The sequence below is a fragment of the Miniopterus schreibersii genome (genome assembly GCF_964146895.1).
Source record: "Miniopterus schreibersii genome assembly, chromosome: 12".
Classification (NCBI taxonomy): domain Eukaryota; kingdom Metazoa; phylum Chordata; class Mammalia; order Chiroptera; family Miniopteridae; genus Miniopterus; species Miniopterus schreibersii.
Genome location: NC_138112.1, coordinates 10,311,991 through 10,424,148, shown reverse-complemented (window position 1 = coordinate 10,424,148; position 112,158 = coordinate 10,311,991). Strand labels below are relative to the sequence as shown.

At 40.8% G+C, this 112,158-nt stretch overlaps 1 protein-coding gene across 2 annotated transcripts; it reads right to left on the bottom strand.

Annotated features, from left to right (window-relative positions):
• Positions 1–21,605: 21,605 nt before the first annotated feature.
• On the bottom strand, positions 21,606–96,232 carry RDX (radixin). Of its 2 annotated transcripts, none has more exons than XM_081154758.1 (16): positions 96,004–96,232; positions 80,927–80,997; positions 74,279–74,362; positions 69,055–69,150; positions 68,270–68,544; positions 63,652–63,735; positions 63,306–63,452; positions 60,454–60,550; positions 59,415–59,578; positions 53,510–53,640; positions 52,353–52,513; positions 51,393–51,485; positions 47,219–47,458; positions 46,187–46,347; positions 24,724–24,820; positions 21,606–22,166 (listed from the first exon to the last, which is right to left on the bottom strand). In XM_081154758.1, the coding sequence occupies exons 2-15, from the start codon at positions 80,936–80,938 to the stop codon at positions 24,754–24,756; spliced, it is 1,812 nt and encodes a 603-aa protein (XP_081010884.1). In that variant the 5' UTR covers positions 80,939–80,997; positions 96,004–96,232; the 3' UTR covers positions 21,606–22,166; positions 24,724–24,753. The 2 variants fall into 2 exon arrangements, with proteins under 2 accessions (XP_081010884.1, XP_081010883.1); XM_081154757.1 differs by having other exon boundaries at positions 21,608–22,166; positions 24,707–24,820; positions 96,004–96,227.
• Between the last annotated feature and the right edge of the window lie 15,926 nt (positions 96,233–112,158).

Genomic DNA, 112,158 nt, shown 5'->3' with positions numbered 1-112,158 from the left:
GTTTTTGACTTCTAAAAAATGACAGATAGGCCCTTCCTTTAAAATAGTTCTAAAGAAGATAAGTATATTGTAATTTCACACACTGTAGCTTTATTCTGTAAGGTTAAGAATTGTGACTAGTGTAATGGTAGCTAAAATGTGAGTGCATTCGCTGTATTGGTGTCTCTATAAGAAACTAAGTGTATCCCTGCTTTCGCTGTCCCAACCTTTAGAGTAGACTTTTTGAAGATACCTTGGGACAGTCCTTGGTGAGTGGTGTTCTTAACATGATCATGTGTAATTTTGAATTCACTGGATGTACACTGCGGAGCATGTTCATTCACAGTGTTTTATAAATTGTTACATCAGTAACATCATTTAGTCTTGAACATTACCATCCACTTAAGTAGTTATACTTTCTTGTAAAATTGGAATACAACTATAGATTTTAACAGCAACTGGTTACTTAACTTTTTGCTTTAATGAGTCTATTAACCTGCTTTTTACTTCTGTTACAATGATACTGTTGTGTGTGAAGAGTGACTTTTCCCCAAGGTCCTTAGTCTTTCAGATTTAAAAACAATGTAAAGTTTTTACCATTTGGCAGTAAAAAAAAAAAAAAGTCTGTGCATATTTTAATATTTTGATTGTTCTGTAAAATTTGTAAAGTTTCGCTTTTTAAACCATGTACCAAATTTGCCATTTTTCCATCTGGTTATTTCAGATGAGTGACAAATGGTTGTCCATGGAAGTTTTTTATCCTGTTCCTAAAGCAGTTTGTGTCTCAAGGGGAAAAGACATTGAAGATTTTTTTGAAATTACAAATTTCCTGGCTAATACGAAATACCCACAAACATGCAGACTTCTGCAGACGTAGACATAGCATTGCGAGTGAGCCAGGTTACTGACTTTGTCATTCCCTTTTAGGTTTCTTCCTCCCAAACCATAGTTGTATGCTAACAGTAAAATTTCCAATTTGATCTCTCAGACTTTTCTTATAGGAAAATAAGGCAAAGAATATCTTTCGAACAACAGCTGATCAACTGATGTGATTCTGTTTATCCTACATCTGTTCTGTGTGTTTCTGTAATGGAATTTTTACAACTCCAAAAAGCAGTATTTTAGACCTATTGGAAACCGTATCAAAATGGCTATGTGATTCTGCCGCTGAGAAAAAAATAATTAAAAAGTTCATTTTTCTTAATGTTCGTTTGTTTTTGTTTCATGAAGAAATGGATTTCATGCAGCAGCACAGGTGCTACACACATAAAGGCACCTGTCCCTGGTCCCACGACTCACCTACAGTCAGGGGTTAATAACGTGCGAGGCTTCCGAAAGATGAGCACACATTCAGTATCCATGTGTCAGAGCCACAGTTAATTCATATGAAACTGTGAATTAAGTGCCAGTTTCTCTCAGTGGTTAACCTAAGCTGCTTCTGCCTTCCCTTGAGGTTTCTCTGTTACCTCCCGTGACCTGAAGAGGTCTTTATTGTATAGATCTTTCTAGCTGTCTGCATCTCTCCTCGCATGAATGAATCTTTATTTCTTACTAATGCCTCCCCTGAGTAGGCTCGTTTCCCTTCCTTTATGACCTAGGAATTGAAAATACTCTATTTCAGATACGGTCACAATCCCCAAATGGTCTAATGACCATGATGATGTTACATACTCAAACTCTATGTCAGTATATGGGAAACTATATCATTTCCAAAAGGGGATTTTTCCCCTTTATTTTTTCAGATTTTTGCTTTTGTTACTATTTTCCTAAAATTGCTGTTTGCCATTGTCAGGTATTTCTCTATTTTAGCTCCATCAGCACATTTGATGATTGATGTTCAGCTGCAGTTGGCAGGGCACTCAGCATATCCAGAATGAGTGTTGGGTGGGAGGGGCTGAGCTGAGGACCTAGGGGAGTATCAGGTTAGGCTACAGTGTGGATTAGACTTGGTAGTTTATCCTGCCCCGCCCCCTCCCTACCTAAAGGACTTGTACACATTGATGAATCAAGTCATTTTTGGGAAGGTGAGAGTTATAAAAAGCAACAATAATGGTGAATTTATTCAAAACAAAATGCCTATAGTTGGGCCTCCTTAAACATGTACTTTCTAACATTTGTTCCTTGAGAGAGAGAGAGAGAGATGGTATTGTGGAATCCCACCCCCAATGCACCAACATGCAATAGGTAAATATCACCGAAGGACCCAACACAAACACCCATCCTGGGGCACCATGAAAACACTGGTTTAAAGGGCACCGAGACTATGCCAGAGAGAAATCCAGTTACTAACCTCAGAGCGTGTGCCAAACAGGAGGGAAGCTGCAGGAACTCCAGTATCAGGAACACCGGATGGTGCCATTCGTGCCCCCCCACCTCGATGGCACAGGGAGGAGCACTATCCGGTGCCCTAGCCGCCGGCCGAAGCCGTCCCAGCCCACTCCAGGCCCACACCAGTTTCAGGCTCGCTCTCAGTTCCCCCCAGCCCGGACCTCGCCAGCCTCAGCTCTGGGATGTGGCACAGCTTATCCTTGGGTGTCTCCTTGGCCTGCTCCAGCTACGGCTTTCATCCAGCCCACCGACTTGTCCCCCATGGCTGTTCATCCCTGGGCTCCCCACAGCTCGCACCCTAGCCTGGCTAGTTCCAGGGCCTTCCTGCACCAATAAATTGGGTAATCTAGAGGAAATGGATACATTCTTAGAAACATAAATCAGAAAGAAACGGAAAATCTGCGCAGACTGCGTACTAGAAAGGAAATGAAATAGTAATCACACAACTCCCAAAAAACAAAAGGCCAGGAGCAGAGAGCTTCACAGGTGACATCTACAAAACATTCTAAAGAGAACTAACTTATCCTCAAACTATTCCAAAAAAAGCTCCCAAACTTATTGTATGAAGGCCACATTGTGCTGATACCAAAACTGGAGAAATACACTACAAAAATAAAACAAATAAATTACAGGCTAATATCCCGGATGCAAAAATTCTCAACAAAGTATTAGCAAACCAAATTCAGCAATGCATTAAGATCATAGAACATGATTAAGTGGGACTTATTCCAGGAAAACAAGGATGGTTCAATATCCACAAATCAATCAATGTGATATACACTACATAAATAAAATGAAGAATAAAAATCATATAATCAATAGAGTCAGAAAAACTATTTGAAAAATTCAACATCTGGAGAGAAACAAGCTGGCCAAGCAGGGAACAGCTGCACCCACCGCCTCCCACAACCACATCAAAATTACAACTAAAACACAGAACCACCGTCACTCAGAGCCTCCTGAGATCTGGCTGAACACAGGCCCTACAACCAGGGTCCTGAAGCAGCACCGAGACCGGGAGGAGTGGCGCAGATGTGGGCTGATCGGGGCTGAATCGTGGAGACGCGGCCGCGGGCCCACACCCGGTGCCGCGAGTGAAACCCGGGAGGGAATCTTGGCAGCAGAGGTTTCCCGAAGGAGGGAGGGGTCCCAGCCCCACAGCAGGCCCCCAGCCCAGGGCTCCAGGCCGGGAAGAGACGTCCCCACAACCTCCGAGAGTGAAACCAGCGGGGACTGTGGCTGAGGGTCGCGGAGGCTGCGGGAGCCCCAGCAGCTCCTCTAAAGGGCCCGGCGAGGATTCACTCGGACGCTCCCTCGGAGCCCAGCACCGGGCAGCAGCCGGAAAGGACCTGGGACACTCAGGGAGGAACTAACCTGCCTGAGATCCGGGCGAGAGGCGGAGGGGCGGCTTCCTCTCGGGCAGAAGGGCTGGCGGAGGCCATTGCTCCTTTGGCGAGTCCTCCCCGCACACAGCCGGCAGCAGGCGCCATGTTTGAGTCGCCAGCACCTGACTCCCACCCTTGGCCCCGCCCCGTGATTCCCGGAGGCCCCGCCCCTCCCCACCTGCAGCTCATCCGGGCCATTTCCAGGGGCTTTTCTGTGCAAGTGGCCTCTCGACCCTCATGCTTAGGACTTTCCTAAAATCTCTCAAACAAGCAGCAGCGGGCCCCATACAGCTTGATAAGCGGCCCCAGGCCTGGCACTAGCGGCAGCTGCACTGGCTCACAGCTGGGCCTCTCCTGGGCACCTCCAAGCCCAGCACAAGTAGCAGCCAACTACAGTTTTCTGTGTAGCTCATGCTGGGTGGCCCTGGGCAAGGCACTGGCACAGGCTGACTTTGCACCTCCCGGGAGGCCCCAGAGACAGTGCACCTGGTGATCAGACTCGGCCACGCTGGATTACAACCCAACCACATCCACGAGTGACACTCAAGGGGTGCACTTGGTGAACACCAAAGCTCCACTGAAGTAAATCCTGCTCCATAGGGGTGTCTCTAGCACAGCAGCTCTTTGGCTGTAGTTGCAGCTGGTCCTCACAGCTGATTGGCCTGGGGGTCAGTTCCTCCCAGGGACGCCAACAGCAACCAAGGCTCAACTACAACAGGACAGTGCACACAGCCCACACGGGAGCACCTAGAAGGCCCAGCTCAGGTGACTGGGGAGGCTGAGCCACTGGACCCTACAGGACACCTACTACACAAAGCCACTCTGCAAATTCCAGGAGACATAGCAGATCTACCTAATAAATACATAGAAACAAACACCTGGAAGCAGCCAAAATGCGGAGGCAAAGAACCATGTGACAAAGGAAAGAACAGAAGAAATCTCTAGAAGAGGAACTAAATGAAATAGATCCAAGCAAGCTAACAGATACAGAGTTCAGAATAATGGTTATAAGGATGTTTAAGCAGACTATTAGGAAAATAACTGAGAAAATCGATAACATAATAAAGTACCAATTTGAAATGAAGGCTACACGAACTGAAATGAAGAATCATTTACAGGGAATCAACAGTAGAGTAGAGGACGCTGAGAATCAAATCAGCAATTTGGAACATGAGGAAACAAAAAACACTCAACCAGAAGAGCAAAAAGAAAAAAGAATCCAGAAATATGAAAATAGTATAAGAAGCCCCTGGGACAACTTCAAGAGGCCCAACATTCGTATTATTGGGGTGCCAAAAGAGGCAGAAAGAGACCAAGGAATTGAAAACCTATTTGAAAACATAATTACAGAAAACTTCCCCTACCTGGGGAAAGAAATAGACTTACAAGTCCAGGAAGCACAGAGGGTCCCAAACAAGAGGAACCCAAAGAGGCTCACACCAAGACACATCATAATTAAAATGCCAAAGGTTAAAGACAAAGAGAATCTTAAAAGCAGCAAGAGAAAAGCAGTTAGTTACCTACAAGGGAGCACCCATACGACTGTCAGCTGATTTCTCAACAGAAACCTTGCAGGCCAGAAGGGAGTGGCAAGAAATATTCAAAGTGATGAAAAACATGGAACTACAACCAAGATTGCTCTACCCAGCAAAGCTATCATTTAGAATTGAAGGTCAGAGAAAAGCTTCTCAGAAAAGGAAAGCTAAAGGAGTTCATCACCACCAGACTGACACGACAGGAAAAGTTGAAGGGTCTTCTTTAAGAAGAAGCTAATGAACAAAAGAGTCTGATGAACTAAATAGATCAAGGGACATTGACGCATGCAACAGATGATCATATTTCAGGGGAAAGAGGGAAGGGGGGTGGAGGGTGGGAAGAGATTAACCAAAGAAGTTATATGCATAACCCATGGACACAGTTAATAACTGGGTGAAGGCCTGGGAAGGGGGTGGGAGGGAAGTGGAGGGTATCAATTGGGGGGGGGGGAATGGGATACCTGTAATACTCTCAACAATAAAGATAAATTTAAAAAGTAAAAAAAAAAAAAATCAACATCTATTTATGATTTTTTAAAAATACTCTCAACAAAGTGGATATAGAAGGAATATAACGCAACATAATAAAGGCCATATATAACAAACCCACAGCTAACATAACTCAGTGATGAAAAACAGAAAGCTTTTCCCCTAAGATCAGGAACAAAACAAGGATGTTTATTTTTGCCAGTCTTCTTCAACATAGTATTGGAAGCCCTAGCCATAGCAATCAGACAAGAAAAAGAAATGAAAGGTATCCAAGTTGGAAAGGAACAAGTAAAACTGTCACTGTTGCAGGTGACAAGCTATATATTGAAAACCCTGAAATGTTACCATTGCAGGTGACATGATATTACGTATGGAAAACCTTAAAAATTCCATGAAAAAAACTATTGGAACTAATAAATCACTAAAGTTGCAAGATTCAGAAATCTGTTTTATTTCTATAAAGTAATAACAAATTATCAGAAAAAATTAAGGAAACAATCCCATTTACAATTAAATCAAAAAGAATAAAATGCCTAGGAATGAATTTGACCAAGAAGGTAAAAGACCTGTACTCCGAAAACTAGAAGACATCAAAGAAATTAAAGAATACACAAATAAATGGGAGGATATACCATAATCATTAATGGGAAAAATGAATATCATTTAAATGTCCATAATCCCCAAAGCAATCTAGGGATTCAGTGCAATCCCTATCAAAATACCAATGTCATTCTTCACAGAGATAGAACAAATAATTCTAAAATTTATGTGGAATCACAAAAGGCCTGAAGAGCCAAAGCAATCTTGAGAAAAGAGAACAAAGTTGAAAGTACCGTGCTACCTGATCTCAAACTATACTGCAAAGCTATATTAATCAAAACAGTATGATATCAGCACTGGAACAGACACATAAGTCAGCGGAAGAGAATAGGCAACCTAGAAATAAACCCACACATATGTGTCTACTAAATAGTAGTCAATCTGCTACAAAGGAGGCAAAAGTATACAGTGGGGAAAGACAATTTCTTCAATAAATAATGTTGAAAAAAACTGGACAGATACATGTAAAGAAAAATGAAACTAGATCACTTAATTACAGCATATACAAAAATAAACAAAATGGATTAAAGACTTAAATGTAAGACCTGACAACATAAAACTCTTAGGGAAAAAAAAACACATAGCAACATCTTTAACATTGGACTTTGCAATATTTCTTAGATGTGTCTCCTTGGACAAAAGCAACATAAGCAAAAATAAACAAATGGTACTACATGAAACTAAAAAGCTTTTGCACAGTGAAGGAAACCAAGAACAAGACAAAAATGCAACTTACTGAATGGGAGAAAATATTAGCCAATCATGTATCTGATAAAAGGTCAATATCCTAAATATATAAAAACCTCAACATAAAAAACAATTCAATTAAGAAATGGGCAGAGGACCTGAACAGACTTTTTTTTCCAAAGAAGACATACAAATGACCAGTAGACATATGAAAAGATGCGCAACTCCACTAATCAGAGAGATGCAGATTAAAACCACAGTGAGGTATCACCTCACACCCGTCAGAATAGCTGTTACCAAGAAGACAACAGGTGACAAGTGCCCGCAAGGATTAGGAGAAGCGGGAACCCTCCTGTACTGTTGGTGGGAATATAAACTATTGCAGCCATTGTGAAAACAGTACGGAGGTTCCTCAAAGATTAAAGATAGAGCCACCATACGATCCAGCAATTCCCCTTCTGATACTGATGTGAAGGAAATAATTTGAAAGATACGTCCATGGCTATATTCGTTGCAACATTGTTTACAATAGCCAAGGTATGGAAGCAACCTAGGTGTCCACTGACCGGCGCATTGATAAAGAAGACGTGGTACATAGACACAGTGGAATATTACACGTCCGTAAAAAAGAATGAAATTCTGCCATCCGCAAGAACATGGATGGACCGAGAGAGTATTATGTTAAGTGAAATAAGTTGGACAGAGAAAGACAAATATAATATGATTTCACTTACATGTGGAATCCATAAAACAAAACAAATGAACAGACAAAATGAAACAAACTCATAGATACAGAGAACAGACTGATGGCTGCCAGAGGGGAGGGGGGTGGGGGAGGGGGTGAGCAAAGAAAAGGGAGGGAATTAAGAATAACAAACTTCCAGTTGTTAAGTCGCAGGGATATAAATACAGCGTAGGGAGTGTAGTAAATAACATTGTATTAACTGTGTACGGTGACAGATGGGTACTAGACTTACTGTGGTGGTCACTTTGGAAGGTATATATAATTGTTGAATCACTAAGTTGTACACCTGAAACGAACATAATATTGTCTGTATTAAAAAAGACCTCCTTGCCCTGGTCAATTTTGCTCTGTGCTTAGAGCGTCGGCCAGCAGAATGAAGGGTTTCGGGTTCGATTCCAGTCAATGGCATGTACCTCGGTTGCAGCTCGATCGGTGCGGGAGGCAACCAGTCGGTGTGTCTCTCTCACATTAATGTTTCTTTCTTTCTCTCTCTCTCCCCCTCCCCCCCCCCCCCGCTCTCTCTGAAAAGCAATGGGAAAAATATCCCCCGGTGAGGATCTAAAAATAATAATAATAAATTAAATTAAAAAGATCTTGGCAACCCATTTTCTTGTGGTCCCCATTGTCAGGCCCTTGTTGGCTTAAGGGTTTTCTATCCGTCGTAACAGGGAAATAAATGGAATAACGAAAATGATGATGATAAAACAGAAGGTAAACCTTCCGGAGCCTCACAGGTCAGTGGTGCGTGGGCTGCACTGCCGAGCCCCTGCGAGCCCTGCTTTCACTCCTCAAGGGGACACGCACCTGTCTGCGCCCCCTCCCCCGACCTGAGTAAATGAGAACGTGGTCCCTCCCTGTGGGAGCTGCGGGGCCACCCTGGACAGAGCAGTAGGAGCTCTGTGGCCCCAGGTGGACAATGCACATTTCCCGGGAGATGTCCGATGCAACTGGGTGATTGTTTTCCTCCCTGAGCTTTCCCCCTTAGTTCATGACTGCTGCTCGCAGAGTCGGAGCAGCAGGGCTGGTAGGGAGGCCCTCACATTGGAGGGCCCAGCGCCGTAGGTGAGTTAAACTAAAACCCTCTGACACAGGCATTCTCCCTGCTTTAGAAGTGAGAAAAATGTTAAAGCTCAAAGGCAAATTCCTCTCTCCATGCTCCTATTTATTTTTCCTTTCCACTGTGCTGCTCAGCAGCCCCTCCTCAGCCCCCCGGGCCCCACCCGCAAGAGACACCTCAGGAATGGGCCCAGGAGCACCCCGCTGTGGGTTCGTCTATAAAAGCTAGGTCCGAGGAGCGAACACCCGTGATGCTGTAACTGCACATACTTAAAACACGTATGACCACCCAGGGGCAGGAAAGAGGTGGAAAAATATGAATTAGAACTTCACTTCTCTGCTTCCCTAGACCACACACCTTCAACACTCTGCTTTTGTGGATAAATAGTCGTGACAAGATGTCGCTTGTATGGGAGGGAAAGATTAGCCAGGGATCTGCCTGCCCTGAGGCTGTGACGACCGCCCTGACCCAGGACCCGGCCAGCAGACCCGGGCTCAGTGCTCAGGGCCTCAAGAAAACCCACTTCCCGTCGCCTTCTGCTGAGCAAGCCTGGCCGGATCTGTGCGGGAAAGAGATTATTTCAGCCTGGACTCCTGTCTCCACGCCCTCTATCCTTTGTAGTCCTAGGGAGCAAAGGTCATTTTCCCTGATTCTGGCCCCGCGCAGACCTCTTCTCCTGGGTCTTTCCAGAGGCCCACGTAGCTTTCAGACTCCTGACGACGCCTACTGCAAACACACCTTTTATGTGAAGCAGCCGCCACTGCGTTTCCCATGCTTTCTATTTGCACAAATTCAGCACGAGATTAGAAATAGAAACGTTTAATTAAGTGGCGGAACAGATTCCCTTCCCAGTTCCCAGGGAGCTCAGTGAGAGACGGAATACTGCAAGAATGAGAAATACGCCGTTTAAATGCACCTCCCGTTCGCCAAGTCCCCGGCCTGCCCTGCTGTGGTCCAGAGCCTGCGCTCACCCTGCTCACCCGACACCCTTCAGCCCCCCAGGGGCCCCACCAGGGCCAGACTGCTCAGCCCTCAAAGGTCTTCTCCCCCCTCCGCTTTCCCAAGGTGTGACTGTCATTCATTCGACTAACTGTTGCAAATGTGCACACAAAAAGATTAAGGGGGGTGGCAAATACAGTTCTGCAACCCCATGGAAAGCTCAGGAGGAGACCTATGGGTTTGCTGTGTGCGTTACCAAATTAGCAAGGGCAGAAGAAGCACATGGTGCTGCGGGCAGTCAGTACCCCCGGAGCCATGCGACTGCAGAGCAAGGAGTGGGCACATGCCTGCTTAGTGCCAGCTCATCCTCACGGGCCATGCTGAGCCCAGGGAGGTGGAGAACCATGGAGCAGGCGTGAGTGGGACTGGAGGCGGCCACTGGCCCAGGGGCGGTGCAGTCAGCCCTCCACGGGGCCCAGCTTCTTGCAAAGCTCAGAGCAGAGCCTCCCTCAGACAGTAGCACCTCTTCCTGCACCTGAGTCACCCAGAAAGGGCCGGATTCTCACTCTGCCCCTCCCCCTCCCCAGCCAGAGGTTGCCTGGGGACACGGAGATGACCGGGCAGCCCTGGTCATGGCAGTGGGGAAAGGGGAAGATGGCAACTGGCTCTGAAGGCTCCCACTCCATCCCTCTGATGAGAATTTAACATACGGGCTTCTGGTGCCACTTCCCAGACTCATAGCAGGAAGCGCGGGAGGTTAAGGGGTGATGTGGGGACACTGGGATCTAGCCTCAGGCTCTAGTGATGCTAAAACATATATGACTCCAAGGATAGAGAAACCGGCCCTAGCGGCCCGAGCAGAAGTGAGAGGACAGTCCCCACAGCTATTTCCCCAGCTAAGGAGCCAGGGGCGCGTGCTTGTCCTAACTGGCGGCCTGTCTTGCAGAGGGGCCTTCTGAGCCTCTGAGCCTCCTGCGTAATGGTCCCCTGCCTGCCCCAGGTCACAGCACCCCCCCTCCGCCCACTATGACCCTCCCTCCAAGGGCCCCAGTGTTTCCGAGGCTAACTAACATCCTTTCCAGAGGGAAAGAAATGCATGTTGGGAGACATTGGCTCTTTCAGATTGTAAAGCAAAAGCTCATGGATCCCAATAACACTGCACACAGGGCCTCGGGGAAGGCGGAAAAACCCTACAGCAGGGAGAGCTGGGTGCAGGAGCCAGGGGCTCATACAGAAGACTAGGTGTTTCCCAGCTCCAGCCAGAGAGCAAAGGAGGTGAGGTTCCAGCCGCTCTCGGCTTAGAGCAGCCCTGCGGTTAGGGGAAGGTGACTGGGGGGCGCCGTGGAAAGTGCATGAACTGTGGAGCCAGACAGATCTGCTTGGGACCTGGTGCCCCCATTGCCATCGGGGGGGCCTTGAGTAGGTCCTTGATCTTGAGGCTCAGCCACTTCCTCCATTAAAAAGGGAAGCTTTCCCCTCCTTGCAGGAGTGCCAGTATAAATAAATAAGATATCTGTGTCAAATGTCCGGCACCAGAGCCTGGCATGTAATAGCTGCTGAAAGACGTGAATTCCCGGAGACCTGAGCACCCCCCTCCTTTCCCTCACACCTCTCACAGGGTTCCCCAAGCCTCCCACTCAGCCCTCGTAATAGACCCAACGCTCACCCCTCATGTCCGCCCCACTGCTCTGACTCAGGCCTCTGGGAACACTTCTTACCCAGTCTCCCCACCGCTTCTCTCTCCCTCAGATCCTCTCTCCACCCTGTACCCCAACCAGAGTCCACCCTTTAACGATGCACTTCCTGGAAGCCTTGAACCCCCACTCCCTGTCCCCCCTCCACACACACACACTGCCTGTACGATGAAGCCAGAGTTCCTTATTATAATTTTCAAGGCCCACCCATCACAGTAACATCCCAGGTGCATCATCTGTTCCCCCAAACCTGCCACAGACTCTAGGCCACCGACCATTCCCAAAGCATGGGGGGCGAGTGCTCCCATCCCCCCAGCCTGCGCCCTGCAGGCTCCTCCCCCGAGATAAGGCCAACTCCCCCTCAGCAGCAGAAACAGAATCCTGGGAGCTGCGTAAATGCCGCCCTGTACCTGCAGCTTTCCCAGCTTCCTAGCATGACGTAGACCTCTGTTGGGCCCTGACGCTGTGTGTAGGTTAGTTGCTCGCCTACCCGCTGTCTCTCTCCCTTCACCCAAATCAGCAGTGTCTGCCACGAGCAGTGGCTGTGCTGGGTTCCACTTTTTTCTTTGATTGATTGATTGGTTCATTATTTCATTTAGCAATTGCTAAATAAGCAGTTGCAAAATTAGGAGCTGAAGGAGAGAAAAACGGGGAGAGAATGAGTGGTTAGCATCACCTACTTCGAGCTTTCCCCTGCCGGCCGTCCAGGGCCTACCCTCTCTCACGGGGCTCCCACCGGCACCCCAGGATGTCATCACGCCTGACTCCCAAAGACATTGCGGCTTGGGGGCCCCTGCAAATAGGCAATACTGAGGCCACTAAAAATGCTGAAGATTTTAAAGCAGGAACTAAATGGTGGATCACAATTTCGAAAGGGACAATAAAACTAGAGGAGGGTCAGCAGTGGGGAGAACCCATGAGAGTGAACAAAACCAGCTCAGTGGGCAAGGGGAAGAAAAGCTGATGGGGGGGGGGGGCAGACCTCTAACGTCGAATCAAACCCAGATTTTTACTGGGTTAAAATTGGACAAGGGTTTGGCCACGTGGCCACCGTGACATGTAAAATTAGGAACCAACCCCACGCAGTAGCTGTATGCACCACACTGGCCCAGAGAAGCTGCCCAGCAAACGCAGTGCCCGTCGCTGCCCTGGCCAGTGCGTTCTCTCTAGAACACTAAGGCCTCATCTCCCCAGTTCCACTCCTGCCCCCCAAATCACCCTCCACATAGCAACCAGAATATTCTCTTAAAATTGTAAAGAAGGTCGGGCAACCCCCTGCTGAAAACCCTCCAGGGGGTTGTAGACTCGGCTGGGAGACACTTTCTCATTTAGGCCTTGGCATGCTCGGCATGGAAGCCGTCCAGTTGCGAAGTTTGAGGCCAGGTGTGTAGATTTACTGTGTCCTTCAGCTAATTTTTTCTCTTTTTTAATTGTTGACACTATTACAGATGTCCCCATTTTCCCCCCTTTGCCCACCTCCGCTTACCCCCCGCCCATGTTCTCTGGTCAATCCCTGCGCCCTTTCCATCCATCCCACCCCCCCCCCCCCGACACCGTCAGTCTGTTCCGTGTCCCCATGCCCGTTTCTATTTTGTTCATCAGTTTATTTTGTTCATTAGGCTCCACATGTGAGTGAGGTCATGTGCTGTTTGCCTTTCTCTGCCCGGCTCGTTCCACTTGGCACACTGCTCTGCAGGTCCCTCCACGCGGTCGCACAGGGTGAGAGCTCCTTCTCTTCTACGCTTCGGCGCGCCATCCTCTGCGCCAGGTCGGGCCGCGTCCTGGCCTTGTTAGCTCCGGCTTTGGGCCTGGGCTCACGCCTCCTTTGCTCCACCTCTCAGAACCTTCCCGCCTCGCAAGGCCAGACCTGAAGGAAGCATCCCCTGCCAACAGGCTCTCCTGTCACCTCCCTAACGGCCAGTCTCATCCTACCTGTCGCCCTGCTCCCCGAGGCCATTTCAGCTGGGCAGCAAGCGGCACCGTGACCGCCTGGCGAAGGTGATTCCCGGCTCTGCTCCGTGGGCTGTGGCTCCCTTTCCTGGCCTTCCGGCGGCTTCTTCAACGTGCTCTACGCCCTGCCCTCTCAGGGCACGTCTGTCATGTCCTGTGCCTCCTTTTGCCGCTCCAGGGGCGTGCACCCATCCTTCCCTCACCTCTGCAGGTCTCCACTCCAGTGTCGCCCTGTCCACGAAGCTTCCTGACCACCAGTTATAAAACCGCAACCCCAGCCTCTCACCTCCCGACACGCGTGGCTCGTTTGCTCAAGTCCCTCGGCGGGAAGCGGGAACCCCACAAGGCAGGGACTGGAACGATTTGTTTGTTCTTCACATACATGATGAATGAACAAAGCTCCTCTGGAATGTGTCTGCATCCGCCCGAGTGAGCACCCCCGGGTGGTGGCTGGGACCCAGGCGGTGGGTCCCAACCCTCCTCCGAGGTCATGAGCTACCCCAGGTTGGCCCCTCCCTAGTACCTCCAGCTGCCCTGTCTTGGGCGGGCAGGAGGCCGGGGTGGGGGAGCCTCTGGGCTTGGCCAGGAATGGGGCCTTGGCCCTGGGCCCTGTGGTGGGTGGGTTTGAAGGGTTTTCCCGGAGGTGGGAATGGGCAGAGTCAGGACCTGGGCTGCGCCTTCCAGAGCTGAGCTGTCATCTCCCAGCAGAGCAAGGAAAGGCCGCAGCTGTGCCCCGGCTACCGCCCACCCCAGCTGAGATGCCGGAGGGCAGAGTCCCTTCTAACCAGCCCCGCCCAGGAGCAGCCTGGAGAAAAGGGCCGTGTTTACTCCCAGACATTGTTAGTCGCCTCACACCCGGCCTAGGCCCAGGGCACACCCAGGAGTCAATTCCTGAGGATTCGGATATAAGCGCTTAGTTATGTGGCCATCATAGACTCTGGGCCCATCCTGTCCCCCTCAAAGCCCGCCTCGACTTCCCTGGCTGGTCTCAGGACCAGGCCAGAGCACAGAGAAGGCCGACGCAGCACTGGGCTCACCGCATGAGCAGCCTCCTCGGAGCAAAATGCCGCAACTTCTAATTCTGCTGAATTATCAGCCTCGCACTCTGCCTCAAATCATCAGCGAGCGAGGACCCATGAACACCGCCAGGCCATGCCCAGCACCACCCCAAGGGGAAGATGCCGCAGCTCCAGAAGGACAGGGGTCCTTTCCGACCACCCATCCTGACAGCAGTGCCAAGGACACAGGGGAGGGTCCTAAAGAGCTTTCCAATGAATGAATACAAGAGTAGTGTTCTCTCAGGTGACCCTGTGTTTCAGAACTTGTACCAAAGTCTCTGCACTTGTTCTTTTTCTTTTTAATATATCTTTATTGATTTCATTGAGAGGAAGGGAGAGGGAGAGAGAGATAGAAACATCAATGATGAGAGTCATTGATCGGCTGCCTCCTGCACGCCCTCCACTGGGGATCGAGCCATAACCTGGGCATGTGCCCTGACCGAGAATCGAATTGCGATCTCCTGGATCCTAGGTTGAAGCTCAACCACTGAGCCACGCTGGCAGGCTCTGCACTTGTCAGTTAGGGCCCCTTCTGGCACAGTTTCCCTCAGGACAAAGTGAACAGACTGCCCAGGAGAACAGGACACCTGAGCAGCGTTGCTGCGTTAATTAAAACAAAGGGAACCGAAAATGGGTTCTGAGCACCTACAGCTTCTCTGTTTAAGGAGAAAAAATATGTTATAGAAATCAATTTATTATTTTACTGGTAGAAACTAAAGTCCAGAGAGGTTAACAACTTGTTGAAAGTCACACAGCAGAAAATGAGAGTTGGCATTAGACCGAGTCTCACTTTCTGGCCACAGAGCTCTGTTCCCCATGAGGACCGGGAAGAGTGATGACTCACTCCCTGTAACCTGAGTTACCTTCACCTTTGTTCAACCGGAAAACCAGAAAAAAAGCAGTGCTAAAGGAATGGGGGAGGTTCGGGGTACAAGAGCTCTGGGGCCCACACTTCCCGGCCTGCAGTGCCTCCCAGAGGCGGCCTGCGGTGGTGCAGGCCTGTGCCCTGTGAGGGGCCTTGGGTGAGAAGCCCCTGGGCACACTGTCTGCTATATTTTTGAGGCTGGGAGGAGGTTGAGGACACTACTCAGGTTTCTTTCTCAAAGCGCAAAGGGGGTCATGCTCTGGTTTTAAGAAAGTCGGTGGGCAGAGACAAGGATGCCCACCAAGCAGTCCCCTGCGTGTCCCGGGCCCTGTGGCTGAGCAAGGCCGTGCGAGACTTCTGATGAGTGGAGGATGAGACGAGAGCAGTGTGGCTCCTGGGCCCCGGCGGCGGGAAGGCCCTGTGGGCTGCAGTGGCCTCTGTGCCCCTGCAGTGGTGCCCGGTGACCACATGTTCCACACAGTACCAGGAAACTTGGTCCCCCAGGTTTTACCGGCAGAAGCAAAACATCCCCAACGTTATGAGCCTCTGGGTTGTGGGCGTGGTGGGGACCAACAGCCTGTCTACCCTGACTAATGGAAACCTGACGCTGGGGGAAGCTTGAAGGCAGGCCGGGCGTGGGAGGTCCAGCTGTTGACAGCGAAGGGGCAGGGGGGCTGTAGGAAGAGCCCCTCCGTGGAGGGACGCAGCAGGCGGCCCAGCCCCAGAGCAGAGGCCTGAGCGCAGCTCAGTGGGGTGGGCGGCAGGGCGACTGGGTGACGGTGATTGTTAGGAACTCAGGAGTTTGTTGAGTAAAACCAGACACTAGAGTACGAGCTGAGCACTGCATTTACAGGAAGTACCGAAGGCGAGCCGCTCCTCCCCCGTGAGAACCCAGCTCCACCTGACCCGGGGAGGAGGGTCACTGAGGAAAGCACGGGGACTTTGGGGAAGACGCTCTCTTTCTGGCCTGGTGCCGATTCCACTCGGGCTTTCGGTCCCTGGAGATTCTGCCCACTAATCTGCAAATGTTTGTGTTTTGTATCTCAATGAAAAGCGTGTACAGGGCTCGAGCTTCACGGCTGCTGCGAAGCCCCACCAAGCTTCACGGTGCAGGGCGCTCTGCCAGGCTCTCTGGGCGGCACCGTCCCTGGGAGGCTGCTTTCCAAGTGTCATTCAGGGCTGACTGGTGGCTGGCGCTGGTTTCGCTGCTGTTCTCCTGAGACCAGAAATGAGTATAATCCATAACCATGTGCCTCCCCAAGGCCGTGGGCTAGGAGAGGACATTGATTTGTAGAGTTACTCATGCTGACCAGTTTCCCGAAGGACACGCAGCTGACTCAGACGGCCCTGAGAACATTCAGTCCCGAGTCCCAGGGGACCGACGGCAGGGCTCCTCCTCCCCGCCAGGGCTCCGGGCCTGTTAGTGTGTCCCCGGGCCGCAGTCGCAGCCCACAGCCTCACCTGGGACCCTGGCCTGGGACTCAGGCACTCTGGGCGGGGAGGCATCGGGGTCTTAAATCCGCAGGGTGGTTCCCATGCACCTTAAATCGAGAGCCACTGTGCTAAATCAGTTGGGAATTACAGCAAATAAAGCAGGTGAAGGCCATAGACCTTGATGGCTGACAGAAGCTGGTCCTGGCGAATGCGGGCTTATACCCAAGCAGCTCCCTTACTAATACTGAACCCCAAACTAGACAGACGTGCCCTCCGTGTGGGAGCCCGGCCTGCCTCTGCAGAACTAAGCCACGGAGGAGCCGGCCCCGATCTGTGCTCCCTGCGGACGGCCAGCTCCCGCAGGGAAAGGGGAGGCCGCTGGTCCTCAGCTCCTCGCAGGGTCAGGCTGCAGCCACCTGCCCGACAGGAGGGCGGGGGTGCCCCGTGTGTGTCCACCCCGCAGGGGAAACGCCCCCACCGGCGTGTTCCGCAAGGGGGGGTGCGGGTTATGAGTGAGTGGAAGGGATTGGTTTTTCCCCCTCGTTGCTACACCTCCGTCAGCTCTGCCTGCTTGACCAGGACTGACGTCCAACATGGTACAAGGGCCGGGGCGGGGGGGGCTCTTCAGGGCTCTGCCCCGGTGGTGGGCTGGGCGGCTCACGAAGGAAAGTGGCTTATTTTGAGGCTTCAGCGTCCACCTGTCTGTCCCAGCGGCAAGTGTAGGTGGCAGTCTTTCTGCCCTCTGCGGGAGGGAGCCGGGAAGAAACCCAGTGGGTAGGATGAGAGGGGCAAAGCTGAGCACAGGGTCTCCCAGGGGGTGGGCCAGGCGCTGCTTTGGGGGGTCGGCATCTCACTGCGTCTTAGCGCCTGAAACTCAGGGACCTTCCTACCCCTCTTCTGCCTCTCAGTTCCCCACGTTCGCCACCCCGCCCTTCCTCTTCAGAATTAAAAGGTACACTGCTCCCTTCCCTTCCCTTTCCCAAAGTTGGGGTGATCCCAGGAACAAAAATAATCTTAGAAATCATTTCGTGAGAGGAAACAAGATGGCGCGTAGGTCACAGCTGCACCCGCCGCCTCCCGCAACCACATCAACATTACAACTAAACACAGAACCACCATCACTCTCAGCCTCCTGAGATCTGGCTGCACAGAAGCCCCACAACCAGGGACCTGAAGAAGCACCGAGACCAGCAGGAGGGGCGCAGACGCGGGCGGGTCGGGCCGAATCGGAGACGTGGCCGCGGGCCCACACCCAGTGCCGCGGGTAAACCCCGGAGGGAATCTCAGCGGCGGAGGTTTCCCAGAGGAGGGAGGGGTCCCAGCCCCACAGCAGGCCCCCAGCCCAGGGCTCCAGAGACGTCCCCACAACCTCCGAGAGTGAAACCAGCGGGGACTGTGGCTGAGGGTCCCAGAGGCTGTGGGAGCCCCAGGCTCTCCTCTCAAGGGCCCGGCACGGACTCACGCGGACGCTCCCTCGGAGCCCAGCGCCGGGAGCAGCCGGAAAGGACCCGGGACACTCGGGAGGAACTAACCTGCCTGAGATCCGGGCGAGAGGCGGAGGGGCGGCTTCCTCCCGGGCAGAAGGGCTGGCGGAGGCCATGGCTCCTGTGGCGAGTCCTCCCCGCACACAGCCGGCGGGCAGGCGCCATGTTTGAGTCGCCAGCACCTGACTCCCGCCTTTGGCCCCGCCCCGTGATTCCCGGAGGCCCCGCCCCTCCCCACCTGCAGCTCACCCAGGCCATTTCCAGGGGCTTTTCTGTGCAAGTGGCCTCTGGAGCCTCAGGCTTAGGACTTTCCTAAAATCTCTCAAACAAGCAGCAGCCTTCCCCACATGGCTTGATAAGTGGCCCCAGGCCTGGCACTAGCAGCAGCTGCACTGGCTCACAGCTGGGCCTCTCCTGGGCACCTCCAAGCCCAGCACAAGTAGCAGCCAGCTACGGTTTGCTATGTAGCTCATGCTGGGTGGCCCTGGGCAAGGCACTGGCACAGGCTGACTTTGCACCTCCTGGGAGGCCCCAGAGACAGTGCACCTGGTGGTCAGACCCCACCACGCTGGATTACAACCCTACCACATCCACGAGTGACACACTCAAGGGGCGCACCTGGTGAACACCAAAGCTCCACTGAAGTAAATCCTGCCCCATAGGGGTGTCTCCAGCACAGCAGCTCTTTGGCTGTAGTTGCAGCTGGTCCTCACAGCTGATTGGCCTGGGGGTCAGTTCCTCCCAGGGACGCCAACAGCAACCAAGGCTCAACTACAACAGGACAGTGCACACAGCCCACACAGGGGAGCACCTAGGAGGCCCAGCTCAGGTGACTGGGGAGGCTGAGCCACCGGACCCTACAGGACACCTACTACACCAAGCCACTCTACAAATTCCAGGAAACATAGCAGCTCTACCTAATACATAGAAAGAAACACCTGGAAGCAGCCAAAATGCGGAGGCAAAGAAACATGTCACAAAGGAAAGAACAGAAGAAATCTCTAGATGAGGAACTAAATGAAATAGATCCAAGCAAGCTAACAGATACAGGGTTCAGAATTTTGTTTATAAGGATGTTTATAAGCAGACTATTAGGGAAATAACAGAAAATCGATAACATAATAAAGTACCAATTTGAAATGAAGGCTACAGGAACTGAAATGAAGAATAATTGACAGGGAATCAACAGCAGAGTAGGGGACGCTGAGAATCAAATCAGCAATTTGGAACATGAGGAAACAAAAACACCCAACCAGAAGAGCAAAAAGAATCCAGAAATATGAAAATAGTATAAGAAGCCCCTGGGACAACTTCAAGAGGCCCCACATTCATATTATTGGGGTGCAGAAGGGGAAGAAAGAGACCTAGGAATTGAAAACCTATTTGAAAAAGTAATTACAGAAAACTTCTCCTACCTGGGGAAAGAAATAGACTTACAAGTCCAGGAAGTACAGAGGGTCCTAAACAAGAGGAACCCAAAGAGGCCCACAGCAAGACACATCATCATTAAAATGCCAAAGGTTAAAGACAAAGAGAGAATCTTAAAAGCAGCAAGAGAAAAGCAGTTAGTTACCTACAAGGGAGCACCCATACGACTGTCAGCTGATTTCTCAACAGAAACCTTGCAGGCCAGAAGGGAGTGGCAAGAAATATTCAAAGTGATGGAAAACATGGAACTACAACCAAGATTGCTCTACCCAGCAAAGCTATCATTTAGAATTGAAGGTCAGATAAAGAGCTTCACAGCTAAGGAAAAGCTAAAGGAGTTCATCACCACCAAACCAGCACTACAGGAAATGTTGAAGGGTCTTCTTTAAGAAGAAGCTAATGAACAAAAGAATCTGACGAACTAAATAGATCAAGGGACATTGACGCATGCAACAGACGATCATATTTCAGAGGAAAGAGGGAAGAGGGGTGGAGGGTAGAAAGAGATTAACCAAAGGAGTTATATGCATGTAAGCAAAACCCATGGACACAGTCAATAACTGGGTGAAGGCCTGGGAAGGGGGTGGGAGTGAAGTGGAGGGGATCAATTAGGGGGGAAAATGGGACACCTGTAATACTCTCAACAATAAATTTAAAAAACAAAATTATTTTGTCCAAGTGCCTCATTTTCCAGCAGACGAATCAGAGGCCCAGAGAGCTGGAGCGGAGTGTCCTGGCCTCACCTCTCATCAGCTGCAGAAACACAACCCACGCGCAGGTCTCAGCCACAGGCCGAAGCCCTCCCAGCTCCACAGACAAGCTGATGGGCTGGTGTTTATGTAGCATTATCCTTAACTGGGCTTATCCTGTACCACACTACAGCCAGAAACAACTGATCATTTGTCACGAATCTTTTTAAATAATGTCTCCCTCCATCCCCAGTCCTGGCCAGAAGCGTCTACGTGGAGAAGGGTTTGTCAAGCGGTGTCCCAAGGGAGTTTGCCATGGAGGCAGCAGCCCACCCTTCGCCTCTTTATCTTTGACCCGGAGCCTCAGGTTCCCTGGTGGTTCTATTAAAAGGTGAAAGTGAGAAGAGACCTGGCACGATGGATCCTTCAGATAGCTCCCCGACCAGGGCTCAAAGGGCTCAACAGGTGATTTTGTCAAGCGCTTCCGGTCTAGTGTTTCGAGGGCTGCCCTCGAACCCCTGCCATGGGACACCCAGCTTCCAGCTCCTCTGTGTTCCCAGGTCTTGCGGCAGAATGTTTTCCACCGACTTCCACTTATAAAGGAGAGACACGAGAAACAGCAGTTTGGTAAGAAACCACAACAAAAGTATTTTTTAAGTGAACAAAATGCCTGATAACTAAGGACTTCAAATAAATTACGAGACCACTTTGGGAACAAATATTCCTTGATATTAGACAAAGAACATTATTTCTACCAAATGAAAAGGTGATTTGCTTATGTGTACACTGCTTCTAAAACAGCCGGACTTCCTATCTTTGAAAAACATCAAATATCACATTGGCATATTTTGTGTGTGTTTTTCTGAAAATCTTTAAGGGGTATCTTTGTGCCTGGCAGGCAGGTACCTGCCATATAATCACAGAGAAATATATCCCTGAAGGATCTAAGAATGACCCTAAAATAGCTGACTCATGGCGCAAACCGTCACCCAGTCCTCTGAGCTTCAGACCTTGGACATTCAAGCCACCTCGAGTGCCAGGAATAGTGCCACCTAGTGAATTAATCATGCTGCTTCAGGCCCCAGCTCTGCCACCCGACTCCCCAACCTTCTTTCTCCAAACACCGGCCAACTCCAGGCTAACACTGTGACATGGGAGAAGGTGAGAACCCGAGATGGGGCAGCAGGACCGTTCCTTGAGAAGGTGACACTCACCGCTTACCGTCACGATGCAGAATCAAGCGGACAGTAATACCCCCACTGATGGTAGAATATATTTATTGCTACATTTATATACAATTATACAAACAGCCCAGACAGGAAGAGGAATGTTGCATCAATCTCTCCAGATTGCACAGATGTGCGTAAGTAATCAGAGCTGCTGAAAACATGGGAAGTTCTTGGAAATTCTCTCCATAGATCTCTCCTTACAAGCTAGTCATGCAGAGAAAAAGTGGGCTCTCAGAAGCGGGTGCCTTCCGGCAAGTCTGGGGGACGGTGCCTCGGAGGTGGGATGCAGTGGGCGCTGGCTCGGGACTGCAGGTGCAATGCAGAACCCCCAGGCCCGGCCCACCTTTCCAAGGCCTGTCCCCAGGAAAGGCAGTCGACAGGGTTGTGGAGAGAGACAGGATTGCAAGAAAGGGGAAACCAACAGGAAACAGATGTGGAGAGAGCCATCGGCAAGAGCCCTGGTTTCGGGAACACGTGTCGGCCTGGTTCCAGCTGAGATTCAGGACTTTGGGGGACATTCACATTCAGAACATCGGGCATATCTTGGTAGGTCTTTATCCTAAAGTTCACCATGTGTCAGGTGCCAGGGACCTGCATGAAGACATGGAAAACACAGAAAGTGAACAGGAAGGTTAGGTAGGAAGAAGATGAAACTCTAATATTACCATAAGAGGGTTGAAATGGGCACGACCCTGAGAACCTTTCCGCGTGTCCTAAGGAGCCTTGAGCCATGGTTGAGTTTGCTATCGAACTATGAAGGCCGTGGGGGTGGTTCCACTCCCCTCTGAGCTCAGCCAGGCTAGAATTATGTCTGGTCTCAAAGGGAACCTAAAATAGATCTTGCAGCCTTCAGATCCGGAATTAGGATGTGGACATGAGATCACGGTATAAACACACTCCCTTTCACATCACAGTCGCATAAACCTGTGCGACGTGAATCCCAAGAGAGGTTGCCGAGCAGCCTGTGGGGCATGTGTGCCCAGCTCCGTCTGACTGACGACAGGCCACGTCCCACTACAGGGGTCGAGGAGAGAGTGTCTTTAGCTCTAACAGCCAGAGCTAACACGAGCCCAGTGCCTCGGAGAGAGGACAAGGCCTGGAGGTTGAGAGCAAGAGGCCTGTGGCCTGACTATGCCAGATGCCCAGAGGTCTTCGGGGCTGATGAATAATCTGGACACAGCCTGGTACCTGAGGCTGCAGGGCTTTCTAGCCCTGAAGAAACCAGCCAGCTCTGGCTCGTCCATGGCTATAGATGCCCCCTCACTACCATAATCCCACAGGCCATAGAAGGCAGGATGAGAGTTTGAGGCAGGAAACCCTGAAGCCTGGGGGAGAAAGACCAGAAAACCACTCAGAAGTCCCTGCCCTTTTTCTTGGGTCAGTAACATTAGGATCAATTGTGGATGGAGGGGCCCAGCACTGCTGAGGCTGCCAACTAGGTGACATTTCAAGCTGAAGGAGGTGGTGATCGCCAATTCCGTGATCCTCTGATAAATTAATCTCCGGTGATTCAAAATCTCTGTCATTTGATCTTGACCTTCCCAGTGAGTCATTCAGAAAATTTATTTTCCTACTTCTGACGACAATAGCACAGAGTCAAACTCACTTGAAGGCTTTGCTCTAAAAAAGCAAAAACATTAACGGATAAAAGTCAATGAGGAAAAACTGTAAAACATCAGGCAAATTTTAATTTGGGGGATTTACCAATCAGCAAGCGAAATGGAAAGAGTCACATACGTTCCTGCCTTGGAAGAAATGGTCTGAAGATGGATAAACGGAGTGATCTGGTTGTGAATTTCTAAATGGACATGGTGGGTAGTCACGCCCCAAATGTCCTTGTTTCTGTGCATCTCGGTTAACACATCTTTGAAATAAGCCATAAACACCCTTCAAGAGACCACATAATTGTGAACTATGTTATAATCTGATCCCCGCCTTGTTTTCTCCCACCTCCAAATAATCTTCCTTACTTTCACTCCTTCATTTCAAATTCATAAAAGAAGCTGCTCCCCAGCATATGCTGTCAGTTTGGCTCAAATAAACTCTTATAAAAATTTAAAAAATTAAAAAATCAAGATGAATAGCTAAGAATTGTTTGTGGTGATCTATGGAACATTAAGAAGGTGCTTGAACCAAGGATTTTAGCTCAGATATCAGGACTAAGACTAACTGGGTTACATGAATTCACAATCGCTCCACCCCCTTCAAAACGAGTGAGAGTGAATGGTGATGGGTATGTCACAGGCACCCCCAGGGGATTTGAAACAATGAAGTGTCTGGTGATGTCATGGAAGGTCACAGATTCTTATGGGACCTTCATTTCCAAGCAATCCAAAATTCAAGGCCAAAGAAGCAAATCATTTCTAAAAATCCCCCACCTGAAGCAAACATATATGACCCCTTTTTGTGTCACATAAAAAAAAATCTTAAAAATCTTATTGTATAACTGACATTTATTGATCTTAAAATATTGTATCAAATATATTCACATATAGCTAGAGTTGAGTTTACAGAGCGTTGGGAGGCTTATCAGCAAGCTGGAGGAACCCAAATGAACCTCAAGATCTACAAGACTGCATCGCTGTGGTTTTATTTAGAAATGGGGTGGTCAGAACAGACTGCCAAAGAAATTAAGGAATTGTAAAACAAGCTGTTCCCATGGTCATCCTGTTGATCCATGATTTTTAAATATTTCCAAATTGAAATCAATTCATACTACTAATCTGGTTTATGAGCTAGTTCTGGAATTACTCTACTCAATATGCATGTGCAGCCCTTCATTCAGTATATCTAAATATTTTTTAAAATAAAAAATAACCCTAACAGCAGCTCACGTGCCATGTGCGTGAGCTTGCACTACGATGCTCCCCGAGTCTCACGGAGAGAGCAGCCGGCCGCAGCAGGTCCGGTCAGTCCACCAGGAGTACAGGCCAAATCTCAACTTAATAAACCACCCGACCTCAAAGTTACTAAACTAGAGGAAGATGTAAAGAGCTGAGGCCAAGTTTGGAGGGTTGGGATTCGACGCCGTAACGGTAGGGGTGGCTCTGAGTCAGCCCTTCGACTGAGAACCCGGACGTGGTGGCGGACAGATGTGGCCGGTCTAACGGGCAGGCGGCGGGCCTGGCCACAGCGCCCCTTGACTTACCTCGGGAGGGCGGGGCCTTCCTCCTAACCGTTACATTTGCTTTATGCTGCTCTGGCAAGACCGCATCTGGAAGAAGGCATACAGTTTGGGTCCCCACCTTTCAAAAGAGACATCAAGAGGTTAGAAAACAGTTAGCAAAAGAGCACAGAAGGAGGCCGAACAGTACGGGATGCCGGGAGGGCCTCGCCCCCGGGCTGGTAGGCCCCTGGGAACCAAAGGCCAACGTAACCTTCTTAAGCTTTAACTTTTCCTTTAACCCGCTTTTGAATGTCCATTATTACAATATGAAAATAAGAATCACTTTAAATCTCCCTCTCAAGTAGATGTTGGAAGCCTCACAGTTGTAGCAGCTCTGCACAAACTTGTTTCGCAAGAATAGCGGATACCAAAGCTTTGTATCAGAACAAAACGTAGATGGTTTATATGTTACCTGCGGATCTCTCGATTCACTTAGGCACCGTTAAAATGTCTTTTAAACGCCCACCGGACTTACGGACCCTGTGGTGCCTACTTTGAAATCAACAGTTGCTGTCCTGGAGTAGGCGAGTTCTCAGTATCCTGTACCTGCCTGCCACGCGGGCTAAGACAAACAAACAAACAAACAAACAAACATTAAAGGCTTCCTCCCTGCAGCCACGTGGGTAAGGGGTCGGTGTCAGCCCTGCTTCCTCTGGTCCGTCTGCTCCAGCTGACGCGTCTGTCCCTCTCAGAGGCAGCCCGCAGGGACCCCAGGACACCGGGACCAGTCGCAATGAACTCTACAGAGGCCCTGCGGCGCCAGCCACACGCACCCACGGGCCAGTTCTCTGAGTGGGGAGCACGTTGCTCACGGCGTTTTTATGCTCGTGGGTTAAACAAGAAGAAAGGCAGCTAGGCAATCTCTGGCTTATAAGTCAGGCATGTGCCAAAGGGCACCTCTGGGGGCTGTTGCCCACGGAAACCATGCTACAGATGGCAGTTCAGTCCGGGCGGTTTAACCCGGGATGGGAAGCTGACTCTGCAGCAAAATACCGTAGACACCCCAAATATTTCAAGGCCAGTAAGAAGGGAAGATAGAAGCAATGACACTTCCTAACACTATTATAATTTTTCTTTGATACTTTGGCTTGATGTCAAACTGAGCGGAATTAACCAGATGACCAAGGAGTGCTTGAAATTTAAGAGCATTTGAAAGGGAATCTGAAGTATTTTCAAGGACTTGGAAGGTTTGCAGAGCTGGCACTTTATTGTATCAAATGTCATTTAAAAACATACCACTGTAGTTTTCCTTTGTCACCAGCACGACTGTCACCACGACAGAGGCAGATTTAGACGCGTAACAAAGGGAGAAAGAGCTAAGGAAGGGACGCGGGTGACCGGCATGGAGATCAAGAGGGGGGAGCGAGAGCGAAGCGGAGGAACGGAAGGTGCAGGAGAGAAACCGAGCTAGAGGGTTACAGTGGAAACTGAGGAAACCCCGCTTCCCTGGGAGGAAAGGAGGCGGAGCCGTCAAGTCAGACATGTCCCGAGGGTGCCGCCAGGTGGCGCCATGAGATTGAAATAACCCGATGAAGCCGCAGCCCTGGAAGGGGACTGGGGAGACGCACCCAGGTAAGGGCAGGGTGTCCCCAGCACAGGGGCGCAGGTCGCGGGAGCACCGACCATGGGTTAGGTCATCGGTCAAGTTACCCCAGGCGCGCAAACTTGGTTTAACATTAGAAAATCTACTTATCCAATCCAGCGAGTTAACAAACAAAAAGCTCATATACATTATCTCAATATACACAGAAATTGCATTTGACAAATTTTAAACCTTTTTATTCTTCTTATTAAAACACACACACACACAACAAAAAACCTCTAGTGAAATAGGCAAATGCATAGAACAGGAAGTTTCATTAGCCTGAGAGAGGCCATGTACCAAAACCCACGGCGAACGTGGTGGCAGATGTCAGAAATGTTGGCAGCATTCCTCTTATGTCAGAAATGAGCGTCACACTGAATGTTTCCTTCTCGGTAAGAGAAGGAAAAGCAGTCGGCGTTCTGTGGGCCGAGAGGACAGACTGAGGACTGCCGTTATTTTCAGAAGATGCCTGTTCCTGTAGAAAGCCCGAAGGACTTCACAGAAATCAATTTCACTGCTCTACACCGACCGCGAAGACTTTTAAAATGTAACTCTTCGAAGATAGTAAAAAAATAAGATGCTTGATAATAAACCTGCCAAAAAATATATTAACTTAATGCAAAACTTTGAACAGTGTCACTGCAAGGCAGTAAGGAAGACATGGATAAGTGGAGAGGATTAACATCCACGACCAGCGATACTTCATATTATACAGATGTAACTTCTTCCCAAATGAATCTATTAATGTCTCCAACCAACAGTCTTTTTTTCTCATACACTTTAGAGGAATTCTAAAATTTATGTAGAACAAAGAGCCCAAACTAATCAGGAGTTTATCATCAAAACAAGGTGGAGAGACTGTTAAAGAAAAGCTCTGTCAGATACTAAGGCTCATTGTAAAGCTCAGGCTATAGGGATTAAGACAGAATGGTACTGACCCGGGGACAGACAGAGCGGCCAGTGGAGCAGACTATACACGCGAACGCCTGGTACAGTTGAGAAGTAGCGATGCCACCGGTGGGGGAAGGATGACCTGCCAAAGTATTCAGACGACTAGTCATCCAGATAGAAAAAACACTGGATTCATTCTTCATACCAGAAACAAAAGTTATTTCTAGCCGGACTAAAGACTCAAGCGTAAAAACAACCAAACTTTGGGAAGATATTGTAAACACTCAATACTTTTAGAAGAAAATACAGGAGAAAATCTTCATGACCTCAAGGAAGAGAATTTTTAAAACCAGATACTCACCAAAAAAAATCCCCCCAATCACAAGGGCAAAGATTTCTAAATTAAGCTACAATTTAAAACATTTACCCATTAAAAAAAAATCATAAAAATGTGAAAAGAGAAGGCACAGGAAAGAAAATATTTGTAAAATTTTAAATGTCAAAATATTAGTAACCAGAATATAAAGAAATTTTATGAACAGATTAGATTAAGATAAAGAACTGATAGAAAACAAGCACACAAAAAAAGAGATATGAAAGGCCCATAAAATAAGAAAAAATTTAAATTACATTAGTAATCAAGAAAATACAAAAATTAAGAGCACGATAAGATACCATTTTAGCCTATCAAATTGGCAAAAATTTAGAAATCTAGTGACGTCAAGTATGGTGAAGATGTAGCCAAATCCTTGCTTTGGCAAACAGTTTGGTGGTGACAGTGAAGCTGGAGGTTGTGCACAGCCTGTCCCTGAGCAGCGCCCTCCCTGGCCTCAGCTGTAGAGACGCTGTTGCTCACATTCACTGGGAGACACATTTATGGCGACATCGACTGTCAGACAGACGGGGACCACCCCCGCCGCTCACCGCGAGGGGCTGGGAGCTGCAGTGCACGCGTCGTTCACAAAGGGGACACACGCACAGCCATGACCAACGCAGCACCGCTGTCTTCGCCAAGACGGGGGTGTGTGATGAAGCTACACAAAGCTCGTATGTGTGAAGTGGGCTTGATGTTGCTGTGGATACAACAGCAAAAATCAAAGAAAAGGGTGAGGTGATACAGGACGAGTGCAAACCTGAAGTTCCTGCCAGTGCACGGCTTTAAAAACTGATACGGATGTACCTGTTATATATAATGATGTTTCCGTAATGTAGACTATACATGATACATATTCCCTTATTTATATTTCCCCTAGGTGTGCATCCTTCCCCAACACTGTTATAAAATAATCTCTAGGCCTTAAGTGTTTAAAACAGATATTGGCCCGGCCGGCTGAGCATCGGCCTAGGATCCAGGCGATCGGGGTTCGATTCCCGGTCAGGGCACAGGCCCGGGTTGCGGGCTTGATCCCCAGTCGGGGGCGTGCAGGAGGCAGCCGATCAATGACTCTCTCATCGTTGATGTTTCTCTCTCTCCCTCTCCCTTCCTCTCTCTGAAATCAATAAAGATATATTTTTAAACAAACAAACAAAAAACCCCCAACAAATTGATGGAGGAAAAATACTACAATAGATGGGGAAGCTCCGCATTTAGTTCCAATTACCTTTGGTCTTGAACTACTGGAATTTTGAATGTCTCATAGAAATCATCTAGGCAGCAAAGTCTATTGTTACTCTAAGGACGCTGAGTAAAAAAGGCCACCTTGCTGTCCCCGCAGTGCTGGCACCCTCAGCTCTAAACCAGCGGTTCTCAAAGTGCTGTCCCGGAACAGCAGCTGCAGCCTCACCTGCTGAAAATGCAAGTCCTTGGGCCCCGCGTGGACTCACTGGATCGGAAACCCAGGCAGCGGGCCCAGGAGAGTCTGAGGCAGCCAGTTTGAGAATCGATGCTGGGAGTTTTCCTAAGTTGTTAGGAAACCTCTTCATTACAACAAAACAAGACCCCCCCCCCCCGCCCCCAACCAAACCTATAGACAAACTACAGATGAGAAAAGCAGACCACTGGCTTTCAGAAGAACACGATTTTTATAAAACCTTTAACTCAGGGTCAGCAAACGGTAGCTTGTGGACCAAATCTGGCTCCCCAACTGTTTTGTAGAGACCATAATTTTTAAAAAATTTAATTGAAAGACAAACATTTCTTAACAGATGAAAATTCATTACGATGCAGATTCCAGTGCCCATAAATAGTTTCACTGGAAGGCAGCCTTCCTCACTCATTTGCATGTGCCTGTGGCTGCCTTTGTGCTAAAACAGCAACGTGTGGAGTTGGGACAGACTGTTTGGCCTACAAAGTTGAAAACATTTAATATCTGCATCTTTACAGAAGTTTGCCAACTTCTGCCTTAATTCGATCATTAGAATCTGCTAATCTAAAAGCAAACTATAGGCGATCATATTGATTTTTATCTTAAAAATACAATTTTCATTTTAATTCCACAGGTGGTAAAAAAAAAATCTATCAGCTTAAAGAATAATTTAAAAGAAGTTAAATCAGACCCATTTTTATCTACAAAGCAAATTAAATAACCCACGCAGAGCACCTAGAAAATGTTATTAATTATGCTCCTTACTCTCTTCAAATATTCATTTCTCAGGCCTCCTCCCTCCCCAGCTGACACTCTCCAGACCAAAGCCTTTCTCCCTCTTGAATGTTTTCCAGACCTATTTTCTAGTTCAGATCATACCACTGAAGGCCCGCTCACTGAATTCCTAAAATATTTTATTCAACACATATTGGGTCGCTGAAAAACCCTTTTTATACATATCCCCCGTGACTTCTTGAATTTCACCTTCCTCCAGATTTCTAAGGTCCCTGAGCAGAGGCCCTTTGATTTCGAGGGCTTTCCCACTCAACAAAAAGGAACGGATACCTTCTCACAAGAGTAAATCGTATTTCAACTGCAGATCTTTAAGCTGCATTCGCCTGACCTTGAAAAGGAGAGCAGTAAACCCTTGACGGGTTGGCCGTACGAGCCCCACACAGAGCAGCCGAGTAAGTCTGGTCTTCCATTTGGCGGGACTGCATCTCCAGGCCGCCATTGTGACTCTACATACAACTTAATGTTTGAAACACTCTTCTTTGGCCTCGAAATTCAGGGTACATTCACTTGGAGTTACGCAGAAAAGCAAATCTTCCAAAGGGCACCGTCAATCTCAATTAGAAAGATAGTGTTTCATAGGCAAAAGAATATGGGGCCTGGCCGTGTGGTTCAGTGGCTGAGCTTTGACCCATGAACCAAGAGGTCCCTGGATCGATTCCTGGTCAGGACACCTGCCCGGGGTGCAGGCTTGATCCCCAGTGGGGGGTACGCAGGAGGCAGCCGATCAATGACTCTCTCATCATGGATATTTCTCTTTCTTCCTCTCTCTGAAATCAATTTTAAAAAAACATTTTTAAAACCCCATAAACTTCCCAGATGCAGACTCTGCCTCTATGGTTGCCTTGGGCCAGTTACTGAACTGTAAAATGGGAAAATGCAAGACCCGCAGCATTTATGACGTCTTTGTGTGGATTAGGAAAACGTGTCCCTTCCTCTAGGCAGATGCAGCCGTCGCCCCGGGGGCATGCTTGTCCAGTGGAGTACAGACTGAACTTGTACTCCTGCCCCTCAACTTTTGCCCCTACACTTCTGTGAGCTCCTGTGGCCTGGTTCCTCTCCAAGGTCACTCACACACTCCTCTCCCATGGGTCCACTCAGCTCTGGACATACTGCCCACTTGTCTGCTCCTTGAACAAGCCAACACCCCCCCCCCCTTTTTAAATATATCTTTATTGATTTCAGAGAGAAGGGAGAGGAAGAGAGAAATATTGATGCGAGAGTCATCCCTGATAGGCTGCCTCCTGCATGCCCCTGACGGGATCGAACCGTGATCTCTTGGATCCTAGGTCGATGCTCAGCCGCTGAGCCACGCCCGGCCAGGCAAGCCAAGCCCTTCCTTGCCTATGGTCTTTGCATATGCTGTTCCCTCTACCTGGAATGCTTTAAAGTGAAGACTGCAAATTGGTGCTGAGTGGGCCACTCCTGGCAAGCAGATACATTGTTTGGCTTGCAGAACATTTTCCAAATTTAAAAAAAAAAAAAAAAGCTGACATAAACTTTGGGAGATTTCATATAAAACTACATTTCAACTTAAATATCTAAAGCATTATTCTTTAAATGCTTTTTAAAAAACCATTTTCTAGCTTATCTTGGAAATCAAAAGGTACAGCAACGGTGGGCCAACTGCACCTGAGGCGCTGCTGCGTCCTCAGACAGGGCGAGAGATCCGGCGGCACCGCCCCCCAGGCCCAGGGCAGCCTGCAGGCCTCAGCCACGGCCCTTACCATCTTGGTTTAATAGAAGAGCCAGCCTTCTCTGCTTCCAGGTGGCCATTATATGCCACCTTCTCAAAGGCTTTTTGTGACCTTCCGTCCCATATTATCATCCCTGAATTTCCCCAACACAGCCCCTTCTCTCATAATATCAAGTTGATACGAATTTGCTGCTTTTATAGGTCAAAGATGGTTGACTATTGGCAATTTCATGAATTGATCTCTTTTCAACTTTTATTTTGTTTGCGTTTCATGTCTTTCTACAGAAACTAAGTCTATTAGGACAAGAATCTAGCCTTAGTCACAATTACATTCTCAATGACTAGGACTGAGCACCTGGCAGGTACAAGGCACTAAACTATTTGGATGAATAAATGGACTCCTCCCACTGAAAGTTTCTTAGCAGCTCCAGAACACTCATGAAATGCAGTTGAACCTGCCTGGAAGCCTCTAGAATTAGCCCACATTCTAAGTGGGCTTTCCTGGCCCACAGCACAGGGCAGCCCTACTCTCCTAGCATGGCCCCCCTTGGCTCCGGAGCCAAGTTTAGCCCCAGACCTCATCACCCTTTGCTCACATAGCAGACGCCCCGGTCCTGGTATTGAAAATGACTCCCAGGTGTGACTTTCCCTGGACCGAGATCACTCCTGGACATCCTGAGATGTCCCTCAGCCCTTGAAAGGCGGCTAGGAAAATGGTACTTGTTCCTGAGGTGACCGCCGCCAAGTAACCTCAGAGACGCCAGCGAGAGGTTGGTGGCTGCCTGGATCTCTGTGTACGCTCTCGTTGGCCGCCTCGTCCCACTATTTCTTAACTCTCCTCTTTCCTCTACACCATGACTGCCTTAAAAATTATCTATGAACCCTCAGGAGCTAACTTCAGGCACGTAATGCTTAATGAGTGAATGACATTATTTGAATGGATTATACCACTCAAATGCCACACAGAGCCCCCCTAGAAGGTAAATACAGGAACAGATTTTTGTTTAGTAGGTAGTCTCATGGACTTGAGTAGGGGTGAGGGGTGGGGCTCTCACCAGTGTCCACTTCAGACATCTGGAGGTGACAGAGGACACGGCTAGAAGGAGCATTTTCCTGTTCTGTGCATAGGTTTGTGGGAAACACTTTCCAGAAAACACTGAACAGTTAAGCTAAGTAAAAACTATTCCAATTCCAAGAAAATTGATCTTTTCAATTCTTTTCTTGTTGACAAAACCAGAGTACATTTTAAATACTGTATCAGTCTTCCCTATTTTGTGACACTGGTGGTCATGTGGGCTAGCCACCTCTGTCCGGGAGAGTTGGTACTGTCCTCTCCTGGATGTCCCCTGCTCTGGCAGGACTTAAATGCTGGCGCTCACCGAGGTTCTGTATTAAGCCATTTCTTTCCTCACACGTTCCCCCTGGGAACTTCATCTGACTCTCCATCAGCATTCCAAAATTATAAATGTCCAAAGAAATGTCACAGCCCATCCACACCTGCTTCCACTCATGATTTCCTAGTGTTTCGCTCTACCATTTTCTGAATCTCAAATTTTGTATTTTTTCAATATAAATAGGCAGTTCCACTAGTCCATGTGCCTTAATGTGTCTGCATATATAGTTCCTCCTGTCTGGATCGTCTTCCTATCTTTGCCTCCTGATTAATAATAATGCATCCTTAAAGACTTGGTTTGGGGATCACCACCTCCAGGGAGCCTCCCCTGGAGCCCTCCAGCAAGATTAGGTGCCTTCCTTCTGGGTTCCAAAACCCATCCATCCCACTCATTTAACAAATAACTGAGTATTCACCAGGTGCCAGGCGTTAATGGCTCTCGGCACTGAGCACACACTGCACAGGACAGTGACATTCCTGCCCTCGTGGAGGTTGCCTTCTAGTGGGAGAAAAGAGATAAACAACAATACAAATAGGTAAGACATATAATACATTAATGACAATGCTACAGAGAAAAGTAACATAAACAACCGGGCAGAGAATCCCAGGGAAGGGGCAGGGAGGGAGGGCCACAGTGAAGTGACATTTAAGCAAAATCGTGCAGTTGGCATAAAGAGACATTCAGCTGAGGCAACAGGAGCACTGGCTGAAGAATAAAAAAGGGAGCCAGCTCACTTCCCACGAGAGAAGGGGAAATCAGCACACGGGTCCTAGAGGGACAGACCAGGCTGAGCTTGGCTCTGCATGGCCGTCGAGGACGAGGCTTTTGTCTGAGACGTGACAGGATCTGATTTACCTTTTTAAGGCTGCTGTCGGACAGACTGCAGAACAGCAAGAGAGACATCAAGAAAACCCACTGGCGGCTCTAGTGAGTGGCGCAGGGCAATCGCCGTGGACTAAGGGGTAGTATTCGGATACACTGTACGCTGAATGTGGGCCAATGGTTTACTGTTGGGTTGGATGTGGGTTAGAAGCAGAAAAAGAGAAACAGTCGAGGTTTTGGCCCGATCTACTGAAAAAATAGACTTGCCATTTATTGGCTGGGGCAGGGGCAAGCTGTGCGGGGTAGAGTTCTTGAGTTTGGTTTGATATAGTGTGAGATGCTTATTAGATATCAAAGTGGGAGTTTCAGGTAGACGGATAGATAGTCCAAAGTTTAGGGGAGAGGTCTGGCTGGAGATGAGAGTTTTCAGCACACAGGTGGAAGGAACACCGGGTAAGGTCACCAAGACAGCCATGTGTAGACAGAGGCAGCCTGGGCCTTGGGACACTCCCATAGTCAGAGGTTGAGAAGGGAACCCCACTTATCTGTAAAACATAAAAACACACAAATTCTGTCTACTGGGAGCAAACTGTAAACTGCTTACTGCTCAGGACAGGCGTTCTATCTCCACGTACTTAGCACAGGGCCTGGCACACCTTCTAATAAGCATATGCTGAGCAAGACCGTCTAAGAATCACAAGTAAAATCCTTAAAAGGCAGACAGAAGACATTAAAAATGGAATCCAAAGGACTTGGGTACAAACACTAATATCCATAATACTGACAGATGAACAAAAATATTATGCAAAACAAAATGACAGAAGTTACTATTAACACCTTTAATATGCCAAGCTGTAAACAAAGTATTCCACTTATATTATTACAGTCAATGCTCATGAGATCGACATTGTTACGCCCATTTACAAGAGGAGGAGCCGGGACAGGCGTGGCTCAGTGGTTGAGCATCGACCTATAATCCAGATCTTGGTTAAACTGCCGGTCAGGGCACATGTCAGGGCTGTGCAGGAGGCAGCTGATCAATGGCTCTCTCATCATTGACGTTTCTTTCCCTCTCTCTCTCTCTCCCTTCCTCTCTCTGAAATCAATAAAGATATATGTATTTTTAAGAGAGAGATGAGGAAATTTAGGTACCACATGGCTGAGTGGCTTTCCCAAGGTCACACGGCTAGTAAGTGGCTGCGCCATTCAAACCCAAATGTGGGACTCCAAACTCATGCAATTGTCTATAACTACGCTGCCTCACGTCTGTCCCAAACACCCTCTGGAAGCCAATCAGACGGGCTATGCATTCAATGTGCTCTCAACTGATGAGACCTGGAGCTGAGCATCTTTGGTAAAAATAAAAATGTGTGCTGAACCAACAGAAAAACCTGGGGAAGATCCTGTACCTTAGACTGGGGAGAGCCATGGGCCACAGGACCTGTGGGTTGACCACTGACAGTACTGAGCCTACGAAGCAGAAACAGATGGGGGTCTGGGCAGCTGAAAGCGCCCCGGGAAGGATGGTGACCACTGCAGACTTGAGTCTCTCTGATACATCAGCCTTGAGTTCAGTGTGCATCTCAGGAAAGGGGGAGGGGAGACTGCACACCACTGAGGTGGATGCTTCCTCTGATTAACATGAGATAGCATTCGCACTTCTGAAACAAATCTAGGCTGTCCACGGCCCAAGAAAATCATTTAAGAACTTGGCCAAAGTTTATAGACAAGAGCTAGTTTGCAGACACAAAAGCAAGCCCTGAAATCAAAGGACATTTTCTTACCTTCAGGAAGAAGAATTCCAACAATACACTGAATTCAAAGATGAAGCATATATTGTAACTTAGAAGATGGTATGCTAAAGAAACCTCTAAGCTGATCTACTTCCTAAAAAACCAAAGAAAACTTGTAGAATCAAATTTTTTCTAAATACTTCAGCTGTTGTTGGCACGGTCAAGTGTCTTATACTATGTATTAGCATGTTGGGCAATGCTCTGAGTTTGTCATTTTACAAAAGCAGACAAATGAAAACTCTGATCACTGAGGAAATGATGGCAAAGTAAATTAAAAAGCAAAAAGCTACCAAAGTCTGGGGGATAAATGGTGATGGACGGAAACTTGACTTGGGGTGGTGAACACACAATGCAGTGTACAGACGATGTGCTGTGGAATCGTGCACCTGAAACCTGTATAATTTTGTTCACCAGGGTCACCCCAATAGATTCAATGAGGGGAAAAAGGAAACAACAGTGCTTAATAAATTTAAGCCAAAATAAACAGGTATCTAGTCCCAAACATTAAAAAAAAAAGCTACCACAGCACACATAGAAAATCCTACCCTATTGATTGGCTTCTTTTTAAAATAATATTTTCTGATTATAGAATTTGCAGAAGTCAGAGTTTTAATTACTGGCAGGGCTTTTCCAGTTGGGCCCTCAAAAGTGAAACATGAGGACCATCATGGCCGTGTCACCATTTAAGCGATATATACAGAAATCCAATTTATGAAAGGAAGTGTACAATAATTTTTTTAAATGGAAAAGTACACCTACATCATTTATGTAAAAAGCAACTTCCTATATTTTAGGAAAGCGCAAGATAGAGAAAATCTTATATAAACGTACCCTACCATTGGGCTATAACACAATTTCTTCGAGAGAGTAAAGCACAAGCGGTGTTTGTACGAGAATACATCGCAGGACCACTTGTAACAGCAAAGGCTCGGACAAAACAATGTTCGCCAGAGGTTAAGGAGCGTGTATTTTTGCGCTGATATGCAATGATTTCCAAAATCCACACCGTTCAGTGCAAGCGGCGGGAAAGCGTGTGCGCAGAGTGCTGTAACATACGTAACTAACAGAAGGACATAGGACATGCCTGCTGGTGCATCTAGGCGATCTCCAGAAAAGAGGCACAAGCTGTAAAGTTACCTCTGGGGAGAGCTGGAGACCAGAGGACAGAAAGGCTTGTTTTTAAATGTTATCCTACGGTAGCTACTGAATTTTGTTTCATGTTTATGTATAACTTATTTTTAAGAATTTTAATGATTTAACCAAGTTTTTAAAAGTGAGCCGTTAGCTATAAAGTAGCTAAGTATGACTTAAAGCACCTTCACTACTGGGCAATTTCAACACATAATACTGGAAGCCAATGAAAAAGACACTTTCCTAAAAATATCTGGAATTTAATACCTACTTTTCTAAGTAAAAAAAAAAAATTTTAAGTGGCACTGAAAAAAAATGTTTTTAATAAAAAAAGGAAGAAATTTGGTAATAACTTGATTATTTTAATGCTTTAAAAAATTTCCAAAGAAAAATATAACTAAGAAAAACCCTTTACTATCCCAGTTTCCGGATGCTTTGCCATGCTATAAGCTATTACCATGTGGATTACAAAAATCCACACAATTAACAATTGCTTGTTAGAAGAAAACTCTACCTGTACTGCCTGAGAGAATGATATCCTGATATGTGAAGTAGAAAAATAATTTGTAGTAAAAAATGGCAAACTTAATGGCAAAGTAAGGACAGTAAACAAAAAAGGCCATAACTTTAATACTGTTTCAATACTGGCTATTCTAATATAAACTATTATCAGTAAGGTTGCTCATATTTGACAGACTACTACAAGAAAACCACATTTATATTTGATATGAAAGAATATGCAATTCCTTAGTGACAGTAAACTAAGTTAACAAATCTAAAATAAAATATTAGCTGGCCTACCCAGAGATGAATTTATACCTTTGATGCTCCCAGCAGCTGTACTTTACAAATGAAGAGGACATTGTCTGGCCTTATTAAAGTCCGTATCATGCTTCTTGTTTGGCTAATTAGCATCTGCCAAGTGACCTCTCATTTCTCTAACTCCTGAACATTTTACTCAGTTTTTCTCCCAGTATTTTACTACTTTACTTTCTGCATCTAATTTCAGTCCATGTCTCAACTCCCCGACCTCCCAATTTCCCCAGCAGTCACCGGGGCGCGTCCATCTCCCATAACCCTAGCCGCGCTCTGCAGAGGCGGCCAGTGCCTGTCACTCTCTGAAGGAGGGACGACCTACCAGTGCCTATGGCCCAAGGCACCATCCTATTACTTCATGGAGGAAATGCCATGCCTCCGCGTCTCCCACTCAGCATTCCTTTCACAACACTATTAAACCGAAAACCTTTTAAATTTCTAATATCTAAGGACAAACGCATAATGGCGCAAAAGAAAGAGGTGGCAGAGAACGCTTTACCTGGAGACACACCAGCAGTCATCTAGATGACATGCTTGCTTCCACTCTTCCTAATGCTGCAGGACATCCCAAAAATATGAATGCCAAATAGTCTCTTCTAAAGATGCAAAACTCCCTTTTCTAATGGATACACTGTCCACATTTGAGGCAAAGCTTTTGATACAGCCTGTGACCCCCAAACTCATCATAAATATCCTTAAAATATCAGCTTGGACAAGAATATAACGTGGCCCAGTATGTGAAACTGTATTATAAACTTTAATGAGGTTTCAGTTCTAATTCTAGGTTTTACACTGCTTAGTACTCTTCCAGAATGGAGGTATTCTCTCAGGATATTCTAAGAATGCATATAAACTACCAAATAACAATGATTTTATTTTGTACCTACCAACAAAAACATTTTTCATACTTATATCAACTACTTTTAAAAGATATTATTTCTAAGGGGGAAAAAATGAGTTTAATCAACCTAAAAGTTCTAAGGAAAGTAAAATGAGCTCCTGTCAAGTACTCTCTACACACCAGCAGTAAGTTGCTATAGTTTATGAAGTTAGTGGGAAGGAAAACCATCTGCTGTAACTTAGATGACCAAGATTATATTTACCTATATTCAAACACTTTATGGCCTAAAAATCGAGAAAAATATTGTAGTAGGAATTACATGGGGAAAGTAACAAAACAAATGGGAAAAACGTATCACTTGAGCATAAGCAGGGCATCGAATGACGCCTCTAAAGCTAAGTGGAGGAAGCATGATCAAGTACGATCCTCAGCTTGACAAAACCTACAGAAATTCCTGTTACTCAAAGCTGTCACAGCCAGTGCATTCTGAGGTAATCCTCACTGAGTTGTGTTTTGGTGAATATAATCTCTTCATAATGATCTTTTCAGAACTACTTCGTAACTCCTTAACCTGTTCTTAAAAACCCTTCATGTGTCTTCCAGTCATGACATTATTAGGATCATCTGGGAGCAGAAGGGATATGGATAGAACTGCTCTTGTAAGCACACTCTGCAGTAAGTTTTTCAACTAGAAGCAAGTATTAAAATTCCAAGTCCACTCACAGTGACCCTTGGTCAGGCATAACATTTTTGGGAAGACAATGCATCTGGAATCTAAGTGTCTAAATGTGACTCCAGAGAAACAATCAATTCAGAACTATGAAACTGCTTACAAAAATTAGACAGGAGGGTATAACATCTGGAATTAGAGCTCAGAATCCAAGCTATTTTTTCTTGGTTATCTTTCCAGTTCTTTTGTGCCACTGAGAAACCCATTCCCCAAAGATTGGATAAAAACGGAGGCCTTAACCGTCTCAAAAGAGGTCACTTGGAAAATAAGCAGAAGAAAAAACACTACTACACATAGCAAACATGAGAGCAAGTTACATCCAGGTATCCCTGACGTCCTCAGAAGGTAGTGACTTAATTCTCTCAGGACCACAGCCTTTCTCCAGGCTAATTACAGGATGCGCAGTTCTACTAGGCTTCCTTCACTCTCTGAACTTCCTAGACGACCTTACACAGCAGCATGAATGTTCCTTTGGACCTCAGTTTGGTAATAGTTCCCTTCTGTAACTCATTCCCAAAGGCACCAGATGTTTGCAAATCAAACCCAAACCAGCGAAGCACAGGATTCAAGGCTCCATAAGTCTCTGACCTCACCCACTCCAGCTTTACCCAGGTCGGCGCGCAGAGGGCCAATGCCTACTCCAGTAAGACAGGCTATCCTTCATCTCTCGACTCTTACCAATGTACATACCTGTACTGGTCTGCCTCTCTATAGTTATACCTTCATCAGAATTATTTTCTTCTTTTTAAAACACATGAAGACTAAAAGTACAGGCAACAAAAGAAAAAATAAACTGGGCTTCATCAAAATTTTAAAAATTTTGTGCATCAAAGGATACTATCAGAGTGAAAAGGCAACCCACAGAATGAGAAAATGTGTAACTCATATATCTGGTAAGGGATTACTTGCAACTCATATTATCTGATAAGGAATTAATATGCAGAAAATATAAAGAACTACAACTCAAATAACAAAAAACTCAATTTAAAAAATGGACAAAAACATAAATAAAAATTTCAGCAAAGATGATATACATATGGTCAATATGCACATGAAAAGAATGGTTCAACTCAGAAATGCATCACTGAGAAATGCAACTCAAAACCACAATGACATGCCATTTCATCCATTAAAATAGCTATTATCAAAAATAAACAAAAATAACAATTGTTGGTGAGGATGTGGAAAAACTGGAACCCTTATGCACTGGTGGTAGGAATAGAAAATGGTACAGCTGCTATGAAAAAGAGTATGGCAATTCCTCAAAAATTAAACATAGCAATTTCATTTGTGGGTATATATTTAAAGGAATAGAAAGCAAGGACTTGAACAGATACTTGTACACCAGTGTCATAGTAGCATGTGTTGGCAATTGTCAAAATGTGGAAGCAATCCAAATGTGTCCACTGATAGATAAAATGTAAGTACACACATACAATGGAATATTACTCAGCCTGAAAAAATAAAATTCTGATACATGCAGTAACAGGGATGAACCTTGAAAACATTATGCTAAGTGAAATAAGTCAGGCACGAAAGGACAAACATGAGTCCACTCATAAGAGGCACCTAGAACAGTCAAATTCAGAGACAGAAAATAGAACAGTGGTTACCAGGGACAACAAAGAGGGCGGGCTGGGGAGTTCTAGAGATGGAGAGTGATGGTGGCCGCAAAACAATGTGAATGTACCAGTATCACTGAACTGTATACTTGAAATTGGTTAAAATTTTACATTATGTGTATTTTAACACAATAAAAATTAAAGATTCAACCAAAAACCCCTAATGCCATTTAACTTCTCAATATTTAAAACGTATTATTAGTAACGATACATGAATGGTTTGTCAGATGGGTACAGAATGAGTCTTCCTATAAAGTAAGAAAAATTTTAAATTAGGCACCTTTTAAAAGATATCTTTAAATACTGACCACTGTTTAATATTTGAGCTATAAAATAAAAATTTAGTAATTTATCAAAGAAAAAGCATACTTGAGAAACTAGACTGTGTATTCTTAGTCTCTCTCCGTCACTAATTTTCCTCTATTGATCTTCTTAATGTTGCAGTAGCTCCTTCATCACAAAACTGCATCTTTTATCCAAAATAGCTAAAATTTTAAAGTAAATAATAATATAAATGGAATGATGGCAGACAGATTCAAATGCTAGACTTGAATTACAGACTTTTCAGTATAAGCAACAGGAAAGGGCGCAGGATGGATTGCCTTGTGAGTCTGAGACATACATGCATTTCCAGTTCTAAAACAGAAGATAAAACATCTTAATTTAACTTGTAAAAAAAGAAAAGGAATATTATGGCATACATTATAAAAGTGCAAGAATTTCATATAATAAATCCATGCTTTATCAAAAGGAACTCTTCCAAGGATCGCCACATAAATCTCAGAAACTCTGATCCCATATTACCACTTGGAAGATGGACTGTTGGCTATACAGACTTAGTAAAGGTAAACTAGAACCAGTATCACTATTTTAAAGAGCAAACTAAAAGACATGCATAAACATCAAAGTACATCTAAATTTTTAAATGATCATTAAACATGAACAATTCGAACAGAGGAATACAAATAATAAGTTACACGGATGGAAGCAAGTGACTAGATACAAGCACGGAGGAATCTGGGCATACAATTAACACAATTCAACAAAACGGTGCTGCCATTTTTAAAGCAATCTAGTGTTTGTAACAGACTGATGCCAGTGGTCTAAGAGCTAAGATGAATTAGTATTTGAGTTCCACATTTTGAGATAGGCCATAGCAAAGGGTCACAGCCATTTTAATCTTGCTTCTATACTCCGGGATATAGCCAGTACTTAGTAAAAACGTATTGGCTAAATGATCACTGTATAAGAATCTGGAACCACTCAGTAGCTAGGGAAGTCAGGAGCCAAATAGAAACCTGAATTTAAAAGATGTGCCACAGGGTAATAATTTTCTCAGTCATGATCTTTGACCTTAAAATTCTGTGGAAAATAATGATGGATACTTCCAATTCCTAAAGCAGTGTAAGTAACCTGAAACCAGAAAATTCTCAAATCACAGAGCTTAAGGCAGGTAAAAATACTGAGGCAACAATGTAAGGACTCATGATCTTCCCAGAGGGAAATGGAAGCTCTTAAAAATCTTGGAAGATGAATGTCGACCTAGAATCCAGGGGATCGGGGTTCGATTCCCGGTCAGGGCACATGCCCGGGTTGCGGGCCCGATCCTCAGTTGGGGGCCTGTGGGAGGCGGTCGATCGGTGACTCTCTCACCATTGATGTTTCTATCTCTCTCTCCCCCTCTCCTTTCCTCTCTCAGAAATCAATAAAGATATATTTAAAAAAAAAATCTTGGAAGATGGGCATAATAAGTAGGTCCACTAGGAAAAAATGAGAGTTAAAATTAAGTGAAAAAGTCACAGGTGGGAAAGGGATAAGCTTTGACACATGGAACACTGTGAGCCAACTGTCCCTGGTCACCAGTGCTGAGTGCGAGGAGTCAGAATGCCTTGACATCTTATGAAGTTACCAAAACATCTGGGGAATCTACTGAGCTTTTGAAATGGGCTAAAATACTGTCATTCTACATGATAAACCACATCAGAACACTTGATATGTAATCTTCTAGTTAAAAAAAGTACAGAATAAGAAAATGCTCAAGTTCTGTTCATTTAGAACAAACAAGAGAGAAACTTGTCTACCAGTGTAGCTCCATATTTAAATGTTTTCCCTTATCCTTATTAAAGACATCTATGCTTTGGTTCACTAATCAGTTCAGTATATTAATGCTAAAGGCAGTAATTCCTTATACTTCAGCTTTAAGCTTTAGATTAAAAAAAAACACAACTAATTGTTTTCATCATATGTACATAAGATGTGATGCTTTAGGATCTAAAATGTTTTTATCTTTACTTCTAACAAGATCACCATTCAACAAGATAATCAAAACTGAGACAGAAAGTGGTTGGCATTTTTTATTTTTAATCAGAATACTCACACTGAAACTCTTTTCTAATAATCAGGTGTAAGAGTTCCAATACAATCTAAGATACTCTGTAAGTAGAAATTATAGTTCTTTAAGAAAATTTCTGATTAGCTATAAAACAAAATCTTATAAAATTCCCTTTTCTGACAGGATTAGAAGAAGTCACTACCTGCCTCTGAGAACAACAATAAAAAAGTGAATTAAATATTACTATAAACTGAAGACGCCTGGCTTTTCCTATTTTTACATTTATCACTTGTTTATTTAAGAATAATCTTTATGTTAAAAATTAGTAAGAAGCTTTTAAAAAGAAAATTAACTTCTAGCTTTATGGTAACTGCTCTATAACGCTACTTTAAAATATGTATTTAAATAAATGTACTTAGTGTACACTTCTTTAAAGAACATTAGCATTTTAATAGTGAGATTAATCAATGACAATGAAACTGTATCTTCCTTAGGAAAAAGAAACTAAACACTCTACAATAAAAGCAATGACTGAAAATCCTGATTTCTGTTATCAAGAACTGATTTATCAATTTATTTAATTATTCCACAGAATTAATAATCACTATTACTTCCATATCGAAAGAGACTGTATAATTTAGGGGAAAGAGTAAATCCATGAGGATTTTGAAATTTTTCCTAACCACTTTTCATTTTTAAGATTGTAATTATAGAGATTATACTTTTCAGAAAATATAACAAAAAATCCATGTTAAATAACAACAGTGGACCTTAAAGGCATGAGTTTTTGTCACTTTATTGTTAACCAATGAATGTTATCCAAAATTATAGATGTAACTGTAACTTAATTGTACAACACAAAGTTATACTAATGGTAAAAGCCTGTTGGAATTTACCAAATACTCATTAATATATTTTTACATTGCTATATGAACATGTGCTCTCAACTGCTAATAATAAAAGTTATAATTGGTTTAATCACTATGAAAATCCATATTGCAAATAATCGTTCCTGTTTAGAAAAATTCACACAGCTTTAAAAATGGATTAACTCCATTTTAATCCTAATCTACAAATAGATTATAAACAGCCAATATAACTGGTAATTTTTCAACACTGATATCAAACTGATGTAGCAATGGTAGTGCACACAATTCAAAATGAAGAAAATTAATAAAAATCCAATGGTAGTCCACATTTCCCCGTCATGGCAACTGCTTTAGTGCTTTGGAGAAGTAAAAATGTATGCCTTGCAGCATGAACGGCAAGCAGGGTTCGCCGTGCATTCCTCCAACGTGTGGAAGTAGAAACAGTCTCTCCCACAGTGCTTTGAAGCATGTGCACAACCACTGTACAACAGTCACTTCAAGGTTAACCAGTTATATTTTGTCCTACAAAGTCCAAAAAATATATTAAATGCAACCTTTCCTTTTCATAATGTCTGCCCAGATTAATCCTTTTAAAGTCAGCAAAATCAAAAAAGCACAAGAGATATTTTCAGACACAACTTGAATCCACTGTGCATGAAAATGTCTTAATAAAATGGCAATTTTAAAAGATAAATGTCAATTTGAATGCATAATACCAAATGAAAAGTAGCTGAACCACACAGAGAAAACAAGGCTTTCCTTATATCCAAATCCAGATTTTACAATAAAGAAATGTTAGAACATGTGAATATTAGAACATCTTTCAAACTGGAAAGATTTCTTAAGACATAATTGAACTTAATATTACCTAAAATTGTAATTTCTAAAACAGGATTAACAAACCAAATTTAAGTACTCTTAAGAGACTGAAAAAGAAATAAGCCAATGATTTAAGAACCAAATGTACTGAATGATTATGTAACAATTATCAAGAAATGAAGGTACACTCTTCACATGCTACAAACCAACCTCTCTCTCTCTCTCTCTCTCTCTCTCACACACACACACACACACACATGCACACTCCCCCCCCCCCCCCGACATACAACACCTCTCCAGGAAGATAGTATACCAGTGAGAGCTTACAATTTCAATACAATTCAGTGTCCCACAATTCAGCTCAACAAAAAGGCAGTTAGAAATGTAGCCCTCTTAAGATATTCTGAGGGGGGAAAAAAATCTCGAACAGTCGTTCATGATTGAAGTATTACTGTGTATTATAAAACATAGAGCTTGGGCACACTATTGTGTTTGAACAGCCAGTCATCGCAGGTGTAGCAGGGAGGTAGCATTACTGTCCTCGCATGGGACTGATGTTTGCATATGCTCCCCCTTCCAGGAAGGTCCAGGGTTTTTAATGATTTTAATCAATTACCAACAAATGTGTATTTTCTTTTATTACATGTCTGTTTGCCTAAACCAATCTATGAAAGAGCAAAACTTTTAAAATCTTTTGGATGCTATTTGCAGGTAGTATTTACCAATTAACTCTCCTAAGGAACTACTACCTGCTGTCTACACCTTTGTGAATCGGGAGGCAAAGAAACCCAAAGGATAACAGAAGATGAAACACCAATCAATTCAGCTGTCAGAGATGACTCAGTAAGTACCAAATATCCAATAATGTAATAAAATTGGGATTAAAAAAATTAACCACCAGTTGCACACTACACTGTTCAACTTTCTAATCTTTTCATGATTCACAGCCATCACACAACGATCAAGACTGTGCACCTGTGGCCACCCCTCATGTGCAACACTGCCAATGATCTGTAGGTAGCAGAGTGAGGCTATGGGCATGGCAAAATGTGAGAGGGGCCACTGCAAAAACATGATGAGAATGGAGCTACATGCAGGTAAAATATGGAGGGGGCAAGGGAAAACGCAGTATTCAACCTGAACACTCACTGAATCACCATCACCCTTCAAAATGTACAAAGTGCTTAAATCACACATACACATTTGTCAGACATGATAATTAGTGTTAATCTTCAACAGGAAAAAAAAAATGGAAAATGCAAAATATGAAAGGAGGTGATGAACACTGTTCTCCATCCCCTGGCTCAAAAGAAAAAGAAAACCAAGCATGATGTCACACTGCCTTAATGTTGAAAGCTCCCCTTAAATACGTCTTTAGCCACCACAGTCAAACTGGTATAAGTGCTTTGGCAAGGTGGGATGCATTCCATCACATCTGCAAAGGCCTGCTTTTCTCTGTTCGTGGTTCAGCTTATGAAGAACATGTATGCAAAAGAACAGCTCTCACATTGCTTCAAACTCATCAATACGCTGCTTCGTGTTGCCTTGTCGAATCTGCCGCAGAGTCTTGTATTTATCTCGGCCCGCTTTGACGTTCTCAGCGTGAAGAACGTCATTCTGTGTTTTCTTAGTTTCATCTCTGGCTTGGGCTAATTCTGAACTTAATGCCTATGTGTAAAAAAAAAAACAGGACTATTATTTTTTTTCTTAAGATTTTAAAAACTTAAGAAAAAGGCTGAAAGACAAAAAACGTACATATAAGAAGTTTGCTTTTTAGTATATTTAAAATTCAATTGTGAAATCTTGACGTTTGTTCTGCTTTTAGTAATCATGGGGATAGTGGGTAGAGAAGAACCATGGTCTTGCATTTCTATACCCACTGACTATTATGACTTCATGTATTAATCTAACTTTCTTTAACTCTCTCACAATAGTTGAAATGACTACCAAAAATTTAATGTAGCCATTACAAAGTAATGTTACTGTAAGACCTAAAATCTACACCAGGAGAGAAACTTTCTCCAAAAGTTTTAATATATTTATTATAATTATCACTTCATTTTCTTAATATCTAAAGATTTCACCAATTTAAAAATCAGTGAATTTAGTGGGGAAAAAGTCCAAGAATATCAAAATTTCCTATTTTGATCTAATTATAATAGTAAGTAAATAATTCAGATTGTCTAATGTCATACAGGTAGTCTATTAAATGACTGCTTTTTAATGTATACTTTACTTTGTTTAGAAACTCAACTCATTTGTTTTTCAAACACAGCATTAGATGCTTTCTATCTTTAAACATGGGTTAAGCTATGATTAAAGAATAACTTACTAGTTAAGGCCTGAAGACATAAGGCTAGTGAATATTTGCTAATAGAGTCACGTGCCTGTAGGCCACGCATCCACAAGCCAACCCCAAGGCTAGCTGGTGTTAAAGCTTCCAAAAATCAAATGTTCCATTTTAGTAACTTCGTCTTGATAAGTAAGGAAAATGAAAAACTATACTCTAAACATGCAGACAACTGCAAATTTTAAATACCTGGAGTTGCTTCTTAACACGCTCGTTTTTCTGTGTTTCCGTGACGCGCTGCTCCTCACTTCTATGGTTCACCACCCCATCGCTGGATAACTCGGCACTGGCCTCAGCATTACTCTCATCATGCTCATCATGCTCATTTTCTGTTGGAGGAACGACTGGTGGTGGAGGTGGAGGGGGGGCAGACATCACGCTCTTTAACTCTTCTTTGGTCTTTTCCAAATCTTCCTGGGCTGCATAAGCCTGAATATTAAAAATAAGTTTATCAGCAACTTTAAAAATCGGTGATTTAAAAAATCAAGTAATCCTTCCTAATATAGAAACTGCATTTCAGATAATGAAAATAGGCCCTATTGATGAAAGTTCTATTTTTATAGAATGCCAGTAGGTAGAAGTGACAGAATTTTAAAAAACATTACTTTGGAAGCCCTAATAAAATTATTAATTCTGGCAAGGATTATCAGTTGCTGCTAAACTGTTCTGCAAATGGTTGATGATAAATGGATATTAGTATAATGCCAGAGTGCCACACCTAATAGGTTACACTTTAGCCACAAGGGAGAAACGTTACCAATGAAGGAATCAGATATTATTCTAATATGATAATCAATTAAAATCATTAATGGTGAATTAACTAGATATTAAGTGATCTATATGATGCAATAGGAAGTACCCACCATCACCAATTATTTGAGTGACCCTATTGTGCTGGTTTGCCTAAAAGTTCTGCTTCAGACTGTTGTCCTAGTGTAATTATTAATAACACCCCCACCATTTCACTTTCAAAAATATTCTAATTTGGATTATAAATTATATGAAAGTCTCATCTATGAGGCATAATGGCCCAAAACTTTTAACTTAGATCTAAAAGCTTGAAGGATTCATCTTCCACTTTATAGGAAATATTGATAAAAGGAGAAGCTGGATGACACCATGAAAACACAACTAGACAAATACAGGAGATGGTAAAACCTGGGTGCTTGCAATAATTCAGTATCATGAAAAGAACTGTCCTACTTTAAAACAGACTTAGAGCAAAGAGATGCAATGCAAAGTCCTACTTTGGACACTGGTGTGGCAAGTTAGCTATAAAAGACTTTTTGGGCCCTGGCTGGTGTGGCTCAGTTGGCTGGAGCATCACCTTGTATGCCAAAAGGTGGCAGGTTCAATTCCTGGTCAGAACACATACCCAGGTTGCAGGTTCAATCCCCAGTTGGGTCTCATACTGCAGGCAATCGATCAATGTTTCTCTTTCACAGCGATGTTTCTTTCTCTCTCTCTCTCTCCCCCCTCCCCTTCCTCTCTAAAATCAATTAAAAAATATATATATATATATACATCCTCAGATAAGAATTAAAAAGAAGACAAAAGACTTTTTGGGTCAATTTTGAATATAGTCTGCCCAGAAATAAACCCATACATATATGTTCAATTAATTGACAAGAAGGCAGCCAAAAACAAAGAAAGGACAGTCCTTCAATAAATGGTGTTGGAAAAATTGGATGTAAAAGAATGAAACTAGACCACTATGTTACACCCTACACAAAAATCAACTCAAAATGCATCAAAGATTTGAATTTAAGACCTAAAACCATTAAAGTCCTAGAAGAAATCATAGGCAGCAAGCTCCTTGACAGTGGTCTTGGCAAAGACTTTTTGGATTTGACACCAAAAGCAAAGGCAACAAAAACAAAAATAAACAAGTGGAACTCTATCGAACTATAAAACTTCTGCACAGCAAAAGAAACCATCAAAAAGTGGGAGAAAATATTTACAAATCATATATCTGATAAGGAGTTAATATCCAAAATATCAATAGTTAAAAAAGAAACAATCCAATTAAAAAAATGGGCAGAGAACTGAACAGACATTTTTCCAAAGAAGACATACAGACGACTAATAGGGTACATGAAAAGGTGGTCAATATCCCTAATTATAAGGGAAATGAACATCAAACCACAGTGATATATTACCTCACACCAGTGAGAATAACTATTATAAAAAAAAATAACAAATAAGTATTGGTGAAGATGTGGGGGAAAAAGAACCCTTGTGTATGTACTGTTGGTGGGAATATAAATTGGAAAACAGTACTGGAGAGTCAAAAAATTAAAATAACCATATGACCCAGCAATTCTACTTCTGGGTAGTTACCCAAAGGAAACAAAAACACTAACCTGAAAAGATATATGCCTCTCCATATACATGGCGGCATTATTTACAATAGTCAAGATATAAAAGCAACCTGAGTGTCCATAAATGAATGATTAAAGAAAATGTGGTGTATATTCACACACACACACACACACACACACACACACACACACACACACACGGAATATTATTCAGCCATAAAAAAGAAAAAAGTCATGCCACTTGTAACAAGGGATGGACCTTGAAGGCATTATGCCAAGTGAAATAAGTCAGAGAAAGACAAGTATCGTATGATCTCACCTATATGTGGAAAGTATAGGGGGGGATTAATGGTGATGGAAAAAAGTAAAATAAAGAAAAAAACAAACAAGCAAAAAAACAAATTAAACACACCCTCTCCCCACACACAAAATTAAGCTTTTGGATATTGAGATAGACTGGTAGTGACCAGAGGTGGGGGTGGGCAAAATATGACAAAGGGGTTAGTAAGTACAAACTCCTAGCTATAAAATAAGTCATGGGATGTAATGCACAGCATGACAACTGTAATTACTACTACTATATTGCATATTTGAAAGTCACTAAGAGAGATAACTTAAAAGTTTTCATCACAAGGGAAAAAAATTTGGATCATTTCACTATGTACACAAATATGAATTATGTTGGACACCTAAAACTAATATAATGTCAATTATATCTAAATTTAAAAATGTTTTGAATATAGTCTAATATTAGATGAGATGAAAACTGACTAAAATGAAACAGTATATACAGTATGACCTCACTCTGAACATGTACATGTGTGACACACATGTGCAAACAGGAAGAGACCCTGAAAGGACATGCAAGGAGGTGTCACAACAGTGATCCTAGGGTATGGGAATGTGGTCCGTGTGACTTTTCTAATCTCCGGAATTCACAGGATTTGCCCTGTGGTGAATTATTTTTAAGTTTAAGTGTCTCTATAAAATTCTAATAAAGATAGTGTAACAGGTGGGTTAACAGAGTTTTATTTCTTTTGTACAGTTATACATACATATATACTAATTCTCAATATATCAAAAACTTTTCTATGAAATTTAAACTGCTACAAAGAAAATTTAAGAATGAAGAAAACCATATTCATTTTATTGTAGAAAAGTCATGTAAGTATACATTTAAGAATTAATGTTATCTAAAGTTTGAATTAAGTTGTCATCATCTTATATTCCCCACCCCTCAACTAAAGCCTTAGTTTTCACTTGTGTGTGATTTCAGACAACCGTAGTTTCATCTACTTAGAACTCGTATTAGAAATCTCAGAGTCACCTTCACTGCCTCCCTCTAATTCAACTTTACAGCCAATCACCTGGCTGCCAGGCCCTTCTGAATCGACCATGAATGTCCCTGACAATTCCTGTCCCTCTTTATTCTCACAGCCACATCCTTAGGTTGGGTCTTTAGCTCTAAGTAATCCTACCCATTACCCCAATCCACCCTTCACACTGACTGTGAAGCTATTTTTATAAAACCATTCCTGGCTATGTTACAATCCTGTTTTAAAATCTTTGGAACCCAACACCTATAGATACTCCCCATCGTCTTGACTTAGCAGGGTATTTCTATAAAACCTTCCACAAGTTAATTTCCTCTCTAACTCTCCAGCCACATCTCCGAAAATTTCTGAGTTGCTTGCTCACTGGCTCCCCTCAGGTCTGTCGTGTACTTTCATACTTCCTACAAGCATTCATTTCCCTCTTTCTGCAATGACTTCCTCTTCAGTCTCTAACCACTCCTAATCTTTCTACCCCAAAATCGAATGTATTATTCAAGACCCAGCTTAAACTTCTAAGCGTGTCCCCACACCTGCCTCACTCACCTCTCCTGTGTTCCCAGAGCACGTAGCTCACATCAGTAGATAAACATTTACTACCACACACCCGTACCTTCCCTTCCAGACTGTAACAGTGCCCTGTACTCATCTCTATAAATTCAGCATAATGCAAGTAGTCAATGAATGACAGTGAATGAACAAATAAATTACTTTTTGTTGCCACTCATTAGCTTCCTCTTCTTTCTTCCTCTTGGCTACTTCCAGAAGTGTAATCCTGGCAGTGAATTCGGCAAGTTCTGCTGCCTAAAATGGACAATATAATTACCAAAACTAAAAAATAATGTATTTTCAATAACTTATATTAAGTCAACAAAGCTTAAATGTACATGCTTGAGCTGTTTTATGTTTTTCTTAGTCTTCCATTTTTAAAAAGGTAGCATTTCTTTAATGTCATAAATACCATATTCACAGCAGGTCTAATGAGCTAATAAGAAAAAGTATAAGAATTTTTACTATTCTATAGACAAGAATGTACTCATGGTTCAGCAGCAGGGACTTCAAATGTATGACTTAGGAGTTATTTTTTACTTTTATCGATAAGTATTTGATAAAGCCTACAAAGGGTAAAAACCCTGTATTTACATAATGCTTTACAGTTTAAAGAGCACTCTGCCAACTAATCTCCCTTGATTCCCCAACAAGCCTATTGGGGGCGCTACTCCTTTTCTCAAAAGTAGGGACCTGAGACTCAGGAAGACCAAAGACACACAGCGAGTGAGTGCCCGGCCACTGCTCAACTCCAGGATCTCCCAAGTGTCACGCCTGCTCCTTACCATTTACTTGCAAGTCCACTACACAAACAAAACCCAGTCAGTTACGGCCAACAGCTACCTTATAGAGGCTACAATACACTGTCAGTTTATCTAAAACAAAGCATGCCAGTGGCTTATGTAAAGTTTAAGTGAATCAGAATCTTTTGCTAGCAATAGGCTTCACTTTATCTTTTATCCTGTTTCATACTTTTAGGTTTATTTCCACACTGTTATTAAGTTACTTGTATCTTCGGTTTGCTTTCCAAAAGGTGTAATATAGACTTAGTTTCACAAGGTTCCCTCCTGCTTCTGTCTACACTTTTCTTTTCTCTAGGACAGAAAGAACTAAGGTCCTCACGAGCTGTTCCTGGTTCTTCATCTGGTCGGCAGCCTGCTTCGCGATCGCCGACTTGGCCTCCTCCGCAGCCTGTCGCTCCTTTTCAAGCCTTTCCGCTTCTTCTTTCGCTCGTTTTCGTTCCTGGTCCAGTTCCAGAGCTTTTCTAGTCTGTTCTTCCAGTTCTGTCAAAAATATCAGAATGAGTCTGAATAAAACCAAGTTTCTTCAGTTTTTTCCCTTAGAAATTATTTCCGTTCCTCTTAGGAACTACAATGATAAGCAGTTTGTGGATGGACAGCAATCTTTGCGACTTTCTCCTCTAGCTACCCATCTGCAAACTACTGTACCCGCTGCTCCCGAGCATCTCCCCACCACAGCAGGCTGGTGTAAGGAATGAAAATAAACCTTATACAAGGCTGTTATTTAATAAACCAGAAACAGAATAATCATCTTATTCTATTTCCAACAGAATTAATGGCTGTTCTACTAGCTGTCAGGAAAGCAGGTATTAACTCTAGTTTTATAGACAGTGTAGATTTCATGCTAGCCCCGGGATACTGCTGCTTTGGAAGGAGGCAAACATCTTATTTTGCTCAATAGTTTTTTTCTTTTGTTCTCCCCACTATTTGTTGTTGAAAGTAGTATATATATCCTAGAGTTATTTAATATAAACCATGCTGTCCAAATCTAAGGTATCCTTCCTACACACTATATAGCATGTTGGTTACACACTGCTTAGGAAGCAGATTCTTCCCAACACTTCTATGTGTTGTGTGCTCTTTAATATACTGCAATCAAATCCAGGACTGATTCCAAAAGAGTTACACAGTCAGAATAGCTTAAAAATGCCTTAAATTACTTAGTGCCTTAAGGTATTTAAGTATCCATAAAGCAGTGTGTAAATGCTTTTGTTTAAATGCCATAAAGTGCAAAAATGTGTTCTTGTTTATGGAACCCTGAACAAGAGAAAGAAATTGCTGGTTTAGTCGACAGAAGAGAGAACACATAAGCACCGAACGGCTGACTGCTTTCAACACATTTATGATGTGATTCCACTAAGTTTAACTTGGCAATGAAACGTAATTACTCTCTGTAAGGTAAGACGTAGTAGTAGAAGGAATACTACACCTGACAACAGAGCAACAATTGCGAATCCAATGTCAAAGAGAAACTTTCACCTTTCTGGGCTTTCAAGGTCTGCTCTTCTATTTGCCGTAGACGCTCCATTAGCTCTTCCTTCTCACGTTCTATTCTTTCCTTTTCCTTTTCTGCTATTTCTCTTTTCTTCTTTTCATTCTCTAACTGCGCCCTTAAAAGGAATTGCAACTGCTTTGTTACAAATTAATAACTAGAAATAGTTACATAAAATCTAAGTACTGTAAATCAACTGAGAAGAAACTACAGCATAAATATTACGTCTTCATTATATTCAGCTGTGTTAAAAAAAAAATCATGTCAAAAATATAGATGTGCCCTGGAACTTACACATACACTGGATTATAATGTGTTTCCTACAATGGAGTCATAATAAACAATCAATCACTACTTTAAAAATATTAAAAACTGAGCCATTTTAGAAAGAGTCTCAAAGGACAAATTTTCAAAACTGCTAGGAAAGTAAAACTGTCAAATACATCCCTTGTGTGTAAAGCACTTTCTTAATGCGGACTTGTGTGGAGAAAAAAAGGTAGATTTATCACTTGCATACACAATGAACTTTGGCAATAAATTAGAGATCAGCACAAAAGGAGTTAACTGCACAGTTGCCATACCCCAAAACATGACTTCTGTAGCTTAGCAGGAGCTTGAAGGGAGCACACAAAGCTGTTTTATTCTAAACAGTAAAATAGCCTGGGAGAGCAACAATTTTCAATCAACAATAAATTAACCCAAGCTTAAATTTTAAGATAGAACCAATTTATGCTTAGATACAAGAGGTGAAATCAGTTATGTCTCCTGTGGCAATTCCAATAGAATGAAAGTAGGTAGCTATCTAATGCTGTTTCAAAAGGTCATCATGAGAGCTAGGTGGAACAGCCAGCCTCCATCAGTTAGCTGCATCTGTCATGGGCCTAACAGACCGTTTCTTTTAAATATAGCCAAAATCGTTCACTGAACATCTGCCAAGAGCCTACCATGGGTCTGACTGTATGTCGAGGGCCAAAAATATAAAGATAAATAAGAATTAGATGAGATGCTATGTCAATCATCAGAAATATTACCTACTTAATAAGTTTAATCAACATTCAATATCACCATTACTTTAATGGAAAAACATTTAAGTTAAAAATGGATTATATTTTCATTTCTGAAACTTACCTGAATATGTCTAAATAATCCCCCAAAAAGGCACCACTGCCAGCTGGTGTCCATTCTGAATGCCAGGCACAAAGCCATGTAGTTTCTCAACTTTCCATCTCTGATAAACTTATCAGCAAAGTTTTTTTTCCTTCCTCTGTAAAACCCAAATTTAAACATTTCTGCAACTCCTTCATACCTATCTGCTCCCAGCACAGAAAAAGAATCCAGCTTTGGGGCAAACAGGTAGAATTGTGATGTCAGCAAGAGTTAAGACAGACACCTGATGGTGATCTCCTGTGCACCAAACCAAACCTTAGGAGTCACCACACCTCCACAACTAGTTTAATGAATCCTCACAGCATTTACGATTCTAGGGCCTGAAGTTCATTCATTCAAGGGGAGCTCCGCCTACGTTCTGGAGTTCCCTAGAGGTACTTCCTCAACAGCCAAGAGGAAGAGTCAACACCTAGCCACCCACCCCGAGAGGTGGCCTCCCTGTGCGGCACATTCACCTCCTCCTTCCTCTCCTATTTTGATCTACAGAGTACATTCAAGTACATTCAGGCAGAGGTTTAAGGACTTGGGAGACCCCACCCCTCTAGAAGATATGAGTGTGATAGAGGCTTAAATGAAAGTTTGAGTTTCTCAATTTCCTTGGGCAAAAGAAGGGCCTGGTGGCCCCCAGAGACTGCTGCCCTTTTTGTATTCTATAGAAAGCTGAAAATGCAGGCTGCCCCTGAAGGCAAAGAAAGCACAGTACTTTTCAAGTAATTGCTAATATGAGCAAGAGGTACTTTTTTTCCGTGCCAAGCTGCCTTTCACCCTTGGATGTTGTTGATCAGCTTCCCAGCCTCTGCTCAGCCACATCCAGTGCTGCCACAGCTCCCCAGACAGTGACCTTCCTCCCTGAGGCTCACACCACAAACCACATCTCAAGACTAAAGGCTTCGATAATATGCCAGGAGCTCAACCTGTCAGGTCCAGCTCTGGCACCCATGTGGCCCCTCCTGGAGATGGGTGCTGGTTTTACTTAGTTTTCCCTACTGATGTTTCATTCATTCTTCCTCAAGGAGGGAAGTGAGGAGATACGGAAACAGGAAAAGCATGGGGGGTTGAGGGGACTAGCCTTTGTACTGAAATGTGGAATAAACGTACAGCAGATATTTAACTTGATTATAATATTTAAAACAATACAGTTTATTCTGCTGCACTCTTACAAAGCTTGCGTCTCACATCTTACAAGAATTCTCACGACTGCAGCCATCAACAACGAGCACTGCATTCAATGGAAACAAATGCCTTTGGCTCTCCACATCCCTCAGTCGTACCTAGTTTTGCAGGTCTGTCTCGTCTCCCTCATGAAATGAACCTGCTTGTCCCCTAAACAATGTTGAATAGGGAGGACCAACCTGGTACATCCATTGGCCCCTAGGCAAGCTGTGCATGTTCTTATCTACATGTTTGCTTATGTTGGCTTCCTCTTCTGAAAATATCCTCCCCCCTCTAATTCTCAAGCCTAATTCTAACTTTAAAGCCTTAGTAAAGTCCCACTTTCCCCATTAAGCCTCTTGTGTAATGACACAAATCTGAACCATAAATATTTTTCTTTAGACTGGGTTTGGAAACACTAATGTGACCAAGTTGTTCTACTTCGAGAATGTAAATAACATATTAATAAACTACCAATTCTCTGTACTAACATGCAAAAAAGAAAACATTTCAGAATAGATTACTTTTTAAAGAATATCAGATGGGCCCAATTACATTTTTGTTAACTGAAGATTAAAAACTAACATATAGCCCTGCCAGTGTGGCTCAGTGGCTGAAGGTCGACCCATGCACCAAGAGGTTACTGGTTCGATTCCCAGTCAGGGCACATGCCCAGGCTGCGGGCTCAATCCCCAGTAGGGGGCATATGGGAGGCAGCCAACTGATGTTTCTCTTTCTCCCCCTCTCCCTCTCTCTGAAATCAACAAAAACATTAAAAAAACTAACATATAACTTCTATTCAGACTATGTATTAACAACATTAAGAAATATTATAATAGCTACTATTAAATGTTTATATATCAATCACTGTCATTATTTCTTACAAAAACCCTTGAAGATAGAACAACTATTTTCATATTAAGGGTAAGAGAACAGTGGCTCAGAAGTTGTTTTCAGCAAGTGTTAGATGAGGATTCAAACCCAGATGTATGTAGTTCCAAAGCCTGTATTGTATTACCCTTTGTATGACACCAGCTGTGTCCTAATGACACAGGCAGCCAGCCATGACACAAAATATCCCATAGCTAACCCACAACCAGCGTGAGTGCATCTGAATCTAAATTGTAAACTCCAGGCTCTTCCTTTTTAAATTTGGTAACAATTTTAGCCATACAAAAAACATCCAGAATTACACGATGAATCATCAATTTGGATGCAAATAACTTTAGAGCACAGATTACAGGCATCAGTAACCCATGGTATTTAACGTGTAACACCACTTCCACTGTGAAAAACCTGAAGTGGGGAGAGTTATGGGAAAGAACAGGAGCACATACACCAAGGTGCTGCAGGGAAAGAGGCTTCCTCGCTGCCCTGCCCCATCCCAACTACTCTTCTTGCCCAGAAGAGTCCAGCAGCACAGGCTGCACAGCTCCGAGCAGTCCCCCAAGTATGTCTGGCTGGCTACCTTGCCAATGGGCTTGACCAAAATTGTTTCCACATATACAGTTGTCATTTCTCTCTCTCTGACCTGTAAAGCAGGGGATAAATGAAGACCTGGCATGCCATTTCTGAAACCTGCCACACCCCTACACTGCTAATATAAAACATCCTCTAGGCATCCAAATGAATTAAACAGTTACTGAATTCCTACTGTGTACAATGCTTGCTAATGAAAAGGCTGTACAATTTATCCAAGATAGGAACCAGAGGATTCTTATTGTGGCATAAAAGAAACATAAAGTCCTCCACTTTCATCCAGGCCTCAGAGTAACTAAAACATAGTCCCATCACCAAATGGTACTTACAAATCACCCTACATATATTAAAACCAACAACACCCCTCTATGTGAGAAATAAAGAACAAGTTCATGAATATATTCCAGAAAGTGAATAACGTGTCCACACTACAGACAAGCAGAACAGTTAGGGCACGGAGTGATGAGCATGCGAGAGCACAGTCGGCGCTCTGTCGTGGGCTCCTCATCCATGGATTTAACTAACTGTGAAGCAAAAATATTTGGAAAAAAGTTCTGTTGTTGCTGATGTGCACTGAGGCCTACAATGGTTGTGTCTGTAGGAAACATGTAAGGACTTTTTTCCTTGTCATTGCTCCCTAAGCAATACAGCATCACATTTACGTAGCGTTTGCATCGTATTAGGTATTACAAGTCATCTAGAGACGATTTAAAGTACGGGGAGGATGTGCGCAGGTCATGTGCAAATACGACACCGCTCTCTATAGGGCACCGGGGCGTCCATGGGGGCCCTGGGACCAACCCCACAGAGGAAAGCTGTAACTTCTGAACATATATATAGATATAGGGTGTCCCAAAAAAATGTGTATACACACTCTGAATAATTATAAAGGCAGTGTTTATTAAAATACATCTCATTTTCAAAACTGAGCTATCAACTATTACAGTGTGTATACGTATTTTGGGAGACCTTGTAGAAAGTAAAGCCCAATAAAGAACTATTTTAGAAAGTATGTAATACTAGAACCACAATGGGATTCTAAGCCACATGAGAGCAGTACAAAATGAGAGCCCAGTCTAGGTAACAATCCAACTTAGTATCTTTAATGGTAGGTCAGAAATTACTGGAAAGTTTCATACCTATATAAAAAATGTTTTATAATACAGTAAACTTTTCTAAGGCAAATGAGTTGAGGGGAGAAATCTGAATTAATAGAAGATCTGAATTACACAGAACATTTAAGAAAAAAAAAATTACATCATTAAAAACAAACACTGAAAGTATAAAAAGCAAAATTGTATTTAGCAGCGGGCCTATTTATTAGATTCAAATCGTATAATTTCCAGTATGTTTAAACTACATAAATTTACATATACTTAGGTATCCTCAATTTTGTTTTCTTTAGGACTTACTCTATTTCTTGGATTATCATGCTATTCTACAAAGATTTCTTTAATAAAGGTTAACTTTAGTGTCTAAATTTTTTCAAATAAAGCATAAAGTTTAAATTAATCTAGAGTCAGATTTGGGAATTTTGCTGTCACACGTAGTAATATGGTTCTAGGCTGGACAAGAATTTTACTTAATCTGTCCATTTCAAAAGCTCTCCATTTAATATAGATAATAGTATCTTCTTTTGAAAGTCTACATGAACCATGGTTACAAAGATCAGTGTTGCTGGCAGGGAGAATTGGTGTTACTGTACTCTGTACACTGACTTTTTGAGTTCTATGTCCATGACATTGTTTAAAAAAAATTCCAGCATATTCTTACCCTGAAAAATTAAGAAATGTAAGTCACAAGCAAAACAAACTTGAAATTTCATACTACATCCAAGTCAATGTCTGTCAATGAGAAGCAAGCATAAAAGAAAAGCACATCTGTGAAATCATGAAAAGCTATTTACATAGAAATGTCAGATTTCAAACGTGAAAATTATATATACTCATTATAAAAGAGGATAGTGATAATACTGTTATTCAATTTTAATACAATGAAAATGTAAATTCCGAGTATGTTAAAGAAACTGAGCATCCTTAAATTTTAAAGAGCCTATTCCTATCAGTCAAGAAGGAAAGGCTGTAAATTCCATACCTCTCCAACTGCTTCTGATGTTTCTCCTCCCTCGCTTGAGCCTTCATCTGCTGTACTTCAATAGTATCAGGCTTCCTTCTTCGCATGTACAGTTCATGGTTTCCCATACACAAGGCCAAAATCCGCTTATTGATTCTCAGACGAGGCGCATAAAAAACAAAATCCTAAACATAAAATATTCTAAACTTAAAATCTTTCTAAAGGATAGTCTTTCTCACAATAATCTGTACTAAATTTCAGTGTGTGGTATGAACTCTGACGTCACATTACATACAGTTTAGGAATCATAAAATTTCTGAACTCCTAGTGAGTGTGCCACTTTCACACAGCCGGTTCCTCAGCTTCTCATTCGCCACCAGTTTGTGGAGAGGATAACCACCTTATACTCTCAATACATTAAATGTCATTTATTATTTTTATTTTTTCTTCTCCAAAGTAACTACTAGCATATGTTCCTCCATCCCAGGTGGGGTTTTTGTTTGTTTTACCTTTTACCATATTTATCTCAAAACTGGCCTTCGTTCAGGGCTGTCAGGTTCTGTAGCCTAGAACTGTTCTCATCTTCTGTCTTTCACTAACTAACAGAATATGGGAGTATGTGTAATACTGGAGGAATCAAAGAATGTATTTAAATATCAAGATTTAAGTGTAAGGCTTCGAGTTACAAAAATACAACGTTCATGACGCAAAACTCTCGGAACAGAATTAATACAGAACAGGACACCTCTGCTGCATCCCAGACGTCAATAAACAAGCTTTTTATGCTTCTTAGGAATGTTGATTATTTGCAACCACCTCCTAATACCTTATAGTTAAATTTCAGTTAAAACACAACTCTAATATTTATATATTTGTATGTTGTACTAAGATGAAAACTCTGTATTTTTAATAATTTATTATTGCGTTATTAAAAACACAGGTGAAAAAGAATATTCCTTAGGAGCAACCCAATAAACGAACAGTGTCATTCTTCAAGTAATACCATAGCAAAGGGGCAGAAACTGACACGACAGGAAACATATTTTAAAATTTTACTTACAGGTGCCTTTTTGTCGATTGGCTTTATGACAAATTTTTTGTCATTAAATGAAATATTTCTGATTTCACTCCAGGGAAAACCAATTTTAGGTGTTAACCTTAAAAAATGAGAGCATCCCTTTAGTTAGAAGCAGGAAACAATGGACAAAATTCCTATCAACTTTTTTGGGGCAATTTAGCTGAATGACCAGTCTTAAAAGTTCCAGATTTTCAAAATGTATTCTTACTCATAACATATTTTTGACATTGTCTTTTAAGGAAAAATCTGATTAAATCACATAAAACAAAGAATAACTATCCCCAAAATTCCCTAAATGTGTCATGAACCTTGATTTCCCTAAAATTACCTAAAGAAAACTATCTAGCTCTAGAGTGTAGAACTGAGTTCTCAGGGTCAAACTACTACAACCATTAAGTTTAATATGTTTAAGGGAGGGTGGGGGAGGAATAATAGCTTTCATAACTTTTCATGTGAATTGACATGTTACTAAATATAAAAAAATTATTTCCTGTTTATTTTTAAAATGTTTGCATTATTTATGAATATACTAAAAACACTGAATTTTCAGTATACTTTAAAAGGCTTAATTTTATCCAGGCTGGAATGGCTCAGTTGGTTGAGCATCAGCCCATGCACCAAAATGTTGCCAATTCGATTCTTGGTCAGAGCACATGCCTGAGTTGTGGGTTCAATCCCCAGTAGGGGTGTGTATGGAGGGCAACCAATCTGTGTTTCTCTCTCACATTGATGTTTTACTCTCTCACTCTCTTCTCTCTAAGCATTATCCTCAAGTGGGGATTAAAAATAATAAAATAAATAAATAAAAGGCTTAATTTTATGGTATGTGACATATGTCCTACAAAAAATTTTAAACACTCTCCCGGATGGTGTGGCTCAGCAGCTAAGCATCAACCTATGACACAGGAGATGGAGGTTCGATTCCCAGTCAGGACCCATGTCTGGGTTCTGGGCTAGATACCCAGTAGGGGGTGTGCATGAGGCAGCCAATCAATGACTCTCTCATCACTGATGTTTCTATCTCTCTCTCTGTCCCTCTCCTTTACTGGCTCTGAAGTCAATAAAAACATAGTTTAAAAAAAAAATTTAAACACTCATATACACAAATGTTTGTATAAGTAGAACTGAAATTCTAACCCTGTGACTATAAAACAGTTGTGCCCCCATTAACCATCCTACACACAAAGATTCAGGCAATCAGATTGGAACAAGTAATTTTGTTTCTGCTTTTCATACATGTTACTGTTTCAGACTACCCATCAATGTGTCACTGCTAGCCAATAAGGAGCATGAAATGACTGTGATACCTATGTTGGCCTGAAGGCATATTGAGTCAGAATTCTGATAACAGAGTATGAATTTCTACCTATTTAGAGTCCTTTTCATTCTTAATCAGACTCACTGCAGTACAGCAAATAATTTTTCCACAAAAAACATTCTTTACTCAATAATGCATGCATTATACTGTTCCCTAATGGCCACCAAGTCAGACACCTACTTAAATGGGAGGCTGTTAGAACACTATTTTTAAGGCAGTATTATACTATATTTACATTTTACTTTTAAAAATTCTAAAGTATTTACTCATACAATTCTCACAACAATTTTGTGTGGTGACCCTGGCAGTGATACAAATTTCAGAGAGTTAATACCTTGACCAGGGTCACAAAGATAATAAGAAGCAGAGCTGATAAAAGAACCTAACTAGCCTTCTAGTGTTGCACCCTATTTTTATTTTTATTTTAAATTTGGAAATAGATGAATACATTCTCATTATAAAAACAATTAAATTACAGAAGAGACCAAAGGACACTCTGTCCACAATCCCCAATCCTCTCTGCCCTGAGCTAACCCCTTTGTCTCTTTCATATTTCCCACCTTTATCTGTATTTATGTATATAATGAGTACTCTAATAGATACTTGAATTTTAAAGGAAAGAAAAAAGATTGGCTTATAATAGTCTTAAAGTTATTTTTGTTTTTCAAAAATTTCAAATTTTCCCTCCTGAATGATAGAGCATTTTAACTTGCTTTGTAATATAAATGAAAAAATGTACCAGAGTAAAATTAGGAAAATGCTCACTTTTGGAGTCATGACGTATATGCTTAGAAATGTGTGTTTTATTCGCTATCTGTAATAATGAAACTAAAATTTTGGAGCCAACCCAAAATAAAGCGAAATGCTTTTGGAGAAGATGCTACTGGCACAGACTTGAATGCTTATGTGGTATGGTAAATAAATTAAAGAAAGGTATATGTAAGTCAAATGAAGCAATTGCAGCTATCATACACAAAAAGTGCTAAAAGAGCTTAATGTATATTATATTAACATAAAAATACCTGGTGAATTTCAAAATAAAATTACACTGTTCAGTATTTTTAATACAGGGATATTCTATTTTATTAATGTCCAAAAATATTCAAAACAATTCCTATAAATGTTCAACAAAAAGATGTTACAAAACAATAAATCACACATCTTTTCATTTCACTGTCTCATTTCTCCTGATTTTTTTATAGATGTTAATTTCAATTTCGACCTGTATGCCAGGCGTAACATTTAAAGAATTATGCTTCACCTACTGAGGGAACAAAGGTTAATTACGTTACTAGACATAACTCACAAGGGATAAAGAAGCACATTTCAAATAAAAGTGAATCCTCCCATTTTGATAAATACAATGAAAGTAAACTCTAAAACCACAAGATGTTGAGACAATGAAAATATGATATCTGAAAGCCTACATGGCATTAACTAATCTTGTAACTTGAAGGGGAAAAGCAGCAGGGAGAGTGACGCCAACTGATCAATGTCGAGATCACTGTTTACTCACTTGTCATCATGCTCATAAATGTTCAGACCCAGGGCATCAACACCCAGCCACAATTCAGTTCCTTTTTTATTTTTTATTTCAAAATAGTTGACTCCATACATTTCTAGATCTTGTGCAATTTTCAGGTATTCCATCATAGAATCCTCCCTGTTGAAATAAATCTTATTACAATATATTTAAGTAAGAGTAATATCAAACAAATTACAGAAAAACTTTGAATTAAAATTTAGTGCTTTATTTATGTAAGTCAAATGATCTCTGGGGGATAATCTGATGTAATAATTTATGTTATGAAATAAAAATACTTTAATCTGAGGAAAACACAAGAAAACAGCCATCCGAATACCTTAGCATTCCTCTGTGTTCTTCATGCCAGTTCTGTATTCTTTCTTCCCACTGCTCTTTTGTCAATTTGTGTTGTTCCAAAACACTATAATGAAAAAGAAAAAAACCTATGAAAATGTCCTCACGACAGTAAGTCAATATTCTTTAAAAGTTAGAATCCCACCCTCACTGTGGTGGTTGTCATACACAATACAATTGCACAGGATAAACACACACCTGCACACAAATGACTGCACGCAAAGCTGATAGAACCTGAATAAGCAGGTGGATCACATCAATGTGAACACTGACTTCCATACTGTACTGAAGTTATCAAGATGTTACGATTAGGGAGGTCTGGGAGAACAATGCACAGGATCTCTCTATATTTTACAATTGCATGGGAATCTACAATGATCTCAAAATAAAAAATTTCTATAATCCTGAAATTACTTTAATAACATGTTTTAAATAGTTATTATACAGATAGTTTAAGAATTCAAATGTTTCAAATGAATAAAATATTGGGCAGAAGAGGAAAAATGACTCTCATTATTAATAGAAAAATTAGAGAAAAGATTGAAAATCAGAATTCTTAGGCCTTAATCATTCTTTTACTGTATGTATTTATTTTCTGTGCTGCTAAATTTAGTTTTATTTTCTATAGGTCATACTTTATATAAAGTGAAAAGTCATACATTTTTCACCACCTGTGCCCTCCAAATAACTTTTCATTAGTTTCTTTTGTATCCTTTCCAGTGTTTCTTATGCAAATATAAAAACATACAAACTGTATTTTCTACTACTGATATTTTAACATCAAATCAGCAGATTCAACATGCATATCATTTTCCTACTACGCACGCTATAGAGTATGTATTTCTATCCTCTTTGGGTCATATAATAATTATTTCTTTATTGGTGAATCCCCAAATTCCACTTTACTGATAGCAAAAGCTGTGGTGTTAAAATATTATTTTGCTATATAAAAATTTTACATGAAACCCAGGGATTTCTTGGCAATATAAAGAAATCTTAGGACTTCTTGGACAAGTTACTATTGAGAGCAGACTCCTTAATGGGGTCTCAGACAGACCATCATGTTCTTGTTACAAACTGTTCCTATCTCTATGTACCCTTTTTTAAGCCCTTGCTTTAGGGGAAATGAGTTTTGTTTTCTCCCTCAGAGCACTTAAGTTTCCACATTTTTCTTGTCTTTATTCCTCTCTCTTGCTGTCTGGTGCCTCCTCACCAACAGGAGTACAATCAGCCTTGAAGACACAATCAATTCAGCCAATTGCTAGTATCTGATGTTAACTAAATCTGAAGGTACAGGTTAATTAAACTGGACGCCACTAAGACTTCTGCTATAGCTTTTCATATCCTGAATTTCAAATATCATTTGTCTGCATTTTGTATAATGTACCTGTACTATTAAATCTGCAGGACTAAATTTGCAGATCTCCAAAACTTCCTACCCCCTTTTCCTTCTGTCCAAAAATCAGTTCTTTAAACAACTTACATGCATATATGCATAACCCATGGACGCAGACAACAGTGTGGTAAAGGCCGGGGGGGGGGGGGAAGCGAGGTGGAGGGGATCAATGGGGGGAAAAGGGGGGATATCTGTAATACTTCCAACAATAAAGATAAATTTAAAAAAAAGTCAATTCTTTTCTCTGTGTTACAGAACACGTCTAGAAACCCATGCTTTGCTACTCCTAGTTTTTTCTTCTAAACAGCAAACTTCTTTCGAGAACTGTCCACCATATTCACTATCCTTCAATTCCATCCCTCACACTCACTGCCCCCCGCCCCCGCCTACCAAAATCTGGCTTTAGTCCCCAACAGTCTACGGACACTGCTCCTTCTAAGGTCACTACCAATCTACTTATTGTTATACCCAAGACGCATCCGTTTCCCTCATACTCGACCTCTTTGTACTATTTGACACTGCTGACCAGTCTCCTGAAAGCATTTTCGCCTTGGCTTCCATGATGTAACACTCCTCTGGTATTAATCTCAGTATACTTTACAGGCCTCTTCCTCTGTACTTAAAAGTCAAGTTCCAACAAGGTCTATCCCAGGCCTTTCTCTTAGTCTATATGTACTTTCAGGTCCATCTCTTTCTTCCCATCTATGTGCTAGTTACTCCCAGAACTGTATCATAGCTCAAACTGCTCTCCAAGATCTGAACCCACACTGACCAATGAACATTAGCTCTCTCTTGGTTATACTGTAGATATTTCAAACTCAATAGGTTCAAAACTGAAATCTCCCTCCTGAAAAATGTATTCCTGCCCCCCACATCTTTTCAAAAAGGTATTACCAAACATCCAGATGCCCAAGTCAGAAACCTGGGATAGAAAAATGTATGTGTATCAAGCTCTTTTTAAAGGAGAAAGATACTGTCTGGTGGAGCTAAGTATCCACATCACCAGAAAACTAAACTCTACTGTCGGAGAACAGATTGCTTATCTGGGTTTTTCAATATAAGAATTAAAAGCATCCATCAAAATCATCAAATTACTATGATTTATGATCAATGATCACCAAATAACCTTCCGATTACTAATCCCCCCCATACTCAGATAATGATCTGAGTATGCTATATAAAAGTGTGCTATATACTATCATGGAATAGGTCAATCGTGAAATTTTCTCATTCTGAACCAAAAAATTAGTAGTATTCTAACATTAGGAGTCTCTCTTAATCTTCGACAGCTGGAATTACTTCTCCAGGGACTATCAACTTGAAGAACTGACTGGACTTTCGATGTCAAAGACCAAATCTTAAAGAGCATGTCTATCTCCCTTCTTTGTAAATAGAGTGGTTACAGCATACATGCATTTAAAATAAGAAACTGTCCTTAAGAGTGATTCCAGTGTTTCAGATATTTTTAAATCACGTGACTATTAAATGTAAACCAATTACTTTGGTGCTCAACCAATTATCTGACTTAATATTGAAAGAACTACTATGTTACAGTTGTTGAGATAAAATTGTTTTTTATGAATTAAGAAATTTTTCAGGGTAATTTTGATTATACATTAATATTTACCTTATGTACTGACTTAAAACTTAGTCTGCTCTATATTTTATTATATATAAATTATACCTCAATTAAAAATAAAAACTAATCCTTACTGAAATGAAATACTGTGCCAATAATCAATTTCTCAATTCAGTGCTTAAAAAAATCTGAGAAAAAGAACTTTGAATTGAAATAAAAAACAGACAAAACATACAGACTAGTAAGTATCTCACATTCCTGATTCTTTTGGTGAACCCATGCATTGTTTTACCTCTAAGATAACTATTATTGCAATATTAACAGCTAAAATAGTGTAACATTTAATAATCAAATATTAAAGCTACTGCACTTAACGCTAACTTATAAAGCATGTATCAACAAAATACACTGTTAGCTGAAAATAAACATTAATGCATCAACCAAAGGAAAATAGAAGGGGACATGATATAGTTTAATTTTTCTTCATATTAGTACCTATGAAAAAGAAACTACATCCAAGAGCTTAACTACTATGAGAAACTGGTGCAGAACTGAAATTTTAAGTTAAAAATATACAGTTTTGAATTTAAGTAGAAATTTTTAAACTTGGGAATTTGAACTAAGAACAACTTCTCTGTGGTTCTAAAAGATCACATACATTCTAATATCAAGGACATGTGTGGTACAAGAACTGGGATATTTAAAAATAATATCTGACACTGTACTTTCTAAATTTCTTAAGTAATGCTAACAACTAACACTTGTATCACATTTTACAGTTAAGCCCGCCCGAGCGTGGCTCAGTGGTTGAGCATCGACCTAGGATCCAGGCGATTGGGGTTCGATTCCTGGTCAGGGCACATGTCCGGGTTGCGGGCTCGAGCAAAGACTCTCTCATCATTGATGTTTCTCTCTCTCTCTCCCCCTCTCTGAAATCAATAAAGATATATTTTTTTTTTTTTAAAAGAAAATACACATTTTACAGTTAAAACTGTACACCATATAGTTCATGTACAGTAATCATAAACTGTAAGGCAGGCACAGCAGAATTAGTATCTCCACTTTGCTATCAAGGCTCAGGGATTTTGGGTTTTTTGCACCCAAGGTCACATAACTACCAAAGAGTAGAACCAGTACTCAAAATCTAGGTGTCCTCTCTAATGATTTTTTTCTTATGCCATGTTACTTTAAATAACTTACTGAGGCAGCAATATAGTACAGGTAAGAAAAGAACACAAGACTAGTAGTCTGAAAAACTGAGTTTGAAATGCCTTTTTAAAAGTTAGAAACTTAATTTTAGTTCTATGGAGGAAACACAGGCTGTTACTTACTATTCTCAAAAGCCTTCATTAAGCACCGATCTGCCTGTGCTTTTACCAAGCAGCCAAGGCCGCATCTTCCCCTAAGCTCAAATCGCCACTTAACTGCTTATCTTGTGGAAATGAAAGAGGCAGAAGGTATAGGTACTTGCAGACTATATAAATCTATGTAGTTACTGAGCCATGATTTTTAAAACTATACTTCGAGTCAGCTGGCAACTTAAAATCTAAAAAAATAAAATTCTATATACGAACTTCTGAAATATATTTTTTCAGAGAATATAACATAAAAGCATATTTCACTTACCGCTGGGGTAGGAGTCTATCATTAGCCAGGTAGCCTGGTTTGTGAATCTCTTTGTTATAATCTCCGTACTTGGCTTGGACAGCATAGGAAGCCAAAAGGACTGCAGTTTCTGGTGGGCAATATATCTCATCATTTAAGATAGCTTCTTTAACTTGCAAGAAGAAAAGTCTCTGGGTTATTTCTTGAATTAATTCCTCAGAAACATCTTCAGGAAAGAACTTAGCTCTAAATTTGAACTGTAAAGGATTCTCTTTTTTAACATCTTGCTGTGTCACCTGGAACAGTAATTTCAAACATAATCAACAAAAATCTTAAGTTCAAATTAACGAAATCTAGTCACATCAAATTCCTTTAGGTATGATGTAAAACAGCAATAAGATTCTAAATCTGTAAGTAAGATTTTAAACCTGTAAAAAATATATGTGAGAAAAAGATTCTATGCTCACAAATATGACCTGTAACTCACAGACCCTATATAATAACCAAGATGAAACTTCTCTTGAGAAGCTTATTCTGCAGATATTTAAATCAAAGTCAAAATACTAAGTTATACCTAATATTTATTATATGCTAAGTTTTCAAATAAGAAAAGCAAACACTTCTTTTTCTAGGATAAGCTGATGGTGTCTTATTGAATTCAAAGGCATGACACCTTTAATGATTCAGATATAACTGCAAAAGGAATCCTGAATCAGTCAGACCCCTAAGTTTTTCTGGCACAAACTCAAGATCATTAATTTCAAAGTAACTTTATTATTAGCTGAATGTTATTATACATACTTTACCTTTTTATTTAGTTTAAGCCATGTAGAATAACCTTTGCTGTCCACGTACTGCAGCCCAAAAAACCAGACCTCACGCAAACCAACTGTTTTCACCACCTTAAAAAAAAGCCAATTTCAGTTCAACGTTCACACTATAACTAGATGGCACTATACTTAAAAGAAAAACAAACTACATAGGTATTACAGGTTTATTCCTTTGCTACAGAGAAGCTCTTTCTGAAATTTTACATGTTAATTAAAGGAACATTTCTGAAAACTTAAGAGTTTGTATGTTAAATTTTATAGTGTCATTTCAATCCTATTTGATCCATTTTTTATACCTCCCTTTCCTTGTCATTTCAATCCTATTTGATCCATTTTTTATACCTCCCTTTCCTTCTCAACTCCCATCATGATCCCATCAAGAGTCTGGGGAAACAGATTTAGAGCTGTTATAATCCCATTTTCCTATTTCAATTTACCCCCACAACAAATGCAGACTGGTGCAGCCACTATAGAAAAGAGTATGAAGGTTCCTCAAAAAACTAAAAAATGGAACTGCCTTATGACCCAGCAACTCCACATCTGGGTATATACTCAAAGAACCCCAAAACACTAATTCGAAAAAATTATATGCACCCCTATGTTCAATTTACCCTCACAACTACACTATGGTGAGGCAAGGCAAATAGTGCCATTATGGTGACAAGTCTCTGAAGACATTTAAATGCCCTGCTGGTGATTTCACCCCCACTCCTTCCCTTCACTCACCAGTGTATGTTCCATGTTCTTCCCTCACTGAGCAAGAACCACTCTTGGAACAAGCCATGAATTTACCCTCTACAGCTTTGCTCATGCTTTTTCCCCTGCCTAGAATGTTTCTTCTGTACTTTTACCACCTGCTGAATAATTTATTCCTTAAGGCCCAGCTCAACTAACATACCTTCTGTGAATGAAGCTCTCCTATTATCCAGATAAAATGAATCATCTGTGTCCAGACATTCCCACAGTACTTTATCTGTACTGCTATTAGAATATTTACTGTATCATATCATAATTAATTCTATTAGCAGGATGTCTATTTATTCTCCTTGACTGTCTAAAATTAAGGACAGAGATTATTTGCCTTATTTGTCTTAAGATCCATGTCATCTCAAAGAATGATTAGCCTGTGACAGGCATTCAAAAGTACTAACAGCCTGGCTGGCATGGCTCAGTGGTTGAGTGTCAACCTATGACCAAGAAGTCACGGTTCGATTCCCACTCAGGACACATTCCCGGGTTGCTGGCTCGATCCCCAGTAGGGGGTGTGCAGGAGGCAGCCAACCAATGACTCTCTCATCACTGATGTTTCTATCTCTCTCTCCCTCTCCTTTCCTCTCTCTGAAAGCAATAAAAACATTTAAAAAACATATATTAAGAGTAAACAAAGTGGTAAACTAGGATCCATACCCAGGATTGTACGAACACTTAACAGCATATTTTTAAAAATATACATTTAGCCCGGCTGGGCATGGCTCAGTGGTTGAGCATCGACCTAGGATCCAGGCAATCGGGGTTTGATTCCGGGTCAGGGCACATGCCCGGGTTGTGGGCTCAATCAATGACTCTCTCATCATTGATGTTTCTCTCTCTCTCCCCTCCTGTCCTTTCTCTGAAATTAATAAAGATATATTTAAAAATATATATATATATGTGTGTATATATATACATTTAAAATAAAATGAAGCAACTGAGCCAGAGGAGATGAGAATTTATTAACATTTTAAAAGCTTTACAGAAAAAGTCAACATTAGTTCTTAAGTGATAAATATTCTTGGTTTTTTACTTTTAAACCTAAAAACATGCCAGGCTTTTGGATTCAAGATAGCAAACTGAACCCTTCAGTTTACTTTCCCTCCCTTAAAAAATTTCACTGAAATGACACACACAAAATTAAAAATAGAAAAAATCATTTGCTGTGCTAAGGAAGGTTACCATAAAAAAACCCAAAACTGAGAAATTTCTGGATATGGGATATAAAAATTTATACTAATGCAAAAGTTAATCAATGCCAAACAACAAAACGTTAATGTGGACAAAGACCACCTTAGATAATTTAACTTCGGCAAAAGACAGGTTGTTTCAACAGAGCCATAGAAAACATTCCAGCTCAGAGTGGCAGGGGTAGGAAATTTACACAGGTCAAGGGCAATAGACAGCAGTGTATCCAAGTGGCTGGCCTCCGCTTTGGCCTCCAGGCTTTGTGGGATTCACAAAGCTGCCACAGCAGGCACTGGGGACAGTACCTTAACTTTAGACTATCACAACAAACACCAGGAAGAGCAAGAGAGCTCAGGTGTGAAATTCCTGAATAGGCCCTATATTCAGCAGCTCTTTGTCTACCTCTGGAAATGTTCTCAGAAACTTTTAATCACATACCTGCACAAGGTAGGGAAAAGGTTTCAGTTGTGAGTACACAAAGCAGTTTTTCCCTTGTATTATTATTTATTTAAGTATTGAATTATTTTCCATATGAACTAAAACCTACTTTTGCCCCACCTTGCATAAGTTAAAAAAAAAAAAAAAAAAAAGCCTGGGTACATAACTACAATATATGCATATTTATTTATAAATTATACACATACTATCACACATATATTATGAAGCATATATTTTAAAAATAATTTGAAAGAGTAAAGACTAAAATATAAACATTTTTAATATTTTTTTCTTTCATCCTAACATATCATGTTGAGCACTCCTTCAGGTATGAATAATCCCACAGGTAGAAGGCTCGAAGATGAGGCCAGTGAAGAAGTCTCAGCAGGGAGCAAAGAACCTTAGCCCTCAACTAGAGCCCCTTACACATAGTGGCTGGCCTCAAGCAATGTCATAATTAGAAGAGAGACTCTGCTCAGGTGGACTCATGTAGCTATGTACCCTCATTTGCAAGGACCCCATCTCTAGGTCCACTCCTGGCCTAACCCTGAACTTACCTGCCAGCTCACCCCATAAACTCACTACATCCAAGGAAAAGCCTGCTTTTAGATCCTTGCATTTGGGCTCAAGAGAATTTGTCAGGAAACAGAACAGCAACTGTAAGAATTAACTGGTGAGAGAGCCCATAACAGATAACAATATGCCTTAATCTAGACCTTCATTTACAATATGAAAGACAGCATATGTGTATATGTAGAATACTGCTCTGTGCACTTTACATGTAGCCTTAATTAACTCTCACAATCACCTCCTGAGTAATGTTAACATCACCCTAACTGAACAAAGGAGAAAAAAGAGGCAGAGACAGGAATCTGTCCAAAGTCGAACAGCTATAGCCAGGACGAGTGCAGGCAGGTGCAGCTCCAGGGCCCACAGTTTTGGACTACATTACTGCACAATAAATGGGGTTTCATTTTCCCAGGTATCCAAACTAAAGCAATTCTACTTAATAAAACACAAATATTTTACTTCTCAGTGTCAATATTAAAAAGGCCTACTTGCTGGTTAGCTTCTGACAACCACAAGCATTTCACTCATTATATAAATAACATTTCAACTTGCTGAGAAGTACAATAAATGCTAACTCCATTTACATTTTTATTCAAATAAAGACAGGCTATAGGAGAATCAACAGAAGTGGGTATTAGTTCACAAGGTAAAATATCTACAATGTATGGTGAATGCAGCTGCTTCTAATTTTTGTTTTAAAAATTTGCTCACACACACACAAAGCCTTTCATCTTCCAAAAAAGACCTTATTAGGGCTTTCAAGATCATTAATCAACAACCAGGAGATTAAGTATATACTTTGTCAAGAAAAGAAACAACTTTCCAGGAAATTTTATTTAATTATATTTTGGATCAGTACCTGATAGAATGACACCTAATAAACCTAATAAAACCAAGATATGTAACTGGTTACTTATTGCTGTAACGCAAGAAACTCTCACCCCCATTCTTTAAAGCAGCAATTTTCAACCTTTTTCATCTCATGGAACACATTAATTACTAAAATTTTGCGGCACACCAAACAATATATTTTTTGCCAATCTGACAAAAAAATAGGTATAATTGTTTTTTTAATTTTATTTATTGACTTGAGAGAGAGGAAGAGAGGGAGAGAGGAGAGGAAGAGAGAGATGAGGAAGGATGAGGAAGGATGAGGAAGGGAGAGGAAGGGAGAGGGAGGAAGGGAGGGAGGGAAACTTCAATTTGTTATTCCACTTATTTACGCATTCATTGGTTGATTCTTGCATGCGCCCTGACTGGGGATGGAACCCGCAACCTTGGCATATCGGGACGACACACTAACCAACCGAGCTACCTGGTCAGGAGAAAATAGGTATGATTTTGATTCATTCACATCAGACTGATGCTGTTCTGTTGCCTGCTGTCACTTTTTTATTTGACAATCTAACGGAAAAGAGGTCAGTGCCCTTGACAAAATAGGTATCGCATGTTTCAAAAATTCTTGCAGCACAATGGTTGAAAACCGCTGCTCTAAAGTCAAGTTAGTCTGACCACAGACTGTTGCTCTCCTGCTCATATGTAAAAGTTTATGTAAAAGTTAGAAGTTTCAGGTCATGGAAGACATATCACTTTCCTCCTCTTTGCAATCATCAATTCACCTTAATCGCTTGACCCTAGGCACCAATACCTTTCTCCATCTTTTCTCATTAAACTTGATTACCTAGAACATTACATACAGCATCACCTAAGGAGCTTAAATTAAAAAAAACTAATGGTTTAAAATAGGCCACAGATAATTAAATCGGGATCTCTGGAGGTGGTTTCTAAGCACTGCCCTTTTTTCTTAGGCCACTGGTGACTCAAATGTGCACTCAGGGAAGGAAAAACAAATCAGTACTCCAAGTTCCTTAACATGACATCCATGTTCTAACCCCCAGCTAGCAAACGAGCCTATGACAGTAAATGGCCGTTAGGTGCTTACTTATAGCCTATAATTCCCTATGTCTTTGCTCCTGCCATCCCCTGTCTAGGATCTGCACTCATTCCACTTTGTAGAATGTCTTTGATTAAATAAATACCTAACAGTTATTTTTTACAAATCCTACCCCTCAAATCTAGGAATGAGAAAGAATATCTCTACAGCTGTCAGATACCTGAATAGGTATTGTGAACAATTCCAGCACTACAATGCTGCATTATCAGTTAAGGTACAGAAAAACACAAAAAGAAGTGCAATAGCATGCACGCCATGAAGTGTGTCAAAAATTGCACACTTCATGTGGTTAAATTTTACCTGGTCAAAAAGTTGTTTGCCAGTTGTATTGGGCTGGATGGCAAATTCCAGCTCAGCATCCATTGTGGTTACTCTTACATTGATCTGTAACAAAATCAAAAGGGATAATCAGTACGAAAGAGAGTAAACTCATCAAGTATTAGGCAGAGAAAATACTCTTATCTGATTTCTAAAATAAAGTGATGTTAACATTCAGGCAGTAAAGAGCAATTCCATACTGCACCTAATAGTTTCTTTAATAGATAAAGTGATAAGGTTTGATTTTAATCATAGGAAATCTTAAATCTATTTGCAAAACAAAGACCTTATGAAGTCCTCTTTTAAAAACATTTATTGAATACTAACATATATTAGGCACTAGGTCACGAGTTTTCCATATTCTCATTTAGCCCCTGCAACAATACTAGAAGATATGCTCATTTCCACAGAAACTGAAAGAGTTCTCATTATTTGCCCATCAACACGTGGTTTTGCTTCTGTAGAAACACAACTGATTTTTACATCGATCCTTTTTATCAGTTCCTTTGCCAACTGTCATAATGAGTCCGCAAATCTTTGTGTTTATATAAAGCAGGGGCCAGAAAGCTTTTCCTGTGAAGGACCACAGAATAAATATTTTAGGCTCTGCAGCCTAAACAGCCTGCTGCATTGACTCAATTATGCTGCTACAGCAACAAAGTAGTTATAGATAATAAAGATACTATGTTCCAATAAAACTTCAGAATTTCCAATAAAAAGGAAACTTGAAATTTCATATAATTTTCACATTTGAAATATTGTGATTGTTTTCTCAACCACTGGAAAGGTAAAAACATTCTTAGTTTACAGGCTACACAGAAACATGTTGTGGGCGGGATCTGGCCAACCCCTTACGGAAAGAAGAACCTTCACACCTTCCAACAGTGTTTCTCCCTTTGCAGTCCCTGAGCTTCTGGTTTCTCTTTCTGCACAGGATCTGTTCAGTGCTGAGAGCAATGGTGATAGTATGGGCCTCGTTTCAATCCTCACCCAAGGATATTTTTGCATTGAGTTTTACAGAGTGGAAGAGGGGGTAGGAGGGGAGAGAGAGACACACACACCAATTCGCTGCCTCCCCACACGTCCGGACCAGGGCTGGGGATAGAACCTGCAACTGAAGTACATGCCCTTGACAGGGAATCGAACCTGAGGGCCAGGGCTCTAACCACTGAGCACACTGGCCAGGGTGATAGTAGGTATCTTTTGTCTTGTTCCTGATTTTAAAAGAAATGCTTCCACTGTTAACCCACTAAGAACAACTTTTGCTGTAGCTTTTCTTCTATATCTAGTACAAGAAGTGTTGGTTTTTGTTTGTTAAATCATGAAGAGTTGTTCAATTTTAGCAACTGCTCCCTCTACATTTATCATGTAACTTTTCTCCTTTAAACTAACCATACTGATCGTGGCAGAGATTGGTTGTTGTTTAACCACCAAAATGTAATAAAATTATAGCTGGACAAATGGCTGAGCTACAAAACATTTCTCAGTGCCTCCTGCTGGCAGGTGTGGCTGTGTAACTAAGCCCTCACCCACAGAATGTGAGAAGAGACACCTGCCGCCTCTAGGCGTAGGCGTAACACAGGTAGCATGCCTCCCTATGCTTTAAACTCCCTTCCTGCTGGCTGCAGTCCAGACACCAGGAACTCAGTTTCAATTATAAGCCCCTAGACCCCAAGTTCTCAAACTGCCAGGTCTCAGGACCTCTTTATACTCTTAAAAATTATAAAGCATCCCAAAACACTTTTGTTCATCAACATAAACCACACCAGAAATTAAAACTGAGAAAATTTTAAAATGAACTCCTTTAGCGCTGGCCAGTTTGCTCAGTGGTTAGAGCATTTGCCCTCGGGCCCAAGGGTCTTGGGTTTTATTCCCAGTCAAGGGCACATACCTCGGTTGCAAGTTTGACCACCATCCCAGTCGAGGCTCGTGCGCAATGCAACCAATTGATGTCTCTCTCTCACACTGATGTTTCTCTCTCCCCCCCTCCCTTCCACTCTCTAAAAATCAATGGAAAAAATATCAAGTGAGGATTAAAAAAAAAAGATATAAATTCATTTAAATGTAACAAAAATAAACCTATTAGATGTTAACATAAATAACATGAATAATACAAATATCACTATCAATATCTTAACAAAAAGTACTATAAGGCAACTTTTAAAGCCTTTTCATTTCATACTAATAGTAATTCTTTGTGGTAATCAAAGCACATTATTAAATCAACTTTATCTTACAATTAAAAAGAAAAGCCCAGCATAAGTAGAAGGAAGGAAATAATAAACATCAGAGCAGAAATTAATGACACAGAGACTAAAAAAAACAATACAAAAGATCAATGAAACCAAGAGCTGGTTCTCTGAAAAGATAAATAAGATTGATGAACCTTTTCAGTCAGACTCATCAAGAAACAAAGAGAGAGGACCCAAATAAAATCAGAAACAAAAGAGGTGAAATAACAACTGACCCAACAGAAATACAAAGGATTGTAAGAAAATACTATGAACAACTATATGCCACAAGCTGAACAACCTGGATGAAATGGATAAATTCCTAGAAAAATACCACCTTCCAAAACTCAATCAGGAAGAGTCAGAAAGTCTAAATAGGCTGATAACTGCTGATGAAGTTGAAGCAGTAACCAAAGGGCTGGGCTCTCAGCACACAAAAGCCCTGGCCTGGATGGCCTCACAGGGGAGTTTTACCAAACATTCAAAGAAGAATTAACACCTATCCTCCTCAAACTATTTCAAAAATCCAAGAGGAAGGAACACTTCCAAACTCTTTTTATGAGGCAGCATTAGCCTAATTCCAAAACCAGATAAAGACACTGCAAAGAAAGAGAATTACAGGCCAATATCCCTGATGAACACAGAGGCTAAAATCCTCACCAAAATATTAACAAATCGAATCCAGCAATATATTAAAAAGATCATACATCATGACCAAGTGGGATTTATTCCAGGGATGCAAGGCTGGTACAATATTCACAAATCAATAAACGTGATACATCACATAAACAAATTGAAAGACAAAAATCATATGATCATATCAATAGATGCAGAAAAAGCATTCAATAAAATCCAACACCCATTTTTGATAAAAACTCTCAGCAAAGTGGGAATAGAGGGGTCATACCTCAACATAATAAAAGCCATATATTACAAGCCTACAGCCAACATCACACTCAATGGGCAAAAACTAAAACCATTTCCCCTAATAACAGGAACAAGACAGGGGTGTCCACTTTCACCACTCTTATTCAACACAGTACTGGAAGTCCTAGCCACAGACATCAGACAAGAAAACACAAAAGGCATCCAAATTGGAAAGGAGGAAACAAAACTGTCATTATTTGCATATGACATGATATTGTACATAAAGAATCCTAAGGAATCTACCAAAAACTACTAGATCTAATAAATGAATTCAGCAATGTAGCAGGGTACAAAATTAACACCCAGAAATTGATGGCATTTTTTTAATATACCAATAATGAACTCACAGAAACAGAAACTAAAAAAACAATCCCATTTACCAATGCAACTAAAAAAATAAGGTACCTAGGAATAAACTTAACCAAAGATGTAAAAGACCTTTACTTGGAAAACTACAGAACACTGAAAAAAGAAATAGAGGAAGATATAAACAAATGGGAAAATATACCATGTTCATGGACTGGAAGAATTAACATCATTAAAATGTCCATACTACCCAAAGCAATCTATATATTCAATGCAATCCCTATTAAAATACCAACAGCATATTTCACAGATTTAGAACAAACACTTTGAAAATTTATATGGAACCAAAAAACACCCCAAATAGCCACGGCAATCATGAAAAAGAAGAATGAAGTTGGAGGGATCACAGTACCAGATATCAAGTTATACTACAATGCCACTGTAATCAAAATAGCCCGGTACTGGCACAAGATCAGACATATAGATCAGTGGAACAGAACAGAGAACCCAGAAATCGACCCAAGCCATTATGGTCAATTAATATTTGACAAAGGAAGCAAGAACATACAATGGAGTAAAGACAGTCTTTTCAATAAATGGTGTTGGGAAAACTGAACAGGTACATGCAAAAAAATGAAACTAGACCACTAACTTACACCATACACAAAAGTAAATTCGAAATGGATAGAAGACTTAAATGTAAGGCACGAAACCATAAAAATCCTAGAGGAAAACATAGGCACCAAAATCTCAGACATATCTCATAGCAGTATGTTTGCTGATACATCTCCCAGGGCAAGAGAAACTAAGGAGAAAATACACAAATGGGACTGCATCGAAATAAAAAGCTTCTGCACAGCCAAAGAAACCATCAACAAAATGAAAAGGGAGCCCACTGTATGGGAGCACATATTTGCCAACAACACATCAGATAAAGGGTTAATATCTAAAATATATAAGAAATTCATACAACTCAACAAAAGGAAGACAAACAATCCAATTAAAAAATGGACAAAGGACCTACATAGACACTTCTCCAAACAGGACATAGAGATAGATAAGAGACATATGAAAAAGTGCTCAACATCGCTAATCATCAGAGAGATGCAAATTAAAACAACAATGAGGTATCACTTCATACCTGTAAGAATGGCTACCATCAACAAATCAACAAATGACAAGTGCTGGCTAGGGTGTGGAGAAAAGGGCACCCTAGTACACTGCTGGTGGGAATGCAGACTCATGCAGCCACTATGGAAAGCAGTATGGAGGTTCCTCAAAAGATTAAAAATTGACCTGCCATTTGACCCAGTGATCCCACTGCTAGGAATATATCCTAAGGAACCTGAAACACCAATTAGAAAGAACTTATGCACCCCTATGTTCATAGCAGCACAATTTACAATAGGTAAGACCTGGAAACAGCCCAAGTGCCCATCAGTAGGTGAGTAGATAAAAAAGCCGTGGCACATTTACACCATGGAGTACCATGCAGCTGTAAAAACAAGAATCTTTTATCCTTTGGCACAGCATGGAGAGAACTAGAAAGTATTATGCTAAGAGAAATAAGCCAGTCAGAGAAAGACAAGTATCACATGATCTCACTTATATGTGGAATATAATAAATAAATTGATGAACAAAGTAAATCCTGAGACATAGAAGCATGGAACAGACTGAGGGATCTCAGAGGGAAGGAGGGGAGGAAGGTATGGGTCAGGAGATATTAATCAAAGAACTTATATGTTTATAAGCATAACCCACGGACACAGACATGGGTATGGGGAAAGCCTGGGAGTGGGATGGATGTGGGGTGCAGGGGATCAGTCTGGATAAAAAAGGGGACATCTGTAATATTCTCAGCAATAACAAAACAGAAACTTAAAAAACAACAACCAGATCTACAGAAGTTGTCACTTGACCTAGGTTACGTATCTACTAAGTATAAAGCTGGGCTAACAAGATCAGTGTAAAATATGAAAATCAAATTAAATTTCTCCAAGCTTGCATTTTGAGAAACTAGACTCTTTAGGATGGCTAATTAAATTCTGAGCTAAAAAGTTTAAAGGAAAAAATACATTAACTTTAATATCTTAAAGTATTTTCTTCCAGAATTTTTATGCATTAACACCACATATTTGTATCAAACTATATAGACATGTTTGAATCCTTACCCTAAGGAATGAATGTTCTCCATTCAATTATACTGACAGAGGAGTTTTCCAAAGCAGTTGCAAACTTGCACATTCCTCTGAGAAATACCTTAGTTCCCAGTGACTCACATCTTTACCAACAATCTTGAGTTCAGTTATTAGTTCTACTAGCTCATTCCTGAAGATTTTCTCCATAAAGCATCACTGGCAGATAGAAAACTTTACTTCTTCCTTTCTGACAGTTATGAGTTTTGTTTCCTTTTGTTCTTTTCTCCCTCGGACAATAATGCACTTTGTTACCTCCTGAGCCTTAAAGTAATTCCAAAATGATGTCCATGCCAGAACATTCCAGTAACTATAACCAACAATTTTCTTAAAAAAATATTTGGCCAAAAGAAAATTGCTGAAAAAACCCCAAATTTTGTTAAAGAACATTTATCCTAAGACAAGAGGAGTTAAGACTCAGTCAAGAGCTACATAATTATAAACTACATAAAATGAGCACACATATACCCTTAAATAAAACATGTAAGACTCTGTAACATCAGCATTGGCATCACCGGTCTCACAGCCAGAATTATGAGAAGATTAATAATGCACAAACCTCTGATTCCTCCTGTTTAAAAGTAAGTTGTTACTCACTGACACTGAATGTGTACCCACTTCTGATCCCCACAATGTTCATCTCCATTTTATATATGAGGAAGTTAAGACCTGGAGAAACTGAACTAACCTCACAAAGGCACTCAAATTAAGTAGCAGAGCCAGAGCAAGAACTAGGACAGTTTGATCCCAGAACCCATGAATTTTAATCTTAACTACAATGTTACCAATACCTCTTCTTCACTGGTCCACAAAATACTGCACTCTAACCACATTAACATAAAACAATTATCAGTAATATCAATACTTTTTTCTTCCCAACAACTCTATCGTAATACTTTGCCTTGTTCCAAAAGGAACTTATGTTATCTATTAAGTAAGTAGTGTCAAAAGTAAAATAAAATACACTTACTGGTTTCGGCATTTTCCTTCTCTTTGTCACCTTCTTTAAAAATTCACTTTTATAAATCCTGTTGCCACCTTCTGTTAAAGGGAAAAAAGCAAAATTGATCTATTATCTTTTCAATATAATGCTTTTATTTAAATGCATAAATAGAATAAAATAAAAATTAAAGTATTTTATTTTTTAATTTTTATTTAATTTATTGGGGTTACTGGTTAATAAAATTATATGTTTCAGGTATACAATTCTAAAAAATTAACATTTTAAAATGTGAGTTTAAAGTAACACAGAACTGTCATTTTATTGTAATTTTCAATGTTTTCTATTATCACTTCACATTCTCTAAAAATATTTATAGTTATGATTTAAAACAGCATGCATGTCAAATAACAATATAAAACATATTGATCACCAACTAAAACTTTAATTAGAGACAACATCCAGCCAAGGAAACAAGCTTGCTATGGGCCTGAATGCTGTCTGAGTCAGGTTCACCCCTAGATCAGTAGACACAGCTGACAATCAAGGTGAGGATAGATGGATTCAGAGTCTAAAAAGAATGAATTAAAAAATACTTTTCAACTTTTTTTCTGTATTACCAAAGACAAAAGGAAAGTCTAATTAATGCAAACTATAAAAAATAACTTTTTTTTTTCTTGAAAATTTAAAAATTCAAGTAGAAGAAATACACAAGTAGCTTATTCAACTAAAGTGTACAAAACAGCCACAGTGTGCACAATAGCAATCTGCATGCTACTCACCAACAAGCTAGTGGCCTTCACTGAAATGTAGATAAAACCAATGTTAAATTGTATCCTCTCTCCATGGCAAAAGAAGTGAATCCTAATCCAGTAAAACCATCATGCTGTTGTTTGAGGGTAAATGTTCTTAAAAATATCTAACAAAATTGGTCCCCCCGCCTACAAATCTACCAAAAGGCTAAACATTCTTAATCATTCATTATGCACTGTCCATAAAAAAAAAAAAAAAGATTTAATTCCAATTTGAAAACCTATAGAGAAGAATATTAAATTATTACTTGAAGATCAGCTTATACTGGTAATATCTTTGCCAAGAAACTTTATTCATTATACTAGCTTCAACTAAATTAATATACAATTAGTTTTAAAACTATACTATCAGTTGCTTTTTAAGATGCTATAATTATGTAAAACTGAAATTCTCCTAATTGAAATAAAATTAAAGCATTAAAGTAAGGTCGTTTCCCTAAATTTTACTCAATCACATGCCAATAAACCTTTCTATAGAGGGAACTTCCTTCCGAGTTATTTTTTATCTAATCCACGGGGCTATGAAATTCTGCTGCAGTATTAAGCTCCTTATTTCCTCACTCATCATTTCCTGAACTCTTAGCTAGGAAATGATATAGGCATTCTCTTCCTACAGGCACCTACTTGCACAAACCGAAATGTACTTCAGTTCTATTTTCTAATTCTATAGCCTCTTCCTCCCACTAGTGTCTTAGTTCAGATCCTTATAATCTCAGGTCCTATAAAAAGCCTCCAAATGGACCTGCTTTCCACATCATTTATAAGCTAGTAACTCCCGAATCTACGTATCTCCAGAACTTGCCTGGCTAACTTGGCTTGCTCAACATCTAAGGATTCTCTCAAACATAACATGGCCAAAACACTTAAATCCCTACCCTGCAGCTGAGTCTGCTCTCTGTAAGTCTTGGTGATATATTTATAGAAAGTTATACATTGTATTCTCTCATGATTTTTTTCTCTACTACATCTAGAGGTATAATCTTTTCATTCCATTTTTGCCTTCCATTTTGTTTGATTAACTTTGCCAGAAGTTTGCTTGGTTTATTGGTGTAAAGGCCAGTTTTGATTTTGTTTCTTATATAATTTTCTCTTCTGTTAATTTCTATCATCAACATTTTCCTCTTCACTAGTTGGCTTTACTCTGTGGCTCATTTTCTAATCCCTACAATTGAAAGGTTACCTAAATAATTTCCTATCGTTTTTCTTTTCTCATACGTGCATTAAGGTCATAAACTAAATATGTCCAAGTATAAGGCAGCTCCAATATAAAGTGATCCTATTTTGCCAGTTAGAATATTTTAAAATTTGTATCTGAATATGTAATCAAATATATATTAGTATAAATATTAAAATACATGATCTGTAAAATATTGATTCAGAATACTGTTTGCTTTATATCACATTTCATAGAACACTTTTCTTCAAACTCCTGACACAAGACATGAGTGTGTCAAAATTTTTTGAATCACAGTAAATTTTCCTGATTACATAACTACTTTTTCATTTAATTATACTATTAATAAATTTTTATCCCAAGCCACAAGTATTCATTGATATAAAATATTAGAGGACATTTTTCCTATTTGTACTGTTGGGATATATTCTAGTATCTGTAGTGTAGCCAAAGTGTATTATTCTTTAAGTGATTTTTTTTTAACACTGGATCTGTGCTAGATTTCTCTGCCTCTTATCAGATGAGCTCTGAGCTTTCCGAACTCACATGCACTAAAAGGCACTTCAGGTCAATGTGCCTATCTTGAACTTTCATGTTCAAGAGAAAGAAAACATGAGAATTGCAATGAGAGTGTTTCTAAGAACACAAATATAAATATCCTTTCGCGGGGAATATTTTTTGAGAAAATATTTTACCTTCTATTTGAATCCATAGTATTTTTCTAAGTCATTTTAGTGGTTTCCCACACAAGTCTTTATATGTATTTATTTGTTGTTTAGTTCTAATTTCAAATTATAATTTCTAATCACTACTAAGAACTTTTTTAAGTTCACAAATGAAATGATTAGAGGCCTGGGGGCAGAACACTATCTTTTTATTATTATTTCTAAGTTTACTATAGTCAAAAAATTCATTTAGATTTCCCTTATGTTTAGTACTTGGTCAGTTTAGTTTCTTTTTTAATTATTCCAGATATAAATAAAAATTTATTTTCTGCATCTGATAAGCTAGATCAAGCTAAACCAAATATTTAATGTTGTTTATAGTCTCTACTATTTATTTTAGTCTACTTAACCAATTTGAGAAAAAAACGGATTAAATTTTCCCCAAGTATGATTCTGGATGTTAATTTCTTCTTGTAAATTGCAATTTTTTTAGTTTATATGCTTTAGGCTGTATAAGCATATAAACTAGATTGTTAGGTGAGCATACGTTTACACGTGTTATAGCTTTCCAGTAAATACTTTCCTTTTCCACTAAGTAACAATTTAATTGCATACAGATTTCTACATCAACAGTCATTCCCTCAGCACTTGGAAGATACTCTTTTTCTGGGATCTGTTACTGATGATAAGTCAGCTGTCACTCTAACTCAGTCCTCTTAGAGAACCCGCCTTTCTCCTCTGCTTCCCTTTAAGAATTTTTTCGGGGGGATGGAGGCATTCTTCAGATTTGCTTTTATTTATCTTGTTCAGAACTGGTAAGCTTCCTTATTCTGACGGCTCATGCTTGTTTTAAATTCTGGAAAATGATTAGCCAGTTTCCCATTTTCTCCTTTCATTCAGCAGTTCTTATGCACATACTGGTATCTCATTCTCTAACCATGCCTACTTCTTCATATTCCCCATCTCTTCATCTCTCTGCGCAATATTCCTCCATCACTAATTCTCTCCAGTTGTTTTTAATGTCCATGGGTTTAAAATTTCAGTGATTATATATTTTTATTTCTTTGCAGCTTATTAAAAAAGTTTAATAATAGTGCTATACTACTTTATAACTTGTTTTGAATCCTTGTATCCCTATAATGTTTATTTTATGTCACTATATTATCACTGTACTATTTTTAGTTTATTATAGCTTATTTCTTTACAGAGTTTGTAATTTTGGACAGAGAGCCCATGTCCCTTACCAATGTGAGAGTCATACAAGCCCTGAGTTGTAGATGTATCCCTACAAAGGTATTTCAGGTTTGCTCCTTTCAGAGTACAAGGAATTTTAATTGTCCAAGACCAATTTTTACATTTTCTTGATTTAGCACTCCATTATCACATCAGACCCCACAGCCACACCCGAGACGTTAGCAGAGGCTCAAGAGTCAAGTCCTGATCACGTGCAATCTCTCATCAGTAAGGAACACAGGATATAAGTGAGCAGTAATTAGGTGCCAGGGCACAAATGAAGTCAAAGCACTCAAACTATAGAAAAAGCATGTATCAAACACAGGGCCAGCCAGGCAGGTAAATAAATGCCAACCATGTGGGTCTGCAGAATTTCTGAAGCTATGTATTACTCAAATACTAGAACTGAATAAAGGTGGGGTTGTTTTCTTTTCCTTTAAGACATAATTTATCCAAGTTTTCAATATTAGTTACTTGAGGTTATACTCTATTGAAAAGGACATTTGAAGCAAAATAATGCATAATTTAAGTTTTAGGTTTAAAAAGAGAGCTCTGCTGACATAAAAGTATACATGATAGATCAATACACATAAAAACAGGTTTTTACACAAGCTAGTTATGTTTTTTAAACCTCCAACAAACCTAACTGATCTAAATGAACTGTGGGAAGTGCAGGGCCTAACCAAAGTCTTTGCAAATAGATACGATTAACTTCTAAAAGAAGCTTCTGAAAATGTGTATTTTCAGACCAGTGTTCTCTCTTAAAATTCAAATTAGTCTTCCCCCTGTTTTATTTCAGTTAATTATAAGTTATATGAAAACGGCTCTACCTCCTTATTTAACAGGTAAACATCAAGTGACTACTCAACAGTGCCTTGTATTTATAGAATACTTCATAGTTGTATGTTCTTATACATCATTTAATTTTCTACAACAAAAATTAGGAGACAAACAAGACAGGTCACATTATGGATACTTATAGAAACATCTGCATAAAAGTGACTTGTCCTAAATCGCATGGGTAATAAATGACCAAATATTCTTTTGAAACCTAGAGTTCAGAGTTCTACCATATACAGAATATAACGAATGTGTAAATGGTATAGTTACAAAAATTCTAGTTATAATGCTATTTATAAGAGTATATGTAATGGAAGCATAGATCAAACTGGCGAATGTCAGAGGGATGGGGGAGGCCGCGTGGGTAGAGGGGGAGAGAGTAACCAAAGAATTTATATGCATATATGCACAACCCAAGGACATGGACAATGGTGGGGAGAGGGGCTGGGATGGGGTGGAGTGGGTCATGGAGAGAAAAAGGGGTATCTGTAATACTTAAAAAAAAAAAAGTATATATAAGACTGAGAAGTTAAGTGAATACTGAAAGGTTAGTTGAGAGGTTAGAAATATCTGCAGGGTCTGCTAGACCACAATACAGCCAATCAAAATGTTATAGGAAAATATTAAATGACACTGCAAGTTATTCACAAACTACTGAGTAAAAAGGCAGTTTTTAAAACCATATATATACTAGCATCATATTTATTTTTAAAAAAGTATAGAGAATAGAATGATATTCCAAAATGAGTCTATGGAATCACAATTAATCTATAGACTTCTAAAATAAAAATGCAGAGCTGTAATAAGAAAAACAAGTTCCTTAAAATGAAAGAACAAAATTTAAGTAAACTAAAGTTGGACCTCTAACTTCACCATAACGTTTAATAAAATCTAAGTAGGTTAATATTTTTTCAAAGAGACTTAAAAATTTTTCCAGTTTTGGAGGAAAAATACGACTCAGGAAGGTATGTTTTAAAATATAACATCAAGCCTGGCCGGACGTCACTCAGCGGTTGAGCATCAAACTAGGATCCAGGAGATCGGGGTTCGATTCCCGGTCAGGGAACATGCCCAAGTTGTGGGCTAGGCAGCCGATCAATGACTCATCATTGATGTTTCTATCTCTCTCTCCCCCCCTCCTTTCCTCTCTCTGAAATCAATAAAGATATATTAAAAAATAATAAAATAAAACATCAAAAGTAGAATAGAAAAATATACAACAGCCGTAACAAAAAGTTATTATAGAAAGTAAAAAATAATTAAATATATAAGGATATCACTTGGACCCCCACTCAGTAAAAATGGTTAAATGAGAAACTCTTTACTAACAAACCTTATTGGCGGGGGGGGGGGGGGGAGTATAACTGTGATTAAAACTAAAAATCAACATGACTTTACCTGAAACCCCAATAAAAATAAATTTTAAAAAAATAATAAATGACTTTAAAGTATTATTGATTATATACTCATTAAACTAGCAAAATAATTATTAATTATGCATGATAGTACTGATGAGTCTGTGTTGGTAAATAAGTAGATAAATATTGCTGGTAGCACCATAAGTTGGCAATACATAACGAAAGCTACAAAGTGTTTCTGAACATGAAATTCTGCCTCTGGAATATGCCCCAAAAGAAGATAAGCTGTACCAAAATATTCTCAGCAGCACTCCTTATAACAGCCAATGATTAAAACCACAATTAATGTTGAAATATGCAACATAATGAACTAGTTTTCTGTGGGGTATAATATGACGAACTGTCAACATTTACATATGGATAAGCAAAAAGGCAGAATATGTACCACCCATTATAACTAGGTAAAAACACAGGTATCCTTACAGATGGTATGTGGATATACAGAACTGAGCACTTAATTCTAATCAGGGTCTTATTCTTGTTAAGTTCCTATTTTAAAAATCAGACGAGCATTTATTTCACTAAATTGCTTATTTATCAGTTTACTAGCTTATATAATATGATATAGGTAAGAATTTTGCCTTCAACTTTTTAGGATGAGGCTGTGTCTATATGTAAGTAAAACCTACATTTTTAGCCAATTAGCTAATTACTGAAAAATACTTATATCACAAAGTTATTTAACCTCAATTTAACATTTCTAATCCTTGATTGTATGTTTTTTCTTGAAACTGGAATCTGTTAGTAGCAGAACAGACATGTCACATGAAAAGACATGGTACCCAGAAACATGTCATAGGGGTCCACCTCCAATGGACTCATCTTCAATACTTTGTCAGTGTCTTCCTTTTCCTTTCTAAAAAATGGTAATATATAATCGCCTAAACCACTGTATATCGTAATAAAAATCAACTCTTCTTCTCTCTGCCCTCATAATACCTAATCATTGAGGAAAAATTCAGTCGCTCCTTCCCACTCGTCATAAATTTCTTAAAGGCGTCTTACACTACAGCTCTCTTCATACCAACTCCCCACGAGCAATGAAGCACAATCACGGCCGCAAAATAACCAAGTAAGGGTGTTGTCAGCACACGTCCTCCATTTCCAGGAAACTTCATGCATGAGTATGTGCTCACACATTAAAGGTGTCACATTTTATAAACAAAACATTCACATAAAACATTCTCCTCTTTGTCCTTTAAGGGGGACCCTAAAACAGCCTCCTCTCTGCTTCACACAAGAGAAAAACAGCCTCATGCTCAACACCTTGAGCTCCAGCAAGTCAGCAGCAAAACAGACCCTTCCCACCTGTCAGGTGGTAAAACAGGTGTTAAGTCTAGTCCATACCGGACCTAGATTAAAGCTTCAATAATTTATAACAGGCTACCTAATTTTACTCTTAAGATACTCTTTTCCCCGAGCCTAGCTGTAAATTTTTTTCTGTCTTTTATAACACAAAAACAATCTCCGAACACAGTTTTGGTCTCTCCACAGACTAAAATATGACAAAAGAATTCCTCTGCCAATAAACTAAATTAATAAGGTAACTCTGGCAGTCAAATCAACACAATAACAGCATGGACAAAAAAGTTAATAATCCTCCCCTCCCCCCATGGGCACCTCTGGTGAAGCCTATGAAGCTCTTCCTAGAAAAGTATTTTTTAAATGCAAGAAACAGGCCCTGGCCAGGTAGCCCAGTTCATTAGAGCACTGTCCGGATACACCAATGTGGCGGGTTGGATCCCTGGTCAGGGCGCAAACAAGAATCAACCAATGAACACATAAATACCTCAAACAACAAATCAGTGCTTCTCTCTCTCCCTTCCTCTCTCTCTTAAAATATCAACCAATAAATGAAAATTTAAAAGTGCACAAACTAAAATAACACCAAAAAGTAATTATATTGAAATACAATTATCAAAATGGAAAAAGCACAAATTTATGTACTTCTTTATTAATCTTTAAACAATATCTACTAGTGAGCCTAAACTTCTAAGTAATGATAAGTATAAATGTCATTTTAAGATATCTGCAAGAGTAATGGATTATGAAGTATCTGCAATTTCTACTGGACATAGTACCTGCTACTGCTAATGCTACTGTTGTCCACATTTGTAATCAAAGAAAACATGTAAAGATGTAACCTGTTTCCCTACCCAAGTTCACAGACCCACAGGCTTAAAACCTTTAATATACACAAAACTGTGTTTATTAGAGGTGTAGCTCGGTGTTAATGCTGTATTTAATAGCAATAATAATGCATTTTACCTATATAATGCCATGTGATTGACCAAGTGAAACAAAAAGGACAAGAATTTTAAGCTCCATTTTGCAAACAAATAGGCCAGAAGCAAGGACAAGGGTAGTGAACGGAGGGCGTAGTAGTAGAATGCTCACTCTTCAGCCACTTTACCTACATCATCTAATTTTCATAATAACAGCCCTTGCTCCCCCTGCCCAAGATAGGTGTCACAATCCCTCATTCGTCTGATACGGAAAGTCAGGTTCAGATAAGTGACTTACCCAAAGTAATAAAGCTAGTTAACAAGTCAGAGGTCCATCAAAATCCTAGCTCTGGGCTCTTGACTGTCCTATTCTGTTTTTTCTGACATCTTTCTAGACTAGTTCACCCCAAGCAATTAGCAGAACTTTTCAAGAAGTTTAAGCTCATTCTTCTGTTGTTTTCAGGCCAAAGTACTTCTAAAGATGTTGGAATTAATACTGGTATAATCACCACTGTAAATGAATTTCCTGTAGGGGTAATAACGCAGTTCTAAAGATATTAAGTACTTTCTTATGTAGGAAATGAATTTTGTTCAAGGATATCTTCAAGGAAATGAAATAGTCAACGTTTTTTAGCAAAACACACGTTAGTGAAAATGCAATGTCTAGAACTTAAATATAAAGGAGAACTGCAATACTTAAAAAAGATTTACACTGAATTTACACTGTCTTCTAAGAGAATTCTATAAATTTAAAAGAAACACCATATCTGTAATATTCCCACCGTGGGTAGAAAAACAAATAACACATTATCATTTGCAATGATTAATTTTAAACACGAAAAGGTAAGAAAGCTAAATCCAGTCCAATTTCTTCACATTTATGGAAACATAAAAAATTCATATAATAAATGTTTAAAATAGAAGAACAAAGATAGGTTCAAATCTGTTGCACTGAAATATTAACTCCAGTTTATACACACAAAAGCACTCAACACACTTTATGATGTACAATATGACAAAACTCTAGTCCACTAGAATGTGACCTCAGTATCTTACAACTCAAATGTGAAGAGTATTTGGCATGATTATAAATATCTGAATGTATGAAAGATATCTTAAAGCAGGGGTTGGCAAACTTTTTCTGTAAAGGACCAGAGAAGTAAACTTTCTAAGTTTTGTGGATCTTATGGTCTCTGTTGAAACTCCTCTGTTATAGTGTGAAAGCAGACAAATAATATGTAAACAAAAGAGCTATGATGTACACATATAAAACTTTTTACTTACAGAAACAGGCAGTAGGCTGGATTTGGCTCATGGGCCATAGTTTGTTAACCCCTGCCTGAAAGTATTTTAGCAGGAAATCAATGCTTTTCATTACATAATTTAAATAAATTTGGTACCAAAGATATGAATTCACATATTCTTGCTAGCTTACATATGAAAGATATATCTTGGATCTGATTTTGAAAGGGCATAAGAAAGAACCCAAGCCATTTGGTATGACTAAGGAAAATAATCTAATGGGAATAGAGTTACAAGAAGGGCAATTCCATTACCATCACCAATGACTGGTTAGGTATCGAGGTGCCCCAATCCTGGCCAACGAGGCTAAGATATCTGCTAGGGGGCTTCTGAAAGAGAGACAGTTCTTCTCATTCCTTTGGATACTGTGTGTCTGGATGGAATGCTAATCCTGCTGCAGCCATACTGGAAGCAAGGGAAAGCAGTTTTAACTATGAATCTAAAGGGAAGACCACAGGACAGAGAACTGATAAGAGAATGAGTCCCTGATGTCATTATTGTTATTCTTGAGCCTCTGGATTTTATTATGTAAAATAATAAATTCCCTCATTATTGAAGCATGTTTGAGAATTTTCTGTTATAACAGCCAAAGTATCTTAAATGATATAGGGACTTGAAACTGAAGATTGCTCACTTCACAATTTCATCTGCAGTCAGTCTTATAAATTACAACTTTTCACAAATAAAAGAAACATTTAAGGTCCTGAAAGCCCAGAGTCTACATACAACTCAGAAAAAAATATGTATCAATTATTGAATTTCGTAACTTTATAGTTTCTGTAGTTGTGGAGAAAATAAAACAATGCAGTACCTCCTTCCTTGCTATTGTATCTAAAACATTCTTTTAATCTTTTAATAGGATTTTTTTCCTCTAAATGAGGGGTTGCAAACTTTTTCTGTAAAAGGCTACATAGTATTTACTTTAGGTTTTACAAAAAAATACGAACTGCTATTATAGCTCAAAAGCAGCTAATATGTAAATGAATGGGCATTTCTATGTCCCATTAAAACTTTATTTACAGCCCTGGCCAGTGTGGCTCAGTTTGTTAAAGTGTGGTCCCATACACCGAAAGGTCACAGGTTCCATTCCCAGTCAGGGCACATACCTAGGTAGCAGTTTGGTCCCCAGTTGGGGCCCGTACCAGAGGGAACCTATTGATGTTTCTCTCTCTCTCTTTCTCCTTCCCTCTCCTTCTAAAATCAATAAAAATATATTCTCGGGTAAGGATTAAAATTAAAAAAAGAAAACTTTATTTATGAAAGCAGGCTGGATGTGGCCTTGCAAACCAGGTCTGGTCTTTAAATGGTTAACAGTAAAGAGAATCTCTTTCTCAAACAAGCTTTACTAGAGCTTAAACACAGTTTATTTAAAATGTGTATAAATTATGGAGAAAAGTAACAAGCTGCTCTTGAGCATTCTATTCATACTCATTAGATCACCTGACATAGGTCTAGTTACTTTATTTATTTGTAACATACTGTTAAAATGTAACAGATGTTACAATGGGGGGGGGATCAAACTTATTCATATGCAAATTTATAACATCTACCTGTCAAATAAAACTAAGTATTTTAAATTAGTGAATTTGAAAAGATTTATATACATATATACTGATTATTCGAAGAAGAAAAAAAACACCCTATATATCTCCTAACCTGAATGAACAGCTCTCTTCCAGGAGGCTGAAATTAGAGTTAAAAATAGAAGAAATGAAGTGAATCATATGGACCATATTTTCTTTTCAAACAGTTCCCTGGTACAAAGATACACATTTTACCACCCAAAACCATAAACCTTTTCAAAGGACACCATTTTTCACTGGCATTTATATACCACACTCTAAGAAGAAAACAAAAGGTAAATTTCACCTTTAATCATTAGTCAAGAAAATTTGCACATATACATAAGCACACTTAAGAATTATTATAGGACAGCGACTTTCAACCTTTATCATTTCATGGCACAAATAGACTAATTACTAAAATTCTGTGGCACACCAGAAAGTATATTTTTTGCCAATCTGACCAAAAAATTGGTATAATTTTGATTCATTTACACTGGACAGCTATTGTTGAGTTGGCTGTTGTCATTTTTTTTATTTGACAAGCCAAGGGAAAAGAGGTCAGTGCCCCTGACTAAATAGTCAGGTATTGCATGTTTTAAAAATTCTTGCGGCACACAGGTTGAAAATTGCTGTTGTAGGAAGCTCCATTGTTATTCCATTCAAATGATGAAAATATGAGAAACATTAATGTTTAACAGTAATAAACACCCTTTCAATGTCTGTTACAAAATAACCTTATTTTTATAGACTTTAAAGTAAAAAATAAGATACATGCAGTATATGTTTATCCTTTCATAAGTACTGGCATTTTCTATATCCAAGGACTTGCTGATAGCAATTACCTATGAGAAAACAGTACTGGGAAAGAGGTTGGGGACTCTGGACTTTTACTTTTCCCTTTACATCTTTCTGGGTCTTTAAACTTTCTCCTAAAATGTATTACTTTTTTAGTTTAAAAATGGTTTAAGATATATGTTCAATATAAATTAATATTAAGAAATATACCAGGAACTAAAATGAATAGGAAAGACAGTTCTCTGAAAGAAGCTAGAAACTGGGGAACTCCCCAGGGTCAGACTGGCCATTTCTACCACCGTTAAGAGGTGAGCGAGCGTATCCGGCTGGCTGCAGGAGCTAGGGAAGTTCCCCAAACAGGCTCAGGCCCTCAGTAACAGCATGGGGCTTAAAATAAACCTGTAAGGATAGAGTCTGGGGGGCTATTCAATCCAGTTCCACTGATCCAGTACCCCAAGAGTAGTATCAATGTAGGTAAGAAGTGCCCCCTAGCTCCTGGTCTGCAGGAGGTCGAAGCCATCCAAGAAGAGTGACTTCCTAGATTCACAGCAGTACCATAAAGTTCTGTTTTATACCTATCAGGTATGCTCTACCAGTACCGCTCAGGCTTCACAGCTTTAATAGAACTTTTTTTGTTTTAGGCTTTGGTTTTTGGGAAATATTAGTTAAAATTTCCCATTTTTAAATGGCCTAAGTTAAAATGCAATTAAGTTAAAAATGAACGAGCCCGCCCAGTGTGGCTCACTGGTTGAGCATCAACCTATTCAACAGGAGGTCGCTGGTTCAATTCCCACTCAGGGCATATGCCCGGGTTGTGGGCTCGATCCCCAGTGAAGGGCATGCAGGAGGCAACCGATCCCATGTTTCTCTCTCATTGATGTTTCTCTCTCTCTCTCTCTATCAATAAAAACAAATTTTTTTATGAAATGAAGACAAGGCTCCCACCATCATCCGACATTTCAGACTCTATTCTCAATCTATTATCGTAGACTAAAGATTGAGAACTGAAATTAAGATTAAATATAGACACATGCCCAGTATGGGGCGTGTGGGAGGCAGCCGATCAATGACTCTCTCATCACTGCTGTTTCAACTCTCTCCCCCCCCCCTTTCTCTTTGAGATCAATAAAGGTATATATATATATATATATATACACACACACACACACATATACATATACATATATATATGTAAAAGATTAAATATAGAGACTTTCAACAGCCTGCAAAAGATAAAAAGGAGCAATAAAATCCCAGTCTGCTCTTGGGCATAGTGAAGCAATAAACAAGACACCACCCTTGTATCCCCTCCCTGAGACTACGGAGAAGTTAGTGAGAGAAAACAGTAAAGCCTGTAATTCCTTACATCACAGGAAAAAGAATAATGGCAATTTCCAATTAAGTAATAACAGTGTATAAAACAAAGGACACATGCAACATACTTTCCCCACACTGAAATTTACATTTACTCTACCAGTATTTCTGAGCCTCTCCTACCTGCTCTCCCATGTGTGGAGATAGATGAGAAAATAAAACAATGTATAATCCAAGAGAGCAAGAATATTTCTAAATGCTATAAATTTTTGTCTCACTTAAATAAAACTGTAAAGCATTCCAATGTATATTCATTCCTTACTAATAACGTATTAACTGTTTATTAAATTCCATCCTATATGAAAGTGATTAAACAAAGAAACAAAAGTCCGTGCAATCCTTTTTACAGCATACTGTTCACTTCAAAATGCATGTTCTAAATTCTGTCATATTTGAGGGTAAATTATTATTATTAGTCTCTCTGGAAGAAAATGCACACCGGTGAAAGCAATGAAATTCTGAAAATTAAAAAAACAAACAAAACAAGTCTGAGTATTAATCTTCTCAAATCGAATAATGCTGCTCTGGCAAGTGGATTAAGCCATTATTTATCCAGCAAAATGAACGGGGCAATTGTTCATTCGGAACTCCGTCAGAAATATCACAGGGGATTGAGTGAGTGTTCTAAAAAAATGCTCCGCAAAACAATAGACCGTCACGTCCCCGTCCAAGGACCCGGGGATCAAACCCAGCCTCGCCATCGCAGGCTTTCAGATTTGCATCCTGCCCCTCCAGGGGCCACAGCACCCATGAAAATGTCCTTTTGAAAAACCTCCACTGTATTCCCAAATACATCTTTGGTGAAGTTGGCTTTACATCCCGACCTCCTCAATAACCACTCCTAAAGGGGGGGGGGGGGGACACACACCAAATACGGGGCACGGTTAAAGCAGGGCATCGGGCATCCGTACAGGAAGTGGGGTGCTCTTTTCAACTGAAGTAACGTAGGGCCCCCTTCCACAGGCAGCCCGGGAATTAAGTTCAGAGCCCTTTAAAGATGGGGGGGCTGCAGCGGGCTCGGCCTGCCGGGCGGGGTCCGGGGCGCGGAGCCGGGCCGCCGGGCCTGGCAAAGTTCTGAGGCTCCCGGCCGCCCGCGGCCGCCGCAGCAGCAGGTAGCGCGGGGCGGCCGGGAGCGCGGCCCTCGGCGCGCGGGCGCGGGCGGCCGGGTGCGGCTCGGCGCCCCAAGCGCCCCGAGCCCCGTGATGCAACCTGCCCTCTGCCACGAGGGCGGCACGCACGCTCTCTAGTAATGCAACGCCCTTACTTTCAAACTGGAGGCCGGGGAAGAAGTTCTCCTCAATTCCGCCCCTGCGCTACTCCCACCGCCGCTCAGCATCTGCATTTCCAAACTGCCCTGAAGGGAGGCGCCAGGCCGGGCCCGGGCCGCGCCCAGGCGGCGGGGCCCCGGCCGCGCCCGGAGCTCAGGGGGGCCGGCGCCCAAGGCGGACCCCGCGCCCGCCGGGAGGAGAGCCGCGCGGCCGCACGTTCCGGCCGCAGCCCGGCCACGGCTCCGGGCGGGCCTCGCGGCTCCCGCGGGCCCCGGGGCGGCCCGGCCGGCGGGGCGGCGGCCCCCAGGCCCACGGGCGCGAACAGCGGCGCGCGAGGCCCTAGCGCCGCGGCGGCGGGGCAGCGCGGGCCCCGCAACTTCTCGCGCCCTGGGCGTCTCGGGGAGCGGGGAGCGGGGTGGGGGAAGAGGCGACTTACCCCCACAGCGAGCGGTCCTCCCGCCCCGAGCGGGGCCGGGCGCTGAGCGGCGGGGCCGGCCGTCGGCTGCGGCGGGCAGGGAGAGGCGGTGGCCGGAGCGCCGGGCCGCGGGAGAGGAGAGGCGCCGCCACCACCGCAGACAGCTCCGCAATATGGCCGCCCAACGCCTCCTCGGGGGGAAAGGCGGGGCTGCCCCGCGCCCCCCGCCTCCCCCTGCCGGCCGGCCTCGCGCCGCGGCCAGAGCGCCAACGCCGCCGCCGCGCGGGCCGCCCCGCCCCTCGGGCTCCCAGCCGCCCCCCGCGCGGGGCGCCGGCGGGCTCGCCGTCCGGGGCCGCGCCGCAGGCCCAGGGGCGCCGAGGGCAGTGGGGCGAGCGCGGCGGCACCGAGCCTCCTGCCAGGGACCGGGCCGGAGTGAGGCCGGCGGCGCGGAGCCGCCCAACCCCGAGCCCGGCGCGCGCCCGCCGCCGCCGCCTCCCCCTCGAGGGGAAACTTGAAACTCCCGCTGGGGCCGGAAAACTCCCCGCGGGCGCCTCGGTCGCCCCCAGGAGGAGCTCTTCCCACGGGGAGCCCCGAGCCGGGTCGAGCGCGCCACTCGGCTCTTCGGCTTTGAAAATCCTGCATCAGAGGGAAAAACGGGCCTCTCCGAGGACGTTGTATTTGCAACAAAGAACGTGTAAATTAAGAACGTGCTTTTTCAGGGCCAGTTTTTAAACTCTCTCAAAACCTCAGCAGCTAGGACCCCGAAGGAGAGTGCGTGTTTTTACCCACGCAAGGATATTTAATGACTTTTTATTACTACCCGCGTTCTTTGGCAGTTGTAAGGAGTCGATTAAAAAGTTGGAAGTCGGGCCCCAAAGAGCAACCAGACCTGGGTGATTCTAAACTTAAGGGCGTTTGACCGTAGTCTAACCCTAGCCTGGGCGCGTTGGTTGGTGGCTGCGACCGGCCGCTGCTGGCCAGCGCGTCCTCTGTGCGGCCGAGATGCAGAGAAAACTCGCCCTGAGCATACACACAGCAAGTGCGCAACGTCAGGTCAGCCTGGCCCGCACGCCCTGTCTGCGATGTTTACCTTTTATGAACAAACTTTAGATACAGATGAAACCTCACGCGTATCCTTAACTTTTATAGAACAATAATTCATATCCTTCCTTCCTTAGCACTCGCCTTCCCTGCGACGGTAGCTTTCCCCGGAACTCCGCAGATCGCTGGCAGGCTCCCTCTTCAGTGAGTTTCCACCCTTGCCCTCGGAGACCTCTCCAGACAATTAAAAGCCCCAAGAGTTTTACTCAAAGGCCTTTAGATTGCAAATTCCTGAAACCAGGTGTGAGCTTTTTTTTTTTCCTTTTTTTTTTTTTTTAACTAAAAGGTTGCTCACTGACCTTCCTGGGTTGCAAGAATTATCCACAACTAGCTGCAGGCATAATAGTCCAAGTCATAGGTAAATTCGTAGGTGGTACACTAATTAAAAGTATCTATCATACCCTGGCAATGGAAAGTAAAGGATTCACCGCTGTTTGTCATGTGCCAGGCATTGCTGTGAAATGCTCTTATATTACTTTCTTTTAATAATTACAACAAGGGGGGGGGGGGCACATGACTGCAGAGAGCCTCAAAGTGGTTAAGTAATTTGCTCAATGTAACACAGCTGGGAAGTGGCAAAGCTATGACCAAACCAGTTACATTGGACTCCAAAGCCTTGATTTTATTACATACTAGGCAACAACAAACAGACCAGAAATTGTAACATTTCCGTTGGCTATCATATTAGTAACTGTTTAAGTAAATGACAATATTCAAGGCTGATGAGATAAAAAGGGCGCTTGGAGACCTTGTCAGAAGGAGTATAAAGGGAAACAACCTGTTTAAAAAGCAACTTGGCACTTGATTCAAGCTATAAAAATATTCATGGAACCAGTCATCGCATATCTGGGATTCTTTCTGAATGAAAAAACCTGAAACAGAGCAAAAGTTTAATTCATACACTCTACATCACAGAATTATTTATAAGGTGCAAAAATAAAAAGTATGTCTACTCTGTAGCATTTTAGGTAACAATTTTAAATGCTTATGTAATGTATATAACATCATGGCAAGTGGGATTTTATAGTATTAAGTGGGGGAAAAAGCAAGTTATAAAACTACCCGTGCAGTATGATCATATCCATGTTTTTTAAAAAACAAAACAAAACACAAAAAACTATGAGGTGTTAGGAAAAAGGAAAGATTGAAACCAGCGTTGTCTCTGGATAGTGTTTCTGTGGGCATTTTTTTCCTTTATTCTGTTCTTCAGTATTTTCTATATTACTTTTGCAGTGTAAAACATCGATTTACTTAAGTTTTTACTGCAATGTGGGTTGTTAATTGCACAAAAATAGCAAAGCTGCGGCAGGATAGTAAGAAGCTAGGAAAATTCCTTTGCAAGTGGAATGGGGCAACTGAGACACGTGGCTGATTCAAACTGGCCTCATCCAGCACCCAGACTCACCTGCCTCCTCCCTTGCATGACCTCTCCCTTAAGCGTTAAACCCTTAAGACAATGAAGTTCTGATCAGCATCAATTAATCTTAGGAACAGAGCCTCGGGTCTGTTGATCACAGAGACAGAGAGTTTTGGTCAAACTACAGATAACATCTAGGTCTCAGTGTGTTTCAGCTCTAGGCCCAGAAAAGCAGCAAAATCAGAGGAAGCAACCCATGGCTGACATGAGGACCAAATGCAATGATTAATGACCCCCCTACCCTAGTGCCAACCAATCAGTAGAGACCTATGACCCTGACCCTATATGCTCATTTTGATGAATCAGCGTATTAAAGGACACACCTGGGAAGCTGATGAAGCTTCTATTGAGATCTTCCCCTGAAACCTCCCCTAAAATTCCTGCCTTTAGAAACAGATTTTTAAAAACGCTTAAGACAGAGGACCCAAGGCATGCTCTCCTTCTAGAGCAAGCCCATGCCTTCTTTCTTCAGTCATGGATCTTTGCTCTCTTTCTCCTAAGCTCTAAGGGTCCCCATGAGACTTGCAACCTGGGGAGCAGTGGGCAGTGGCAGCTCGTCCTGGGCTAACCCCCTGAACCTGTCTCCAAGGGCCCTTCTTTTGCCTCTGTAGCTTGTTCCCTGAGTCCATGCAGCCCAGCTGGCTCACTTCTGCCTCTATGACTTTCTTTCTAAAATGCCAAAGCAACTCTCTAAGCAGCCCTCTCAAACCTTCCCTTGGAGTGTACCTTTGCTTTTCATGCTAAATAAACTTCCTCTTGCACTAGAGTTCTCAATTCTAAATTCTTTCTTTGATGAACTCAAGAACCGAGAGCTGACATCACTGTTAACAAAGCTACTGTTTCCTAAGTGTGAGGTTCTTCTGTGAAGAATTATGATGAACTGAGTTGACAGGATTTTATATTCAGGGGTCAGATTTACTATTGATTGCAATTGTAATCTACACACACCATTGTTTTATCTTGTTCCTGAAATCAAATATATGCACCTTTAATATGTCTTTTTCAATTGATTTCAGAGAGGGAGGAAGGGGGGGGAGAGAGTGGGGAAGAAACATCGATGTGAGAGAGACACATCAATTGGTTTCCTCTTGCTCATGCCCTGACCGGGCCGGGGATCAAAGCCTGCACCACAGGTACATGCCCTTCATTGACTGAGAATTGAACCTGTGACCCTTCAGTGTGTAGGCCAATGCTCTAACCAGTGAGCAACACTGGCCAGGATGAACTACTGACCTCTTGATGCATAGAACCACACTCAACCAAGTGAGCCACACTAGCCAGAGCTATATGCACCTTTAAATGAAATATTAGAGATAATTCAAATTTTCTTTCTCAGTTTAATTCCAACATTTCAGATTTGAAGGAGACAATATCACATATATTTGCTGAAACCACCTTTTTTCAGAAAAAAAGAAATATTATCAGTAGTTACAAAGAAAAAGTTTTATATATAGCACATAATATGTATAAAAAGGAAAGGCCCAAACCAATCTATTAAAATCTTTTACTAAGTCTTTTATGCTACAATCCTACTCTGCTCCACCATAATATATCGGCTCATTCTGAATTCTGGAATAGTTACAAAGCATTTGTCTCACTAGCACATATGAAATTCCTTCTTGAAAATGAAGAAAATTCATTTTTTGCAGGTATGGTTTATAAATGGAAGTTCTTCAATATTGAACAAACTCTGAGTTTAAACCTTTTGCTAGTTTGAATACAGTGTTGTCCCTGCGCACTAGATTCAGTGATGAGGAAAGCAAACAATGCTGTGCATATAATAAAGACAGACACAGGGTGTCAAGGGAGACAGAAAAGAAGGCAGTCCACTCTGCCTAGAGCAGAGAGTGCTACAGAGGAGGGGAGATTAAAGGGATGGGGGGGGGCAGTAAGCTTTGGAGATTGTGTAGCAAGATGGGGTTGATGTTTATTTAGACAAAAAGATGTTTATGACCAGAGGTTATAAAAACCAGAAAGGTAAATTGAGATCAGTTCGGGAAGTTCGTGATTTTCCCTTCATCTTTGAGCAAATGGGAATCCGTACGAGGTGTTAAAAAGAGGAATACTGTGATCTGATTTGTGTCAGTAAGTAACTGGCAGCCCTGTGGCCTGCTTGGGAAACAGTGTGTGACAGTGAGAGTGGAGGGTGAGATCAGCAAGGACACCTTCCATAGACTTTTGCTATAGAGACCCAGGAATGAGGGGATGAGACATGGGACAGAACTTGGGAGGTTGTGAGGATGAAGAAGGGGAAATAGAATCTCTTAAAAGGTCTGAGGAGTAAGAGAAAGGGAGACATTCCAATGAGGGCAGGGTTCCCGGGGGGTGCCATTCCGATAAAGGGGAGTGTAGAAGAAGCAGGCCTGAGGGCTCAAGGTAAGTGGGCAGCTCAGGAAGATGCTCACTTGTAGGCAATCTGAACAACCGTGTATTCAGTCACTGGAGATAGAGGAACTACAAGAACAATGGCAAGTGAGACATCCAATAATACTTGTTAAATAAATGAACGTACAGAGAGAATGTGGTAAAATATGCCTCTCATTGCCAACTATTTCTTTGAAAAAGTTTTGTTCAAAGCAGCGTTTTTACTGAAGTGCTAAATATTAAATTAATCTGAAGCATAGTAATGTACTAAAATGTTCCATCAAAAATTTTTATTTACCATTTTATAAAAGCTATAACCATGTAAAGTCACAACTTTAAAAAAAAATTTTGCATAGAAAGAAATGAAAAAGAAATATTCTTATAAACCATATGTCATACTGTTCACATTATCTTGCATATTTAAATACATATTCACAATTTGTTTGCCAATATAATAGCACTCAGGAAAAAATAGACAAGGTAAATAACACTATCTTATCCTCTGCTTTGTGTGCCTATTAAGCCATACAAATTTAATTGCTGATATAAGCTATAAAATTTCAGTACAGTCAATAGAGGTTTGACGGCTAATGTACCTAAACTAAGAGTCAAGAAACCGCAGACCTGTTTCTACCTTTATTCTCGCCCTATCTGAGATCAAATTACATAAGTACATAACTCATAATGTGTTCACAGATAGGAGCACTTTAATCTCCAACACAGACACACTAAACGTTTTTACTCAGTCCTCTCTGCTCAAAGCCAATTGAGTTTGTGATAAACGGCAATAAAATTTCACAGGTAAGTAATAAACGGAGTGAAAAGAGTCTAAATGAGGGAATCTATACCTTTGGCTTGATTCCCAACTTCTACAAACAGGTTGCTAAGTGACCTTGAAAGATCCAATGGACTAGTCTGTAACTTCACTTGCAAATAACATTAAAAGAGGGAGAATGTTAAGTCTATTGTGCCTTTCCCAGAGATTTTTTTTTTTTTCAGACATGCAGATTTTCAGGACTAAAAGGGAACCTCAAAGAGTATTGAATTCCCTCTCCGACATTATTGTGAAATGGCCATCCCATCGTGAGTGGCTTTCTGCCACTAACTATGAAAGTCCTAGACAAAAATAAAAATTTTAAAAAATTAATGGACTCTCAGTTTTCTTATCTATTAAATAAAGGAGCTGGATTAGACAGACCATCTGTAAGTTTTTTTCAAGCTCTAAATACTCTGATTCGTATATATAATACTTGATTCTCATATATAACAAGGTGTAATTTCTAGAATTGTGTATTTTACAACATATGCATTAAGCATTTATATACAGAATCACTTGCCATATTTCACAATTTTTGATGCAAATATCCATTAGTTTGTGACTCAATGACACTCAGTAATATAAAATATAAAAAACATAAAATATAAAAAATAAAACTCGTCATGAAATTTAGCACTGATCATTCTAGGCAGCTGTTTTCTAATTTTGAACACTTTCGTTTTATTTTAATTTAGTTGAATTTATAAAATAGTGTTATTTACTATAGAGGAAAGTGCCCAGGGTTGGGGTAACTTTTTATGTAACAAATAACGAATGCATTTACATCTATTTCTATTCTAATTAGCCCATTCCTTAATTTCCAAAATGATTGAATTATATAATACAAACATAGAATTTTAGAACTGGACAAGACTTGAAAGAAAAAATTGCCTCTTATTTTGCAGAAACAGCAATTGAGATCTGCAGATTGTCTGGCTTAAATCTGGTGTGCTCCCACTGTCCCCTATCAGAGCTGGACAGGTAGGAATCATCTCTAACACTTCCTCTCCTTCACTTCCTTCATACTCAGCCAATGACTTGCTCCTATTGCTTTTACCTCCTCTTGCCTCTGTCCCCGCTTTTATATCTATACCGCTCCCAGCCAGGTCACACCGCAGTTATTTCTTCTGGACTCCAAGCAATGGCCTCCTAACTAGTCATCTCATGTCAACTTGTGCCTCCTTCAATTAGTTCTCAATACTGAATCCAGAGTTAATTTGTTGAAATACAATTATAATGATCTCACATCTCCTTTGCTTTTCCTCCTTCCACCTCCAGGCCCATTTGTTGACTTCCCATTGTTGGTCATTTATTGGACTTGTTCTTCAAGCTCAAGCCATCTCTATCATTCCTAGAATATGCCCATTATCCCATGCAAGCCACTGAGACTGTGTATGCAGTTCCCTCTGCCCCATTCACCCAGCTCACACCTAAGCACCTTTTAGATCTCAGTCATAATCAAGGCTGTACTAACCACCCTGCCACCCTGCTACACATGGATCTTTTCCTTGTAGTACTTAATAGCAGTTGCATTATTAACACATAGATTTTTTTAAAATTGATGTCTGTTCCCTCTATTAGACTCCACATCTATAAATGTAGACAATGCCAATTTCTTACTTTTATGCCCCAGCACATAGCACAGTATCCAGAACATAAGAAGGTGTTCAATAAATATTTGTTGAATGAATTAATGAAATCACCCAAGAAGTTAGTGTGAAACTAAAACCTAGGTTTCCCATCTCCAAATTTAATGTTATTTACAACCCACCCGCTGATCTCAATTTGATGTACTCAACTCTGAGTATCAATACAATTTATTGCATTTATTAAGTGCAAAGAAAATCACTGATACTCCTCAAATAAATTGTTTTTGGCAACACTAGTGGCATATAATATCTAGGCATAGTTACTGCATTAAAATGACAAAGTTGTGTGGGCTTGTTTATTTTGTGACCTTGTCACTTATTTCCAGAAATACAATGGTGCTGCTTAATTTTATGTGTCAACTTGACTGGTTTATGGGATGCCCAGAGGGTAAAAATTTGTTCCTGGTTGTGTCTGTGAGGGTGTTTCTGGAAGAGGCTAGCTTTTCATTCAGTAGACTGAGTGACGAGATCTACCTTCACCAATGTTGTGTGTCATCCAATCCACTGGGGGGCCTGAATGGAGCACAAAGGTGAGAGAAGGGCAACTCTCTTTCCTTTTGAGCTGGGATGTTCATCTTCTCCTGCCCGTGGACATCAGCACTCTGGGTTCTTGGTCCTTCAGACTCTTGAACGTATAACTCAGTCCCATGGTTGTCAAGCTTTTGACTTTGAAATGGGACTTACACCATCAGCTCCCCTGGTTCCCAGGCCTTCAGACTCAGGCTGACCTACACAACTGGCTTTCCTGGTTCTCCAGCTTACAGGTGGAAGACTGTGGGACTTCTTGGCCTCCATAACTGCGTGAACCAATTCCTATAATTAATCTCCTCTTATACATATTCTACATATCCTATTGGTTCTGTTTCTCTGGAGAACCCTAACTGATACAACAATCACTGACTGAAAACAATTCCAAAGCAATTTATACTATATATTGCTTTACACAATATGAGATTTAATAAGTTAGTAACTGAATGCTTTTTAACTCAAGAAGTTAACACAAGTATAGTGATTGCAGAAAAGTTGAAAGGACTGTGTGAGTCAGAGTCTGCTGTTACAGAGAAATACCTGGCTGTTGCTGATAACCATGTGTGAAGGAAAAGGGCAACCTCTAGGCTCTTTCAAACCTGCTTGGGATCTTGATCTAGTCCTATTATTAGTCTCTGGAGTCCTTTTCAAGTCACTAAGATGTGCCTCTGTTCCCTTCCCCAAGACTCCTTTGGGCATTGTGACCTGATTCCAAAAGCGGATGACTAGGATGGCTCTGAAGCACTGAGACGGTGACCTCCCCCAGTGCTCTCACCCACACTCAGTTGTATGGGGAACACAATGGCTGCCAGGACGTGTGTGCAGGGTGTTATGCTAAGTTCTTCAAGGGCAAAATAAAACAATGATGTTCCCAACTAACGAAGAACCTTTTGGTCTAAAATGTATATTATTTTGAAATTTGGACAGTGTTTTTTTTTCCTTCTGTGAAAATTATTTTGAAGGGTGGTTCAATTCCGAGGCTAGCCTGCAGAAGCTTATTAAAATGTAATGTAGCTAGACCAATGATACGGTGCAGGCACCTGAGGTTTGTAATCATGTTTCCATTAAAATATATATTGGGATTTCAACTTGAAATGACAAAAACATCTTCCTTTATTGACTGATTGAAATTCATCCATTCATTTATTTAATCTGTCAGTCAATCACTAAAAAACATTTATTGAGCCCTGACTGCGTAACAGTTTGTTCTAGGTGCTGGGGACACAAGATTAGTGAAACTATTTCTCCCCTAAGAAACTCAGTCAACTGAGAGGAGCGATGTCACAAGCAGAAAATTACAAAATCATTGAAAAGAGCTCTAGCTAAGTCCTCTCTCCTGAGCTCCAGGCTCATAGATTCATGTCCTGCTTGGCATCTCTATGTGTGCCAGGAATATCTCGAGTTCAACACGCCCAAGACTGAGCGCAACATGCCACCAAACCTCCTCCTCTCCCTCCTTCCCCCTCCTCTACCTTTCCCGCCTTCTAATATGTTCCACCTCAAATCGTGAAAGCATCTTCTAATAAGACATCCATCCTAGAAACCTGAGGATAATCCTGAATTCATTCAGCCTTCACTTTCTTTTTATTTCTATTTTTTTAAGTTTTATTTCTCAATTACAGTTTACATTCAATATTATTTTGTATTAGCTTCAGACGTACAATATAGCAGTCATATACTTTACAAAGTGATCCCCTTGATAGTTCCAGTACCCACCTGGCACCATGCACAGTTATTACAATAGGATTGACTATATTCCCTGTGCTGTACTTTACATCCCCAGGACTGTTTCAAAACTACTAATTTTTACTTGTTAATCCTTTCACCTTTATCATCTACCCCCTCCCCAAATCATCAATTTGTTCTCTATATCTATGAGTCTGTTTCTATTTTGTTTGTTCATTTATTTTGTTCTTTAGATATAAGTGAAATCATATGCTATTTGTCTTTCTCTGTCCGACTTATTTTACTTAGCATAATACCCACTAGGTCCATCCCTGTTGTCACAGATGGTAAGGTTTCATTCTTTTTCATGGGCTAGTAATATTTCATTATATATATGTACCACTGCTTTTTTACCCACTTGTCTATTGACGGGCACTTGGGTTGCTTCCACAGCTTGGCTGTTGTAAACAACGTTGCAATGAACAGAGGAGTGCAAATATTATTTCAGATTAGTGTTTTAGGTTTCTTTGGATATATGCCCAGAAGTGGAATCACTGAATCATAAGGCAGCTCCATTTTTAATTTTTTGAAAAACCTTCATAGTTTTTCATAATGGCTGCGCCAATCTGCATTCCCACCAACAGTGCATGAACATTCCCTTTTCTCCACACCCTCGACAGCCTTTGTTGTTTCTTGAGTTGTTAATGATAGCCATTCTCACAGGTATGAGGTGTTATCTCATTGTGGTTTTAATTTGCATTTCTCTGGTGATTAGTGACATCAAGCATCTTTTCATAAGACTGTTGGCCATTTGTATGTCCTCTTTGGAGAAGTGTCAATTCAGGTCCTCTGCCCACTATTTAATTGGATTGTACTTTTTTTGGTGTTGATATATATCAGTTCTTTATAAATTTTGGCTATTAACTCCTCATTGGCTGTATCATTGGAGAATATCTTCTCCCATTCAGTAGATTGTCTTTTTGTTTTGTTGATGGTTTCCTTTGCTGTGCAAAACCTTTTTAGTTTGTTGTAGTCCCATTTGTTTATTTTTTGTTGTTGTTTCCCTTGCCCAATGAGATATATCAGAAAAAATATTGCTAGGAGAAATGTCCAAGATTTTACTGCCCACATTTTCTTCCAGGAGTTTTATGGTTTTGAGTCTTACATTTAAGTCTTTAATCCATTTTGAATTTATTTATGTGTATAGTGTAAGAAGGTGGTTTAGTTTCTTTTGCATGTATCTGTCTAGTTTTCTCAAAACCATTTATTGAATAGACTGTCTTTCCCCCACTGTATGTTCTTGTCTCCTTTGTTATATAGTAGTTGACCGTAAAGGTGTGGGTTTATTTCTGGGCTCTCAATTCTTTTATATTGATCTATGTGTCTGTTTTATGCCAGTACCATACTATTTTGATGACTATAGCTTTATAGTGTAGTTTGATATTGGGTAGCGTGATACCTCCAAATTTGTTCTTCTTTCTCAGGATTGCTGTGGCTATTTGGGGTCTTTTGTGGATCCATATGCATTTTTTATTTGTTCTACTTCTGTGAAATACACCATTGGTATTCTGATAGGAAATGCATTGACTCCCTAGCTTGCTTTGGTAGTATGGACATTTTAATGATATCAATTCTTCCCATCTGTGACTACAATATATGCTTCTATTTATTGGTATCTTTTTCAATTTCTTTCTTCAATGTCTTATAATTTTCTGAGTACAGGTGTTTTACCTCTTTGGTTAAATTCATTCCTAGGTATTTTATTATTTTTTATGCAATTGTAAATGGAGTTGTTTTCTTAGTTTCTCTTTCTGATAGTTTGTTATTAGTGTATAAAAATGCAACCAACTTATGAATATTTATTTTGTATCCTGCTACTTTACTGAATTCATTTATCACTTCTAGTAGTTTTTAGGTGGAATTTTAGAGTTCTCTATGTATTGTATCATGTCATCTGCAAATAATGACGGTTTTACTTCTTCCTTTCCCATTTGGATGCCTTTTATTTATTTATTATTTTTTAAATAATTTTTATTGATTTCAGACAGAGGAAGGGGGAGAGAGAGAGAGAGAGAAACATCAATGATGAGAGAGTCATTGATCAGCTGCCTCCTGCACATTGATCGAGCCCACAACCCAGGCATGTGCCCTGATGGGAAATCAAACCGTGACCTCCTGGTTCACAGGTCGATGCTAAACAGTTGAACCACTCCTGGCGGGGCTTGGATATCTTTTATTTCTTCTTGTCTGATTGCTGTGGCTAGGACTTCCAGTACTATTCTAGCTGAATAAGAGTGGTAAAAATAAACACCCCTGTCTTGTTCCTGATTTTAAGGAAAATTCTTTTAGTTTTTCCCTATTGAGTATGATGCTAGCTGTGGGTTTGTCATATATGGCCTTTATTATGTTGAGGTGTGTTCCACCTATTCCCACTTTGCTGAGAGTTTTTATAATGAATGGGTGCAGGATGTTAAATGCTTTTCTACATCTATTGATATGATCATATGATTTTTATCTTTGATTTTGTGTATGTGGTGTATCACGCTAATTTATTTGTGAATATTGAATCAACTTTGCATCCCATGGAATAAATCCCATTTGATTATGGTGTATGATCTTTTTTTAATGTATTCTGAGTTTAGTGTGCTAATATTTTGTTGAGGATTTTAGTATCTATTTCTTCAGGGATATTGGCCTCAAATTTTCTTTCTTTGAAATGTCTTTATATGATTTGGGGATCAGCATAATGCTGGCCTCACAGATGAGCTTGGGAGTCTTGCCTCCTCTTGAATTTTTGGAATAGTTTGAGAAGGATAGGTGTTAGTTCTTCTTTGGATGTTTTGTAAAACACCTGTAAAACCATCTAGTCCAGTACTTTTGTTGGCTGGAAATTTTTAAAAAATTATTGTTTTGATTTTGTTGGTTGTAATTAGTCAGTTCAGATTTTCTGTTCCATCTTGATTTGGTGTTGGGAGATTGTATGTTTCTACAAACCTATACATTTCTTCCTGATTGTCCAGTTTATTGGCTTATAATCGTTTGTAATATTTTCTTATAATCCTTTGTATTTCTGTGGTGTCAGTTGTCCCTTCTCTTTCATTTCTGATTTTATTTATTTTGGTCCTCTCTTTTTTTTTCTTGATGAGTCTGGTTAAAGATTTATCAATTTTGTTTATCTTTTTAAGAGCCAGCTCTTGGTTTCATTGATCTTTTGTATTGTGTTTTAGGCTCTATTTTGTTTGTTTCCACTCTGATCTTTATTATTTCCTTCCTTCTCTTCACTTTGAGCTATGTTTGTTTTTCTTTTTCTAGTTCCTTTGGGTGCCATGTTAAATTGTTTATTTTAGATTTTCTTGTTTGTTAAGATAGGTCTGCATGGCTATAAATTTCCCTCTTAGGACTGCTTTTGCTGTGTCCTTTAGATCTGGGATTGTATTTTCATTTTCATTAGCCTCCACTTTCCATCAATCATCAAATTCTACTAATATTATCTCTTAAAAAGTCCTCCAGCCCACTCCCTTCTCTCTAATTCTGACACTTACTACTGTCTTAGACAATTCAGGTTCTCCAGAATGCAGAGCCTGAGACAAAATTTATGTGCTTTTTTCCCCCACCCAGGAAATATAAAGCTAGGGAAGCAGGAGTGAGAAGAGGGGGAGTGAGGTGTGGAACAAAGAAGAACCAATACCAGGGTCTTTGCTGAGCTGGCCATCACTTCGTATCAAGCACAATTTACTGCTTAATTTTATAGGGCAGTCCTCAGAAGGGAGTGTTTATGACTGCATTTCAGAATAGTATGTTCAGGCAAGAAGGGAGGAGAATTTCAATCATTGGTTCCTATAGGTTGAAATTCACCCCATCAGGCATTAACTTCCTTGCAATTTTGGCTGTTTGCAAGAGTACTGAACAGGTCCCACATCACATCCTTCAACATCAACAGGGAAGCCTCAGCAATGGAGTCAATAGAAATGTGACCTGGGCACGAGTGGAGTCATCATCATATGATAGATGCATGAAGTCAAAGTACATGCAGAGCTGGTCCTATAGCAGCAGCTCGTCCCAAACAAGAGGCTGAAGCCACGGAGACAAGTGAGGCTGAAAGATCTCAAGTCACACATAAGAGATGTCTGGTACACTGAACATCCAACAATCTCTGCTACACTACTCTAAATTTGTATTAACTTTTCACTGACTAAACCAGTAAGCCTGTAGGTTCTCTCTGCCCAATACTGAGATCCTTATGCAACTGAATTAGTAGCAACAAAGCCAGTAGAATGTAGCAACCATCTGCTCTAGGCCAGGTAGTGTGCTAAGAATTTTATAGGTACTGTTTCATTGACTCTTCACAACAAACTCAGGTGGAAGGTACTATTTGTTTGTTTGTGTGTTTGTTTTGTTTTAAATTTTACATATAAGGAAACAAATGGAGATGTTAACATAGCTGGTAATCAGTGAGGCCAGGATTTACACTCAGGAAATCACTTAACGCTTGCATGCTGCTCCGCTGCAGAGCATGAATAAGGAGAAAATTGCAAAATATGTTATATAATTTTAGTTTTACTATTCCTGGTACTCTGCATTGTCATATGAATTTTAGAATCAATTTATTAATTACTATAGATAAAAAGGATGCTAAGATTTTGATTGGGATTTCACTGAATCTTTAGATCAATTTTGCAAGAATCGACATTTTAATAATACTAAGTTTTCTAATTTGTGAACACACCTTAGGTCTCCACTAATTTAAATCTTCTCTAATTTCTCTCAGCAGTGTTTTGTAGTTTTCAGTGTATAAATCTGTACATGTTGGGTCAAATTTCTCACTAAATATTTTATATTTTTTGATGCTATTATAAATGATATTCCTTTTTTAAATTTCAATTTGATATTTTTCCTCAGTAGTGTGTAGAAATAAAATTGATTTTTGTATATTGATCTTGTGTCCTGCAACACTGATGAATTTAATTATTAATTTTAGTAGCTTTTTAATAATTCCATAGGATTTTCTATAGGTGATCATGCTGACTGCAAATAAAGACAGCTTTACCTTTTTCTCTTCAATATGTGTGTTTTTTATCTCTTTTTCTTGCTTTGTTGCACAGCCTAAGATCCCCCCCCAGTACACTCTTACACAGAAGTAAATATCCTTGCCTCAATTCTAATGTTAAGGGAAAAGCATTCAGTCTTTACCATTAAGTATGATGTAGCTGTAGTTTTCCATAGTTGCCCTTTATAAAATTTTATAAGAGAGAGTTCCTTCTTATTTATATTTTGAATGGGTTTTAAATATTTGAACAATCTGAACATTATTTAGCATTTGGGCAATTATTTTAATGTAATTAAAAAATTTTCACCAAATACATACAAGACTAAGTCATGTTTTAGTTTCATTTGTAGACTTGTCAATGGATTTATATAGTATAGCTAATTAATAAAAATGAAGAATTTTCTTATTAATATTAAAAAAACAAATACTGAACTTCTTTATGGCAACTTCATTATTAAGTATAACCTTAAATGATTTAAGGTTCAGGAACATTTTCTCTCCACAACCAACAACTTGAAAGTTTAGTTTTGATATATTGTGACAACTAGGAGAGTTAATTAAGCAGCAATTACTGCAATGTGATAATAAATATAGATATGGAACGTCAAAGACATACGTGTGTGACCCTTGAGATCTATGTTGTAGGGCATGTTTAGGTAGCAGTGCAGTCTCCGCTTTGCTCTCCTCTCTGAGTAAGTGAAGGCCCGGCTGCCATATAGGCAATGCAACTCCTTATTTATTGCAGGGGCGCATGGCTAAGCACATGTTTCAAGGAAATGAGGCTAAGGTAAAGTCATCTTAGAAGCAGACTAACAAAGCCAAAAAAGAACCGTTGAAAATAAAATTCCTCAAACGCACAGAATCAAAAAGCTGATACCAAAGACCCATTGTTTCTTTCTTATCATAGGTGCATAATGTACCATTTTATGAAAATATACAAAGATGTTATCATAAGTTCTGGACAGATTGTCAGGAAATCCTCTTTAAAAAAAGAAAAAAAAAAAAAAGGAACCACACCTAATTTACTACTATTTGGAAAAATCCATTGGTTTGTGTGATAAACACTAAAATAGACTGATTATGCAACTGGCTGGGTGCCAAGGCATTTTTCTGTGAACTCTGAGATAATGGACCTTCATTGTTCTGGCTGTTATCATTGCCAATTCCTGTCAGATTGGTCCTCAGCAGTTACGTGGGCTTCTGCCATTTATCAAAAGTCTGTGGTTTAAAAGTCTCTTCTTGTCTAAAATAACAATTCATTTGTTTACTAAACATACGGTTGATAAAATTTGCAAGGTTTACATGTGTTGAGTATACTTCCACTGCCTGTAAATAGGAGAAGTGTGTAAAACCACATTGCCTTAGGAACTATTATAAAATCAGCTACACTCTTCCTTTGGTAGAGACATTTTCTCCATTTTTTGGTTTGACAATGAATCATTTTAAATTTCACTGACATAGGAATTTTCTATTATTCAAAAGAAGTCATATTTGGGAAAACATGAGATAAACTCCAGCACACAGAATTAGTGGTAGTGTTACAAAATTATATACTCTTAAAACAAAAGGGGACCTGATTTCATTGAGG

Bases quoted from the DNA above. Each gene is read 5' to 3' on its own strand.
- RDX (XM_081154758.1), bottom strand. The intron at 53,641-59,414 runs GTATGGAATTTA...ATTCCTTTTAAG, and splicing joins CATCAGAAGCAGTTGGAGAG to GGCGCAGTTAGAGAATGAAA. The intron at 47,459-51,392 runs GTAATTTATTTG...TTTAATATTCAG, and splicing joins CTAATGAGTGGCAACAAAAA to GCTTATGCAGCCCAGGAAGA.